The sequence below is a fragment of the Balaenoptera musculus genome, chromosome 3, assembly GCF_009873245.2.
Source record: "Balaenoptera musculus isolate JJ_BM4_2016_0621 chromosome 3, mBalMus1.pri.v3, whole genome shotgun sequence".
Lineage (NCBI taxonomy): Eukaryota > Metazoa > Chordata > Mammalia > Artiodactyla > Balaenopteridae > Balaenoptera > Balaenoptera musculus.
In genome coordinates this window covers 81,666,171-81,801,138 of record NC_045787.1, presented here as the reverse complement: position 1 = coordinate 81,801,138, position 134,968 = coordinate 81,666,171, and the positions used below count along the sequence as shown (strand labels likewise).

Below are 134,968 nucleotides of genomic sequence, written 5' to 3'. Positions count from 1 at the left end.
CAGTTTTACTTCTTCCCTTCCAATTTGGATGCCTTTTATTTCTTTTACTTGTCTGATTGCTGTGACTAGGATTTCCAATATGATGTTAAATAGAGGTGGTGAGAATGAGCTTCCTTGTCTTATTCCTGATCTCAGAGGAAAACTTCCTGCTTTTCTGCTTTTCTCCAGTAAGTCTGATGTTAGCCGTGGGTTTAGTCATAAATGGCCTTTATAATGTTGAGATATGTTCCCTCTATACCAACTTTTATGAGAGTTTATATCATGAATGGATTTTGAATTTTGTCAAATGCTTATCTTGTCTATTGATATGATCATGTGATTTCATCCTTTTTTAAATTTTGATTTGCAGATATTGAACTATCCTAGCATCCCTGGAATGAATCACACTTGATCATGGTGTATTATCCTGCTTATATATTGTTGAATCCAATTTGCTAATATTTTGTTGAGGATTTTTGCATCTATATTCATCAGAGATATCGGCCTTTCTTCTTCTTCTTTTTTTTCCCAGTGTCTTTGTCTAGTTTGGGTATCAGGGTAATGATGGCCTTGTAGAATGAATTTGGCAGTATTCCCTCCTCTTCAATTTTTTGGAATAGTTTGAGAAGGATGGGTATTAGCTCTTCTTTATATGTCTGGTAGAATGTCCCTGTAAAGCCATCCAGTCCTGGACTATTGCTTACTGGGAGTTTTTTAAATTAAAAATTCAATTTCACTGCTAATGTTTGGTCAGTTCAGGTTGTTTATTTCTTCCTGATTTGGTCTTGGAAGTTTGTATATTTCTAGAAATTTTTCCATGTCTTCTAGGTTGTCCAATGTATTTGCATATAACTTCTAGTAGTATTCTCTCGTGATTTTTTGAATCTCTGTGATATTGGTTGTTAATTCTCTTCTTTCACTTCTTACTTTGTTTATTTGGACCCACTTTCTTTTTTTCTTAATGAACCTAGCTAAAAGGCTATCCATTTTGTTTATCTTTTCAAAAAACTGGCTTGATTTCACCGATCTTTTCTATTGTTTATTCTCAGTTTTACTTATTTTCTTTCTGATCTTTATTAAGTCCTTCTTTCTGCTGACTTTGGGCTTTGTTTGCTCTTCTTTTTATAATTCCTTTAGATGATAGGTTAGGTTATTTATTTGAAATTTTTCTTGTTTCTTGAGGTAGGACTGTATTGTTTTAAACTTCTCTCTTAGAACTGCTTTTGCTGTATACCATAGATTTTGGAAAGCTGTTTTTCCATTTTTATTTTTCTCAAAGTATTTTCTGATTTCCTCTTTGATTTCTTCATCGACCTATTCTTTTTTAGTAGCATGCTCTTTAGCCTCCACATGTTTGTGTTTTCCATTTTTCTTCCTGTAACTTATTTCTAGTTTCATACCATTGTGGTTGGAAAAAATGCTTGATATATTTCTGTTCTCTTAAATTTGTTGAGACTTGTTTTGTAGCCTAGCAAGTAATCTATCTTAGGATTAGACTAAGCTAAGAGAATTCAGCACCACCAAACCAGCTCTACAACAAATGCTAAAGGAACTTCTCTAAGTGGGAAACACAAGTGAAGAAAAGGACCTACAAAAACAAACCCAAAACCCCAAATCTACCACTCTGATGGGGAATGTTGATAACAGAGGAGCCTCTGCATGTGTAGGACAGAGGACAGAGTTTATATGGGAAATCTCTGTACATCCTCTTTTTTTTTTTTTTTTTGCTATAAACCTAAAACACAGCTCTAAAAAATAAAGTCTATTATAAAAAAAAAAGAAACTTACTCTTGTCGCATCAGACTTTTTTTTCCAGATAATTACCCATTTTTCCTTCTTTTCCTTCTGATATAACTCTTATAGCATTTAACTAAAGACACTTTTCTGATTATTTCATGCTAGGTGTAGCTAGTTATCCCTTTATGTGTATGATTTTATCACTCCAAATAAATGTTATGCTCCTTGAGGGAAGGGATTTTTCTTCATTCCTCGGAATATTCTCTCTTCTGAGTACATGCATACCTTGCTCTCTATATGGCTGAAAATAAAATATAAGAACAAGTTCATTATGTAGAAAATGTTCAAAATGTATTTTTCCTTTCACTTTGCATCCAATATTCTATAATTTTTCTTTCATTCAGCAGTACTGACATTATTATTCTATTTTTGATTAATGTACTTAAAACTTTTTGTTCTAAAAGCATTGGAAGCAACAGGGAGCATTTATTTTAAGGAGAAATAAATTATAAGACTACCTAGGAAAACAGGATTCACTTGCTTCAAAAAGTGATACTGAAATGCATATGGCAGTGTATTACTGAATTCATTTTTCTTCTTCTTGTCTCTAAGACTAAAAGGAAAACATGTTGTGTTACTTTGTTCCTATGAATTGATGAAAGGAAGTTTCTACAGTTTTTTAAATGTAAATTTTTTTTTTTTGGCCGTGCCACCTGGCATGCAGGATCCTAGTTCCCCGACCAGGGATCGAACTCGTGCCCCCTGCAGTGGAAGCTCAGAGTCTTAACCACTGGACTGCCAGGGAAGTGCCTTAAATGTAAATTTTATATAAAAGTCATTGTTTAACATAATAGGCAGTATGCCAAAGCTGCACATAGGTTTTTCATATCCTACTTTGATAGGCAGAATGACAGCCCCTCAGAAATGTCCATGTCTTGTCTCTGGGGCCTGTCAGTATGTTAGAGTATGTGGCAAAGGAGAATTAAGGTTGCAGATGGAATTAAGGTTCTAATCAGCTGACCTTAAAATAGAGAGATTATCCTGGATTATCCAGGTTAAATGTAATCATGAGAACCCTGAAATGTGGAAGAGGGAAGCAAAAGAGTCAGTGTCAGAATGGTATGATATGAGAAAAATACAACTGCCCACTTCTTGCTTCGAAGATAGAAGAAGGAAGGGGACCATGAGCCAAGGAATGCCAGCACTTTGATTGTAGTCCAGTGAGACCCATTTTGGATTTCTGACCTTCAAAGACTAAGGTAATACATTTTTGTTGTTTTAAGTCACTAGTTTGTGGTAATTTGTTAAAACAGCAATAGCAAACAAGTGTATCTATCATACTTGTCCTCACAAACGTATAGGAATGATACTGTCACAGAGATAATATTCATCAAATATTCTATTCCCTACGCTCACTTACATTTTCCAGTCCCCTTAAAGTTAGATGTTAGTTGTTCTGGCCAATGAAATGTAAGCAGAAGTGAAATGGGTCACTTTCAGATCAGATTCTTTTCTACTGCCATGTCCATATGGTTTATTTAGATGGTACAACTACAAGATGGCACCTCCTCAGTCAAACTGGGCCCCTGAGAGCCTATGTAAAGCACAGAAAACACTCTCAAATCCTATTTGAACATGCAGTGGAGCTAGAAATAATTTTTTTTTTTATTACTTTAAGCCACCACAGTTGGAGTGGTAATTTGTTACTGCTGTTTGACATAGTTTATCCTAAAAAAAAAATACAGATACTAAATATAACTTAGTAAAAATATTTCTGTCAGGAACTAAGTTTCTCTAATTTCTAGAGTTCTGGCTTAAAGATAGAACTTACAGAATTTAGAAAACTTCATGGCTAACATTGCCCTTAGACTGTAACATCTCATCTATACTTTTAGCACACAAGATTTCCAATTCTAAATTGTGCTCTCTGGCCAGTGACTGGAATGAAGACCGTGTATCTTATTGAAAAGAGTCATATGTTCTTTACGGATTATGGTCAATAGCAGAATAAGATGCAGTTATACAAAATAAAGAGGTTGTTTTATTTTTGCTCAGAAGTAATCTGTAATCCCACCTCCTCATGGAGGTGCCTGGGACAAGAGTCTACAGTAATGCCTGGAGAGGAGCCAGTATTTTTCTCAAAGAATTTTGAGCCTCTCATATGCCTGAATAATACTTCTGTGGCAGTTCAGAGTTACCTGAGAACTAAAAGTTATGGTTTTACCTTAGCTGAGAGATTTTTTAAAGGCAAGTTGTTGCTATTTGACCTAGTTAATTACAGAAGAACTTTAGTGTAAATCTGTTTTATAAGTGAACCAAAGATGTCCCCTAGGTTGTTTATTTCGTCACAGCAGACTATGTCCTGTTAGCTCAAAAGGTCATTGGTGCCAAAGTAAAATTTTTACACATTGTTTTCAACATAGCCCAAATAAACAGAATTTAGTCATTTTGAGTCTGACTGCTTTGCGTATCTTGTGAAGCTATGCCCAACATCTGCTAGCCATGGATAAAATAAACCCTATAGCTACAAAAGCAGAGCTGCTGCTGCCCTTTGGAACTCTCTGAGCCAGATTCCCTACTGGTCTCCTGAATGACATCCCCTAGACATGTAAGCCCCCTCTCCCCTGGGAGTTCACTTGTCCCTCCATCCCCTTCTAGATAGTGCTTTAGGCTCCAAATACTATCATGCCATGAGGGACTTCCCCCACATGCAAACCCGTCAAAGTGTTACTGAAATAATGCTCATATGTACAACAGCCACTTCATGGTCATATCTTTTCCCTTGTTCAGCCCTGAAATCCCTCAAACTCACTGCAGAATCTTATAGAATGTCTGATTTTGTCTATCATTGCTGGGCTCACTAAATGTTAATTGCCAAAAGTACCTCCAAGTAGCTGTGAGAATTCACTAGTTAAATGGGATTACTTAATATTATCCATTTGTATTATGGTGAGTAATCACTCTCAAAAACTCATTGTTTTACTTTGACACTATTAGATATTAAAGCCTATTTTTTTCTTTATTTGGCAATAGGCTCAGATGCTTTTTAAAACTTTATTTTGTTTTAGACCAATTTCATTAACAGAAATATAACTGCTACTCTAAGGGACCTTGTGAGCACATTATAATGCAGTGATTAAGATCATAGTCTTTGTCTCTGATAGAGCAGGGTTTGAATTCCAGTTTTGTCACTTAATTATGTAAATTTGGGCAAGTTACCTAACTTCTTTAAGCAACTTTTCTCTTTGCAAAAATAGGAATAATAATTGTATAGAACCATGGGTCTTAGTTATCTACTACTGTGTAATAAATTAATCTAAAATTTAATGGCTTAAAATATTTATCATCCAGTTTCTGTGGGTCAGGAATCTGGGTGCAGTTCACCTGGGATCTGTGGTTCAGGGTTTCACAGGGCTGGAATCAATGTGTCAGGTGTGGCTTCAGTCATCTCAGGTCTTACATAGAGAAGAATCTTCTTCCAAGTTCAATCATATGATAATCATACTGTTGTTGGTAGGATTCAGCTTCTAAAGGTATGTTGGACCAAGGGCCTCAGTGACTCCACCAGCTTTTGAGCAGAAGTTCTTTGGCATGTGGGCCTCTCCATGTGGCTCATATCATGAAACTAACTTCATCAGAACATCAAGCAGGAAGGGCCCAAGAGTAAGTGCAAGCCAGATGGAAGTCGCAGTGGTCTATAGCGTAGTCTCAGAATTGACAGCTCATCACTTTTTAAAAAAAAAACTAAACTACAACTTTGTTCATATTTCAACAATTTTTCCACCCAGGATCCTATTCAGGGTTGTCATGTCTCCTTAGTCTCTTTGATCTGTAATCATTCCTCAGTATTTCCTTGTGTTTCATGATCTTGACTTTTTTTGGAAGAACTTCTAGTTATTTTGTTATTTTGTAGGACTGCCCCTCAATTTGGATTTGTTGGTATTTTCTCATGATTTTGTTGAGGTTTTACATTATTAGAAGGATAACACAAAAGTGATTTTCCCTTTCCATTGTATCATATCATGGGTACATGATGTCAGTATATATTGGCAGTGTTATTAACTTTGATAAATTGGTCAAGGTTGTATGCATCAGGCTTCACTTCAATGAAGTTACTATTTTTTTTTATCAACCCAGAACCACCACCACTTTTGACATATTCTATTTGTTAGAGACAAGTCGCTAAGTCCAGCCAGTACACACAAGGAAGGAGATGATATAATGGCATAAGTATCAGGAGGTAGGGTTCTTTGGGAGTCATTTCAGAAGTTGCTCATCATACTATGAAAGGTAAGGTAAGTAAATGTCCATCAACAGATGAATGTATAAAGAAGATGTGGTGTATATATATATATATATATACACAATGGAATATTACTCAGCCATTAAGAAGAATGAAATAATGCCATTTGCAGCAACATGGATGGACCTGGAGATTATCATACTAAGTGAAGTAAGTCAGACAGAGAAAGACAAATATATGATATTGCTTATATGTGGAATCTAAAAAAAAAAATGATACAAATGAACTTATTTACAAAACAGAAACACAGACTTAGAGAACAAACTTATGGTTACCAGGGCATGGGGAAAGGGCATGGGGAGGGGAGGGATAAATTGGGAGTTTGGGATTGACAAGTACACACTACTATATTCAAAATAGATAACCAACAAGGACCTACTGTATAGCACAAGGAACTTGGCTCAATATTCTGTAATAACTTAAATGGGAAAAGAATTTGAAAAAGAATGGATACTTGTATGGGTATAACTGAATCACTTTGCTGTATACCTGTAACTAACACATCATTGTTAATCAAGTATACTCCAATATAAAATAAAACTTTAAAAAATAATAATAATAAAAAAGAAAGGTAAGGTAAGGATATAGTAGGTAAGGTAAGGATACAATAATGCACATAAAGGACTTAGCATGTTACTGTGTAAATGGTAGCTATCATAATGATAATTATGATAATTATTTTGTGGCTCTCTTTCAAATTGATTCATTTGACAAATGTTTATTGAATGCTTATAATGTTAGAAATGGAAATACAAAACTATTTGGTTTAGGGGAGAAATAATAATAAACAGGTAAAGAAAATATTTGTGAATTTTTTTAAAATAAATTTATTTATTTAGTTATTTATTTATTTATGGCTGAGTTGGGTCTTTGTTGCTGCGTGCAGGCTTTCTCTAGTTGCAGTGAGCCGGGGCTACTCTTCATTGCAGTGCGCAGGCTTCTCATTGCGGTGGCTTCTCTTGATGTGGAGCACAGGCTTTAGGCACGCAGGCTTCAGTAGTTGTGGCACGTGGGCTCAGTAGTTGTGGCTTGCAGGCTCTAGAGCGCAGCCTCAGTACTTGTGGCGCACGGGCTTAGTTGCTCTGCGGCATGTGGGATCTTCGCGGACCAGGGCTCAACCCGGTGTCCCCTGCATTGGCAGGCAGATTCTTAACCACTGCACCACCAGGGAAGCCCAATATTTATGAATTTTGATGAATGATATAAGGAAAGCAATCAGGACAAGGTGATTGTGTGTGTGTGTGTGTGTGTGTGTGTGTGTGTGTGTGTGATGATTGTTTCAATCAAGACAGAGAAAGCCTACTTGATATGATACTTATGCTGAGATTGAACGTTGAGAAAATATCAGCTTTACAAGATCCTGAAAAGTAATATTGTAGGCAGAGATTAGCAAGTTCAAGGACAATGAGGCAGAGAAGAGTCTGTCATGTGAAGGAAATAGGAGAACCTTATGACTAAAGTATACTCAGCAAGGGGTAAAGTGTTACAATGTTGGTGAGGTAAACAGGGGCTAAATTATATAGGACCTTGTAGGCTGTGGGAAGGATGTTATTTTATTCTAAGTATGATGGAAAGGATTGTAGTGTTTTATGAAAGATAATGATAAAATCTTATTTTTAAACTTTTATTCTAAATTTATTCTAAATTTATATTTCTACAAATTATAGAAAACTTGCAAGAATAGTGTAAAGAAGTTCTGTATATGTGTGGTGAAAATTATAACAATGCCAGCTCTCTCTGATTGAATCTATTGTCTTCAAAACATCTAAAATGCTATACTGGCCTTTACTTTTCTAGTATTCAAAGAAGACAACATTTCTGTACCTACTATATAAGGACAAGGAATCATTATAATTAGGTTATTTTCTCTTTAAATATTCAGATAATAAGTGCAAAAATGTTTGGAGACTATTGAAATTATCTCTAGTGTTTAAGTTTGGGACAGTCATAAAATGGCACCTACTGACTGGTAGGAAACTATTTTTCAGATCAGTCTGGTGTCATTGCAAGTATCCCGTGGGCAATTTTATTTTACTGTTTGAATTTCACCTTAGGATTTTTGCCTTTACTCTTGACATTTTTTTTTTTTTCTGGCAAGGAAATATAATATAGGTGCAAGTTTCTGAACCATGGACATTTTAAAGGAATGTGTAACTGATCCAAAACTTTGACACCAACAAGGATGCTTGAATATTATGGCACATACATGGTAGTACCTAATTAACACTTGTGCCTACAGTATCTCCATGCTCATAGCATGCCATTCTTACTGATTTTTTACACTTGCTTTAGAAAGTGTTGCATGGCATTCATTCAATATACCTTTTATATTCAGGTTCATTATTTGGGAAAGTATTTGTTGGTGTACAATTGTATGTGCTTTACTGTTTTATGACTCATCCCACTCCATGGATGACCTCAAAACTAGGCTGTATTTCATCTGGCTTCTTTCTTGTTTTCTTCCCACCCATATCTCACAACTGAATCTTTCTTTCTTTGCTAACATGTACTTTGAATGCCTTAGACACAAATAGAAAACAAGAGTCATGGTAAACAGCACACCAGAAGTCCAAGAAATCTATTGTCTATTCAGTCAAGGAGTGCTAAGAAAGGAAGGTGGTCACAACCAACAAACATCTTAGCTGGTGAGCTCATGAATGGTTCTAGTTAGAATAGAAAACAGTCCATTTATTTGCCTGGCCAAGGCCTGGAAGTAAACATAAGGTTGCTAGGTATGGGAACAGGATAAGGGGAAGGAATAAAAGTGGTTTAGTAGAAAGACGACAGAATTCTAAGTATGGCTCTGACACTAAATAGATGTTAGATGAAGAGAATTTTAATTAAGTTTATATTCTTATCAGTATTTTATGAAATTACTGGATACTGAGTTTTACCATCATTAAATTTCAGATTTGGAAAGGGGTTCAGTGGTTGGCTAATCCAAATCTGTAGTATGAATGCCTCCCACAATATCCCTAATAACTGACCAGCTAGCTCCTTCAGTGAAAGAGAATTCAGTACCTACTGAGGCAATCTATCCCATATTGTATAGCTCTAATTCAATGGGTCTTAAACTTTTTTGTCTCAGGACCCATTTATACTGTTAGAACTAACTAAACATCACAAAGAGCTTTTTGTTTATATGGGGTATATCTATTGATAGTGATATTAGGAATTAAAATGAGGCATTTAAATAATTAGTTCATTTAAAATAGCAACAATAAGCCCATTAGATATTAGCATAAATGTTTTAAAATTTTAATAATTTTGAGCTAGGCACAGAAAAACAGCTACTACATGATCTCACTTATATGTGGAATTTTTAAAAAAGTTTAATTCATGGAGACAGAGAGTAGTATGGGACCAGGGGCTGGAAGAGGTGGGGGAAAAGAGGAGATGCTGGCCAAAGAGTACAAACTTTCAGTTATAGGATGAATAAATTCTGGAGACCTAATGTACAGCATAGTGACTACAGCTAATAATAATGCATTGTGTACTTGAAATTTGCTAAGAGAATAGATCTACAGTGTTCTCACACACAACACACACACACACACACACACCAACTGTGTAAGGTGATGGGTTTGTTAGTTAGCTTGATTGTGGTAATCATTTCACAATGTATATATATATATATATATATATTAAGTATGTTGTACACCTTAAATATATACCATTTTTATTTGTCAATCATACCTCGATAAAGTTGAAAAAAATAATTATATTTTTAAAAAATTATAGTGAGAAGAATGAAATGGTTTTATCTCTTTTCAAATCTCTTTAATGTCTAGCTTAATAAAGGGTTCTTATGTCTTCTTTTTTGTGATATGACACATCAAGTAGCCTCTGGAAAACTTCACTGTTCACTTGCATGAAAATGGGAATCTAAACGGCAAATAACATCCTAGTATTATTTAAATATAGTTGTGAACTAGCAGACCCCCTGAAAAGGTCTCAGATTGTGCTGGGACTCCAGATCACATTTTGAGAACCATTGCTCCAATGATTTATAAAGGATTTTCTTTATTTTGAGCTCATATTATCCTTCTATTTGAAAGGTCCTTGTACTAATCTCAAGAATCATAAAGAATAAGTGTGATCTCTGCTTCAAAGGATCCCCTCACTCAAATAATTTATGACAGCTATCTTGTTATCCCTGTATCTTTCCTTCAGGATAAACTTTCATAGTTCTTTCAACTAATTATCATGTGAAAATTTTCAATTTTCCACCTTAGTTATATTGAGTTGGCCAAAAAGTTCATTTAGGTTTTCTGAAACATCTTCCGGAAAACCCCATATGAACTTTTTGGCCAACCCAATATTATCCTTGGGCCTACTCCCATTAGTCAGTTGTTCTCTTCATGCATCAATTAGGGTTGAATACAATATTTCAGGATAGCCTGAATGGTGCAGAGAGGAAATCTTAACCTGGATTTCATACTTCAATTAATGTCTCAAATTAATACATATTTGATCCATATTTTAACTAGCTGATGTTTAGTCAAATCTTTATTTTACAATTTTGATTTAAGTGGATTTATAGAATTTTTTAAACCTATGTCATCTTGTTAGATATGGATCATGGTTTTAGTTTGTGGATCCTGATGCTGTTATACAAAGTATTCATAATATTTATGGCAGATATAATGTGACATGTTCACCAAATTGTTTTTTCTTCCTGGGCACACAGCACAACTACATACTGAGCTCCTGTTGCATCTAGGCATAGGACTGAGTTTTGGTCAGTGGGATATAGGCAGAAGTGCCCTATGATCTGTTTCAGTGCTGGCCAGAGACATGCAGTGCAAAGGTGTACTCTCTCTCTAATTGACTTGTTGCAAAAAAAGACCTCAGAGAAAACAAAAAGTGGATCCCCGAGTCCATCATTTGAAGGAGACATTCCAGGAGAGCCTCCTAAAGAGGAAAATTCACACTGAACCTTCCATGAGTCAGAAAGAAACTGTTATTTATTGCTCTACGCTCATTGAATTGTTTGATAGCCTACATGTTCTCATCTTCTATTAAAATTCTCTATGGTTGACATTAGTCTGTTATTCAATCACTGTTTTGCCATAGTCATTCAATCAAAAAGGACTGTACTACCTCAACAATACTAAGAGTACTAACTGTACTGTCATTTACCCCATATTTATCATATCCACATGAATATAAGATAATTTTTGGTAGATGGTACAGTGAAATTTAGATAAATGATGAGTGATGCTGGCATCATAGAATAAGTTGGGATGTATTTCCTTATCTTTGATTTTCTGAAAGGGTTTATGTAGAATTGGTATTAGTTCTCCCTTAAATGCTCAGTAGGATTCACTAGGGAAGTCAATGGGCCTGAGGTTTTCTTTGTGGGAAGATTTTTAACTACAAATTGAATTTCTTTAATAGACCTAGGCTTGTTTAGAGTATCTATTTATTACCTCTTAAGAGTTCTCTTGTAATTTGTCTTATAGGTATTTTGTTCATTTCATCCAAATGTCAAATTTGTAGGCATAAGGTTATTTATAACTGTATCCTTTTAATATCTGTAGAATCTGTAATATCACCTCTCTTGTTCCAGATATTGGTGATTTGTGCCTTTCCTCTGGTCAGTCTGGCTAGAGATTTATCAATTTTTTTAATCTTCTAAAAAAAATCAGTTTTGGTCTTATTAATTTCTCTATTGTTTTCCTGTTATCTATTTCATTAATTTCCCCTCTGGTCTTTATTAGTTCCTTTATTTACTTTGCATTTAATTTGTTCTTTATTTTTCAGTTTCTTACGGTAGAACTTGAAGTCACTGATTCGAGACCTTTCTTCTTTTTAATACAGGCATGTTATAAGCACTGCTTTAGTAGCATCCTACAAATTCTGATGTTTTGTTTTTCATTCAGTTCAAAATATTTTCTTATTTTCCTTTTGATTTTGTTTTTGACCTATGGGTTATTTGAGCTGTGTTATTTGGTTTTCACACATTTGGAAATTTTCCAGATATCTTTGTTATTGATTTCTGATTTAATTCCATTGTGATCAGAGAACATATTTTGTATGACTTGAATCTTTTAAAAATTATTGAAACTTTTTTCATGGCTCAGGATCTGGTCTATCATGATAAATGTTCCATGTGAACTTTGAAAGAGTGTGTAGCCTACTGTTATTGGCGAGGAGTTCTATAAATTTCAATTAGGTCAAGTTTGTTGATAGTGTTGTTTAAGTCTGCAATACTCTTGATTTTCTATTCTATTAATTATTGAGAGCATAATTGAGAGCATATTAATTATTCTGAGCATAATTGTGGATTTGTGTATTTTTCCTTGCAGTTCTATCAGTTTTTATTTCAGGCATTTTGATACTCTATTTTTAAGTGATTAATTATTTGAGATTCTTAAGTGCTGTTGATGAATTTACCCCATTATCACTAAGAAATAACCTTCTTTATCTCAGATAATATTCTTCACTGTGAAATCTATTTGCACTGTTATTCATGTATCCATTCCAGCTATCCTTTGATTAGTATGGGCATAATATATCATTTTCAATCTTCTACTTTTAGCCTATTAGTGTTTACATTTAAACTGTGTTTCTTGTAGGCAGTATTTAATTGGTTTTTGCTTTTTGTATCAGACCTGATCATCTTTTCCTTTTATTTGCAATGTTTATCCTATTTATATTTAGTGTGATTATTAATATAGCTAGGTGTAAATCATCACCTTGTTACTTGTTTTCTTTTTCTCTTATCTATTTTTGTTCCCTTTGATCTCTTTTCCTGCCTTCTTTTAGATTAATTGAATATTTTCTATGATTCCACTTTATTTTTTTTCTTGGCTTTTTTATTGTTGTTGCTATTTAGGAGGCTGCTCTAGGGCTCATGGTGTAAGTCATTATCATATTCTACCTTTGACATGATATCACTTCACATATAAGACATTTACAATAGCATACTTCCATTTCTCTTTACCTGTTCTTTGCATTATTGTTGGCATACATTTTGCCTCTACACAACTTATGAATTCCACAATACTTCTTTATTTTTGTTTAAACAGTGAATTATCTTTTAAAGCGACTGAAATAATTTTTAAAAAATCACACATATTTCTCCATGGGTCTTGAGCTCCATCTCCTCATTTCTGGTGTTCTTTATTGTTTTGCATAAGTCATTATTTTCACTTGTTATCATTTTCCTTTAGCCTGAAGGACTTCCATAACATGTGTGCAGGTGCTCTGGGTGATGAATTATTTCTGGGTTTTTTTTTTAATGTCTGAAAACTTCTTTATTTCACCTTCATGTTGTCTTACTGGCCACTGTCCCTCTAATCCCTTCAGATGGTTCTTTCCCTGGATAGTTTCTTCCCATACATGTGCTCTCTGCTGAATACTAGAGGGAACCCTCTGCATATCAACTCTGTCCAGCTTTCTCCTCTCCAGTACTCTGTCCTGCACATTCTAGTTGTCTTGGACCTTCAGCTGTGTCTCCTCAACCCAAGAGAGTCTGATGGGTTTTTTATGGATCTCACATCCTGCCCCACCCTACCCGCACCATCAGTTGAAAACTCTCTCAAGGCAATAAACTGCTCACCTAGTTTGTTTCCCATCTCTCTGAGATGATTGTCCTTCATTACCTGGTATCCAGTGTCTTGAAAACCTTTTTTTTTCCTTCATATATTTTTTCTATTTTTCTTTTTCTTTTGGGTGTTTCAAGTTGAGGTTAAATCCAGTCTCTGTTACTCCATCCTGCCTGGAAGTGAAAGTCCCTTCACTGACTGTTCTTTTAATGCCAGTTTTTTGTATTCCATTTTTCATATTTAAAAAAATTTGTCTTTATTTCACCATTGCCTCAGAAGTTTTTACTTCTTATAGTTCTTCAGTATTATTTTCTTTTTCTAGTCTAGCAAATTTTCATCTCCCCTGATAAGCTGGAGTATGGAGATCCTTGTACCTCTTCATCAAAGAATAGACAGTTGATTCTGTGAATTTTCTCTGATACTCACTTAAGCAATTCTCTATTTTCATATCTCTTTTGTAGAGTATAAAACATTTGTCCTTGTCCTATAAGAGCATACTCTGAGAGCTTTCACAAGTTGTAAAGTAGAAATGTAAACGTTTTGTTTTGTTTTACCTATGTCTACTGCCTTGAACTTTGTTCATTAAAGCTCTTATTTACAAGTAAATTATTTTGCTAATTAATAGCAGCCTGCTAGCTCCCTCAGCCTCACACCAGACTTCTCCCAACTCCCAGTAAATTGTGAAAAGATTATTGTGAAAGAATTTATGAAAATTCCTCACTCACCGCTATCGCTTTATCTGTTATTGGCCTATTTTCTGCTTCTGACTGCATTGAGTTTTTGGGTGTATTTGACATAAATCTTGCTAGAAGCGGACTGCTGGAACAAATGAAATCGCTGTCTTGTATAGTTTTATAAATCTAAATTTTAGTAACCTTCATTATCTCCTTTCCTTTGTTAAGAAATGGATAGTGGTTAAATTGTGGATGTGATGGGACTATCAAGAGTGGCAGGATGGCTATTTCTCTATTCAGTAAAGATGGCATTTTGTTATGATTATGACATTGTGATTGTGTATATCCTATAGAATCATAGCATGTTGAAGACTGTTTCCAGGCATCAAAATCAGACCTTGAGTAGAAAAGAAATATGTTTTAGAAATAATATCCTAATTACTAATTTATAGTAGGTTAATTTCTTCTAGTTTAAAGCATTTCTTGAAATATAAATCCAATTATGCTTTCTTCACTATATCTACTGTTGTGATATTTGATCATAAGTATGCTTTTATAGAGTTCATAGTGTTTTGAGTGAATTATAATAACAATCACTTAGTGAAAAGCTTAACTTGGTACTATACAGTAAATTTTATACTAGTAGTTCATTTTTCACTTCCTACTGAGTTTGCTTTCTTATGGGATTATTGTATTAAATGTTTACATGTTTTCTTTTTAAAAATCATGATCAGTCATGTTTATGGATGTATCTCTTAATGATTTATGATCAGTATTACTAAAAGAAAAATGCAGGTGCATTTCTCCTCAATATAAATATATTTTTCTGTGAAACTGCAATTCAAAGCAGTATTAAAAAAATCTATCAGCATTAAATTTTTTCTTAAGATATAATTTGTGTTTTTTTTAAAGTATTTATGTATTTTTGTTTGGTTGCGCCAGGTCTTGGTTGCTGCAGGGAAGCTCCTTAGTTGTGGCTTGCCAGCTCCTTAGTTGCAGCACATGGGCTCCTTAGTTGCAGCAGGTGGGCTCCTTAGTTGTGGCATGCAAACTCTTAGTTGAGGCATGCATGTGGGATCTAGTTCCCTGACCAGGGATCAAACCCAGGCCCCCTGCACTGGGAGCAGAGTGTTATCCACTGCGCCACCGGGGAAGTCCCTATAATTTATTTACTTTTTTTTAATTTTAATTTTAATTTTTATTTATTTATTTTTTTATTTTTTTAAAAAATTTATTTATTTATGGCTGTGTTGGGTCTTCATTTCTGTGCGAGGGTTTTCTCTAGTTGTGGCAAGTGGGGGCCACTCTTCATCGCTGTGTGCAGGCCTTTCACTGTCGTGGCCTCTCTTGTTGTGGAGCACAGGCTCCAGACGCGCAGGCTCAGTAGTTGTGGCTCACAGGCCTAGTTGCTCCGCGGCATGTGGGATCTTCCCAGACCAGGGCTCGAACCCGTGTCTCCTGCATTAGCAGGCTGATTCTCAACCACTGCGCCACCAGGGAAGCCCTTTTTTTTTTTTTAATTAATTAATTAATTAATTTATGGCTGTGTTGGGTCTTTGTTTCTGTGCGAGGGCTTTCTCTAGTTGCAGTGAGCGGGGGCCACTCTTCATCGTGGTGTGCGGGCCTCTCACTATCGCGGCCTCTCTTGCTGTGGAGCACAAGCTCCAGACGCGCAGGCTCAGTAGTTGTGGCTCATGGGCCTAGTTGCTCCGCGGCATGTGGGATCTTCCCAGAGCAGGGCCCGAACCCGTGTCTCCTGCAGTGGCAGGCAGACTGTCAACCACTGCGCCACCAGGGAAGCCCAATTTATTTTTAATTATACATTTTCTAGAGCATTTAAAGTGAAGAATACTAGGAGGATCACTTAGATTGCTTCATTGCTTTTCTGCTTTTATTTAGTTAATATAAGATCTAGTGGTGTTAATAAATATTTAATGTTGGGATTTTTAAAAAAATTTTTTCTGGTGTTGCTTCCTTCTTTTTTGTTTGTTTTGCTTTGTTTTTTCTTTTTAAAAAAATTTTTATTGGAGTATAGTTGATTTATAATGTTGTGTTAGTTTCTGCTGTACAGCAAAGTAAATCAGTTATACATATACATATATCCACTCTTCCCATATAGGTCATTACAGAGTATTGAGAAGAGTTCTTGTACTATACAGTAGGTCCTTATTAGTTATCCATTATATATATAGTATTGTGTATATGAATGCTGAAATTTTAAATTATCTCAAAAATATCTGCGTTTGACCATCTTTCTATTCAGGCTTCCTCAAGATCCCTCCAATTTTAATATTCTATGAGCCTCATAGTATTATACTGCTAAAGATTTCACATCAGTCTGAAACTGGAAGGGAACTAATAAAGTATTAAAAGCAAACAGAAAAGAATATGATAAAATACTCAAATAGGCATATAAGTACATTTTCACCCTATAGGCATACCTACTTGGAAGGCAAAAATATAATCCTTAGAATGCTTTTAAGCATGGAGTCAGAGCAAGGGGAGTTGGTGGGATAATCCTGAAAGCTTCTGTCACTAAGCCACTTTACCTAGGTTCATCCAGTTCCTGATAGGGCAGACCTACTGCACATCCCAGAAAATGAAACCCATAGGCAGGGACATCTGCTTCTGTGTACATTGGTGGAGTTCTACTTTAAAATCTGGATACTGTTCTTTCTCCCATTCTCCATAGTTTAAAAATATAGCAAATGAAATTTGCTAAAAAAATAGCAATTTATTAATTACTTCCTGAAACTTAAGATGGTATTTTGACTATGCTCATTAGATTTACCCTAGGTTGAACAAAGAATTTTAAAATGACAATTTTCCACAGAATTATCACAGACAAAATCCATAAAGTTGTTTTGTTTTGTCTTTGTTGCAAACCTGAACTTAAGGGAACAGGAAAGTAGTGTTGATAACAATTTCATGAAGACCAAGAAGTACTCAGCACGGGGCTTCTCTGGTGGCCCAGTGGTTGAGAATCTGCCTGCCAATGCAGGGGACATGGGTTTGATCCCTGGTCTGGGAAGATCCCACATGCCACGGAGCAACTAAGCCCTTGCGCCACAACTACTGAGCCTGTGCTGTAGAGCCTGTGAGCCACAACTACTGAGCCCACGTGCTGCAACTACTGAAGCCCGCGCGCCTAGAGCCCATGTTCCACAACGAGAGAAGCTACCGCAGTGAGAAGCCTGCACCGCAAAGAAGAGTAGCCCCCTCTTGCTGCAACTAGAGGAAGCCCGCGCGCAGCAACAGACCCAACACAGCCAAAAATAAATAAATTAAAGGGAAAAAAAAGTACTCAGCATGAAGAAATAGCGCTTTTGCTAATCTTTTAACAAAATTCTACTCTTCCTCACTGCAACAGTGGAGATTTCTCCTTAGACAGTATGGATTTAAGTGCATAAAGATTATGCTACTTTGATTTCGATAGTCTGAATTTGTTCACTCAAAGCTGCAAAGTAGTCTTAAACCATGAATGTATTTACATCTCATCAAAGCAAACTTTGCTGATTGGTTAAATTAATTCATATTTCATAGATAAAATGGTGATCATATCTATTTACACATTTAAATACTACTGTAAGTTTATTTTTTTCAAAACTTTTTTCAATAGAAGGCCTAGGAGGATTACATACCAAGCCTAATTTGAATGTCTGCCAAATCTGGGGAATTCAGAGCAACATTAGTCTTCTAAATCTCATCAATACAAGATAAATAGGAGTTTTGATCTCTCAGAATTGCTATGCAATAATCCTAACCACGAAGACAGGCTGTAACAATTATAAGAGAGAAAATGCAATGTCCAGGGAAGATACCTAACTGAGAGAACTAAGTTCAAATCCTTAATAAGGTTGGCTATTTATTAGCTATATGACATTGGAAGAGTTGCTAATCCTCTCTGGAATGTAGTTTCTTTAATATGTAAAATGAAGATGATAATAGATACTGCTCTTGTAAGGATTAATAATGGGATATATAGCAGACATTTAAAAAATGTTAGCTCCTACTTCTGCTCTTTCCTTAGGTTCTAGGCCAGTCTAGACTTTTTTTGACTGTGAGGGAATAAAGAACAGAATGTATGTCTGTTCAAAATAAGATAAATGTTTTATATCTTAATCCTTCAACTCAGTAAAATAGGTGTATATAAGTGAAACAAAATTTTCACAAAATAGTACTTGTGAAACTGTACTGTGTCATGCACTGTGTATTTTTTTTCTTCTGAATTCTACTTTATTTCATTAAAAGGTAATAGTGTTTGGAAAATATTCCTCTAGGCCACTTTAAGTGAGCCTACTGTCTACAGTTATAAATAAAAACATCTTGTTTCAGGATGAGAGGTAAACCTTCCATCACCATACTCTTTTCTCTGGGTTTAAGGCTACACTTGGATATGATCATCATATGCTACCAAATCATTGCTATTTGAGAGGTATTAGCACTGAATGTAGAAGTAGCTTCTTGGGCAGGCAACCAGCCAGGTGTTAAATGAGGATAGGAAGACTTGAAAACTATCTCTAGAACTTGATAGCATGATTAATTAATATTTAGTGAAGTACTCTAACTTTCGATGAAAGGACCCTTATAAATAATAGTACTAACGTACTGAAAATATCATATACCATATAGTATCCAGTAATATCTGAGACCTCTATTAACTTTGCTAAAGGTAGTTCAGACATATTGTTTGAGAAGTTTTACAACCAACAATTAGATTTGAGGAAGTAGTTTCCTTAACAATCTGCAGTCTTATGAAGCATAACAGCTTTGTGTTATGTAGTCCTGATTACATAGCAAAAAGAAAATATTTGTGGTTTTTATTATGTTCCTTATTGGAATAAATAGTTCATTTAGGGAAAGATAAACATTCCAGGACCATGATATATAGTTTGAAAAACGTCTCTGTTTAAAATATATTACTTTGGGATGTATTAGTATACCTTCAGAAGGGGACAGAGAATGGGTCCTTTGAAAATTTAATCATACCACGATCATGTCACTCCTTAGCTCCAAACCTTCTTATTTTAATCACAATAAAAGCTAAAGTCCTCATAATAGCCTACAGGGTCTGGCCCCAATCACTTCTCCGCCACCCCACCTGCACCCCTTTACCTGCCTTCAACTCCAACTGCTCTCCAACCATCTCATTCCACCGCAGTCACACTACTTCCCCAATATACCAGGCTCCCTCCCTTAACTTTCTTCAGTTCTTTGCTCAAATATCACCTTCTCAGCGAGGCCTTCCCTGACCACCCTCTTTAAAATATTGCATCAAATTCTCCCCCTTCCCTTAACACACACGCACACTTTCCAGCCTGTCCTTGCTTTACTTTTCTCCATAGCATATGTAGAGATGTACTACATATTTATTACTTATTGTCTGTCTCCCATTAGAATGAAAGCACCATAAGGGTAGGGGTGTTTGTCAGTTTTTGTGCACTATTGTACCCCCAGAGCTTAGAACAGTGTTCGGCACTCAGGAAATAAATATGTTTTGATGAATGAATGAAAGGATGAATGAATGAATTGTAACTACAATTAGCATAATGGTTTCAGTTCTTCAAAGTGTTTTTCTTATTTATTCCACAGGTAGAAATTATTTACACGACTATCACTATTGTTAATCTTAAGATAGGCAATGTACAGCAGAAAGAATATTATATATATGGCTTTAAAGTTTCTGAGTTCCTATTCCTTCAGTTTGGGGGAAGTGAAAGCTAAAAAAAGGGGTTCTGTCGTGGTGCTAATGGCTGCGGTGTTGAAGGGCGGCTGGGGATTTCGTTTCTAGGGAGGGTTACAGGTGAAAGTCTTACCACGTTGCTCATGGAATCCAAAGTATTGTACCTGTGGCTGCGTGATTCTTGGAGTCCAGACCTAGCCTGGTTTGGTAAGCAGCAAGGGAAGAAAACCGCCGGATATTTTCTTGAACGATCTCCTGATGCAACTGTGTTTACAGCCTTCCCGGCAGCACCCAGGGGGAACTTTAGGGCCAGGAGACTCTCACAGCCTTTATTTGGTTCTCAGTCCCTGGGCTCTGGGAAGCAGCGAGGTGGGCTGAGGGCCCTCTCCCCTTCACGTGGCGGCCGCCGGGCCGCACGCCCACGCGACAGGTGAGGCGCGGCGGAGCGCCAACTACACAACGGCGGGGCCAGACGCCCGCGTTCTGCGCCGCCGGCGGCCGCGAGTTGGCTGAGGAGGGTCCCAGCGGCGGCGAGAGCCCCTGCAGACGGACGCCCGGCAGGCGGGAACTCTTCCCGCACGGGGGCGCTGCTACCTGCCCGGAGGAGGAGCCAGAGCGGGACCTAGTTTTTTGCGGCTCCGGCGCACGGGAGTCGGGAGAACCCACCCTGATCATGAAGGGCTGCAAAGGCATCGAGAACCCGGCTTTCGTCGCCTCCAGTCCGTACAGCCCGCGCCGTTTGTGTCCATCGTCCTCTTCCGTCGAGGTCTCTGTCTCGTCCACCAATCCCCTGAGAGAGGGTTCGCCGCCGCAGGAGCCTCAGGAGCCCCAGAAGTCCCCGGAGCCACCTCTTTCTTCAGTAACTCCTCCTGGCTCCCAGGAGCGTTCCGGGCCAGAGTCACTGTCAGAGTATGAGGAGGGGCCCTGCGGGTGGGGGAGCTTCCAACCCCAGTGTCTCCAGTGCTGCAACACGCCCCAGGGCTTTCTGTTTCACTATTGCCTTTTGGCCCTCACGCAAGGTAAGGTCCAGAGCCGGCTCGAGAGGGCGGTGGGCCAGCGGGGGGCCGGCGGGGAGGAGAGGGCAGGTGCGCCGCGAGGCCGAGGGGTCGACGCGCCGAGCTAGGTGGCCCCAGGCTTGGGACTTGGAAGCGCTCGCACCGACGTCAACCTACGAGGTTCAGGTATCTACATTTTAGCTTCTCTTTTATGGAAACATTTAAAACTTGCCATACAAGCTTTTTCTCTTTAGTGTTCTACCTCAGTCTAGCCGATTCGATTCCTACAAAGAAGATGAGTGGAGCCTTCCTTCGGGAACCTTTTGCTGGGGGGTGGGGCGGGGGAGATCCACTGTACGTTACAAAAACATACATTTTGCTAAACCCCCTTATTAAAAGGATTTTTTTTTTACGTTGTTTCTGGAAGAGAAGAATTAATAAATTTGCAGTTGAGGTAGGGTGGTTCTCGAAGGAGAAACTTGTTGAAAATATATGGTATCGGTTAGATCTAGGCATTCGTGTTTTGTGAGTATAGTTTGAGTGTATTGGATGCACACGTGGAGCCCAGTGAGTAAATCCGCAAAGGCTTCAGGCGTTGTTAACTGGTAAGGCAGTTTGTTCAAGGATCTCTTTTAGATTCTCTCGGGAGTTACTGATAAAGTCCAGGTTTATACCCTCAGGAGTTTGCAATCTAAGCCTGATTTGGAGGAGTGAGTAGTAGGGCCGAGGGACAATGACTCTCCTGAAAGAAAGCATGCGGGGAATGAAAGAAATGGGAAGTTACACTAAGGCGACAAATTAAGGAGGGGGGCATTGAAGTGCAGCATCTTCAAGGACATGCTGATGGTTAGCTAGCATTTGATGGTATGTAGATATTTTTTGGTCACTTGAGTCATAGTTTAAAAAATATTTTGTAAAGAGGCAATCAAGGACTGATTGAAAGAAATGTAATAAAAAAAAATTGGGGGAGGAGGTGGGTTGAAATTGCTCTTTTTTAAGATTAACAGAAGACTATATCTAAATATATTCTTCCTGTTCTTATTCCTGCTCCACTGTCTTAAAGCAACTCAGTGTCCCTTGCACAGGTTAGGTGCTGAGTAAATATTTGTTGATTGTGAGTCTGCAGCTCTTCTACTAGCAACAGTTTTGTGCTAAAGAGTTACTTCCTTTTCCACCTTTCTTGTCCCCACCAAAGTTGGCCTTCTCTCAACATCTTGATCTCAGTTGTCCAAAATCAGTGATTGTGAAGCATCTTAGTGTCAAGGGAATGCAAAGTTCAAAGAAATTGGACACAAGTAAAAAATTCCTTGTCTTGTGTATTATCTTAAACGTATTCTGAAATTTCAATATGATTCCAGAATATATAATTTTGCATTTAATATAAAATATTGTTTAAAATTATTATCGAATATAATTGAAATTCTTAGAGAAATGTGTCAAGTTTAGCCTGGAGCTACTCTACCTAGAAATCTCCAATTTCAGAAGCATAATCTGAGATGAAAGTGACCCAGTAAGTTCTTATTTTGGTTTAAGTCTGAATGACTGAAAACATTATTTTTGTGTTTTTCAAACAAGATCCTTCGGAAGACCATTTCCATGATATAGTAATAGGTGATTAATTGGTAAAAAAGACCCAAAACTTGTCAAGTGAGTTTACTTAACCCAGCACTTCTCAAAGATAAACAGGATTTCTCTTAGCACTTAATTGCCTAAGGTACCTCATAGCTTCATGCATTTACAATAGACAACATAGTATGCAATGTTTCATGAAATTTCTTTTTTTTAAAAGCAAAGTTCTTGGAACTTGTGTAGCATAGAATTCACATTGAGATCATAGGCTTAAAGTGCTATATTTCCATAAGAGTTTGCAAATTTGCTTTCTTAGAAAATTTTTTACCATAAAAACAGTGAGTTCTAATGACTGACTTTTAATCAGTATGGCAAGTGTGTCGGAAAGTTGATTTTAGATGGGAAATTTTCAAATTCTCAGACAACCTTATCTCCTTATAAATGTGTCATTCCTAGGTACCTTAGAAATTTTATCTTAAAACATCAAGAATTATAAATTGGCTTATAAATTTATTAAACTGGCATAAAAGTAAAAATCATGTTAGGACTTTTAAAACTTATATAAATTTTCTTGAAATACATTCCTAGTTACAGCCTTGATAAAGCAAAATTTGAAGAGATTATAGAGATCATGACTTGGATATACTCTTTCTATTAATTAATGAATGAAAACAATTCATGGTAGCCTCTTAAGTAAAAGGAATAATCAGTTAAAAACTTTGTAATTTGATCAGATGCTTTTTATTTTCACTTTATAGTAATGTTTAAACTTCTGTGTATTTAATCTATATCCAAGCAGAACATTTTTGTTGTCAGTCAAAATTGGATTTTCAGCTTTTCCTTGTTTATCTTGTATTCCTTCATCATGGTTATAATGAGCAGATGAAGTATAAGGGTTTTTTATTTTTCTTTTTTCCGTTACTTTGCCTATTATTTAGAATGCCAGGGGTTAAAATAAGACTTTTAGTTTGTTATTTTTGCCCCAGGAACTTTTAAATATAACTTTAAAGAGTGCTAGAAGAAAATAGAGGTTTGAGAACTCAATTTCACCTTTCTTAAGACTAAGTCAAGGATCTCATGTTATAAATATGTTTAAAGATTGAGTAATTTGAGCAGTTTTAGTATTTGACCTCTCAATCACCTGTACATTTTGTACTCTTTCAAGCGAGGTCCATGGGACTATGCTACACCTGGAAACTCTCTAGCAAACCAGCCTCATGAGACTTTACCAGTCTTTTTGTCATTTAAAGAAAAATGAAGTTAGTTATAATTCAGTATGTGATAAGCATCAATTTTATTTAACATCTGAAAATTCACAAGTGTATAATTTAAAAGCGAACTGATTTGTAAAGGAAATATGTTTGGCTTGCTTAGCTTTGAAACTTTGAGATTTTTAAAATTGGTACATTTAAAAATATCAGAAGAAACAAACAATCAAATTTTAGTATGTCGTTAATAATCATAATCTATATGGTAAAGTTATAATAATGCACTTAAATTTCCTCTTCTCTCTTTTAGGTATGGTGGTAAATGGCCTAGTAAATATTAGCATTTCCACTATTGAGAAGCGCTATGAATTGAAGAGTTCCCTGACAGGCTTGATATCATCAAGCTATGATATCGCATTCTGTTTGTTGTCTTTATTTGTATCATTCATTGGTGAAAGAGGACACCAACCAAGATGGCTTGCATTTGCATCCTTTATGATAGGATTGGGAGCACTTGTATATTCATTGCCAAAATTTTTTAGTGGAAAATACCAATTCGGGTCCCTTTTTGAAGGTAAGTTTCTGTTGTGTTTTGCTTATTTTAAGAAGTAGTATGAAACTATGTTATACTGCAACTCTATATTGCAGCTCACTTGTATGGGTAAATAGGGTAAGGGCTAGTCTCTTCCACTGCTCACTGCTTTGTTATGATGTGAATTGTGTTAGGAGATTACTGAGACAGATTGCACATTATTCATCCCTTCAGTGGTTCTCCAAGTTTTTAATCCTCGAATACTCATTCCCCATGTTATACACAATCTTCCTCAGAAAAGACATGACTTGTTTTGGTTTACAGGTGGTGTGACTTCACTGGGGTTCTAAGATCTAGTTTTTCCCTTTATGGTTTTATTTACTGTGCTTATAGCTCTGCACCCTGGACATGTTGACTCCTGATTTGAGAAAGAGAGGTAAAACTTATAGGAGTGGGGCTTTTCCTGAGAACTGAAACTAGCTTTACTTTTGACTCTAGTTTAGAGACACAGAACTTCACGAGTTACCTAAAGTGTTGCTCTGGTCAGTACATTATTTAAAGGCTCAGAAAGGAAGTTTGATTATTTATATTTCTTCCCTTTTCTTTCCCCCAAAGAATCCTTTTTAATGGAAAAATGATCATGGTAGAGCCCAAGAAATGTGCTAATGAAAGTAGACCTTAACATTTTTTGTCCTTCCTGAGACTTTTAATAGCAAGTATTGAAATAAAATCAGAGGGCTACAAAATCTGAAGTTTTGATAGGTTAGGTAAATGAAGAAAAGGCTTATAGTAAGAAGAAAGGAGAACTGGGGCCTCCTGCACAATAGGCATTATTTTTAAAAAGTTAAGATTGTTGTATTTGTATTAATTTTGAAAATTCATATTAAAGTGTTAACATTTTCCTAAATCTATTTCCCAATTATAGAATGACAACAAATGGGAAAATATTTTCAATAACAAAGTATATATCATGCAGCATGGTTTTAGGAGTGCACTTATTTAGAAAGCAGACTTCATTTTGGGAATAAAAATAGAATATGCAAGCATATGGCCCAAGAGAGGATGTTTTAAAAATGTGATACAGTTTGGAATGAATTGGATACGGTGAATGTGTTATCAGTAGAAAGAACAGTTACTAGATTCTAGTATATTATCTAAGATTCCACAGGATTTTATCAGGCCAACTTCACATACTTTCTCTGGGGGTAGATTTGGGAAAAACACATGTAGGCTTTAGTATAATACCTTTGAAATCTTAATTTCAAAGAGGAAAGGGAAAAGCTGAATTTTAGCCTGTCACACAAGAAATACGAAACTGAGTCTATGATAGCAAAAATATTATTGTGTCTGTAGTATTTAGGTGTTGATCTTTGTACTGAATCTAATCCCTCATTTTTCCAGTTGATCAGATGCCCTGTTTGTTCTTAAAGTATACAGACTTTGTTAAAAAAAATCTTTGACTCTCTAAACTAAAACATAAACACTTAGTCCGGTGCAGAAGCCTGATTCGTCCTCAGCCGTCTTCTTAGCTTCTTCTCTTGCCATACGTGTGTTGAGTTGCAGCCAGTCTGAATAATTTATATTTACTAAAGGGAAATGGCCACAAATTAAGGTGTGTTTGTGGCCAGAGATGAAGCCAAGAAGGTTGCTGAAGCCAGGTTATAAACTTTTAGTACATTATTGTGTATTGTGCAGGTTTTCACCAAATTCATATTGATATTTTTCATTATTTTAGTTGAGGTAGATTAGGTAGAGGAATTGGCTGATCTGTAAAATTTTTACACTAAATTAAGACTCATAATTTAAATAATAGTTTATCTGTGGCAAATAAAAGCAAAAACTCAGGTTGCCCTTACATTATTCTGCCATTCGTTATGATGAATATTTATTGATATGGACTATACATGATGCTGAAATAATAGCAGTGAAACTGTTTCATGCCCTCTGGATTTTATATACTAGTGGGAGGAAACACAAAATAAACAAACAAGATAACTGAAGATTGAGGTGAGTGTATAACAGAACAAGTAGTGTGAAGTAATAGTGTACAAAAGGGAAAATTTGTGGGCAAGGAAAGGCCATTGTGATTAAAAACTGGATAATGAGGACCCAGCCAAGGAAGATGATATCCAGGCAGGAGAAAAAATGATCACGGGCTTTGGAGCAGGAAACAGCTTGGCTGGTTTTCGGAATTGTCAGTTTTGGCCAGCATGATCAAAGCGAGGGAGAATGTGGCGTGAGATGAATTTGAGAGGCAGGTAGACCCCAGTGTGAGGCATTTGGATTTTCCTTCAAGTGCAATGGGAATTCATGAGAGTTTTACACAGGGAGGTACATGATCTTATTTATGTTGTTTTTTTTTTTTTAAATTTATTTTATTTTTGCTGTGTTGGGTCTTCGTTTCTGTGCGAGGGCTTTCTCTAGTTGTGGCAAGCGGGGGCCACTCTTCATCGTGGTGCGCGGGCCTCTCACTATCGCGGCCTCTCTTGTTGTGAAGCACAGGCTCCAGACGTGCAGGCTCAGTAGTTGTGGCTCACGGGCCTAGTTGCTCCGCGGCATGTGGGATCTTCCCAGACCAGGGCTCGAACCCGTGTCCCCTGCATTAGCAGGCAGATTCTCAACCACTGCGCCACCAGGGAAGCCCTATTTATGTTTTTAATTGATCATTTGGCTTCTGTTGTTCTGAGGGACAAGAGTAGGTAGGAGGAAATCACCCAGGAGGTTTTTACTGTAGTTCAGGTGAGCAATAAAGGTGGTTGGGATGGGGTTGATAGCAGTAGAGATCTAGAGGAGTGATTGATTTTCAATGTATTTTATTTTTATTTTTTAATGTTTATTTATTTATTTATTTATTTCTTATTAGTCATCCTTTTTTTTTTAAAATTTTTTATTTATTTATTTTTGGTTGTGTTGGGTCTTCGTTTCTGTGCGAGGGCTTTCTCTAGTTACGGCGAGCGGGGGCCACTCTTCATCGCGGTGCGCGGGCCTCTCACTGTCGCGGCCTCTCTTGTTGCGGAGCACAAGCTCCAGACGCGCAGGATCAGTAGTTGTGGCTCACGGGCTTAGTTGCTCCGTGGCATGTGGGATCTTCCCAGACCAGGGCCTGAACCCGTGTCCCCTGCATTGGCAGGCAGACCCTCAACCACTGCGCCACCAGGGAAGCCCAGTCATCCATTTTATACACATCAGTGTATACATGTCAATCCCAATCTCCCAATTCATCACACCACCACCCCACCACCCACCTTGGTATCCATACGTTTGTTCTCTACATCTGTGTCTCAATTTCTGCTCTGCAAACCGGTTCATCTGTACCATTTTCTAGCTTCCACATATATGCGTTAATATACGATATTTGTTTTTCTCTTTCTGACTTACTTCACTCTGTATGATAGTCTCTAGATGCATCCACGTCTCTACAAATGACCCAATTTCGTTCCTTTTTGTGGCTGAGTAATATTCCATTGTATATATGTACCACATCTTCTTTATCCATTCGTCTGTCGATGGGCATGTAGGTTGCTTCCATGACCTGGCTATTGTAAATAGTGCTGCAATGAACGTTGGGGTGCATGTGTCTTTTTGAATTATGGTTTTCCCTAGGTATATGCCCAGTAGTGGAATTGCTAGGTCATATGGTAGTTCTATTTTTAGTTCTTTAAGGAACTTCCATACTGTTCTCCATAGTGGCTGTCTCAATTTACATTCCCACCAACAGTGCAAGAGGGTTCCCTTTTCTCCACACCCTCTCCAGCATTTGTTGTTTGTAGATTTTCTGATGATGCCCATTCTAACTGGTGTGAGGTGATACCTCATTGTAGTTTTGATTTGCATTTCTCTAATAATTAGTGTTGAGCAGCTTTTCATGTGCTTCTTGGTCATCTGTATGTCTTCTTTGGAGAAATATCTATTTAGGTCTTCTGCCCATTTTTGGATTGGGTTGTTTGTTTTTTTAATATTGAGCTGCATGAGCTGTTTATATATTTTGGAGATTAATCCTTTGTCTGATGATTCATTTGCAAATATTTTCTCCGATTCTGAGGGTTGTCTTTTCGTCTTGTTTATGGTTTCCAAAAGCTTTGAAGTTTCATTAGGTCCCATTTGTTTATTTTTGTTTTTATTTCCATTACTCTAGGAGGTGGATCAAAAAATACCTTGCTGTGATTTACCTCAAAGAGTGTTCTTCCTATGTTTTCCTCTAAGAGTTTTATAGTGTCCGGTCTTACATTTAGGTCTCTAATCCATTTTGAGTTTATTTTTGTGTATGGTGTTAGGGAGTGTTCTAATTTCATTCTTTTTCATGTAGCTGTCCAGTTTTCCCAGCACCACTTATTGAAGAGACTGTCTTTTCTCCATTATATATCCTTGCCTCCTTTGTCATAGATTAGTTGACCATAGGTGTGTGGGTTTATCTCTGGCCTTTCTATCCTGTTCCATTGATCTATATTTCTGTTTTTGTGCCAGTACCATATTGTCTTGATTACTGTAGCTTTGTAGTATAGTCTGAAGTCAGGGAGTCTGATTCCTCCAGCTCCGTTTTTTTCCCTCAAGACTGCTTTGGCTATTCAGGGTCTTTTGTGTCTCCATACAAATTTTTAGATTGTTTGTTCTATTTCTGTAAAAAATGCCATTGGTAATTTGATAGGGATTGCATTGAATCTGTAGATTGCTTTGGGTAGTATAGTCATTTTCACAATGTTGATTCTTCCAATCCAAGAACATGGTATATCTCTCCATCTGTTGGTATCATCTTTAATTTCTTTCATCAGTGTCTTACAGTTTTCTGCATACAGGTCTTTTGTCTCCCTAGGTAGGTTTATTCCTAGGTATTTAATTCTTTTTGTTGCAATGGTAAATGGGAGTGTTTCCTTAATTTCTCTTTCAGATTTTTCATCATTAGTGTATAGGAATGCAAGAGATTTGTGTGCATTAATTTTGTATCCTGCAACTTTACCAAATTCATTGATTAGCTCTAGTAGTTTTCAGGTGGCATCTTTAGGATTCTCTATGTATAGTATCATGTCATCTGCAAACAGTGACAGTTTTACTTCTTCTTTTCCAATTTGTATTCCTTTTATTTCTTTTTCTTCCCTGATTGCTGTGGCTAGGACTTCCAAAACTATGTTGAATAATAGTGGTGAGAGTGGACATCCTTGTCTTGTGCCTGATCTTAGAGGAAATGCTTTCTCTTTTTCACCATTGAGAATGATGTTGGCTGTGGGTTTGTCATATATGACGTTTATTATGTTGAAGTAGGTTCCCTCTATGCCCACTTTCTGGAGAGTTTTTTTCATAAATGGGTGTTGAATTTTGTCGAAAGCTTTTTCTGCATCTATTGAGATGATCATATGGTTTTTATTCTTCAATTTGTTAATATGGTGTATCACATTGATTGATTTGCATATATTGAAGAATCCTTGCATCCCTGGGATAAATCTCACTTGATCATGGTGTATGATCCTTTTAATGTGTTGCAGGATTCTGTTTGCTAGTATTTTGTTGAGGGTTTTTGCATCTATATTCATCAGTGATATTGGTCTCTAATTTTCTTTTTTTGTAGTATCTTTGTGTGGTTTTGGTATCAGGGTGATGGTGGCCTCATAGCATGAGTTTGAGAGTTTTCCTTCCTCTGCAATTTTTTGGAAGACCTTGAGAAGGATGGGTGTTAACTCTTGTCTAAATGTTTGATAGAATTCACCTGTGAAGCCATCTGGTCCTGGACTTTTGTTTGTTGGAAGATTTTTAATCACAGTTTCAATTCATTACTTGTGATTGGTCTGTTCATATTTTCTATTTCTTCCTGGTTCAGTCTTGGAAGGTTATACCTTTCTAAAAATTTGTCCATTTCTTCCAGGTTGTCCATTTTATTGGCATAGAGTTGCTTGTAGTAGTCTCTTAGGATGCTTTGTATTTCTGCAGTGTCTGTTGTAACTTCTCCTTTTTCATTTCTAATTTTATTGATTTGAGTCCTTTTCCTCTTTTTCTTGATGAGTCTGGCTAATGGTTTATCAATTTTGTTTATCTTCTTAAAGAACCAGCTTTTAGTTTTATTGATCTTTGCTATTGTTTTCTTTGTTTCTATTTCATTTATTTCTGCTCTGATCTTTATGATTTCTTTCCTTCTGCTAACTTCGGGTTTCAATGTATTTTAAAGGAAAAAGAGATGGGTCTTTCTAGTGGATTGATTGTGAAGAAGGAATGACTCCTTCATATTTGGTTTGACCAACTGGAGCCATTTACTCTAATGTGGAAGACTGGGATAGAAAAGAATTGGGAGTGAAAATCAAGAATTCAGGTTTAGACTTAAGTGTGAGCTGCATACTATATATCCAATGTTGCAATGTATATTTTTGGACATGTACGTTTATGTAAATGTGCAAGTCATTCTTTAGTCTTCATTCCTTGAAATGAAAATACTGATTTGAAGGGCTTCCTCATTCTAATTTTTGATAGATAATGGCACACTGACTTTTAGGAAGGGATTTACCAGTTACTCTCCCACAGTCAATATATGAAAATGTCTGGTTGCTATTTTGAAATTTTTACATTATTTTTTATACTTGTCTGCTCAAGTGAATTAACCCACTTTTGCAAATAGGGGATCCTGTAACCAAAAATCTGAGTTATTTATCCAACTCTAAGGAGAATATAGAGGAAAACTGGAGATTTAAGTGAGAAAAGGAAAACAAATTAGTTGAAAGCTTTTTGTAAATAAATTAGAAGCAAGGAAATGTATAATCTTCTTAGGTAACATTACATAAATAACCTAAAGAGCATAACATTAAGAAATCATATTATTAATTGAAGTCATACATGTAATTTAATTTGAAACTGACATTGAGAGAATTAACATATTCCCTTGTGTGCTTTTTTTTGTTGCTGTTGTTTTTTTGAACTTGAGGTAAACCAAACTCAGGCTCAGTTTGGATGAAATAATCTCTGTAAGAGGAGATTAAAGTAATGTAATATAGTTTGTAAGTAGAAGAAAACAAAATATGAAATATGATAAGCATGTATAATTTCCACAGGTGTGAGAATTGCACAGAAGGAGGTTAAGAGTTAGCAAACAGGTAGAAAAATGTGTTTGGAATCAACTTGAATTTTCTATTGTTCTATAAAAAATAAATTAAGTAGGTTTGGGAAAGTATTTTCTTAAGGGAAGTTTTAATGGACACATAAGGTTTAGACATGATTATCTATCTTTGAATGGAGATAACATTTATCAAAGAGAAGTTTTGCTTGTTATCGGACAAACACACGAAAAAGGAAGAATTAAATTTAAGGGAGAAAAATGCTTCTAAGGGCTAATTTTGGTATGTGTTAACCTGAAGATAGAATAATGTCATAAAACATTTTCAAGTAAATCATATTTGCCACTCACTTTTGATATATTTTAGTAGACCATTAACATAACACATCATATTTTAATATAACTTTTAAATATTTTAAAAAATGTAATAAATGAATAAATAAATCTTTACCACATAACATTTTGTTTTCATCCAAGCACTTTTTAATTTCCTTTGGATGAGTTAATTTAATGTTGGTAAACAAAATAACCTTTTCTTCTCTTTGAAACTTTGCGACAGGGGCCATTAGTAAATAGCAATACTTAGGAATTGTAGAGAAGTAATTACTAAATCCAGTAAAGCTCTTTTTCTTTATTGACCAATAGTTGGATAAATTTTCCTAAGTTGTATTATTTTCTTGTTTCTCTTTTCCATCCCTTTCTCTCAAAAGAATTAGCTCTCAACACTTCCCTTTTGCTTCATCACTGAATTTCTAATATTTTAGAAATGGTATTTCAGGGAGAATTCTGCATTAAAGGACTTTGGTTACGCAGGCTGACTACCTAAAAATGTTGAACTAGGAAAATGATTAGAGTGGGACTCAAAGTCAGACTTAATTTTTAGTTAGTGTTTTGTCTTTGTCTTGTATTCTTAAGGGTTTTTTGTTGTTGTTGTTTAATATGGAGTGCTTGCCTAGATTGGAGAAGACATAGGGCCAAGAATCTTAGAGTTTTTCAACCACCAGTTCAATACAGGTTGCTTTAATTTTGCTTGGCCTCTGGGAAATATGTGTCCAGTTTATTGTTTACTTATTTTGTAAAGTCAGTTGTGGGCATAGAGAGAAAGGTTTCTTTTCATTTCAGGATTATTGCTTTATATTTTCCTTTAAAATAGGAGTTTCACAACCATCATGAAATACTACATACCTTATCGTAGCCAGTTTTGTTGAAATTCAAATGACCTAACTTTTGAAATAGAGGAAACTCACTGAGAAAAATAAGTACGAAAGCATGTGTCAATGAGATGTTAGCACAAACTCTGTTCTGCCCACAGTTATAATTTGCAGATAGGTATAAATTTTAAAATGAGTGGCCTTGAACAAGAGAAAGTAACGTCCCAACATTTCTCAAAATACAATCTGCCAAGCAGAGTTTCTGAAGGTATTAAAATATACAACGGAATATTACTCAGCCATAAAAAGGAACGAACTTGGGTCATCTGTAGAGACGTGGATGGACCTAGAGAGTATCATACAGAGTGAAGTAAGTCAGAAAGAGAAAAGCAAATGTCGTGCGATAACGCATATGTGTGGAATCTAGAAAAAATGGTATAGATCATCTTATTTGCAAAGCAGAAATAGAGACATAGACATACAGAACAAATGTATGGATACCAAGGGGGAAAGGAGTGGGGAGGGAGGAATTGGGAGACTGGGATTGACACATATACATTATTGATACTATGTATAAAGTAGACAAATGATGGGAACATACTGTATAGCACAGGAAACTCTACCTAATGCACTGTGGTAACCTAAATGGAAGGGAAGTCCAAAAGGGAGGGGATATATGTATGTGTATGGCTGATTCATTTTGTTGTGCAATGGAGGCTAACACAACGTTGTAAAGCAACTATACTCCAATAAAAATTACTAATAAAAAAAAAGAGTATGTTAAACACGGGTTCCGTAGTTCAATGAGTTTGGGAAAAGATGAAAGTTAAAGAGGCGTCTCTATTGCATCACTGTAAAAGTGAATGCATTGTGTGCCTCTTTAGTTAGGGAATATGATATGTATAGTTCTGAACTTATTGACCAGGAACTCCATTGATATGCTTGTCCCTTTTACCCTGCTTCCATTGCTTACTTTACATTTTCTCCTCCAGATTAGTGTTTCAGTGAACAGGCTTTGGGAAAATCTGCTCAACGCTGTCTTATGTCTAAGTATGTGATTTTGAAGCCCTTGTTGAATTTAGAAACTTCCTTATGGCCAGCACCTAGAACAGCGTGTGATAGATAGTAGGTACCTGAGGAATGTTTGTTGAGTTGTCAAATATATAAATGAACGACTGGATCCCTTCAACGGAGGCATATTAGGAGTCTGATGAATTGTCCTTCTGTAGAAGGCAGTAAGAGTAGGTAATGGCAGATAAAGGTGATCTGGGATTCTCTGTTCACATTTTCCATAAACTTGGCTTTATGGAATAAACATATTCCATAAAGAATAATTTTCTTTTGGCCACTGACTTGGGAAGAATTGTAAGTTATCAGAGGCAAAAATTATTTGCCCTAAATGATCTTTATGTGTAAGATTTTGGATCTGAAAAATTTGCAGTATGAAAAAGGAAGCTAAAATGAGAAGCATATTCAGAAATAGAAGCAAAATGCAGTGATATTCTATTTTTGGTTTTCATCTTAATTACTTGCTAAAATATTGATTTCACTATGTATCTACTGTACTTCTAAAGTGGTGATAAAATGTCAGAGTTATTTTTTGATAGAGTGTTAGTAGTGATTACCCTTATTTGTCTTCATGTATGAAATAAAAGGAAATGGCTCTGGTAGGACATTCAGGTGGACCATAGGCAAAGTTGTGTCTAACCAGGTATAATGTATGGGAGGTAATGATTAAGCAATGCTTTTTGCTTACCTCAGAAAGGTTGGTAAAAATGTGGTTTGTGGTAAGAAAGAAATGAGGAAATTCTTTTTGCTTAGTCACTGTTCTTAAAAACGCACAAATAGCCAATGTGTGTTTTAATGTATTTTTTCTCTTTTATTTTAATGCTATTAGCACATTACATTGATGAAAGTATGCAGCAATATAGCAGGGATATTAAGATCAGACAAAACAGTTTAAATTTTTGCTCAAGAACTGTATGATAGAGCTTTGTGACCCTGGACAAGTTTCTTCAACTGTAAATCATGATGGGGATAGTAACTGCTAGTTCATAGGAAATTATACACAAATAGTGATAAGGCAGTGCCTGGTGTGGGTAAGTGCTCATTAAATAGTAGCAATGAATAAAAATGATGTTCATGATAATTAAGTAACAGCTATATTAATGTAAAAAAACTGCCTTTCTTGGTTTGTTTACTTATTGTCAAGGGTAGTTACAAGATAACAGGAACAACTAAAAATCTTTCAATGTGATACATATTTTTTTTTAGGTGCCACTTGATATGACATATCTCAAAAGTCTGGCTAAACACTTTCAAAGTAATATATTAGAAAAGGTTTTAATTAGCTATGTTTCCAGGATTGTATTCTTCTTATGAGATAAGAAAATAAATTTATTTGCTGTAGCTCAGATTAATTGGAGCCACTCAATATGACATATTAAATATTGCCTTTTAAATAGCCAAGTTGCCTCTTTCTAAATATTTTAAATTTTTTTCCTAATTTTAAACATGATATGTCCCTTTGCAAGCCAATCAGAAGATAGAAAAATACAAACAAAAATGGAATAGAAGGGAAAAAAATGGAATATATGGAATAAAAAAGTAAGGAAATAAAAATTTTTTATAACAGCGCCTAGATAACACTGTCATTATTGTTCAGCCTTTTTAATGTACACACACATTCATACATGTATTCACAAATAGTTATGCATAATTACACTTTTACATTACATAGTCATTAACACACACTCATGCACACACATTCTCACATCCTCTTACTAACCTTTATACATATTCATACATCTTTACATCACATTTTGACATATACGTTCAAATGCACATTTTAAAGAAACAAGATTTTGAACTTACGGTTATCTACTTTTTTTTTTAACTTAGAATATATATTGGATATTGTAAATATTAAAAAAGACAACTACGGAATATTTTTATTTTATTTCATTTTATAGATAATTCATTTAATCAACCCTCCTTTGTTGTGATTTTTATTAATACATTTTATTTTTCTGATTAGAAAAGTTCTGGTCATTGCAGACAATTTGGATAATACTAAGAAGTACAAAGAGAAAAAAACCCAATTCATTATTATTCTTTTCTCAAGGAGAACAACTTTGGGATTGTCTTAATATTTTTATTGTGCCTATTTCTTGTAGAGTTAGTATAATATTTTTCATAGTTTGCAGCATGTGAGCATTCTTATTCTTGCATAGCATTCCATTTTATATTTTAATGATTCTCATAAATATTTACATTTTAAAAGTTTTCCATTATAAGTCACCTCATGATAACATTTTTATGTTTCAAGATTTTACTATATTTTGGGAGTTATACAGTATTTAACGTTTTGGAGTTGGCTTTTTTCATTCAGAATAATTCTGTGAAGACTCATCAGGGTTGAATTTATCAGTTGCTCATTCCTTTTTATTGCTAACTAGCAAGTATTCCATGGTGTGGATTTACCATAGTTTGTTCAACCATTCACCTGCTAAAGGACATTTGGATTGATCCCGGTTTTTTGGCTATTACAGATAAAGTTATGAACATTTGTGTACAGATTTTTGTGTGAACATACTTTTCAGTTCTCTGGGATGGATGCCTAGGAGTAAAACCAATGGGTCATGTGATAGTTCTCTACTTAGTTTTTTGAGAAACTGCTGTTTTCCAGAGTGTACCAATTTATATTCCCATCAGCAATGTATGAATGATCCAGTTTATCTGCACCCTTGCCAGCATTTGGTGCTGTCATTATTTTTTATTTTAGCCACTTTGATAGGTTGTAGTAAAATCTTATTTTGCTTTTAATCTGCATTTCCCTAATGGCTAATGACGTTGAGAATCTTTGCTTGTGCTCATTTGCCATCTGTTTGTCCTTCTTGTAATATCTTTTCGTGTTTTTTGCCCATGTTCTAACTATATTGTTTACCTTTTACTGTTGAGTTTTGAAAGTTACTTATGTATTCTAAGTACTAGATCTTTGTCAGGTAGATGGTTTGCAGATATTTTCATCTCGTTTGTAGCTTGTCCTTTTCAACCTCGTAACAGGGTTTTTCACAGAGCAAAAGATTTTAATTTGGGTGAAGTTCAATTTATCACTTTTTTCCTTTTGTTGTCGAGTCTAAGAATTCTTTCCCTAGTCCTAGATCCCAAAGATTTTCTATTTCTTTTCTTCAAAAAGTTTACAGTTTTCCATTTTCCATTTAAATCTGTGATACATTTTGAGTTGATTTGACTCTCTTTGTATTTCCAAATAACATTCTCTGTTTACTCCTTTTAAAAACAGAAATGTATAACTAATGTATTTGTCACAATAATCATTACCGGTTGGAAAGGGGAAAATACACAGGAGTCACTGCTTCTGAGAAATCCTGAAATCCCACTGGGAAGCTGTCATGCTTATTCCTTGAGTAAACTCTCCTTCTGCTTCTTGGGAGGGGCTTCATAGTTCATTGTTCTCTGTTGGTCTTTTTTTAAAATTATCCTTGGCTATATTTAAAGAGGGCAAATGGAGAATATATTACTTAGATGCTTAGAAGCTGTTATCAACCTGTTTCTTGCCTGTAGAAATTTGGGAACTAAGGGTCATTTTAACACTCATTCTGTCATAATCTCTCCTAGAAGAGGTTAATGGTTCATCTGATAGTGCAGATATTTCAAAAACTAATTGATTCGGGTATATATGCCAATAATCACACTCATAGTTTTGCATTATGTCTTGTCTTTCTTAACCTCCTGTCTCTCTGGACTTAATTAAGTTTATCAGACTAATGGGAGAGTCATACCCTTAGGTACTTTTCCTTGAGCCATATTTTCCAATTAAAAGTATTTGTTTGGGGCCACCTTAATCCATTCAATGGCATTAACAGGGAGTGGGGCCATAGCCTTGATTTTATCTACTCCACAGGCTGTTTTAGTTAACCTTTGTTGCTCAAAGGCTTTCTGAGTTCTGAGTTCTGGAACAAGATAAAGTTCTTGCAGCAGGTATGGACAGTGTTTATGACAGTGTTTATGGCAGACAGGGAAGATGTAGGAAGCCTTGGGCAAGTCTCCAATAGGGAAATCCCAGTGAGGACCCCTGGGTTTTTGTAGTAAGACCAAGCTTTTCTGCCTACCTATTCTCCCTTTTGAGAAGCAGCTATTGGTTTGCTCCTTAATGCTGGTAAACAGGATTATGAACACTGTTCAACCTGGACTCCCCATCATGCAGTGTATGTTATCTACTGTAACAAATCATAAAATTAGACATGTGAAAATTAGACATCTCATTGTTAAATGAATTGGTAGATGCAAGCAGATTTGGAAGGCACAAATAACTATATAGGCAGGTATCTCATACTACTAGCCTACTTGTTTTTATTGACTTTCACTTTCTTCTTTTTCAATGGAGAAAGGTTATTATAGGCAGATGTTAGCATGGTCTTACTACAAAAACCTAGATGTCCTTATTAAAAGGATCTCACAGAGTTCCTTGTGGCTGGCTAACAGAGGAGGAAGAGATGTAGCCTGGTTTACAGTAGGTTTTTGCTGGCACCCACCAAAGATGAACATTTTGAAGAAAAACCCCAGTCAGGCATGTCCCTAAAAGGCAATGGTCAGTGGAAATTTTCTTGATAGAAGGGAAGCCCTGAGGTACAGATTTATATTGATTCATGCACAACACTAATAGATAAGCTGGCCAGTCAGAAGCTTGGAAGAAAACAAAAATGAAAGTTGTTTACAAGGTAGGAGGAGTTCCAGCCAAGAGATTTGTAGTATGCTTCTGGGCATGGGCCTAGAATGTAAAGCTATTTTTGCCACATGTTAATACTCACTTGAGGGCATCCTTTGTAGAAGAGGCTCTCAATCAGGAAGAAAAGATGGTCTGTCCAGTGAGTGTCAATCAGTGTTTTTCCCCAGCCACTGTGGTGCTTGTGGAATTGTCCCATGTAAAAAAAATGGCCATATAGCATTAAAGGAAGCTAAACATGGGTTCCAAAAATGCCCTTTCCCTCATAATGGCTGGTCTAACTACCTGTACTGCAGATTGATTGCTCAGTTTACCAATTGCAGGGGCCAGTCCTAAGAGCAGTGATTTGGTAACATTCCCTACGGCAACCACTATACCCCAGGGCAACGAAAAAATATATATCCTGGTTGCAATTTGTCCTCCTAAGACAAGTAAATATTCTAAATATGAATTTATTTTCACTGCCTGCAATACTTCTACCAATACTCAGTGTTGTTTGACTTACAAAATGCCTTATTCATTATTATAACCTATACAGCATCACTTCTGATGAAGAAATTCATTTGCAGCAGAATTATGGTGACAAACTTCTGCTCATGAAATTCACTTGTGTGTCTTACTATGTACCTCAACACCCAGAAGCCGCTGACTCGGCAGAATAGTGTCTGTTGTGTTATAACTTGCAGAATAAGATTTCCTTCTCTACAGAATATGGTATATGCATTAAATAAGGCAGAAACCATTCTGCATTGCTGGGTCCTCCATAGCCAGCATACACAGGGTAGTGAACTAGGGCGTGGCAATGGATTGGAGCCTCTTGCTACTGTACCTAAAAATCCACCTACAGAATTTTTGTTTCCTGCCTTGGTCTTCATACTAAATAATCAACAGGAAGAGAAGATGGTCACTGAACTGACAGAAGTGATGGATCCTCGTTACAAAGGGGAAATTGGGTTGTTTCTAATCAGAGGCAAGGAGGAGTGTATTTTGGACTGAGGGAATTCACTGCGGTGCCTCTTAATATCCCCAACCCAATAGTACTTGTTGAAAAGAAAACTGTGGCAACCCAATAGAGACAGAATAGCTGAAGACTTGTAAGGACTTTGTAAAATCCCTCACCAACTAAGGGATAGGCAGGAGGTAAAGGAAACATGATCTGGATGATAGAAAAAGAAGTGATTACAGACAGGAGAATTATCAAGCTTGTCAGTTGTCTTACTGCTTTATTAGAATAAGCCTCACGGACTGTATTGCCCTGCACTTTTGCCTTCCGGCTTCTAGCTGGGTTCAGCCAGTGGGAGTTTGCATGTGGGGAAGAAGGAGGTTCTTGTGCTTATTTCCCTGGTGTGCTCCCCACAAGACCTAGTGTGGGAGTTGCTGTGTGTCTCTACCTAAGGCCACGTTGCTGCAGGGTTTCGGTAACTGCCTAGTAGCACCCACTGTTTGTTCCCTTAACTCTGCCTTTGTAAAAAATCCACCCATAAAACAATCCACATCCATACAAAAATTTTAAATTTGCTTCAGTTATCTCTTTTGTCTGTACTTAACTACTGCAACCTTAACTAATACGTAAAAATATCCATACACATATTCTAACTTGAGTCTTTTAACAAATATTTTGATTTAAGTAAGTTCCTCCTTACAAATGACTGCTGTTTTGAAGTGAAATTGTGCTAATACTTCATAACAAATTGGGAAACTTTTTATTTTCTTCTCTATATTGGAACAATTTAAATAACACACAAGGATTGATTGTTTTTGATGGAGCTTTGATATAAATTCTCCAGAAAAACAATTTTGGATATGTTGATTTTAGAGGTACACTTTTGATTCCCATTTCAATTTATTCCAGAATCATAGCTTCATTCAAATTTTATATCATTTATAGTCAATATTTTTATTTTAAGAGATTTTCAAGTTTCTTGGTATATGATTGTACATAGAATTTTCTAATGTTAAAAATATTTTATATGCATTTGTGGTCATTCCTATTATATTCATGATGTTGGATTCTGGTTTTCATATCTTTTAATGAGTTAATAGCCTGGTAGGTCAGGAGTTTGTATTTTAGAGGCCATAAGGAGGTTGACTGTTAGATCTTATATCAAAAGTTTTTGTCTATCTTGATAGTCAGAAGCTCTTACAGAAATGTTTTGAATTCACATCCCAAATTATTTAAGCAACTGATTAATTTTACTTTATGTCACCGTTAACCATGAGATGAATCTCTTAAATACATAGGCTCTTAAATCTTAGAGATTTTGAAGTTAATCCAATCCTGACTTTACTCATCTGTAAATGAGGAAAATAATGGTATCTCTTTCATAGGATTTTTTCTGGGGATTAGAGAAGATAATGTATGCCAGTGAAGGACCTTGCATAAGATAAGCACCCCATAAGTATTACTACTATTATTATTGCTATTAACATAAATGAGGATAAGATAAAAGTAAGGTATGGTAATCAAGAACCTAGTGAGTCATACAGGCTTATTGTCACTGAATGAAGAAAGATACTAGTAAATGAAGAAAGGGTTTCCTTTGGACAACTCAGGTGAGAGCTTTTAATAGGAAGTGGAGTTTTAGCTAGACTTGAAAAATGGGTATGGTATCAGTAGGAAAAGCATATGATATGGTCATTATAGACGAGGAATATATTATTGAATGCTTTTTGTGTTTTAAACTTGATGACTAGAAAGTGAATGTTATGAACACATATGGGAAAATCAGGTAGAGAAGTTGGTTTTGTGGTGAAGATTGTGAATTTTGTTTTAGATTTTGAGGTAGAAATTTGGCATTAGAAATATAACACCGGAGCATAAGACACTGGACGTTCAAAATTGAGATTTGGAGCCATCCTCACAGTTTCTACATCTGTGAAGGTATATGTTCACTCCAAAGGAGATGGGTAGTAATAGAAAAGGTGGGAAGCAAAATCCTGAATCTTGGCACTATGAATCATTAAGCGATCACTGATAACACTAACCCTTTAAGATTTATGTCTGTCTATACAGGGGTTACATTTAAATTTTTTAATTACCTAGGATTGTTTTGTTTTACTTGACACCTTTGTCATACTTCAAACCAGTATTTTTCAAAGTGTGTTTTATGGAACACTAGTTCTGTGAGCTGTTAGACATCAATGGAGAAAAAAAGCAACTTGAATATACAATAAATAATGTATAAAACTTTATCATATTACATATAAATGCATGCTTATTAATCTAAGAGGAGAAGTGCTGTAATAGAGTGTTTCCCAAACTAATTTGACCAAAGCATCCTTTTGTTTATGGAAATTCTCAGAAGCCTAGGGTTCTATAAATTATACTTGGGGAAATCTTCCTTTGTACCTCTTTAGATGATGGTTCAGCTCATTAAATTATAGCTCAAAGATCATGGAGTATATATTGGAGGATCAGAAGAATAGGAATCAGATTATTAGGCTGTGTTGCAAAATCCGACTATGCAGAGCATGTGATTTTGGGCTTCAGTTTCTTCACTGGTAAAATGATTGCAGAAAGTTGTAAAGATTAGGCTAGGAAGTGTATGTGAAAGCTTATAGTTTTTTTCCTCTGGAACAATACAATGTGAGTAAAATAGGGTAGATTTCATTGTAGTTAAAGATTAATATGTTAATTGGCACAAGGTGTTATTCATTTTTGTGACTTCACTGTTTCTCTTTTTTACATTCGTAATTTGATCATTGCCTTTTAGGGAATTTCTTACCCATTCTTATGTTATTTAAGTTCTCAGCGGCCTTTTTCCACCTGTGTATTCTGAAATCATTTAGAAGTGCTCGTGACACTGGATTTATAATATACTGCTCATATTTTCTACCAAGAATATTCTCAAGAGTCCATATGTCTATGAAATTTGGAGTCTCTTCAAAGTCCAGTTGAAGCTCTATCTTGGTGATGACTGTTGATGTCATGTTTCCCTGGCACCCAGTTATGCAGATTGAAGTATATAGATTTACATGCATATTAACATTTTAGGGACATTTTCTTAAACTACATATCTGAGTATTTTGTTCCATGATGTTAGTTTTTTTTTTTTTTCTCTCAGATACTTCAATTATGTGTATGTATGATCTTCTTTGGCCACCTTATATCCTTAGCATTTCCTCTGCTTTTTTTCTTTATCATTCATTTTACTCAATTTTTAAATTTCTGTATTACGTGCCTGTTACTATGTTTTCTCAATTCATTCACCCTTGTACCCCTTTCAGTTTTATCTTCCTTTCTATGAGATTTTAGTTTTTCCCTTTTACTTTTTTCTCTGAGTTCTACCAGTGCAAGCTTCATATCCTCTTTCTTCCTCTCACCACTTCTTTTCTAAGTTATTTCATTTCTGCTTTGCCATGATGATGTGTTCACATTTTTCACCTGCTCCATGAAAATATTTTTGTGGTCCGTGTCCTAATCTTAATTTTAATGAAAGCATGTTGGTCTTTTTTCTTACAACATCTTTGTATGGATGCCGTGATAGTTTCTTTTTGAAAAATCACTTTATTGGTTGAGTTAGGTTCCCATGGGAGGTGAGCGATCAGGTCAGCATCCAGGTGGGTTAGCTGCACAGGCAAAGGCTCTCTCAACTTTTCAGTACCCATAAATATAGAGTCCTAAATTGTCTGTGAGATTCCTTGTGCTGCCTCTTCCCACCCACGCTCTCTATTTTTATGAACCAAAGCAGCCCTAGAATTCCCTGCTGCCACCTGGCCTATCTCCTGTTCCTGTATCAGTTGTCTCAGGCAAGGGAAGTCTGGACTTGTGAGTGTTGCTCCCCACCTTCAAGACGAGTGTTTTTTCCCCCTCTTTCTCAAACCTGCCACCAGCTGCCTGCCCTTAGGTCCGGACAAGAAGGGTCTTGCCCTGAGCCCTGTGCTTAGAGGGACCCATATCCCAGACACTGAAACTCAAAGATAATTTGTTCTTCTCTTAAAGTTTTGTGAGAAAGATTTTTGCAAGATTGGTACACAGGATAAGTGAACAGAGGTTATAGAAGAGGGAGGTAGGGATGAGCTACCACCTCCAGGCCAGAAGCTGCTACGTAGACTTGGGGACGGTCAAGCTTAAACAAAAGCAGCAGCTCCTTCTCCCTTTTCAGGGCAGTGGTTAGAATATGGGAAGTGGAGCCAGGGGAAGAAAATTACAATCACTTCCTGGGAAGAGAGAAAGAGAGGTTGCTTTTCATTAAAGTTAGCCACCTCAAAGTACCTGACGCAGGTAATTAGGCAGACCGGGTTCCCCAGAAAACTGTGCTTCTCAGGAGGCACGGGCACCTCCTGGAAATACTGTCAGAAAAGTGTGGCTAGGGAAGTGGAATACCATCTCAAGACTGCAACATCCTCCCTGCCCCTGGCAGCAGGATGGACCAGAGGAAAAGGTGGTCTCTTTAAACTTATAGGTGTTGAAGGTAAATGCTTGGCGGGGAGCAGGCTGTGGACCCTCTATGTGAGGGTGAGGGCTGCACTGAGCTTTGATATTTAACTTCTAAATATTCTGGTATATGGATTTTCTTTTGCCCTTTTGCCTTTTTGCCTTTAGTTCCTGCGCATGTTACTGGGCAGGACTAGACACTGGTTTGTTCATTAAGTAAAATTCTAAGCCTTAATTTTATTGGCAACACTCCTCTGTGTTCATAAACAACATAGAAGCTCCCTCTTGTGGTGTATTGTCAAATCACATGCCTTTAATTTAGCGTTGTTAAGTATTTTGTCAGAAATTTTTTGATTTGACGTTAGAAGTTGAAATTCGAGGTTCAGATAGTTTCCTTAAGCAATAATACCGCAGAATTCACATAGTGGGTAAATCTATCTTGTAAAGCTGTATTATAACAGACACAATTTAATAAATTATTTAATATTACTTAAGATGAATAGTCTTCTTTAGGTCCCCATGATGCATCTCTGAATGACGTATTTCGTGGTAAGCTGAAATGTACCCTGTAGTGTTTTTTTTGTTTGTTTGTTTTTTGTTTTTAAAGGAAAGGTTAATTCCATGAGATTTTAAATATGTTAAATATTTGTCTTTTGCCTTTATATTTGGATAACAGTGTGGCTGAGTGTAAAATTTCTGAGTCACATTATCTTTCACTGATTTTTTTTGTCATTCCTTTACTGCCTTTATGGGATTAATGTTGCTTTAAAGAAGTCTGATGCCAGCTAAGGGTTTTTTTTTTTTTTTTTTTTTTTTTTTTTTTCCTCTGCCTAAGTGACTATAGATCAGTCTTCATTTATTAAGTTTTACCTTTGAATATATATATATATATATATATTTTTTTTTCTATTCTGATTGATTATGCATGTTTATTTTCTTTGTCTGAATATCATTTCTATAATTTTCTCTCTAATCTTTTAAGTCTTAGGTTTTGTTCATTTAATTTTGTTTGTATTTCTCAAGCCTTTTCTGTCTGTCCTTGTAATTCTCACAGTCTCTAGTCTCTCTTTTGTCCATTGCAATGTGACTTTTATTTCTGTTTGGGGATGTTTTTCCAGAGTTCTTTCAGCCCATTTTTTTTCCGTTTTTTAAAATCTCTTATCTCACCACATTCATGAGTTTATTAAATCCCTGTTTTCACCTTTTGATTTTAGGAAGCAATTGTTCTCATCACTTTAAAGGATGGCAATATGGTAATTGTTCTGCTATGCATTTGCTTTTCTTTTTTGGTTATTATTTACCTTTGAATGAAGTGAATTATTCCTTGGCCAGCTTTTTGTAAGATGTTTGTATTAACTTTCTATTGCTGCATAGCATATTACACAAACTTACCAACTTGAAAAAGCACAAATATATTATCTTACACTTTCCATAGTTCAAGAGGCTGGCACAGCTCTGGGTTCTCTGCTTAGAGTCTCAAACTCAGGGTGTCAGCTGGCTGCATTCTCATTTGAGGCTCTAGAGAATTCTTTTCCAAGCTTATTAAATGTCGTGAAATATCAGTTTCTTGGAATGTTGAACCGAGATCCCCATTTCCTTGAAGATTGTCAGTGGGGGTTGCTCTCAGCTCCTAGAAGCTCCCCCACATTCCATCTTCAAAGGCAGCAAAAGGTTCACAGAGCCCTTTTGCTTTAAATTTCTCTCGTTGCTTCTGCCAGCCACAGAAAGCTTTCTGCTTTTAAAGTGCTCATGTGATTAGATTGTTGAGCACAGCCAGATAATCTCCTTTCTGACTAATTCAAAATCAACCGATTAGTAACTTAAGTTAGTTAATTAGTAAGGCGAACTTACTCTGCAGAATCCCTTTTGCCACTGTAACAGAATCAGGTGTGATGGTGTCAAATTCACAGTCCCAGGAATTAGGATGGGGAATCTTGGGGACCATTTTAGAGTCCTGCATAACATAGTATGCATGCAGGAGAGGGACTGGAACTCTGTCTGGACAAGTGGGGATTTTCTCTGGTTGAGACAGATGTTCCTTCTGAATAAATTATTTAGCTTTTATTTCTTCCCCACATAGAAAAATTGCTGTTCAGATTTAGAATTTTTCTCTGGCACCATGCCTCTATAACATACTGTTCCTTGTTCTGTCCCACCTTGCTTGCTTCTCGATGATGCTAGGTAGACAAGCATTCTTCATATAGGATGTTCACATTTATTTCTAAGTGTATTTAGTTGATCTTTCTTACTATACATTGGTATTTCTTCCATCATGTCATCTAACTTATGCATGTGAAGCTTATTTATTTTTTTGTATATTCTTTTTTATCTCTTTCAAAATTAATTTTATGTTTTACTACCTTACTAAATTCCCTTATTGTTTTTAGTCGTTTTTCCATGGTTCTGGAACCAAGTAAGTGTTCCAAAAGACCAATTATAATTTCTGCAAATAGAAATGTTTTACTCGTGATTTCCAATTCATAGGCCTCTAGTTCCTTTCTCTTCCTTCCAATACAATATGAAAAGTTGCAGGTAGTTAGGGCCACATCCTTGTCTTACTCCCTGATTTTAGCAGTCTGTATTGTGTGCATTATACATACACGCGTATGTATAACACTATATACTTTTATATGTTTGATCATGTTAAGAAATGTCTATTCCTATTTTATGTTGACATTTGTCAATTTGTCAGTTGTCTACTTGAAATCTATGAAACTGATCCATTTGATTTTTCTAATTAGATCTAATATGTTAAATCTTAATAGACTTCCTAATGTGCTCTTTAAAAAGACATGCTGTATTTTTATATATGGTTGTTGGATTTTGTTGCTAATATTTTGTTATGATTTTTTTTGCGTTGATATTCATATATGAGATTGGTCTATGGTTTTTCTTTGGTGTTGGTTTAATCTTTTTAACATGTTATTATCCAATTTGTAATCAGTCAACAATATTTTGGTTAATTTTTATCTTGTTTCTATGTTCTGGAATAGATTAAGTAGTATTAAGAGTTTATCATTTATTATTATTGTCATGATTCTTATTTATATATATAAAGTTTTGGTATAAATTCATCTCTGAAAAACTATCTGGCTGGTAATTAACCAATTTTACCATTTTCAAATAAATTATGCTAGTAATTTGTTCTAAAGTAGTCTCTTGTGATCTTTAAAAAAATTTTCCTTCTCTTCATAGGTTACATTTCCTTTTTTTCATGTATTATTTGTAGATATGTAATTTTCTCCGTCTCCATTATGTTAGCAGTGGTTTATTTTACTGATTATTTAAAAGGATTATTTTTTTGTGTTTTGAATTGTATTATTCCATTTCTTAATCAGATTTCTATTCCTTTGTTAATTCTTTTTTTTTATAAATTTATTTTGTTATTTATTTTTGGCTTCACTGGGTCTTCATTGCTGCACGCAGGCTTTCTCTAGTTGTGGCGAGCGGGGGCTACTCTTCCGTTGCAGTGCACGGGCTTCTCATTGCGGTGGCTTCTCATTGCGGTGGCTTCTCTTGTTGTGGAGCACGGGCTCTAGGCGTGCGGGCTTCAGTAGTTGTGGCTCGTGGGCTCTAGAGCGCAGGATCAGTAGTTGCAGCACGCGGGCTTAGCTGCTCCAAGGCATGTGGGATCTTCCTGGACCAGGGCTCGAACCCGGGTCCCCTGCATTGGCAGGCGGATTCTTAACCACTGCGCCACCAGGGAAGTCCCCCCTTTGTTAATTCTTTATTGCTTTTTATTAGAGATGCCTCTTAATTGCTTGCTTTTTTGAGTATTTCTTTTACCTAGATATTCTTTTGCATGTTATCTTCTCCATCGATATTCTATGATAAACTCATCTAGTGCCAGTGGTGTTAGTGCTGGGGGCAACTCATTAATGTGCAATTTATTTTTATATGTTTTTTATTTTGACTTCTTTTTTTGTTTCAATGACATGGTTTTCTTATAAGAACTACTTTAGTTATAGAGTATAAATTTCGATGTGGTTTGTTTCTAGTATCATTTCTGAGAAATTTTGTAATTATAATTTTTTGATCAAAGAATAGTTTAATAGAGTTTTTAATTTAGTTTAATAGAGTTTAATAGAGTTTTTAGTTTTGAATTCCATATAGAAGGGCCTTTTCATTTTCTGTTGTCTTAAAAGTTTCTAGCTTTTTTTTTTTTTCCATTTTGGTCATAGAGTATTATTGTTATTTACTCTTTGGATTGTATACAGATATTTTTGTTGCATAATATTTGGTCAGGTTTTTTTAGAATTGTCCATGGTACCTAAAAATGGAAGACACAATGTTATAAGAGACTAGAATTTGACATGTTTTCCTAAATTCAATGGTACTAATTATACTGTTTAGGCCTGCTCTATCATTGCTTATTTTTAACAATTTGCTGTCTTGGACTGGGAAAGATGAAAATTAGTCTGCTGTTTTAACTTTTTACATCTATTTTTGCATTTCTGGTAGTATCTGCTTAATAAAAATTGCTGCTGTATATTTATATTATTTATTTATTTACTTTTAATTTTTATGAAAGTTTAAGCCTTTATTTGTAATTGGCTGTTTTATTCTATACTTTAAAAAATATTAATAAACTTGCCTTTTTAGAACAGTTTTAGATTTACAGAAAAATTATGAAGATAGTATAGTTTCCATATATACCACAACCATTTTCCCCTATTATTAACATCTTACTTTGTATGCTACATTTCTTATGATTAATGAATTAATATTGGTACATCATTTATTAAATTTTCTACTTGTTAACTGAAGTCCAAAATTTATGTAGATCTACTTAGTTTTACCTAGTTTCCTTTTTCTATTCTAGGATCTGATCCAGTATACCTTATTACATTTAGTTGTCATGTCCCTTTGGCTCTTCGTGGCTGTGATAATTTCTCAGATTTTTCTCTTTTTTTTTTGATGACCATAGCAGTTTTGAGGAGTGCCGGTCAGATATTTTGTAAAATGTCCCTCAGCTGGGATTTGTCTGATGTTTTCCCTGTGATTAGACTGGCTTTATAGGATTTTCAGGGGGAGGACCACACAGGCAAAATGCCATTTTCATCACATCATATGAAGGGTACATGCTATCAACATCACTTATCACTCTTGATGATAACCTTGATCATCTGACTCAGGTAGTATTTTTCAGGTTAATCCATTGTGAAGTAACTCTTTTCCTACTTTCTATACTATATGATTTGGAAGAAAGTCACTATGTGCACCCAACATTTCAGAAATGGAGTGTTATGTGCCATCTCTTTTGAGGATGCAGTATCTACATAAATTACTTGGACTTATTCTGCATTAGACATTTGTCTCTTCTTCCATATTTATTTATTTATTCAATTATTTTTTTTCAGTGTGGCTGCATGGATTTATATTTTACATTAGATTATAATCCAATGCAACTTCATTTTGTTGCTCAAATTATTCCAGCTTTGTCTACCTGGAGTTTTTTCGGTTGGCTCCTGTGTACCTTTGACATACCTCCATCATTGCAGATATTTTTGTTTGTTTTCTTTATTTTCTTGCACTCTGAGGTGCTGCAGGCTCATCCTATATATTTCCTGCTCAAGTCCTAAAATCAGCTATTTCTCCAGTGGGCCCTGGTTTCTTTAATTGTGGAATGGGAAATAACTTTATCATCTAGAATACAGTGATTATATATAGTTACTTTTGCCTTTAGTCTTGCAGACTCCACTCATTCCAAAGTTACTTAGGTCAGCACCCTTACCCCCACTCTCCTTAGTGAGGTTGTTTCATACATTTGTATTACAGTTAGATCCTTTTGTCACATTCTGCCTTTCCTCCTGGAAACTTTTGGCCTCTTAAATGATTTTTAAAAATTTGTGTAAAGTTCACTCTTTAAAGTACTATAAAGTTCAATGTATTTTGACAAATACTAGTCAAATATATGACTAGTGTCGTATATCCACAATCAAACCGTCATATAGAATAGTTTCACTACCCTAAAAGAAATCCTGTGGTGCTTCATCTGTTCAACCCTCCCTCCCTTCTTCCCTTGGCAACTATTGCTATGGTTTTACTTTTCCAGCTTGTCATATATTTGGAATTATAAAGTATGTATCCTTTGTGGACTGGATTCTTTCACTTAGCAATAAATATTTAAGATACATCCATGCCTTTCTGTGGCTTGACATCTCATTATCAATTTTTATCAATTCTAGGAAAAGTAAAAGAAGGAAATTATTCAGAAGTAATGCAGAGAGAGTAATATATTGGATACAGTAGTTTTCATAAGTAGATCTTAGGCCTTGTTTATTTGGGAAAAATGATATAAAATCTGTTAACTGTTACAGAGCCTTTCATGTAGTACTGTAAAATGGGATACAGCCGGGCTGAAATATTGATACCCACAAACCTTAGACAGCTGAAGTACTTAAAACAGATCTGTGGAGAGGGACTGCAAAGATCCGTGACATGAAACTGATTATCCAGAAATAAACCCATACATAGGAAATCTAACAAACTATGTACTCTTTGGTTAATCCAACACAATGCTGTAATCCCTGTCTTTTCCCACTAAAATATATTACATATGAGTTAAAAAATAAAGTAGTAAAAATGCTAGGATAAAACCCAACATAAATAAATTTATATGTAATCATGGAGAAAGGGAAGACTTTTATTAGTCAGATATCAAGCTCAGAAGCTCTGAAGTAAATTTGAGAAGTTAGTTCACAGAAAAACATGCAGGTGGCCAATAAACATATAGAAAAATGCTTAAGTTCACTGAAGATTTTTTCAAGAGTGTTACTGCATTGCTAATGGGAATGCATGTATTTATAACTCTTTGTTATGGCAACTTGGCAAATCAAATATAAATATTTATACACGTTGACCAGGTAGTTCCACTTTTTGGAACGTGTCCTACAATAGGCTTGCACAAATATGCCAAGATAAATTTTAAAAATATTCATCACAACATTGTTTTGACCTAAATGTATGTATAATATAATATTAATAATATATATTATTAATTATTAAATAGAAGTTGGGAGGGAGATGCAAGAGGGAGGGGATATGGGGATATATGTATGCATATAGCTGATTCACTTTGTGATACAGCAGAAACTAACACAACACTGTAAAGCAATTATACTCCAATAAAGATGTTAAAAAAAAAAAGCATACAAGCAAACTTAAAAAAAAAAAAGAAGTTGTGGACTTGGTAAATAAATCACATTTATGCTGTGGAATATTATAACAGTGCCAACAAAGAAATTTAAATACAGCTTTAAGTTCCAACATCAAGGATTTCTAGGACATAAGAAGTGAAAACTGGAAGTTGTTGAATATAAGGATAGTATGTTTAGTATGATCATACATATGTAAAAATGTAAATGGATATAAAACATGTGAATGTGTGAGAAAATGTCTGAAAAATGATCAAAGGAACTGTTAACAGGGGTTATTGCCTTCATCTAAGTGACATGGCAGAGCGTAAATAGAGGCAGTCAGAGGTAAGGGAGAGCTTGGATTTTTTCTTGGTATTCTTCTGTTTTATTTAAAATTTATTTAAACAAGAAGGCTGAAACCCATTGATTACTTCCTCTGGGAAAAACAAAAAAACACCAAAACCCCGCAGAATACTCTTATAATCTAAAGGTCTACCAGATTGCTACAGAAAGATATTTTCCTAAAGGCAATTTACCTATTATAAAAAGGAAATAGGAGAAAAATAGTAAACCAATAATGCATGTACGTATGTTCAATTTTGCAAAATGAACAATTTGCAAATAACAAAGCAAATAATAAGAGATTGTTAGTCTAATCTACTACCTCCAGGAAAGTGAATATTGAAACCAAGAATTATAATTCAAATGTTTGACATGACCAGGGAAATATCACAAATAATGCAGACCTAGCCCAGTTACAAATATAAATAAATTATCTGCCAAAATATCCATCAACCTCTTATAACATGAATATATACAGTATTATAGAGTATATTTTATTTATTTATTTATTTTTGGCTGTGTTGGGTTTTCGCTTCTGTGCCAGGGCTTTCTCTAGTTGCGGCAAGTGGGGGCCACTCTTCATCGCGGTGCGCGGGCCTCTCACTATCGCGGCCTCTCTTGTTGCGGAGCACAGGCTCCAGACGCGCAGGCTCAGTAATTGTGGCTCACGGGCCCAGTTGCTCCGCGGCATGTGGGATCTTCCCAGACCAGGGCTCAAACCCGTGTCCTCTGCACTGGCAGGCAGATTCTCAACCACTGCGCCACCAGGGAAGCCCTAGAGTATATTTTAAATACAAAATTTTAAAAATATATTTTTATGCATAGAATTTGCATCTGAAAATTTGATGACAGTGAACCAGTTAAAGAATATTCAGGATTGGTGCTTTAGGGGCCTTATGTCTCATCAATCAGGAAATAATAAATCTTGATCTGATATCAAGGAAATGAAAATAGAATTAGCTGAGGCCATTGTTAAAATGAAAATTCCTGGATACTACACCAGATTCAAAGGGAGAGGGTTGGAAATATATTTTTAACAAATCTCTTAGTTCATTAATATTATATGATGAGTTTAGGAAATATGGATTTACTTTAATACCCAGGCTTTGAATGTGATTTTTTAAAAAGATTTTAATCAAATCCTAAAGATAACCATTTTTCAGGTATCTAAATTGGAAAGGAAGAGGTAAAATTATCATTATATGCAGATGACATGATATGATATATAGAAAACCCTAAAGACTCCACACAAAAACTTCTAGAACTGGTAAAAGAATTCAGCAAGGTAACAGGATACAAGTTTAACATACAGAAATCTGTTGCATTTCTTTACACTAACAATAAAATATCAGAAATGGAAAGTAAAAAGACAATCCCTTTTAAAATTGCATTAAAAAAAATATAATACTTAGGAATAAACCTGACCAAGGAGGTGAAAGACTTATATGCTGAGAACTATGACACATTGATAAAGAAAACTGAAGATAATTTAAAGAAATGGAAAGATATCCCATGCTCTTGGATTGGAAGAATTAATATTGTTAAAGTGGCCATATTACACAAAGCAGTCTATAGATTTAATGCAATCCCTATCAAATTACCCATGATATTTTTCACAGAACTAGAACAAATAATACTAAAATTCATATGGAACCATGAAAGACCCAGAATTGTCAAAGCAATTCTGAGGAAAAAGAACAAAGCTGGAGGCATAACCCTCGCAGACTTCAGACAATACTACAAAGCTACAGTAATGAAAACAGTGTTGTATTGGCACAAAAACAGACATGGATCAATGGAACAGAATGGAGACGCCAGGAAAAAACCCACACACCTACGGTCAATTAATCTTCGACAAAGGAGGCAAGAATATACAATGGGAAAAAGAGTCTCTTTGGCAAGTGGTGTTGGGAAAGCTGGACAGCCACATGTAAATAAATGAAGTTAGAACACTCCCTCACACCATACACAAAAATAAACTCAGAATGGCTTAAAGACTTAAATACGAGACATGACACCATAAAACTCCTAGAAGAGAACATAGACAAAACATTCCCTAACATAAATTGTAGCAATGTTTTCTTAGGTCAGTCTCCCAAGGCAACAGAAATAAAAGCAGAAATAAACAAATGGGACCTAATCAAACGTATAAGCTTTTGCACAGCAAAGGAAACCATAAAGAAAACAAAAAGACAACTTACAGACTGGGAGAAAATATTTGCAAATGATGTGACCAACAAGGGCTTAATTTCCAAAATATACGAACAGCTCATACAACTCAATAACAGAAAAAACAACCCAATCAGAAAACGGGCAGAAGACCTAAATACACATTTCTCCAAAGAAGACATACACATGGCCAATAGGTTTATGAAAAGATGCTCCATATCACTAATTATTAGAGTAATGCAAATCAAAACTACAATGAGGTATCACCTCACACTGGTTAAAATGGCCATCATTTAAAAATCTACAAATATCAAGTGCTGGAGAGGGTGTGGAGAAAAGGGAACCCTCCTACACTGTTGGTGGGAATGTAAATTGGTGCAGCCACTGTGGAAACAGTATGATGGTTCCTTAAAAAACTAAAAACAGAGTTGCCACATGATCTAGCAGTCCCAGTCATGGGCATATATTCAGAGAAAACTCTAATTTGAAAAGATACATGTACCCCAATGTTAATAGCAGCACTATTTACAATAGCCAAGACATGGAAGCAACCTAAATGTACATTGATGGACGAATGGATAAAGAAGACTCCATACATAAAATGGAATACTACTCAGCCATAAAAAATAATGAAATAATGCCATTTGCAGTAACATGGATGGACCTAGAGATTATCATAGTAAGTGCAGTAAGCCAGAGCAAGAAAGATGAACACCATATGATATCATTTATATGTGGAATCTAAAATACAATACAAATGAACTTATTTATAAAACAGAAACAGACTCACAGACATAGAAAACAAACTTAGGGTTACCCCCCTTAGGGAAAATAGGTGGGGGAGGGATAAATTGAGAGTTTGGGATTAGCAGATACAATCTATATAAAAATAGATAAACAAAAAGGTCCTACTGTATAGCACAGGGAACTAAATACATTCAATATCCTGTAATAAACCATAATGGAAAAGAATATGAAAAAGAATATGTATATATATGTATAACTGAGTCACTTTGCTAAACACCAGAAACTAACACAACATTGTAAATCTATACTTCAATAAAAGGAAAAAAAGAAAAAAAAAATAATTTTTCCTTTTAAAATATTCAAAAAAACATCCTATAGGCCCAAAGATTGCTTCAAAATATAAATGTAATAAAATAGTTTGACCTGTAAAAAAGAAGTAGACATAACTTCTAAATATTACTGCTTTGTAGTGAATATTGTTTTTAATTAATTAATTAATTAATTTTTGTCTGCATTGGGTCTTCGTTGCTGCGCGCGGGCTTTCTCTAGTTGTGGCGAGTGGTGGCTATTCTTGGTTGCAGTGCACAGGCTTCTCATTGCGGTGGCTTCTCTTGTTGCAGAGCATGGGCTCTAGGCGCACGGGCTTCAGTAGTTGTGGCACGTGGGCTCAGTAATTGTGGCTCATGGGCTCTAGAGCGCAGGCTCAGTAGTTGTGGCGCACGGGCTTAGTTGCTCAGCGGCATGTGGGATCTTCCCGGATCAGGGCTCGAACCCGTGTCCCCTGCATTGGCAGGCAGATTCTTAACCATTGTGCCACCATGGAAGTCTCATGTAGTGAATATTGAGAATTACTGTTTTGGCCAAAATATCCTATAGTCTAAGTACACTTTTCAAATGTGTTTAACATGCTGATTGATAGTATCAATATGGTGGTAACAAAAAAAAATCTTTTTAAAGAAAAAATCAGTACGGTGGTCATATTGTATTTATGACTTGTAAAAAAATCAAGTCTAGTGTTTTTTTTTCCCTTCAATTTGAAAACTATCCTTCCCTGGCACCACTTGATTCACTTGTGTTTACACAATTTGTTAATTTTGGTTCTTAAGTGATGTTTCTCAGTTTTGTTCTGTATTTTCTAAATTTTGATGTAATGTTTCATAAATTTTCTTTAATAATGTACGTATTTAAAAATATTTTAAGTATAATCAAAGTGAAGTGATCGGAAGAAATAAGGAAGGTTATGTTAGGCAAGTATAATTTGTAAGATATTTAAATTATTAGCTAAAATTTTGATAAATTCACAATTTTTTTTTCCCCTAAAGATACATGCTTAACACCAAAGAATAAAACCAGTTGTACTGCTTCAAGTTCTTCACTTTTCTACTACTTGTATGTCTTTATTTTGGGACAACTATTGCTGGGAACAGGAGGAACTCCTCTTTATACCCTAGGAACAGCCTTTATTGATGATTCTGTGCCCACCCACAAATCTTCTCTCTATATAGGTAAGTTTGCTTTCTAATGTAAATGTCTCGGTGTCATTTTATCTTACTGCTTGTTTAATTTATAAGTAAAGCGTAACATACACTTATTAAGAAGTTGTGATTTCATAGGTATTTACATTTGATAAATGCAATATTACTTTTTTTGTTTAATTATATGCTGATGTATCATGTCCTTCAGTTGAATGCGGTTATGATTTTTATTGACATCCTGCTCTGTTTCCTGTGGGGGGCATGCCAGCCTTCCTGGAAGTGCCATCCAAGCAGTAGGCTGTCTAGATTGCTGGAATGTACCCCAGGCTAATTTACACAGGTGTGGGGATAGAGCTCTGCTGTTCTACTGACTTACTTCAGCCTACATGGACTTGACTAGAGTCAACAAAAGAAACCACACAATGGTACTCGGAAACTCCTGTGGAGTTCTCCATTTCAGATTAATGCTTTTTATGTATGACTCAATTTGTTTCCTTTGTGAACTAATTCTTAGCAGTACAAGTTTCTCTTAAATTCCATCCCTGAAGTTCCTGGTAGAGTTAACTAGACCATGCATGGCCCTACATCCAAATTAATGTGTAATTTATTTGCACATGCATTTTCACTTTATCAGTCTATTATTCTAATGTAGGGGACTTAGTCCATTTGGACTACTATAACAGCATGCCATAGACTGTTTGGCTTCCAAGCAAGAGAAATTTATTTGTCACAATCCTGGAGGCTGAGAAATACAAGATCAGGGTGCCCATAGATTTAGTATCTGGTAAGGGCCCATTTCTTGGTTCATAGACAGCTGACTTTTAGCTGTGGCAGAAGGGACAAGGGAGCTCTCTGGGGCCTTCTTTTAAGCGCACACTAATCCCTTTTTGAGGGCTCCACTCTTATGACCTAATCACTTCCCAAAGGCCCCACCTCCAAATACAATTACATTGGGAATTAGGTTTCAACATATGAATTTTGGGATGACACAAACTTTCAGTCTATAACAAAGACCTATTGCCGTAGTCACTGGAAGTCAAATGTGTTCAATGCAACCCTGATAGAGGGTACTAATCTCTTAGGCTCATCTCTAATATGGAAACCACTACACTTCTACCTGTTTTCTCTACTTGCTTTGCTTTGGTCTCTCCGCAAGATCTGATGCTCTCTCTTTACACGTTCTGGCTGATCTGTACAACTTCTCCATTTACTAACTTAACAGTGCTTTTATTTCAGTTAGCTACTAGTGATGCTTTTCACTCTTCCCAGTTCACAGATTTTCTTTCTGAGGTCCTCTTCTAATCAGTACTTCTCATAAAACAATTTCAATCTTTATATTTTAGTAACACACAAAATATGAAGTTATTCAAAAATTATTTAAGCATGGGAGGGTCGGGTGAAGGCCCACGAGACCATCCCAGATTTGAAATTCTCTAGGACTTGACAGTTCTCAGGGCTATGATTTATCACAGCAGAAAGATACAAAGCAAAATCAGCAGAGGGAAAAGGTATATGAGGTGAAGTAGAGACAACCAGCTGCAAGCTCACAAGAGTCCACTCCCTCCTCATGGAGCCCTACGGATTGAAATTAATTCCTCCAGCCAGGAGCTGTGACAACATGTATGAAATGTTTTCTACCAGCTAAGTTCATTAGAGATTCAACGCCCAAGGATTTTATTGGTAGTTGATCATGTAGGAACCCTCTGCCTTGCACATAGAAAATTTCTAGACTCTCAGAAGGAATACAAGTGTTCAACAAAACCACATTGTTTATACAAACAGTTTGAGCACAGTGAGCCACCTTTATTAGTTAGGGAACTGTGGCATCCCTCTGGACATTTAAGATCCCAGATGCCAGACGAGAGCCAAACTTGCAAGCAGGTCTTTCTAAAGATAGCAGCCACAAGGCCTGCTACCTTATCTCTTGTACTGTAGGAATTCATTGAATGGTAATTTTTGAGAGTAAAGGAAAAAACCAAAAAGTAACAAAACTGGGAAACTCATTTTAATTTTTTTCAATTTCAGATAACTGATACTTTTCATTGGGTAATTAGGTTTTGTTGATTGAAATCCTTTCGTATGCTTTTTATATTTGTATACATTTCCCCATTTCCAAAATCTTCCTCCCTTTTTCTTTCTTTTAAAATAGTATATATTACTGGTAGCATGCCTTCCTCTATGTGAAACAATTTTATGTAACAAGGCAAAAATGGGCAAAATGAAAACAGTCAAAATTTGCTACCTATTAGAATGAAGGAAAAAAGTGGCTACACAGCATCTCTAGCCTCACAACCTTTTCCTCTTTAAATGCTTTTTTGGGGTTTACAATTTTTGTCCTTTAATTGAACTTTTAATTTCAGTTAATGTTATTTTGTGTTTAAATCTTTCATCTTAATATGTGCTTCCTATCTGCTCTACACTCTTATTTCTTGCCCTTTTTTTCTTTCTTTTTGATAATTTAATATTTATTATTTCATTTCTCCCCTCCAATAATTTCCTAGGTATATGCTCTTTTACTGTTCATCTGCTAATTACCTTATATGCAAACTTGATTTTATGAAATTCTAATGTTAATTGATACTTTTACCACATTCCTAATCATCACATAGGTCTTAAAACCCTTTAAATAGGGGCTTCCGTGGTGGCGCAGTGGTTGAGAATCTGCCTGCCAATGCAGGGGACGCGGGTTCGAGCCCTGGTCTGGGAGGATCCCACATGCCGCGGAGCAACTGGGCCCGTGAGTCACAATCACTGAGCCTGCGCGTCTGGAGCCTGTGCTCGGCAACGAGAGGCCCCGATAGTGAGAGGCCCCGATAGTGAGAGGCCCGCGCACCGCGATGAGGAGTGGCCCCCGCTCTCCACAACTGGAGAGAGCCCTCGCACAGAAACGAAGACCCAACACAGCCATACATACATACATAAATAAAAAGAATGTAAGCAGACAAGAATAGCATTAAAAAAATAAAAAAACAAAAAACAACCCTTTAAATTTATTCCGTTCCCAACATTTATTCAGTTATTTCTGTGTACTGTAATCCCTTCTATATTTAAATTCCTGAAATAAGTATTACTGTTTTATTTAAAAATATTGATCCACTTTTATAAACATGTTTACCTTTTTTTATTGCTCTTCTTTCCTTTGCTACTCTGAGTTTCAGTCTGGGATCATTTTCCTTTAACTTGAAGAACAGTCTTGAGTTAATTTACTGGAACAGTCTGCTTGTGATGAATTCTCTTAGTTTTTCATCTAGTTTTTTTTTTTACCCTTTTCCCTGATGAATATTTTCACTGGGAATAGATAATTAGTTGGCCATTAATTTTCTTTCAGCACTTTAAAAGTGCTATGCTACTGTATTCACTTCCACTGTTTCTTATGTATGTTTACCATTTTTAAGATTCTTTTCTTATATTTGATTTTCATTTGTTTTATTTACTCTGAGTGTATAGGTGCAAGATTCCATTTATTTCATCTGTTTTGAACTTATATGACTTCACGAATATATTGCTTGATATTTTTCATTGGTTTTGGAATATTTCCTATGATTATTAATATAACTTCTGCCCTATTGTCTCCTCTCTTGGGACTCCAGTTACTGCAATTACATGTATGGTAGGCCTTTGTGGATTTTGTTTTGTTTTTTTAATGTATTCTTTCTCCTTTACTATCTTTTCTGTATTTTCTATCCTGTATTTTTTCTGTGCTTTTTGATAAATATTTACTGACTTAATAATATATTTTCCAGTTTAGTAATACTCAATTCAGTTCTAAGTAATCTGCTGTGGATCCATTTCATTTTTATTGTGACAAATGTATTTTATAGTTCTAGAATTTTTTTTCAGAATCACTCTGTGTGTCTTTTAATAACTTTCCAACCTCTGTCGTACATGGGAACACTACAATCTGGGATGCCCTTTATCTAATTTCAGGGACTGAGTTTATTTGAAGCTAAACTGCACTTACTCTGTGAGCCAGTCTACTTCTAACTCATCCTTGCTTTTAGAGTATAGCCTCGTAGGTGCCAACTTAAAATGTAGGACAGGGGAAGTTTATAAGCTCTACTCCCTAAACTGCAACTTTTGTTTCCCTACTTCCTAGAGACTAGCAAAGGACAGTTTACCCTCCCTGTGCCTCTTATAGAATTAGCCACCATACCCAGGAAAAAAAATCAGTCCCAATTTTTGTTAAATCTCTCTCTTCTTAAGAATCGTGAAACAGTGGTCCTTCACTATTTTTATCTGCCTTATATTTAAAAATAATTTTTACAGTTTTTAAAAGTTTTTCTTAGTGGGCAATTTGGTTGGAAATACTAGTCTACCATAGTCCATCCACCATTACCACAATTTTTAATTTTGGGGTCATAGCAAATTCACCTTTCATCAACTGAAAACTTTAAATTCTTTGCTTTCTTGATATATTTCTTTTATGAACATATTTGTGAACATATGCAAAGCATTCTTTATTGTTAACCGAGGAGTAATTGCTGAGGACTGAGAAAGCAGGAGATGTAGATAGTGCTATTCAGTGTGAATTGCATAGATCCGTGCCAACATGAAGAACGTCAAAAAGTGAAAATAAACTTTTAGAAACTTTTATAGCAATTTTTTTTTAATAGATCTATTTATTTATTTATTCTGGCTGTGTTGGGTCTTCGTTGCTGCTCGCGGGCTTTCTCTAGTTGCGGCAAGGGGGGGCCACTCCTCATTGTGGTGCTCAGGCTTCTCGTTGTGGTGGCCTCCCTTGTTGCGGAGCACGGGCTCTAGGCGCGCGGGCTTCAGTAGTTGTGGCCCACAGGCTCTAGAGCGCAAGCTCAGCAGTTGTGGTGCACAGGCCCAGTTGCTCCACGGCATGTGGGATCTTCCCGGCCCAGGGCCCGAACCCGTGTCCCCTGCACTGGCAGGCAGATTCTTAACCACTGTGCCACCAGGGAAGCCCTATAGCAATTTTATACTTCCACAAAACTTATAAGGTATCCTTATAAATGTATCGGTCTAAACCCTTTTGGAAATAATTTATAAAAAGATCTATACCAAAGATAATTTGGGAATCATTGATTTCCAGCATTTTTAATCATGTACTTTTAGCCATAAAATTTTTTGAGCATGAATTATATATATATATATATATATATATATATATATATATATATACTTATTTATTTATAAATTATATACTTAAAATTTTCTACCAATACATTTTTTACATTTAAAAATATAGTTATAATATAAATTAGGGTAGTTGATAGATAAATAAAAGTTCTTATATGTTTTCAGATCATCTTGAATGACCTGTACTTTGGAGCCTTGATCTAGTACATAAGTCATTTTTACCATTGATGTATGCTTCACTTTGTGTATGGTATATTCCTTTTCTTTTGTGTATGAGAATGAGAATCTCAGTAATTAATAAAAAAATTCAGAAGGTGGTAGTATATGAAGATACTGATGTATGCATAATTTTTTAACAAAAAGTAAAAAGTTATATATGACAAAGTTTTAAATATCGGAGAAATAAGGTCAGTTTAATTCTGTTGCAAGTTAAAATGGGAGATTCACTAAGAGAAGGAGTTTAATGGTTTACTTTTAGAAACAGACTAATGAACCAGATCCAGGTTTTAAATCAGCTTAAAGCATAAAGAATGCTTTTGGAATGTGTACAGAGTATAAAAGGCTTCTCATTTCACTTTGTTTTCTTCTGTAAGAATTGTAGCCGGTAATTACTATCACTGTTCACAAAGGGTAATAGTAGATGAACTACCCCTGCTGTGAGTTAACATGATATAACTTTCATAAATTTATAATTATTGGATTTGTTGCCATCATTATTGTAGTCTAAAATATTTGACATTGAATTATGTATTTTAAGCTCCTTGACAAGTGATACCACTCAAATGGCATTTTTTAGTTAAAATATGTGTAATTTTCATATAATTCTAATCATTTTGTTCTTCTATAGTAAAATATTTCTCTTTCTTCACTTGTCAGACATTCAAAGCAAAGTTGCACAGATGACCATTTTCATTGTCTTTGTTCTTTTTCTAGGAATTGGCTATTCCATGTCAATTTTAGGCCCTGCTCTTGGCTATGTGTTGGGAGGACAGTTGCTAGCCATGTACATTGATGTTGATTTGGGACAAAGGCAAGGCAATATCTATTTTTCTTTTATTTAGATTTATATTATTTTAATCATGTTAGTACCATAGATGGAATATTTTTATAGTATTTTTTCAGAATATCATGAAGGATTTTTCAGGAAACAAAACTGAATACACACAATTTTTATGTACTGTTTTGGCTGCATTGCTTCACAAATTAATGCCACACCATCTCTTGGTATAGTGTATTTATTCACAAATAAGGATGCTTAATAGTTAGATGGTGAAATTTTTCAAAATACATAACCAGTACCCTGTGCATTGTTCAAAAATAATAGTTTAATTAAAATTAGGTGTGCTTTCAGTATATTTAGCTGTAGGTAGATAGCCTGAAGAGTCTCAAGAGTTTATGATTCTCAGACTAAGTGCTATAGTAGCGCTGATAATATCATAGAGATCACAATTGTTCAGCTTTAACAGCTGTAACACTGGAGGATAATAATAGGTAATGTTTATTTATCCCATACTGTGTTCTAGACAACATAGGTTTTGTGTGTAACTTTATTTTACATGCCATTTTATTTAATCCTCTTAATAATCTTATAAGGTAGTTGATACACAGAACTTGGTAAGTGGCCAAGGCATGAAATGAAGTAGATCTTTTTGACTCCAAAACCCCCTTCTTACCCACTGAGTTACCTTCTCCTTTTCCTGAATAGAGAAGTTAGTGGCCTTTGCTGAGGCCATACTTTCTCATTTTACTGTAACTACACAGTCCTTTGCATGACTGTGAGCAATGAATAAGAAAATGTGGTCACAGTACGTGATTTGTTCTTTAGCTGTTAGTCCTAGGTTAATCTTTTAGAGACTAGGTTAATCTTTTAGAGACTATAGGTTAATAAAAAATTTCAGAAGGTGGTACAATACAAAGATACTGATGTTTGTAGCCCTAGGTTAATCTTTTAGAGACTATATAAAAAGGTGTACAGAGAAAGCCCTTCAGCAGAAAGCTGGGTTTTAATTTCAGTGGAGTGAAATGAGTTGTAGAAATGATGTGTTTTGGGGAAGAGCCTGTTGATATAAAAATATGACAACCATTATAACAAACTGTTAACATATTATCACTTTCAGAAGAATTTTACATTCAAATGAATGCCACAATTGGGGCATAGTGTATGGGCTTTTAACAAAAATCAGTGATTCGCTGTGAGGTGTATTTAGTATTCTATACATATACTAAATATTATAATATTCAGAGAAGAAAAATCTAGCCAAAGTTAGATAAAGAATGTTCAGAAATTCCATGCATGCTTTCAAATAGTCAACATACATATATTTACTATTAAATATTTAAAACTTGTGTTGTATTTGCCATGTGGAATACTTTGTAAATCATTATTCTTAGAGCTCTCATTTATGCCTGCTATCCATTGTGATTCTTCAAAATGGCTCCACTTGAAATTTTGGATAATATAATAATATTTCTCTATATATGCATTTGAATTATAAATTATATAATTATCGTGACTGAGTTTTAATTAACAAGATAGAGTTGACTTTTACCTCTTGTTTTTCTGTCATACAGCATTGATATCGCTGAGGATGATCCGCGATGGCTGGGGGCATGGTGGATTGGATTTCTTATGTCTTGGATCTTTGCCTGGTCTTTGATAATACCTTTTTCTTGCTTTCCAAAACACTTACCAGGTAAAAATATTTTCTTTAAAACCAGGGAGTTTTATTCCAATTCTAGGCCAAGTATTGCTTTCTACATGATTACTAAGAACCCTAGAAAATTCACTATTTTTTTTAATAGAATCTCAGTTGTCTGCCTATGCAAACTTTTGAATATCTGTCTTTATTTTAGGAAATATTGGGTAACAATCTTAATATTCATGTTTTTTCTTTATTTTCATTTAATACCCAATAAAACTGTACATAGTCACCTCTTTATTAAATACTAAATTTGTATCTTATGTGTTATCTGGAATCTTGCTTTATGTTTATATGAGATATAATATCTTTTAAACTATTAGTTTGTATTCAGTTAGTAACTTCAAGAGCCAATTGGCTTTAAATTATTGATGTTAATTATTTGTTAATGATAGTACATGTACTTTTTTTTCAATTGTCACCAAGGTCATGCTTTTGTATACTTATTTTCACCAAATTTCAATACTAAAAATCTGTCCAAAAAGAAAAGATGAATAGAAAAGAATATCTATTCCTTTCTCTGTGAGATTTTGTTTCTTTATAATCATGTGGTTCATATACATATCTATAGAAGTATTTTTCTCCAGGCTGAAGGCACTTAGTTGTTTCTGTTATATGTAACAGAATAGATGTAACAGGATAGATGATTAACTTCTGGAAATGGGCAGAAGAAAAGTAGGCAGAGTAGAAGTAGATGGACTCGTTGATTTCTTTCTACCCTGGGCCATCCAACTTATGAGTCTATGTATTGACTGTTTTCTCAGATTTATTCATGGTACTATTATTAAAAATTAAAGACATGATAATAGGTAGTAAATATTATTTCATCTAAAAAACATGTTAGAATTAGAGTAGAAGAGAAAAGCTTTAAACATTCTTTGTTTAATGCATAAAGGATGAGAAAGAATCATTAGAAAGCAAGAAGATAGAGCGGGTAAATTTACTATTTTTTTAGGTACAGCAGAAATTCAAGATGGAAAAACTTCCCAGATTCATCAGAGTAATTCTTTACAACATACAGATGGGAATTTTGGACAAAGTTTTAAAGATTTTCCAGCTGCTCTAAAGGTAAAATAACACTGTACACACACACACACACACACACACCCTCCCCTATACACACATATATATGTAGATATATGTATATATTACAAATATATGTAAACAGTATATCCATACACACAAATATTATCATAATGCACTCTTGCTTGCTTATTTACTATAGTTCTAGCTCTTATAAAAACCTCTTCAGATTTAATTGTATTGTGCTTTGAGTAAATGAAAACTATTCCAGAGTAGATTGGTTGGAAGAACATGAGTTATCTTATTGGCAATTTCAATATTCAGTGGCTCCTCGTTAGCATGTAGTCCATTATCCCATGCCATTTCCCTTGTGTAATGGATGGATCAATTATCATTGAATTGTAAATATGTTTTTGAGAATGTCAAACCAATATTTTTCCCTTGTGAAAGAAGTGGCGGTTAGTGGTTACTTGTTTTGAATTTGAGGTTAAAGAAACAAAAGTGTTATGGTCTGTTTTATTGAACTCGGCAGAGAAGTATTCTTTCTATTTAGCATCATAAAAGTTTTGTACATAAGGGAGTTTATAATTTTACCTTTTCAAGATTTGAACTTATTTACTTTTCATTATTTTTTTTCCTCCTCAAATGAAAGCCTTAAAATGTTTTTACTCCATTCATCCTACTTTTAACTCTCCTTCCTCCTCTTCCATACAGGCACATTCTTGTGTTTTGCTGAGATTGTTTATAATTTTTAATTCTAATTACTGTTATTTTCTTTTATAGTAGTTCTGTTCTATTTCATATATTTCTATTTAATTTATTTTATAAATTCTTATATGTATCAAGAGTCATTACTGACCGAGGCTTTTTTTATCCTTATGTTCTCGTGCTTTGAGATCTTGATTCTGATTCAGATCTCTAAAGATACAGCATTTTATTGCTGGTTTTTCTCAGATAGGATGCCATCTAAGTATCCTTGAATGTCAGAATGATATTTCTGACTGGATGGATACTTTCAGATCATACTCCTTTAATTTTAGTAGTCTGTAGATGTTGTTTGGCTCTTTTCTAGTTAAATATGTTGCAGTTGAGAAGTTTCAAGCTAATGTGATTCTTAGTTATTTCTATCTGCAAATTTGTAAATTTTTTCATTTCTCTTTGATTTCAGGAAATTCACTAGTTTATTCCTAAATATGTATCATTTTTCCATTAATCCTTGCTTGGAGTCCATTATCTTTTTCAGTCTGAAAACTTAAATATTTTCTACTCATTATTTTAAAAAATTATTGCATTTCTTCATTCAGGTTCTTTTTTTCCTTTTGTCACTGTTGTTATTATTATGTTCGATCATCTGGCTGTGACTTCTAAATGTCTTATCTTGCCTTTTTGTGACTCCTTTGTGTGTGTGTGTTGCTCAGTTTTATGGAATTTTTTTGCATTGAATATTCTAGAACTATACTTTGTGGTTTTTCACTTTATGGTTAAATATTGTGAAATAACTGAATCACTATACTCCCCTCTGGTAGATTAATAAGGTTCTGAGAACTCCAGCAATATAGACCCTTATTGAAAATTGCTTAACTCTATACCTAAGGTTCTTAACTACCGAGAGCAATACTTGTGGAGCAGTACCAAAAGTTTGATATTTAGAGACCACTCTCATCTTTCCTCACAGTCAATTCTTCATTTACTGGACATAGAAATTCAGAACACAATTAAAAAAAATCGAATATGGGGTAGGTTTATTGTATGGAGATATATAGTAAGACTGGGGAAGAGAACTTTCCAAGCCAGCTTTTACCTCCTTTCCCTGGTCCCTTGCATATGATCAAGGCACATTCACCCTACTGATTAATCATCTGTCAATTTTCTAGGTGCTCCATGTATAAATTTTCTCAACATTGTATGTATAAAACTATTAGTGATCAGTATTTATACTTTTATGCTAAAGAAAATGCTGAAATTTTACAAATAATTATATTGTGTGTATTTAAAATGTGCTATTTCATCATGGTATCTACCATTCTAATGCTGCATTTTGCAGTATAATCATAGTTATTCATTTGGTGAACTGTATTTTTTCTTTAGAATTTGATGAGGAATACTGTCTTTATGTGTTTAGTTCTATCAACTTGCTCAGAAGCCTTAGTTACTACTGGATTTGCTACATTTTTACCTAAATTTATAGAAAATCAGTTTGGATTGTCTTCCAGCTCTGCAGCTACCCTTGCAGGTAAAACATTTTCTTTGTTCTAGCTTAATCTAATAATCTTACTTTACCACATTAGATATTTATTAAAATAGCATAAAATTTTGGATAGCCCACTCCTTGAAGTTTAAACTTTACACTGATTTTGATAAAAGTTTCCAATTTTCTGACATTAGACAATCTATTGTATGAATTTGAGAGATACAAATGCTATATACAGAGCTAAAGCGAATATATATTAATCTTAATATTCAAAACATTAACTTTATTAATCTCTTACTTAATATAACCGTTAACTCATTTACTCATGTTGTTTCTAAATCACATGAGTGCTTTCAGATGTTAAAACCATAGTACTACTTGCTTTTGATGTTTTCCAATTGTTGGTATAAGTTACTCAGTATACGTGTATGTTTTCTCACTGTGTCTTCTTTCTCATTAGGGACTGTTTTAATTCCTGGAGCTGCTCTTGGTCAGATTTTAGGTGGTATCCTTGTTTCGAAATTCAAAATGACGTGTAAAAACATAATGAAGTTTGCTTTGCTCACGTCTATAACTGCACTTGCACTGACTTTTGTATTTGTTTATGCCAACTGTGAAAATGAGCCATTTGCAGGTGTATCTGAATCATATAATGGGTAAATATATTTCACTGCTTTTTGATATTAATATCAGAGTAAAAAACTATGTGTATTTCCAAGTATATGCTTTCTTAAATAAAATGATAAGAAATTGGCTTTTTTAAAAAAGTTGGAAGGCTGCTTTTCCTATGTAAGAATATGTAGTTTTTATTTTTAGTTTCAGTAATTGATATCATATTAACAGTTGGATATTTTTTCAGAAAGAATTTAAGAAACAACTATTCTATACTGAGTACTATACTCAGGGATACAAAGATTAATATTACAGAATCTTTGTCCGTAATGGATTCAACATCCTAGGGAGAATTTCACATTTTATGTTCCTATTGATTTAAATTTTAAAACTCCGTATGGTGAAATTCTCTTATTAGATGGATTGAAAATAGGCTAGTAGAGAATTAAAATGAAGCTAGAGCTAGGTGATACTAATCACTGTTGTGTTTACTTTAGAAGTTCATGTTTATTATAGAGAAATAAATAACTTTTTGTTGTTATGACCTGTAAACATATTTCTACCTATAACTGGTTTGACCATTTTATCTTTCTTTGCCTTGTTTGTTTTGCTTTGAAATCCTAAGCCACAAGTAGAGGATCAGGCTGTAGGACATTGCCCAGCAGTGTATTTTATGGCCTACGGTGCTGCTTTAATTGTTTGAATATATGTCTTTGAGACTGTTGAAGGGGATGGTGCTCCAGGTCAAGGACTCTCTAATTTTGTATTAATATGGCATTCAGATAACCTAAATAAAGGGAAAAGTTTGTTTTGAAAAGTTTGCCAATAACAATTATCATGATTTGTAGCTACTGTTCATGTCTGTCATTCTTTTATATTAATGAAAAACGTTCTAAAGCAGTGTTTAGTCCAGCTCCATTACATTTGTTCAACAATTCATCGACTGCTTCCTCTGGCAGACTTTTATGGCAAAATTCCTACTCTAAAGGAGTTTCCAGGGTAGCAGGATAGATTGGGAAACAAAACAGTGAATGAACAATGAATTAGGTGGTGAGAGATATAAAAGGCTATGGAATTAAAAAGAGCTTTTCAGTTTCTTTAATTAGATTTAGGAATGGCTTCATGGCATAATAGAGAAATAGGGCTAAAATATCGTCTAAGTATACAAAAAGCTTGAGAGAGAAAGATTTGGGAAAGAGGGAATGGCAAAGGAATATGTTAAGCCAAAGCATAAATGCTAGAAAGTGAAGGCTAGATTCAGGGACCAGTTTGAATGGCGCTTAGGTCATGTGTCTGGAAATAGTAGAAAGATACCTGGAAAGGTCGAAAGATAGATAGAGGTAAGTTGTGCAGAACCTGACTGACACCTATAAACTTCACCCAAATGTACCCCAAGAAACCACTTTTTTTGTATGTTCCTTTTAGAAGTACAGAAACTTCTGGATAGTTTAATACTACTCTATCACCTTGATGCACAGATGATGTGGATGTGAATCCATCTGATATTTTCTACCTTAAACAAGAGTCACTACCAGATGAGTGGCCTTAGCCTAATCAGGAGGGAAAGCAAGTGAGGTGGTGTCAGTTCGAGGTGCCTGTGGGGGCTGGACATCGAGAGATATCACGATCTGGGACATAGAGACAGAGCTTAATTACATACACATTCTTAGTGGTGAAAAAACTGAAAGTGAGTATACACATGTACACACGCACATTCACACACACGGGATGTGTGTGCGGGTGTGTGTAGATTCTATTAATAAAGAGATAAGGCTTGAAGTCACAATGGAGGTGTGAAATTGTCAGATCATTTTTCTCTGTGGTCCCAGATTCTTGATTTGGCTATGTGCCCTGCATATTAAAATGTCCATATCCGGCTTCCCTGGTGGCGCAGTGGTTGAGAATCTGCCTGCCAATGCAGGGGACACGGGTTCGAGCCCTGGTCTGGGAAGATCCCACATGCCGCGGAGCAACTAGGCCCGTGAGCCACAATTACTGAGCCTGCGCGTCTGGAGCCCGTGCTCCGCAACAAGAGAGGCCGCGACGGTGAGAGGCCCGCGCACCGCAATGAAGAGCGGCCCCCGCTTGCCACAACTAGAGAAAGCCCTCGCACAGAAACGAAGACCCAACACAGCCATAAATAAAAATAAATAAATAAATTTAAATAGCACTTGGCAAAAAACAAAGAGAGGGAAGAAAAAATATAGTTATTAAAAAAAAAAAGGTAAAAAAAAAAAATGTCCATATCATGGACAGCTTAGTCGTAATAACCTTATGCAAGAATCATGTGTATAAGAAAAAGTACAATGAAAGAACAGACTAAGAAGCTCAAGGAATAACTCCTTAGTGAAGTGGGAGAAAGAGAGGTTGTGAAGTTGCAGGGTTTGTAGTAAGTACACACAATATTTTTTCCCTATCTGGCCTATAGCTAGAATTTCATTGCTTATCTGAAACAGCGCCTTAAAGAGGCATGTCTTTCAAGGAGTTGCAGTAGATTTAGGGAAATCTTTGCTTATTGTAGAAACATAATTATAGAATAATAGTTTGGATTCACATAAGACATTAATGTTTAAATTCAGCTATTCGTGATAAACATGTTTCTCATATATACATATATGTATGTATAAACACACATTTATGTGTATTTTTAAAATTATTAAATATATTTTGTGTATAATCAAAATGATATATTTTAAATACTTTTAATATTCAATTTTTAAAAATTTAAGATATTTTATACATTTTAAAAAGAATATGTATATGTTAAGAAAATTTAATAAACTTCACAGGCATTGGCTATTTTCCTGGTAATAGCTTCCCCTTTACTTTATGAAATAAACCTTTAGAAAATGTGTAGGCTAAAGTGATTAACCCTTGATAATAAGGAATATATTCTATATTTCTTTGTTTCTACTGTAGTTTGCCTCAGACTGTCTTAAACTTTCATGTTCTTAGTAATCATTTATCAATAACATGGGGATTATATATTGGAAATTTTTAATTTAAAAATTATTGTATAGAGGCTATTTCTAGAGTTTCAGGGACAGTTTTTCTGTCACCTTATTTCTACATCTATATTGTAAACTAGAGGTGGGCAGAGACTATCCTGATTGCTTTCATGAATGGAATCATGCTTGATAAAGACATCTAGCAGCAGCCTGTGGAATAGATTTGAAGACAGAGAGACTCTAAGCAGAGAGACGAATTACTTAAAATTTACTCTTTGATCACCCTTTCCTTCAAACTCCCTACTGATTTGTTCCCCATTTGTTTTATATCCTTCTCTTTAATCTATTTCCTTCATGAGCTTCTTGTTCTCCACTTACTCCTTAAGTATCATCATTTTGCAACATAGCAGTTATTATCTTCTGATACTTAGATAAATCGCTCATTTACTGTTTTTTTTTTTTTTTTTTTTTTTTTTAATTTCATTTACTGTTTTTGATCCCCAGTGCAAGAAACTTGGCTTCATGGTTGCAGGGAATTTTATTCCTCCCTCCCTCCATCTTCCCTTCCTCCCTTCCTTTATTTCCCCCTCCCCGCCTCCCTCTCTCCCTCCCTCCCTCCCTGCCTTCCTTCCTTCCTTCCTTCCTCCCTCCCTCCTTCCCTCCCTTCCTTCCTCTATCTTTATCTCTATTTCTTTATTTATTTTAGATATATTTCCACCACTTTGAGTCTAGCACATGATTGGAACTCACTACGTATTCATGAAATAAATGAACTCCCAAGACCTCTCTGTACTCTTCCCACTCTTTATATGGTTGATCTTATCATTCTCAGAGTTTCAGCTACATCTATATGCAAATGGATATTAAGATACCTGGCTCCAGGCCAGATTTCTTCACCAAATTTGAGACTCTTAATCTCAATATGTATAAAACCATACCCATCACCTCTTCCCCAAAACTAGTTCTTCTCTACCAAAATGCCAAGTTAGACACTAGGAGTCACTCTTGACTTTTCCATCCTGTTCCTATCTTCAGTCAACCAAACACCAAATCGTACTGATTCTACATCCAAAATATTTCTCAAATCTGTTTTTTTTTAATCAAAATTCTATTTTAGTTCTCCTACACATTATCATAATTTATTGCCTAGGGTATTGTAACTAGTCCCCTTCCTCCAAATTCAAACTCTGTATAACTGCTAGGGTTATTTCTTTAAAGTGTACTTTTCACATTGCCACTTTTCAGTCTAAAATACTTGATTACCTTTTCAAAATAAGTTAAAGCACATTGTTTTTAACAAGGCCCATGAGGCTTTCAACAATCTGGTCCATGACTCTTTTCCAACTACATTTCCTATCACTCTCTGCCTCAGACATCATTCATATTTCTCCATATAGAATGCTATTTCTCACCTTTTGACTTTTATCAGCTTCTCTGAAGTACCCTTCACCTTCCCCATTTACTCAGCTAACTCTTACTCATTCTTTAAGACTTATCTCAGGCAGATGCTCCTTCAGACCCTCTTATCTAAACTTTGGCTTGTTTTAAGTGTCATTCCTCAGTGCAGATATCTAAAATACACTTTGTTGATATCTAGAACCACAGTCTATAACCATATTAGTGTATAAATTTGTGTCCACTCTACTCCTAGACTGTGAAATCTTTGAGAATGGCGACTGTCTTATCAGCTTTGTAGTCTCAATACCCAGCATAGGGCCTAGCACTTGCTCAATATATATTGTTTTAATGAATAAATAAATAAGGGATTGGAGAAGTATCTTTGCCTAGGGTAACCCTTTATATTTTAAAAGATGTTCCTCCTATTAAGAGGCAGCATGGAACAACACCGAGCCTGGCAACCAGGAGTATTATATTTGGAAAAGAAAGAAAAGTAAATTAGTTTCTCTGGGACTCAGTTTTCCCATTGATAAAGTGAGTATGCTGAAGATTACAATTGTATTCATCCTTCCAGGTTTAAAATTTCACTGACATCCCAGGGAAATTTGGCAGTGTCTGGATACATTTTGGTTGTCACAACTAAGGGGATGCTATTGGCATCCAGTGGGTAGAAGCCAGGGTTGCTGCTAAATAGCCTACAATCCACAGAACCAGCCCTCCCTCACCCCACAACAAAAAAAAAAGGAAAGAAAGAAAGAAAAAAAAAAAGAATTATCTGGTACCAAATGAGAAACTGCTTTATTTGCTTACTCTGCCTATGTTTTTTAAATCATTGACAGACGTTATATTATACAGCTATTGTTTCTACTGCCTGTCTCTTCCACAAGAAGTTAATTAAGCGCTATGTGAAAAGGCAGACATTCTGTTTGTTTTAGTTGTTCAGTAATTAAATGAAGTGTTGAGTGAGTGAATAAATGATTGAATGGCAAGATATAACAATGCTTCTGAACTGTTCATTAAAAGTTAGAACATAGATAATTTACCCATCTTTTATTTCTTGTTGACAGGACAGGAGAACTGGGAAACTTGACCGCTCCTTGTAATGCCAATTGTAACTGTCTGCGATCATATTATTATCCTATCTGTGGAGGAAATGGAATCCAATATTTTTCTCCCTGCTATGCAGGTTGTACAAATTCTGTTTCCAAAAGACATCCAAAGGTAACTTGTGTCTTTACCTTACTTTACCTTACTTCCTTACATACCTTAATGAGGCAGTATGTTTGTGTATTTCTGGATGCCCTTCTTTATCCCTCTAGTGGTGTCATGCTGTGCCTAGTCTTTCCTTCCTGGCCCACCTCCTCCATTCAGAAGCCAGGCATAAAGTTTCAGTCAAGTAAAATGAATAAGTTCGAGAGATCTGCTGTACAACATTGTACCTATGTCAACAATAATGCATCGTACACTTAAAACTTGTTGTGTTCTTACCTTAATTAAAAAAAAAAAAAAAGGCCCCTGACCACTCCAACTGAAAAAGATTCTTCTTCCTTTATACCTCACATTCAATTACTGTTGAAAAATCAATTTAGCAGTTCCTCACATACATCTTTATAACATCACTTCTGTTATAGAAGTGAAATATTATTTACCTTTTTACATTGTTATATTTTTTCTCAACTATACTTTATGTCGCTCGAAGTCAGGGAACTTCTCTTATTCTTACTGAGTACAGTGTATATAATAAAAACACAATAAATATTTGTTGCTTTTAATTGATACACCATGGACACATTAAAAAAAATATACAAATCACTAAACCGTTCTCAAATGCAAGTTTACTTCTAGTTGTGGATTAGAATGCATATCAGGACTTCCCTGGTGACGCAGTGGTTAAGAATCCGCCTGCCAATGCAGGGGACACGGGTTCTGTCCCTGGTCCGGGAAGATCCCACATACCGCGGAGCAGCTATGCCTGTGTGCCACAACTACTGAAGCCCACGTGCCCTAGAGCCCGCACGCCACAACTACTGAGCCCACGCACTGCAACTACTGAAGCCTGCGCACTCTAGGGCCCGTGCTCCACATGAGAGAAGCCACCGCAATGAGAAGCACGCACACTGCAATGAAGAGTAGCCCCCGCTCGCTGCAACTAGAGAAAGCCCGCGCGCAGCAACGAAGACCCAACACAGCCAAAAAATAAATAAAATTTTAAAAAAAAGAATGCATATCAGTTTACCTAAATATGATTTCTTTTTAATACAGTTAAATGGTTTAAGAAAATCCAATAGAATTTTGTTGTACTACATCTACACTCTAAAGATTTTATCTTCGTTAAATTTAATAGCCTGGGAAGAAATAATATTCACATTACTAGTAGTACATAATAGGTAATGTTATGCATTAATAGATAATGTGATAACTTTAAAAAGACCTGAGGGAAATATATAATATGATATAAGAGACTACAATGAATAAGGTATGTAAGAATTATATGACAAAACAGCACAATCTTGGATATTTGAATTATGGATTAGTGAAATGGCATTCCTTTTTCTATATAAAGATAAGTTTAAAATTGCAAGAAAAGATTTTTACATAAATAAATAGAAATCATTAATTGAAATAATCTGTAACAGTACTTCAGATTTCTTTTAGAACCAACACAGATGTCTGTATGTGTGTGTGTGGTTATACACATTTATATGTTCATATACACACATAAATATATGTCTGTGCATATGTACACATATCTTTAATGATTTTGTGTGTAATAAATACATTGAACATTTATCTCAACAGAGATGTAGGATTTCATCTTTCTGCTGGGGGTAAACCAGAATGTGAGAAACAGTATACATTTTTTTTCATATTACTTAGCTTATAGATTTAAAAATAGTTGTCTAAGAACATTGAAAAATATGCCAGAAAAAATGTGAATCATAGCAGACTTAATAGACTTGGTTGACATGTGCAGTTTTAATCCTTGGAGTAAAACTAACTAGATAACTACCATAAAGTTCCTGTGAAAATTTAATGGAAGATTTTTAAGATCCAAAAACTGAGGGTTACCATACCTTCAAACCAGTGGACATCTGGGGTTGCTTTAGTTTCAAAACAGGTTGAGAGGGGCTTCCCTGGTGACGCAGTGGTTGAGAATCTGCCTGCCAATGCAGGGGACACGGGTTCGAGCCCTGGTCTGGGAAGATCCCACATGCCGCGGAGCAACTGGGCCCGTGAGCCACAACTACTGAGCCTGTGCGTCTGGAGCCTGTGCTCCGCAACAGGAGAGGCCACGATAGTGAGAGGCCCGCGCACCGCGATGAAGAGTGGCCCCCGCTCGCCGCAACTGGAGAAAGCCCTTGCACAGAAACAAAGACCCAACACAGCCAAAAATAAATAAATAAATTAATTAATTAATTAAAAATGCAACTGAAAAAAAAAGAAAAAAAAAACAGGTTGAGAAAATTAGGTGTTTGTGTCAGTTATAAGGAATCAGATTCCACAAGTGAGCATAATACATATCATAGACTCAGAACTACCTGGAAGGTAAACTATTCCTTTGAGAGGCAGATGAGTAGGTAGCATTTTCCTGTATATAAAATATCAATCAATAAGTGCTATTGACTAACTCTAATTAGAAGATTATGACAAGGAATTAAATTAATGGAAGGGTTTTACTCACATAACAAAATGTATAGACACAAATACCATCCTGCAGAAGGAAACCAAAATAAATGAATAAATAAGTAAATAAATAAAAAATCTAATACCCAGAGCACACTTGAAATGGTATTAGTTATTCTGACATGGTTAATTCGATATTTATATTTGGCACCAAATATTATCATTACCATTTTAAACAATAAATTGTCTTCTAGGGATTGTTTCAGAAAAGCAAGTTATTTTGACTTCCAAATTTTCTATTTGACCTGGCTTTTTTATGTCCAACTAGTCCATGAAACAACTCATTTTTTCACAGGATTTTTTTATGAAATATATCAGATAGGCAAAATGCATTGAAAATAATGTAATAAATATGCACATTTGTTCACAGAAATAGAATATATTTCCTACCAGTGATCTGAACTACAAAAACAGATGTTGACTAGCAGCTAGCTATATTATAGGCAAATGTATACTTTTTTATGTAAGAGAGTTGTAAAGCTTTATTAAGATACAAAATACTGTTTTCAGTTTTCCTTCTTAAAATTTTTAAAGGCTACTTTATTTCATTATTTGACATATCGGATTGCTGAGTATGTAATATTTCATTTTAGGAATGTCACCTGCATATTTTGAGTTTCCTGAATCAGTACCAGTGGTCTCTGGCCTTTGGGACAGTAAAAGCACCACTTCACTTTGACTTCTCTAGCTCTGCTCTGACTTTATTGAGGCCTTAAACATATAAAAAGATTTGTAGTAAGGATGGAGTTGAGATGTAAAAAGCCTTTAAAAAATGATTATGCCTAACTTTTCAAATACCTGAACTCTTTTCCTACAAAGTAATACTTGTGATTTTTAAACATGTTACTTTCCAACATTTCATATTATTAATTTATATGTATACACATATGTGCATATATATGTGTGTATATATATATTAAATAGTTAATATGTTAATAAAAAATAGCCTTCAGGATAATGTAATAACTTCTAGTTTTTGATTATCATAAATATGTCATCTTAAGAAGGGTCCAGTTTGCTTTTGGTAAAACAATTCAAAAAGTTCAGAAAATTATAGTAAAAAGGTTTAGTTGAAAGTAGTTTTTTTTCCCCCCAAACTCTTGTAATGTATTAGTTAATTTACTGTGGCAATTGTTAAAATTAGAGTGTTAGTTCTTTCAAACTAGCATAGATAGTGAGATTGTCACTATGCATGCTTTTCTTTGTGTCCTAATAATGGAAAAGAAGAAAATTAGCAGGAAAACTATTTGAACAATTGTGATCTATTGAAAGCAGCCTAGAATGTGTGAGATCATCTAATTGTTATATTCTTGTCAATTTGTTTTATAAGACATGAATCAATAATAGGTTACAAGTTAAAATAATGGACACAAAAGTCAAATACAGATTATTCTACTTTGTAACTATGGCCCCTTGTTTTCACTTGCTTGATTTCTTAAGGGTTATTACTGTTTCTCATCACTATTTGTTGTTTATGAATTAAGACTGTGTAAGTGTTTGCCATGTCTAAAACTCACATAATTTGCAATGATAAAATATGTTTTGAAGATAAGCACTTTTAGTATGTTTATGTCTAATATTTCCAGGTATATTATAACTGTTCATGTATTGAAAGAAAAACAGAAGTAACACCTACTCCATCAAGTTTTAGTTTTGAAGCTCAAGCTGGGAAGTGTTCAAGTCAATGTAAAAACTTGCCTGTATTCCTTGGCATTTTCTTTGCTGCAATTGTTTTTACCTTCATGGCTGGTACTCCTATAACTGTGTCTATCCTAAGGTATGTGTTATATTGTGAAATTTGCCATCCCTAAGCCAACATGTTGAATGAAAAAAAAATGGACTTAGGGATTTATTTGGGGTTTATATTGACTGTTGGTTCCAATACTAATTCAGCCCTTACAAGAGCATTAGTTCTGTGGCATTGGGAAAGCTACCTCATTGAACCCAAGATGTTTGAGGCTTTAACAAGATCATGGTTGTGAAAGTGTCTTAACATTGCCTACTTGGCATGTACTCGATGCTAGTTTCTCTGCTTCTTTCATGAGGCTTTGGTTGTAAGCTGGAGTTATAATCATTTGCATTTGAGTATGATGGAAATGGCAGTGCATTCCACATGTGTCAGAATCAGAATGATGTGCATTCTGTCTTATACAGTAGGTGCTGTGATATTAAACCTTCCTGTAAACAGTAAAATATGCTGGCTGTCCCCTGGCTCTTCAGTGTTTTGTGCCTTTCATTGGCTCTTCTTCCTTCCACACCACTTTGTAAAAATATTTCCTATTTGCCCTTCCATAAGCTCATCAGCCTTTCGATATCTTTCCTAACAAACTAGCTTTTTCTGTCTTCAATTTTTGTTCCTTGATACTCACTGCTTTTTCACATACTTTTTGACAAACAGAAGCTTCAGAGATTTTGTCTAAAAACATTAAGTAGTCTGTTAACATAACACCTATTACATCTATGTCACTTTTTACCTACATATATATTTTTTAAAGACGACTTGATCTCTTCTATCTCCCATCTAACTCTTTTGTGTGCCAACATCATGTCTCATTCATCTCTGAGAGTTATTACTTAAAGAATTATTGTTGAATCAAATTGAGCATCAGAAATTGTTTTACACTACCTCCAATTTGTAACCGTAACTCACAGGTATGATTTCTGTCTCAAAGTTAATAAGAGAATAAGAATTATTTGCTTGCAACTTAAGTCATATGACTTGTAACTTATGGGACAGTCAAAAAGAAGTCTTGTTAATGAATGTCCTCTCTTCTTTACATTTGCTAAAATTCATACATATCCAATACATTTGTTAAAACTCATTTGACTCTTTTTTGGTATTATTTGCAGTATTTTAGTTGAGATAACATTTTTCTTCTCTTATAATTCCAGAAAGGTTGAACTGTATATAAGCTGTTATAAATAATTTGTTTATTTCATGTGTATAGTATTTGCTTTAATCTAGAAATGCTAAGCTGTTATAAAAATGAATTTGCTCAAAGAGTAAATATACTATACAACCATTTTTTGTCTTATATGCATTTAATATATCCAGGTGTGTTAATCAAAAGCAGCGATCTCTAGCATTGGGAATACAGTGTATGTTGCTTCGATTATTAGGTATGCCATTTTTCTTAATGCATTGGTAACTGTTGGTTATTTTTATTCATTACTGTTATTGATTTATTCACTTACATCACGTGCCAAGAAAACAATTAGTTTAACTGCAGTGGAACTGCAATTAGTTTCTGCAATTGTCATTGAAGAAAGCTGTTTTCCACTATTCAAGATGTAGTATTATTTATATATCACATAGGAAAATAATGACTTTACTTTTCACCTACCTGATTGGTTAACTGTTGTTTCCAATTCTGTTGCAAATATAACCCTGAAGAGTATATTATATTTATTTAAAATATAACATATGGTCATCAACACATTTCTAATAGAGCAAGTAAAAGACATGATTTTTTTTCTATTCATATAAAACCTATGACTAACATAAATTATGATAAAATCTTATTTATATCTATTGTAATTCCTTTTCCTCCCTGTATTTAACTCCATTTAGGACATAATTATGTTACATTAGCATTGAAAAATGATGAATTTATGTTTCAGTAAAAACTGTGCTGTGAATATTGTGTCTAGTTAAGAATTGATGGAAGAAATAATTTATGCCAGAAAATTTTTAAGGTTCCAGATGTAGGAAGAATAAAAAGGCAGAAACATGTCTTACACGTAATTATATGTGTGTATAATTTTATGTATAATATTATACCCATAATATTAAGATTATTTATAAAAGTAAAAATCAAAAGCAGGAAACATTAGAGATCCCCTAGACCAACTTTTCAATTTTTTATATGAGTAAATTAAGGACCTGAGAGATTCAGGGATTTGCCCATAGTTGCACAATTAATGGTGAACTAGGCATGTTAGTGTGAATGTTTGTGTGCATGTACATATGTACATTCCCATGCACAGTCATGTCACTGTATGTATGTGTATGTATATATAAATATGTATACTCACACACCCACATTAGTTTACATGCACATGCACACACACCCACACACACACGCATAATATATATGCTGTGGTTTAGGAGACTTATTCTGTGCATCAATAATTTATTTTGATTTTTTTAAAGTATAATAGCTAATTTCAAAGACATTTATTAAATTAGAAAAGCAGTGAATTAGAATATTTACTTAACTAAATATTAACCCAATATATGACAGAGATGTTTATTAAAATAATTTCTTGAATTAATTAGAAATATATAATAATTATGTATAATTATTTTAGAGTGTTTTATCTGTGTTTCTTTATATTCCTATTACTTGTACATGAACTGATTGATTTGCATATGGGCAGATTAATACCTATTTTTATAAAATATATACAAAATCATATATAAAAAAATCTGTAACTATAAACTATAATCTTCACTTACGTGTATTTCACGTGTAATTCTTCTAGGCACAATACCTGGGCCTATTATATTTGGCATCACAATAGACAGCACATGTGTTCTCTGGGATATCAACGAATGTGGAATTAAAGGAGCTTGCTGGATTTATAATAACATCAAGATGGCCTATATGTTAGTGGCCATAAGTAAGTGGTGACTTTTTGATATCTTTAGAATAAATGGATTATGTCAAGAGAAGAAAAATCTTATTGTTACTTACTTAGGTTTTGAAATGTTCAGTCCATGCTTTTGGATTATCCTATAGTCCTGAAGCCGAGATCATTTATCATAGCATATTATAAAAGGTCTTACCTGGAGTCTGCAAGGCTCAGTCTAAAATAGAAGAGAGTAACATTTTAGCTTTCATTGTATCACATATCATATAATTTTCTTTTAACAACTTCTCTCAAACTTTTTTTGGAAAGTATAACAAAAAGCTAAAAGAGAGTTCTAAGAAACTGAAATGATTGTCATTTAGGCACCTGGGCTTTGGAAAGCACATAGAGCTGAGGTAGGGAAGTATTTTTTGGCTCTAAGGCACGTTGTAAGAAACCTTTTTATGATTTACAAGGTTAGCCATGATGTTTAACCCTTTTTGCCTTTGGTAGTCTGTCTTCCATAGTCTTGGTTAAGCAATCAATGAAAATTAAGAATAAGGAAATAGATCAATGCATCTAGTTCGAAAGAGTATGATAAAATTTAAAATTTAAAAAAACAACCTAAGAAATTAGAGTATTTAAAAATAGAGAAATTCTAGATATAAATACACACACATACAGAGTTGACCCTTGAACAACATGGGTTTGAACTGCTCGGGTCAATTTATAAGCAGATTTTTTTCAATAAATATGTACTGCAGTACTGCACAGTCTTCGGGTTGGTTGAATCCGCCATCTGGAACCGCAAATACAGAGGGCAGTCTGTAAAGTTATATGAGGATTTTTGATGCATGGGTTGCCGGTGCCCCTAACCCCTGAGTTGTTCAAGAATCAACTGTGTGTGTGTGTGTGTATTTAAAATAATGTGTGATTTTCATTGTGATTGTGGTGTGATTATTTTCGCACATGTATCAAGATAGCTTGTTTCTCCTACATGTGTTTAAATCCGTAGTATGCTGTCTGAATTTATAATGACAGAATAATAAATTATCCACTGAAGAAATAAATATATAAATCTAGAAAAATAATGAGAAGACAAATATTGACTAGAATAGGCAAAATTAATCTTCCCATCACTTTTACCTGTTAAAAAACATTTTTTATTCAGTGTATTTTTATGCTTAAAAATTTATTTATTGGTTATGTTTGTACTTTTTGACCAAAAAATATAGATAATGAATTGTTCCTTTACCTACTCTGTAGTGAATATGAGAATTTTTTTCCCCAAAACATACATACCTTTAAATATTCCAAGAACATTGTAACAGTAGTACCTATGTAATTGTTCTTCTTATAAATCTAGAAACGCTTAGCGCAGTGAGTATTCCTGTTTTTCAAATACACAGTTTGAGTAAAATATTAATGATTAACACAAATTAGCTACTGCAAAAACCATATTGTGAGGTCATTTAATTTATTTGGCTGGCACTTTGATGCTTGTACTGTGACCAGAACTAGTTTTTCTTCAAATAACTGAGCTTAAAATCAGAGTTCTTTGAAGACAAATTGAAGCCTGTGAAGAGTATTGAATGTTATATATTCCCATAGAAGCTTTCTTTTAAGAACTCCAAAGCCTTTTTTATTTTTAGAATTACTTTTCATCATGGACATGAAAATGTTGCAACTTATTATTCAGGTTCAAGGATGTCGTAAGCTATTTTTCCTTGGTTAAGAATGTATTATTGTAACCAAAAATAGAATAATTACTGTACATTTTCATTGTTTAGAAAGAAAATAAGGACTAGTTCATTGAATTATGGACAGATGTTCTATTGAAGAATATCAACTTTCTCACTAAAGTTTTAAAAATTTAAAACATAAAACTAATTGCTTATATACTTCTCTTTAAGTAGTGAGTTTCTACTCATGAAGAATTTTTCAATGAGAATTAATTTTTGTAATAATTAAAGGCCCAAATGCATGATTTATATTTGTTTCTATATTTAGGTGTTACTTGTAAAATTATCACCGTTTTCTTCAATGGGCTTGCAGTCTTTCTGTATAAACCGCCACCATTAGGCACGGACGTGCCATTTCAAAATCAGAATTCAGTTGTGACTACGGTTTCATTAGAATGTGATCTCAGCAAAGCAGGGCATGACGGGTAAAACAGCAAAAAAGAAGATTGAAAATTGGCCTCCATTTGTAAGAATACACATTGTCACTGCAGCATTAACTATACAATATGGACAATCATATTTTAAAAATTGATATTTTATAATTAAATGTGTTTTCTGTATATGTATGGACTCTTAATTTGGTTTTGTTTTAATATAAGAAACAGACCTGTGCCTTCAAGGCCCATCAGAAGCCTCAAAACACACACACACACATATACACACAGAGGTACATCTAGGTACAAAATCCCCAACTAATAAACTATACTAGAACCATAAAACCAATGATTAGTTTAAACTTTACATTTTAAAAACAAAGTGATGTTTCTATCCCTCTTACAACTTGTTTTATCTTAATTATCATTGCCAATAGTTTGGGCTTTTTTAGAAAATTTATGGTGTAAAAATTTAAATTCATCAAGTTTATGTTCGAAGTTTCAAGAACTGTTATTGAATGACCATGAATTTAAAACCATCTAAATAATATTATTTGATTTTAAATATACATATACTAATCTGTCCTTGATTTATTACAGAAAGCTACTGAACTATTAGAATATTGGTTAATTACCTTCTTTGTGTCCCAGTACATAGTGAATTCAGAAATATTAGCATTGTATGCACATATCTTCACTTTAACTCAAGAATTCCAGAAAGTGATTTGTTGATATTGCTGATTTTTAACACTTACCTCTTATTATTCTATGATAGTATTATTCAATTACATGTCTTCCAGAGGAATGTGCCAGCTTCAGTAAAGAAAAGTGCCAGTTAGGAAAAGATCTCTTTTTTTTTTTAATGGCTTACATGCATTTTATTGATATTCTTTGAAAAGATTTCTTAATGAACTATTGATCAATGTTTGTATACTCAGTACTTTAACTTTTCTCATTTTAAAAACTGATCACCTAGTACATTCCTTATAGCACTTCAGTAGTGCTTTGCTCATAGTAGGCATGTATTATTGTTGTTTGATTAAAACATTGAACTCTACTCTTTAACTGATCCACTTATTTAAAGATTAAGTATTTCACATATATGATAACATTATAATTCCATGTTTTCAGATCAGACTTAGGCCAACTTTGTCTACTCAGAATGTGTAGGAGATGGATCAGTGAACATCAATAAAAATAACTTCTACCTGGTCAAGAATTTTACTGATTAAGAGAAGTGCTGAAGTTTATACCCATTTGAAATTTCATAAAATAAGGCTACTAATTTAATAAGATTCATTATCAGCTTTTTCCTAGGTTAGCTTTCTACAAGCAGTGTTTTATATACACTGTGATCAGAATAACAAACAGAGTAAAGGCCTGATAGGAGACCAGGATCAGAAGCATTAGTGCTTCACAGAGTTTAGGAGATTATGTTTGGTGGTAATTAGTGGCCAGTGATGATTCAGGAAATGAGTAGCATTTATAAATTGAAATGCAAGAAGGAATGAATTAGAGTTAGGCAAGCAAGCACACTTGAATATTAGAGAATTATAGGAGCAGTGGGTCAGGAATCAGAGGGACAGACCTACTTAAACCAGGAACATATAAACACCAGAGAGTGAAGCCAGATGGGTGGTCAAAAACCCAGGTATTTGAGAAGCAGGAAATTCATTAACAACCAAAGAGACAGTTCAAGGTAGGCAGGGGAACAAACACGTGATACCTCAATTCAGAAGCAGTCTCCCTCCCACCCAGGCAGACACATTTTAAATTCCTCTTCCAGCCAAGGCTAAAAGGAGATTTTAGGCTTTCTATATCCTATACGTGGAAGCAGGGAATTGAAACATTTTCTAGCTGTAAAATAACGGCAAATCCTCAGGAACTCATTATTAGAGATATGAAACAACAGAAAGAGAGGAAACAATAATTACAAAACATATTAGTCTAAAGCCACTTAATTTAGAGGAAAGAAAAAAAATCACCCCACTCATAGATATAGTTCGATGAATAAGTCACTAAATAATTGGCATTCATAATGATTTTTAGTTATCAAGGGTTTCACTGTATTCAGCATACTCAATTTTAAAGACGATAATCATTTTTACAAAGCTTTAAATGAAAATGATTAAAGTGAAAATAATTTTGGCACTTGAAAGAAGTCAGACTTTTATTTATAACACATATTTACAAAGAATACCTCCTCTTATGATAGGGCAGTATAGACACTACTGTAATTTATAAACGTTTATACTTTTGGATTTACCTAGATTATATGAGTTGGTATTATGCTACTTTTAGAACATAATTTTTCATAATATGTATTTTTCACAATTTATAATGATTTTTAAGTAAGTTTGAATCTGTAAGTTGACTATGGTGATTTTTGTACATAATTGGATATATGTCTTAAAATTTAACTTTTGGATTTTCTTAATTGTAGGAAATACAAATGTAAAACTCTTATACATGGAAATAACTGTATATAATTGTTTAGCTATGTAAAGTGACAGAAAATACAAGTAAAATTGTGGCTGTTATTTTTTTCAAGATTTTCTTTATTATAAATAATTATCTAAAATGTATATTTTAAAAAAAATATCAAAATGTTTGTATTAGTTTGTTTTAAGTGTTTAACCTTATTAAATGTCACAGGTTTTGAAATATGATTTGTCTCTGTTTATGTATACACATACATTTGATGGTTGGGAGAGGGAAAATCAGTGTACTTTTGAAGTCGGTGAATCTAATTTAATTAATCCAGTGATTTCTGCTATCTCAATGGATGTATTTAATTCAATATAAGCCATTCATTATGAAATATAGTCTAAAATTCTTTCATATAACATTTTCCATGTAAGACAGATGAATATATAGGATTTATATGAGTAGGATATGTGTTACAGATGGTTTATTGTGAAGTATCTGACACCAAAAGTAATGTGTCTTGGAAAGGTTATATTTAATTCATCTTGGGTTATCAAAATTCTCAGTACAATATCTTTAAAGAAATCAAATTGGACATTAATTTGAGATGTAATATTCTTTTCCCCTCACTATAGCACATTCAGGTTCCTTTAGCCTTTTTGTTTGTACCCCAAACAATAAACATTAACATATGTTACATGTGAGTGATGAAAAATAACTAAGAAATCAAAAACAGATCTGGTAAATTGGATCAAAACATTTTAGAATTTTAACTAAAATGAATATAGCTTATAAAGATTATCAAGAATTGACATTCTAGTTTTTTCTTTTTAGATTTAACTTGTCTGAGTTTATTTTTTTAGTTTTATTTTATAATATTTTAGGCTCTTAAAAAGTTGTAAAAATAATACAATTCCCCTATAAGCTTTACTCAGCTTCCCCTAATGTTGACATTTTACATATCCATAGAACAATGACCTAAACCGGGAAATCAGTTAATACCACATCTGCAAAAGGGCATGGCAGAACTATTTACTATGATGGCAGTATTAGTCTTATTTTTGAATTGTTGAACTATGCACATTAAAATGGTGCATTTTGCTATATGTAAATTATGCCCCCAAAGAGCTGATTTGCAAAGAAGAAATGATATTAGAAACAATGTTAAAAAAACAACTATTGCTGGATGTTTCGAAGTCAAATGAGAAAGCCTAAGAGAATCACGCTAGTGATGAGGGTATTTCTAAGAAAGGAGGCTGGTATCTCCTCCTTACTTGGATGTTTGCTGAGTTCAGTCCCTCCCGTCAGAATGGAGTATGTACCCCAACATGTTAAGGCAGGACAGGAACGCAGAATTGGGTTCCTGGCTTAAGCTGAGGGATCACAATGCAAAGAGAGGAAGCCTCAGAGGGTTTGCTGCACTCATAACATCTGAAGATGAGAATTTCCCATGCCATGAGATCATGAGATGCCATGAAATGCGACATTCTCCAGCAGCCCTGATGGGACTCTGCCCGAAAGAGCTGCCTGCTGTGAGGACCTATTACAGGAAGAAAGTAAGGTGGGTAGGTCTGTAAGAAATCAACTCAAGGGAGCGTAAACCTGCCTGGGAATTGATAATTTCAGATGTCAGTATTGACCCACAATTGCACCCCATTGTTAAACCAGCTTTTGTAGACCTGCCATAATGGAGGGCATGGAGGTCAGCCAGGGCTAGTCAAGAGAAAATTATGTAGGTCCTGGTGGTGTCAGGTTTTTGCCTCTCTTCCTCTATTCCTTCCACCCCTTCCTCAGTGCACAAGAATACAGAAGATGAAAAGGACTACAGATCTCCCTTGACTTGCAACAGGGTTATGTCCTGATAAACCCACTGTACGTTGAAAATATTGTAAGCCAAAAATACGTTTAATACACCTATCTATCAAACATCATGACTTAGCCTATCTTAAAGGTACTCAGAACACATATTAGCCTACAGTTGGGCAACACCATGTACACGAAGCCTATTTTATAATAAAGTGTTGATTTTATTGAATTCTGAATTCCACAAAGTGAAAACAGAATGGTTGTATGAGTACAAAATGGTTGTATCGGTTACCTCAGTGACCACGTGACTGACTGGGAGCTGCGGCGGCTGCTGTCCACGTGGCAGCAGAGTATCTACAACATATCGCTGGCCCGGGAAAAGATCAAAATTCAAAAAGTCGAAGGACAATTTCTACTGAATTAGTATCACTTTCCCACCATCCTGATCTCAGAGAGATGGCAGTGAGCGGTCCTGAAGAGAGATCTTAGTTCCCTGCCCAGGAATTGAACCTGGATTGCCTGGATAAAAAGCAGGAATCCTAGTCACTAGACCGCCAGGGGCTGGAGGCTAGAAGCAAAGTGGCCCTGGCTCTTTCCCCCATTTGAAAGCAAGAATGTTTCAAGGAGGCAAAAACTGTAAAAAACAGGTGCAAAGTTTATTATTAGAGACACAGCACAATGTACGGGAGAGCACACAGAGAAACAGTTTAAGACTGAAGCTAGGCAGAGATACACACCCAGAGAGAAAGGGTGTGGGCATCCTCTCTACTGAGGAGGAGCTCAGTAAGTCAGAAACTAGGCAGAGATACACACCGGGAGAGGAGTGTGGGCGTCCTGAAGGAGGAGCGCGGTAAAGAGGTGATTTAAATCACTTACGTAGGACAGTCCTTCCGGGTCTTTGTTCACTTTGGCCAATTATCTTGTTTCTTTTTTCCCACATCTGACCTGCCCGAGGACCCTCCCCAACATGCATGCGCAACTTTTTCCTAAGATGGATCCCACCGCAGAGGCCTGTTGGGGGTATGTCCACACTTATTATGGGGTGGCGCCCCCTCCCTTTTTGACCCCCAAGGAGCCTTCCTGCGCATGTGCAGACAGGGAAGTTTTCCTTGACCTCAGGAGTGGTCATCTTATCTCTTTCCTTGAGCAGAGCTCAGCTTCTGCCACTAGCTTTGTCTTGGAGTGTCTGGGTGAGAACACAGCTTCAGTTTTACTCCACTTGACAGACACCAGCTGTCCAGCCCAGGGGCCCATCTATCTCCTACCTCAATCCTAAAGTTGAAAAAACGGTAAGCTGAACCATCGTAAATTGGGGCCCGTCCGTAGCGAGGAATTTAACCTACTGCTCTTATTAGGACTCTTTTCCACAAGTCAGTTCTAATTCGGGGGCCAGAGAGAAATGGAACCTTTCTGATACCTAAAAATGGCCACATAGCTATGGAATCTATCCAAGAATGTTTTCAAGGGGTAGAGCTAGCAGATCCTGCAGAAGGTATTTGAAGGTAACAATGGGATTAAAATGTTGTTTTTCATGAGTTTCACCTTTTTGAATTACTATTTTTGTATCCTCCTTTTACTTATTCAAAGGAAATAAACATTATGTGTTTAGTATATTTCTTCCTCTCTAACCTGTGAAAATATTTATTTCTTAACTTTTTGAAATTCATTAACTAGTGTTTGGGTTGAGTTGTTGGCTAAGATGACTATAATTGAAGTCACCTGTGGAACATTAAAACACTGTTCAAGCCCCATCCAGGACCAATTAAATGCGTTAAAAATGTCCTAGGTGATTGTTAAAGTGAAATCAGGGCTGGGAACTTCTGAATATGAACTAACACATTGAGGAAGATGGGGGAAGAGCATGAATCACATTTTGTGCTCAGTGATTTAATTATGTTTTCTTATTTCTAATTTTGGTCTCTAAGAAAATACAAGTTTGGTTTGAAAGTAAAGGAGAGAGAAGAAATAATTGGGCAATTTTGCTGCTGGGGCTTTCTTCTCAAAATACAGAAGCATGTGTTCTCTGGGATGCAGTAAAGTGAATTGAGGAAGAAAGGGTGCCAGTAAGTTGGAAAGCAATGGAGAGAAATTACCTGTTCTAAATTTTTCCTAAGGCTATTCCTTTCAGAAATAAAAAATTAGAGACAGCACTTGATGAATTCCTTTTCTTGTATTAGCGAGGTACTTCAGTAATAATGTGGACCTAACATTTACTACAGCCTATTTCATGGAAGGATCCAAGAATCGTGGGGTTGAGTGCATGGCATCATGTGGTGATGGGACATGAGAAATTCTGATAAATAAAGTAAAACAGAGCAGATTTGACATAACTAAGTGGAGAGGCAAAAGACACTGACAGACATAAAACAAAGACATCCTGGCACATGCTCCTCAGCAATATTCCTGAGATCTTTCAAAGAATATGGAAAAAACTGATCCATCTGGTTTCCCAATGACAGGACACTGGCTGGTCTTTGCTACTTGTCAGCAAAGCAGAAGCTTGCCTAAGGAAAGGAAAAAATACATCACCGATTCAAATGTATCTGATTTTTTTCCTTCTCCTCTCTCTTTCCCTTGCTTTATATACATCCTGCTTTTGCCTTGGTTAGATTAAATCAGGTTATTGTTGGCTTTCTTCTTTCTATAATTAAGTGGTGTAATGATAATTACCGTAGGTCTTTTTTTTTTTTTTTTTAAAGATTTATTTATTGATTGATTGATTGCTATGTTGGGTCTTCCTTTCTGTGCTAGGGCTTTCTATAGTTGCGGCAAGCGGGGGCCACTCTTCATCGCGGTGCGCTGGCCTTTCACTATCGCGGCCCCTCCCGTTGCGGAGCACAGGCTCCAGACGCGCAGGCTCAGTAGTTGTGGCTCACGGGCCCAGCTGCTCCGCGGCATGTGGGATCCTCCCAGACCAGGGCTCGAACCCGTGTCCCCTGCATTGGCAGGCAGATTCTCAACCACTGCGCCACCAGGGAAGCCCCTACTGTAGGTCTTTGACAAGGAATTTGACGTTCTGAAAATTATAAGCAGCAAAACTGTTGGGTAACACTACTCATGAAAACACTTTAAAAAAATATAGCAAAGATCAGGTAAATTCTAGTGAAAATGAGGCTGCTCTTGCTTATTGAAAATATCAGTTTTGTTTATCTCTTGGGTATGAGGAAATGAGCTGGACATATTACACATTTTATACTCATTACAGTCCTATCAATTGTTTCACATGTGAGACAACTAAAGCCCTGGGAAATTAAGTTTTCAAGGCCAAAAAGCTAATAAGTGTCAGAGCTAGAACTCGAATCCAGGTATCTTTGGCTCCAAAGCTTAGGCTTTTTCTTTTTTATTGGAACATGCTGAGGTTAACTTAGAATTAAAAAACAAACAAACAAACAAAAAACCTCAAACGCATATTTTAGTTAGGTGATTACCCAATAGAATAATAGAATAATAATTCTAAAATTATATTTATGAAGTTATACTCGGTAAGCAAATTTAAAGCACTTAGACATGAAAATAAGCTGGTCTCCAGAAAAAGTGTTAAAATCCTTTCATAGCCTTTCCAGGCTTGCAATTTATATTTTTACCAGCAGGTGGTAGTGTTGGCTTGGCTACTACAGTAAAGGTGGTTTGCTTTTTGAACCTTTTCTTTCTTTTTTTTTTTTAACATCTTTATTGGAATATAATTGCTTTACAATGGTGTGTTAGTTTCTGCTGTATAACAAAGTGAATCAGTTATACATATATATATGTCCCCATATCTCCTCCCTCTTGCATCTCCCTCCTCCCACCCTCCCTATCCCACCCCCCTAGGTGGTCACAAAGCACCTATCTCATCTCCCTGTGCTATGCGGCTGTTTCTCACTAGCTATCTATTTTACATTTGGTAGTGTATATATGTCCATGCCACTCTCTCACTTTGTCCCAGCTTACCCTTCCCCCTCCTCTTGTCCTCAAGTCCATTCTCTAGTAGGTCTGCTTCTTTATTCCCATCCTGCCCCTAGGTTCTTCATAACCATTTTTTTTTTTTTAGATTCCATATATATATGTTAGCATATGGTATTTGTTTCTCTCTTTCTGACTTACTTCACTCTGTATGACAGACTCTAGGTCCATCCACCTCACTACAAATAATTCAATTTTGTTTCTTTTTATGGCTGAGTAATATGCCATTGTATATATGTGCCACATCTTCTTTATCCATTCATCTGTCGATGGGTATTTAGGTTGCTTCCAGGTCCTGGCTGTTGTAAATAGAGCTGCAATGAACATTGTGGTACATGACTCTTTTTGAATTATGGTTTTCTCAGGGTATATGCCCAGTAGTGAGATTGCTGGGTCATATGGTAGTTCTATTTTTAGTTTTTTAAGGAACCTACATACTGTTCTCCATAGTGGCTGTATCAATTTACATTCCCACCAACAGTGCAAGAGGTGAACGTTTTCTTGATGGAGGATTCTTTCTGGCTCTTTGGTAAAAATTACATTTTCATTTTTTCATTTCCTATCCTTTTAGTAATTTTGCCAGAATTCTTTTCTTATGCAGATCATTGGAAATACTTCCAGTTAGAAGTGACACTATTCAGTAACTAACGAGAATTATTTGGCAAATGCAGCAGAACGGTTTTCACTATGCTGACTTCACCCGGTTAGAAATACGACGGCACATATTTCTGATTTCATGGGTTTTGTCTCCAGATATTGACCAAGAGTGAATTTTTCATACTATTCTATATTTTATTTTAAAATACCAAAAAGCTATTTAAATTATCTTTCATAAAAGGAATTTGATCCTTAAAAAGCATAGAAAAAAAAAAACCCAAAATAATAAATTTCAAAATTTTGTTCAGATTGTCTTTCCATTGGTAAGCATGAATTCTGTACATCCTGAAATTATTAACATTCTTTTACTGTTATGCTGGCATTTCATCCCATCAGTATCTGTAAGACCTTCTCAAAATCGAATTAAAAAGAACAAATCTGAGATGAGAACATAAATAATATGCTCTCATACTTTATACTTGCTATTTAAAGGAGATATCAGTTGTATTTATAATTCTCAAGCCCTTTTTGGCTAGCCAGGAAATGCATTATGTTATATGTAGTTTTCTTACAAAACTGCCTCTTAAGGTTTTCTTTTTAAGCCAGTAGGGGCTTTAGTATGCAGTTTTGTGACTAAAGTTTCTCTCCTCAAAAGTAAAGCAATTAAAGGTTTAAACAAAAAGTCAGAACATTCAGCTTCCAGAAACATTTATTGACACTTAATGCCAGGAACTCTAAAAATTGGGGGGTGGGGTGGAACGGAAAAGAGAAAGAGAAAGAGATTGAGAGAGAGGCCCTCTGTCTGTATTCCTTAGGGGCTTGTGGACTTTTGTAAATAGAACTGTATTTAACCAATTATATTAAAATACAGTTCAATGTTATCACCAGCCATTTTTTGTAGAGGAGTTTGACGTCAAGCATAGCACGGATAACGTGGAAACAGAGCCCCTCCCCTCTCACCCCCCATTCGCAAGCCAGTGCTTACGGTTAATAAATCTATGGGAGTGTAATACAGTGTTCAAACTGTTATCAGAACACACAATGGGAGCGACACAACAAGTCATGCAGGGCAGTGACAGCTGTGTTAGTGATTCAGAAGGTGATGGATTGATGTAACGTTACAAAGCAATGCCTCATCACAAATGATTTGCACCGCTCTGTGCCCCAACTGGTTCAGTTAGAGCTGTCTCCATAATGGAACAGACATTTCAAAGCCCTGATTGTGCATCCCAACCTCATTTTCCACAGGTGATAGTGCTTTTTGCTTTTCAGAGAAGACAGAGACTATTAAATAGGACTGTTCTCAGCTTCTGTTTACATCTCGTTACACCCTGTTTACAAATTAACGTTTATCTATCTTTCATTCCATTTCAGTGGAAAAGAGGTCGTTTTTAACAGTTATCTACCAACCTAGTCCCTTCATTCTATTCTGAAGCCCCCTGATCTTCTTAGGACATTGCTCAATTTCCCTCTGTTCTGTGGAATATATCAATCTCTCTCTGTTCCCATTTCTTTCACATCTAAAGAGTTCAGCGTTCCCCCTTCTGTAGGACATTATCTTTCTCCCTCCTGCTTTCCAAATGCCCAAGTCCAGCCCTGATCAGCCATTACATATTTAGGGTTTTGGTGGACACCTCTTTTGGGCTAAATCACAGGCATCATAAACTCAATTTGTCAGCAGCTGAACTCACCATCTGCCCTGCCCCTCCCTCTTTTCTTACCTCTCTCCTTGTCTCTATTTTGATTGATGACTGGATACAGCTGAATCCCAGACACCTGCCTTTGCATTGTAAACCTGTCAGCATCCTTTTCTAAATCCATAAACAATCCCTATCTCTACAACTGATTATAAACTAGCAACAAATAGTGCATATGACTATAATTTCAAGGAAAAAGAATAACATACAAACACAGTTTTAGATTTCTTCAATAAATATGTATTGGGTCATACTATGTGAAAGTAGAAAAAACAAAATGCCATGTCTACATCTAGAGTAAATTTTTATTTCTTCAGTATCTGTATGTATTGTCAAGAGACAATTGAATTTTAGACAATCAAGAATGATTAAACACTAAATTGAATTTCTTGGCTTAATTTTTATTTTCAAACATTTTATGAATGTATAATTTAATAATCTGAAATATGAATTACTTGATGATATAAACTGTCAGTGGAAATGCTTATTCTCTTGAATTCTTATTTTCCAGCTCCACAGTGCCCAGCTGGTTGGCCAGAGATGGGAAAAAACTATGAAACAAAATCAATGATTTTGAATATTTTTTAAATAATTTTATCAGGCATTAGGGTATCAAAGCAAAAATTCCTCTAGCAAAGTTAAACAGGAAAGGAAGACTTTATTCAAGATTGTTGCAATAGGAGAGAGACAGACACCAAACTCAGTCTGAACTCAGCTCTGCAGAAAGAAAAGGTGGTGTGGTTTGTAAGAGGTGGGGTGTGTGGGAAGATACAGGCCATCTGTGTTTGCCAATGGGCTTTATTTAACCCAAGGAAAAGTAAACTTTCTCTTCTCTTCATGAATGAGATAGTTTTACAACTCAGAGCAAGGAGCCCACTGAAGGTAATCTCCTGTCCTTACACAGAAATGGGTGAGGGAGGGATGAATAGGGCTGTTATCTTCCTTGATAATGCATTTCAAAGGAAAGGCTCCTAAGTCCTTGAAAAAGACATCCCAAGGTTGTAAAATAGGCAAGAAGCTTTTTTAAAAGTTTACATCTCAAAGGGGCAGAGAAAATTTACACTCACCAGTTTTCTAAAAGTAAATATTCTAGGAAAAGGGAAGTCAGGGCCTAGAGTCAGGAAGAAGCTTTTTTAAGATCAGTCAAGCGAGGGAAATGTTGAGGATGTATTTGTCAAAAGGATACAGATTCTTTGACTTCATTTCAATCTTCCTTAAATCCTCTCTGAGCACATTTTATATAGCATATTTTTATAGTTGCTTGGTATTTCATTTTGGACTTAGGGACTCTGTAATATAATAGCCCTTCATACATTTTAGTCTGACTTAACCTTTTATTTTTTAATTAAACAATACATCTGTCAATGGATTTGTGTTTTTACTCAAAGAGTGTAACAGAGCAGTTAGTTGCTAGGAACTGAAAAAAATAGGACCAATGTCTGCTGAGGACACTGTGGCTTATTTTGACTCTTTAAAATTCTGATATAAGAAGAATACACATAAAAGACTGCTGTGAACAGAGCAGGCAGAGATAACACAGGCTCAGACACTAAGCTAATTACTTACAGTAAGTGGTTTGAATGTGGGCCAGTAAGAGACTGGGGAGTAAGCATATTAAAGCCACTATAAAAGAAGACATGAAATGAGACAAAAGAAATGAGGGATGAAAATGTAACACATGGAAGGAAAGTCACATAGGAGATTAAGAAAATTACATTGCTATCGTGTTTCATTCCAGTTGAAGTGAATGACCTTGGTTGGCAATGGTTCATGAATCCAGTATTATAAGAGAACACATACACATGAGTGGTATACAGGTTAGTCTTTTTTTTTTTTTTTGGTCTTTCTCTGTTTCTTTCCTTTTCCTTTATTTTCTTTAAGGCTTAGATAATTAATTACATTGCAGGTTTACAATCTGTACACATGAAACCTTAAAGAATAGAGATGCAGTAGGCTATGCTTATCCAGGTGAAGACAGACTTTTCCAATGTTATATCCTCTTCACCAGTCAAAACACTGCTGGATTTACACATTAATAACTGTTTAATTGATGAAATAATGTGTTGTCAGGGCTTTTTCTCAATTTTCAGTGAATTGTTAGGCCCAAGAAGTCTGGCCCTCTGTTGGATGGATGTCTCCATTTTGGTGGAAAGTAATTTTTTCATTAATTCATTCTCATGCACATATAAATGTGAATAATATGCTTTATTATTCCTATGACAAGATAGCAGTGGGACTTCCCTAGTGGTCCAGTGGTTAGGACTCTGTGCTTCCACTGCAGGGGGCACAGGTTCCATTCCTGGTCGGGGAACTAAGATCCTGAATGCCTATGCTACGTGCACAGTGTGGCCAAAAAAAAAAAAAAAAAAAAAGAGAGGAGAGAGATATATATATAAAGAATTCACAAAAAAAAAAAAGGAAAAGAAAAAAAGATAGCAGTGGCCCCTGTCATTAGGGAGGGGAAATAAAACTTAAATTTGGTGCCATCTCTGATCTGTCCTAGATAAAAAGATTAAGATTATCTTAGAATTATTCCCATTTTAATGAACATGGACTTAACTCTCAGAGAGTGGGAGGGAGCAAATCTTCCTTTCTATCATTTAAGTTATGAGGAAAAGAGGCATAGACTGAGGTGAGTTTACTGTACTCCTATATTACACAGTAGTTTTGCAGAGATTAGGTACTGATCCAGAGGTTCCCAAACTTTCTTAGTTCACGGCAAACTTAGCATCTCAGTAATTTTTTTCATGGCACATCTAGACCCAAAGAAACAGCTAACAACTGTGTTTATTAACTAGATAGGAAGATAGGTCCAAAATTTAATAACTATTTATTTCCTAAAAGTTTAATAGTTATTTGAAAAACACAACACACATAAATTTAAAGAACAATTATATTTTTATTTCATTCTTCAGTAATCACAATTGCTAATGTGTGCACCTGTTGGACACTGCACACCTTCTCAAAGCTTGGAATTGGATTGGACACTGTCATCCTTGTTTCCTTTCCTACACTGATATTCACAGGTACTTGCTTTTATTATCATAGTGATTGCTGAAAACCCATCTTTGCAAATAATATCATCTAAAGGAATATAGTACAATCAAATATTAAAACTTTGAATTTCTCAAGCTGGCAGTTTGTACAGAGTACAACAGATACTGAGTAGAGCTGTTTTCTTAAAAACTTTAAATATCCCACTGGGCATTTGTGAGTTTGCTGTGGCATACTGGGGTGTAAAGAGCAAATACAAATTAAAAATTAGATGCTTAATTCTCCCTGGGGGAATAAGGAAAGAGACTTCTTTTCCCTCCCTTTTCTAAGAGCATTTAATACTTTAGAAAACTTGTAGCTTCCTTCTGTCTTCTCCTGTAGGGAGGAGATTTTTAATTATATTTCTCTAAGATTTTGGGCTTAGTTTCAGAATATGATCCTAGATGCAAAGTTTGTAGTCTTCCATGTTTTTACCTGGTTCAAATATTACAAACAAGTTATGATTATCATAGATTTATACTTATAGACATTTTCACTTTTTTACATGTTGAAGAGATCATTCGTATCCCACAACATTACCACAACCTTCTACAAGTTAGAAGGCAGATATCACACTCCTCTTTAAAAACTGATTTTAGAGACAAAGAAGAATCTAACAAGGATTATGTGAGTTGCCAGAAAAAGGACAAGGTTAGTATCTAGAATGGGTATGACAACCATTTTTTTACATTATTTTAACAAACTCAGAGTATGTGGTTTACCTGAGAGTCTAATTCAGCACCTAAATTTCAGTATCTCATCACACTTTCCACAACTTCATGAAAGAAGGTTTTTTTTAAAAAAAATGACTAACATGTACCGCAATGTTCATTGCAGCTCTATTTACAATAGCCAGGACATGGAAGCAACCTAAGTGTCCATCAACAGATGAATGGATAAAGAAGATGTGGCACATATATACAATGGAATATTACTCAGCCATAAAAAGAAACAAAATTGAGTTATTTGTAGTGAGGTGGATGGACCTAGAGTCTGTCATACAGAGTGAAGTAAGTCAGAAAGAGAAAAACAAATACTGTATGCTAACACATGTATATGGACTCTAAAAAAAAAAGGTTCTGAAGAACCTAGGGGCAAGACAGGAATAAAGATGCAGATGCAGAGAATGGACTTGAGGACACGGAGAGGGAAGGGGAAGCTGGGACGAAGTGAGAGAGTGGCATGGACATATATACACTACCAAATGTAAAATAGATAGCTAGTGGGAAGGAGCCGCATGGCACAGGGAGATCAGCTCGGTGCTTTGTGACCACCTAGAGGGGTGGGATAGGGAGGATGGGAGGGAGACACAAGAGGGAGGAGATACAGGGATATATGTATATGTATAGTTGATTCACTTTGTTATAAAGCAGAAACTAACACACCATTGTAAAGTAATTATACTCCAATAAAGATGTTAAATAAATAAATAAATAAAGCTCTAACCCAGCCAGAAAAAAAAAAAGACTAACAAAGAAGAAATATGGTTCAATTATGAGAAAAAAAATCTTCCTGTGTGTTAAAATTTGTAAGACATTAGAAATCACATTCAAGTAAGGTCCTGGAACTTTCCTTTCAGGAGACCATACTTTATTGATATGTTCTGTACTAGTTTAAATTGTAACATTTTTATATGGCTATTGACACAAATCAAATAATCTTTCCATCCCTTCACCATTCTTTTCTCGATTTCCCCACCCCTCACAATCTAACTTCCCTAATTAGTGTAATAGAGCATAGGCTTTCTAATTTTTTCCTACATGTAGGCACACACACACACACACACACACACACACACACACTCACAGAGGGTTTTCTTATTTATTTGTCAATTTAATTTTATAAAACTGTAAAATGAATCTTACACTATTTTCCCCCCTTTCATTTACTGTATCATGGGCAACGTCAATGCCTCTCTAGATAGATCTAACCTAGTTTTTAAACAACCTCATAGATTTCTAATGTATGACTCTCATGATTAATTTACTCTTTCTTTCCATATTATGAAAAATAATATGACAGGCCAATATCTTTAAATGGGTTTGAATGCAGTAGAAGATGCATCAGACATAGGAGATAAATTTGAGTCTATCAGTTACCAAGAGATAAACAATTGTACATGGTGGTATACAATACAGCCTTTCTGGTAGATGTGGTACTTTAGGACATAAAGTGATTTTAGAACATAAAAATGAAGGAAATCAAAAGAAAATAAAAAGCTTTCTTTGCCAATATTTTTGAAACCATGTCATCCAACTTCATAGACCTGAGATTGAAATCTTAGAAAAATTCCTAAGGAATAACAAATTTTGAGCAGAACCTTAAGGGGACAAGATTATATTGGAATAAAGACTAAATAGTGGCATTAAAAATCATCCAGTAGTAATCACGGAAGAACATACTAATTTTGAAAAAGCATGAAAGATACTCTCCCTTGCAGGACAGTGTTTGCCAAAAATTGACCACAGAGCATTTTAAAAAAACATAACACAGGTGGAGCCCCATAATGATTTGACTTACATACATCATGAAGTGATTATCACAATAAGTTTAGTGAGCGCCCATCATCTCATATAGAAACAGAAATAAAGAAATAGGAAACAAGTTTTTGTGTTAAGAACTCTCAGAATTCACTCTCTTAACAACATTCAAATGTAACAGTTTTGTTAATTATATTTATCGTGTTGTACATTACATCCCCAGTACTTATTTATCTTATAACTGGAAGTTTGTACCTTTTGACCACCTTCCTCCAATTCCCCCTCCCCTAACCCCATGCCTTTGGTAACCACAAATCTGATCTCTTTTTCTGAGTTTGTTTGCCTGTTTGTTTTTGAAGTATAACTGCCCTGCAACACTGTGTTCATTCCTGTTACACACAGTGGTTTGGTATTTCTGTACATTTCAAAATGATCACCATAGTAAGTCTAGTTATCATCTGTCATAAAGATATTACACAGCCACTGACTGTATTCCCCAACTGGACATTTCCTACCCATGACTCATTTATTTTGTCACTGGAAGTTTGTACCTCTTAATCTCCCTCATCTATTTCTCTCCTCCTCCCAGCTCCCTCCCCTCTGGCAGCCTCCTGTTCGTTCTCTGTATCTATGACTCTGTTTCTGTTTTGTTATGTTTGTTCATTTGTTTTGTTTTTTAGATTCCACATATAACTGAAATCATACAGTTTCTGTCTTTCTCTGACATTTCACAAAAACTCTTGTTTTTATTAAGCTTTCAGCACTATTTGACCTTTCAAACTCTGTGTATATATTACGTATACAAAGATTAAAGTTAAAAATCTCTTGATTCATACGGGAAAACCGATTGCTTTTGAAAAACAGTTGACCTACGAAGAGTTTTGTGGGTTTTTCAATGGAATGTCTAAAATTTTCCTTCAGTACAATTACCTAAACTTTGATAGAACTTTCATACTGTATCCTCTCATTCTGCTTCTCCTGTGTGTTTATGAAAAAGATGCACAGAGACTGATGGATCTCAAAGTAAAACACACAGTTTGAAGATTTTCTGAAATTTTTTATTTGTCTAAAAATTTGGAATAGATACATTATGTCTGCATAGGATGCCAGAATAATTAGCTAAAAAGGGAAGAATTTAGTCAGTCAAGGGAATGCAAAAGGTCTTCTGACTCTTTGCCAAGTGTTTTCCATCTTGTATAGATACAAATTCAGTGCATTCTAGCATTTATACTAATGAGTTTTAAATGCATTTGCTATGGAATGGTTAAAGAGACCTCCAAACTTCTGCGCACGTGCACACACACACACACACACGTACACACACACACTTTTTTTCTTTCCCTCATAGAATTCAAATCCTGAGTTTTAAAAAATTTCTTGACCACAGTAATAGAAATACATGGAAATAGAATACTTCATTTTTATGCTCAGAAGCACAACCTTAAATTTATGGTTATTTATGGTTACAGCTTATGGCAGGAAAATAATCAGGAGTTGGTGAGAAAGGCAAGTTTTGTGATTTGTTCACATGGGATAAATTTTAGCTCAATGTGTGCATTAAAGTTATGTGCTCCACAACTCTGTTAATAAAAAAAGTGTGTAAGTAACATTAAAATTGAAAATCAAAGTAATCATTTTTCTTCGTTACTGATAAGCAGCCTTAAGCTCTAAGGCTGAGAAAATGAGAATCTACTAAAATCATCACTGAATTCACATAATATCTAGATATCAGAAGATTTATCATTAAACTAATAAAAAGAAAACTGTTCATTATGCTTCTAAGATACTATCATGCGAGATAATAAGCCTAAAGAATCTCCCCAAAAGGACCTCATAGTCTTTTTCCTCTTTCCACCTGCTGGTACATTTCTGACATGCTTTGATTGCATCATATTTTCTCTAGTCACAGAAATGCGAGGCATCTGGACTTGAAGTTTGATTCTGATCAGGAGAGCAACCCTTGCAATCCCAACAGTGGCCGACTTTGCAGTGACAATGTTATTACAGGTTATTTTTGAAGAAGGAACAATTGGAACAGCGTTTTTATTAAACAAAGGCAAGGGAAAGTCATTTGGACCAAATGACTGTTACTATGGGGTATGTGATAATGAATACAATAACTAAGTTTACAAACTAGCTTTCAACAGAATACTTATTTTCAATCACTTGGAATTAACTAAAATAAAACCTAGGTTTGACATAACTTTTTCACATTTGTTCTCAGGCTTTCCAGAGGGTATTTTTTCTGAAAATTGAAGAAATATTTATTCAGCAATCTTTGAAAACTCAAGTCTCAGGAAACAATGTCTACTTTTGTAAAAATTAGTCTGCACATTTCCTCTTATAGCCAATCCTACATCAGTGATGGATGAAACTTAATATTGCAAAACCAAATATTCCATAAACTTTTGGTACATCTCCAAATTAATATTAGAAGCAAATTATCTTGGATAAAAAATTCTAATATTGCAGAATTGGCATAATACTATTAGTTTAATGCCAATAAAACCCAATTCATTAATATCTGGTTCCTCCTCAACCTTTAAGCTTGTTCTTTTTTAGGGGGCAGCTCTTTTTGTCTCCTAGATGCCAATTTTTCCCCTGTTCCTAGCCTTTTTTTTTTTTGGCTGCACCGCGCAGCTTATGGGATTTTAGTTCCCCAACTAGGGATTGAACCCGGGCCCTCGGCAGTGAAAGCATGGAGTCCTAACCACTGGACCGCCAGGGAGTTCCCCCCAAGCCTGTCTTCTTGTTTATGCTGTATAATACTGACCCAAATCAGTTCTCAAGTCCCAGACACAAGTTTTCGATTGTTTCATTAGCATCACAAACCCAGTGCTACCAAAACTGGGTTTAGAGTCTACACACTGCTCTTTTTCTGACTATACTTATTCTATTACTTGCCTCAAGTCACACAAATTCAAACCATCCTAAATACTTTGGACTCTTTACCATCCTTACTGTACCAGGATACTGTCAGTGCCCAGCTACCTCCCTCAGCTTACCCCGAGGAGCTTACACACAGTCCGTTGTCTTACTTGCTGGCATCCTGAGGGAATTCTCTGGTCATGGAAGCAGGTTTGACCCAGGTATGGAGCAGGATGGAAATGCCAGGAAATTGATTGCTTATAATTTAAACTAAAATGTGTAAAATATACAGACTTTTGAAAATCCTGAAGTTAGTCACCTAAAGAAGTTTTTCTCTGATTTTGCAGAGACTATGTAATCACAATTTTATATACTCAGCTACTGATTTATGGAAATATTAGAGAGAAATTTGCAAAACATTTGTCAGGAAATTAAATGTCAAAGTGTCCTCATAGTGCTAGCATAAAACATGCATTTCTTTGATCATACTGTTCGTTCTTTTAAAGAAGATGTGAAAATCCCTGCCTTAAATCATAAAAATTACATTTCTTGTCACAGAGATCTAGTGAACGGGTCCTCTATCCACCTACTTCCCATACCAGGGCATTGTCTGCCAGTGATTTTGTTCCACGGCATATTTATTACGAGCTTGCTATTTTCTATACAGCTTATCCATGACCTGTTAGTAATCTTTCCCTAAGCAATAAAGCAAGGTCATGACTAGAACGATGATGGAGCACCATGAGCTGAGAGAAGGGAAGCACGGTGGAACCTGATGCAGGTGCCTTACACAGTCTTCTAGCCCAGGTGACTTTGAGTCTTCCTGTACTGAAAGAACACTGCTGTTGCTGACCAGTCAGTGCTGAAACAGTTCTGGGTTCCTGGTGGAAAATCTCCCCATGGTCCAGGCAGGAAGTATGTAAGGGACCCCTCATAAATCATTGTCAGGGACAGAATGCTAGTATGTGCCAAGTTTATTGGTCATGCTTTAAGTTCTGCAACTGACCCAGTCATGAATGTGCCTCAGAAACTTAGGGCAGAGAACACGTCATATATTTCTTTGCATGCATTCAAATCACTTGTCTCATAGTTGCTACTTCATGAATCAGTAAAGTTTAGAAAAATTCAGAACCTGTACGCTCCTGAAACCAATCCAAGTGTCTTCATGTATATTAACTCCTTTAGTCCACAGAACCTTTTGAGATGGGTTTAATAAATGAAGAAACAGAGATTTGGGAAGGTTAAATGACTATTATTCAAACTAACCACTATAAAATGAATGAATGAATACACTTTAGAGCTGTGTCGGCATAGTAACGTGAAGACGTCACTTTCTCTTCCCTGCACACAACACACATGAAAGGTATCTTTTATGAGGCAGCCTTAAATCCAGTAAATAATTGTTCTGGACAGCTCTGTAACTAAGCATAGTTCAGGAAATGAGTTTTAATACTTAGAAATAGTAGCATACATCATAAAATTTACTGCATACTAACAGAAACCCTGGGTAAGTAGAAGACCACAGGAAATCATTTAGATTATTTCACAACATTTGACATTTTTTTCCTGATAAACTGAAAGAAACAGCAATATGAGGTACAGCAATTGTAATCACTATTTACCTTTTATAACTTTCACTTCTCTTCACAAAATTAATCCAAAATGAAGTTGTATTACATCAAGGATAACTAACCCAGCCATTGCCACACACAGGGAATTTAGAATGGAAATAGGAATGCTACTTTCTCTGCCAGAAGCCTTTTCATCTTCCCCTAATCTCCAAGTGACCTTTTCCCTACCCTCTCAGTCCATACTCTTGGCTTTTATTGCTTCATATGACAAATGTGAAGAGTTGGAAAATGTTGAAAATTCTTAGAGGTACTCTGCAGGACTGTTGTCTTCTTAGAAGAAAATTCCATTACTTTGACTTCTTTTTCCTTAGGTTTACTTCTCAATATACTACTTCCCAATATTGAGGATCGTAACCCTCTGGAAGATTTGGCTCTTTCTCTCCCCACCTCATCACACTTAAAATAGTCTCTTTATGAGACTAACATTTCTCTAAGGAAAGAGGAAAGGCTTGGCTTCAACAAGATTTTGTCTTCCTACCCTGCAAAACTCTCTTAGCAAGAAAATACTAAAGATCTGGCTACAGCCTTGAAATTGGAGAAGAATCTGTTTTTCCTTATCCCTGAGAACAGAATTGCTTGAAAATTCCAAATTCAAAACTTGAAAAGAAAGGTCTGATGATTTGTCTTTCTTTTCTCATGATTAGACACATTATACTCTGTGGAATTATGTAGTTAAGAGGAATAAATATGAGGAAATGGAGATCTTGATTAAGGGTACTCTTTTATTTTTAATTAACTATGCCCTTAAATAAAAGGAATTCTTTTTTTTATTTTAATTTTTTATTTTTGGCTGCATTGGGTCTTTGTTGCTGCACGTGGACTTTCTCTAGTTGCAGCGAGCAGGGGCTACTCTTCGTTGCAGTGCATGGGCTTCTCATTGCGGTGGCTTCTCTTGTTGTGAAGCACGGGGTCTAGGCATGCAGGCTTCAGTAGTTGCAGCACGCAGGTTCAGTAGTTGTGGCTCACAGGCTGTAGAGCACAGGCTCAGTAGTTGTGGTGCACGGGCTTAGTTGCTCCGCTGCATGTGGGATCTTCCTGGACCAGGGATCGAACTTGTGTGTTCTGCATTGGCAGGTGGGTTCTTAACCACTTGTGCCACCAGAGAAGTCCCTAAAAGGAATTCTTAAATGCAGTCATCATTCTTGATTTAATGGTGAGATTTAAAGGATTTGTCAAGAGTGGCCATAGATCAGAACCTAGATGCTTGCATGCCACTCACCCTTCAATTAGGCTGAAATTATGAGAAGAGATATGGATTTACATAACTAAATGTGGTATTATCATAACAATATAGTATAAGTTTTTGTTTGTAATAATAATTGCCATAATAATACGGTATTTATTTTTTGTTTTGAATATTTGGTCCTGTTCTTTCATATACTGTTAGTTACCTGTAAGTTTAGGGATCCAGGGATCTGTTATTTTTATTTTTCATAATATTCTGATGGCTTAGAAAAATCAAGTCAGAATCTCTGCTTTCAGGAATGAGCCGTCTCTTCCGTGGCAAAAAAAAAAAAAAAAAAAAATCAATAAGTAAATAAATAGCAGGGGTCTTTGCAAAAAGTTTGTTATAGTCATAAAATTACAGGACATGGGGTTTCTGGGAAGTTCTTGACATCATTGACTAAGCCTTTAAAGGTACATCTTAATAGAGAAGCTTTAGAAATAATGAAAAAATAAAACAAAATTCTAGCTATAAAGCATTTCCATACTTCCAGTTTCTTGTTGCTTATCTCTGTCATGGATATTTTACAAGTCATCTGGAAAAATGGATCTTAATTTCCATCTTCAGTTATAATATTTTAGAAACTGGCCCATCGATGAATAATTAAAGAAAGATTGCCTTTAGAATGATATGAACCAACTTTGTATTTTCTTCCATAACATCACAATGGTACAAAGATGACATGGGAGAGCCATCAGGAGTGAGCACCAGACTCGCTTAATCTAAAGCAAAGGCCAAGTGCCTTCTTAGTGCAGCAGGCAGTACGTCAGTGTCATAAAAGCAAGGCCAAGCCTGCTGAGAAATGGAAAAGCTACTTTCACCAAATCAAACTTTGTCTCTCAGTTTAATGTATCATCTAGCTTTGATTAGAGTCATGTACTTTACAAATCCATTTGATCTTCCCTAGTATTCCTAAGTTTGCATTTTATCATTTGAAATTTAGAATGGAGAAGCTAGTATTAAGAGAAAGTAAAGCAAATTCCTAAGCTTGCAAATAAATCGAGCTATTTGAATATTTTTTCTTCTTCTGTGGCTCACATTGTTTGTTCAATTTTTCTCCTCCTATTAGAGGGAAAAAAGCCCTGTATCTATATAAGCCTTGTATCAGTCTTTGATCTAAAGATGAAAAGTTGCGTAGGGATTATTTTTCTATGTTGATACGTAGGCAGGATGCAGAATTGTGAGGAGTAGGCATTAGACTAACATCCTTTTTCCACAAAATAAATTTTCAAGGAATAAGAAATACTCCGTATGAAATTGTATAATAGGGTGGAATATTTATTTTTGATACTGATCTGCTCAACTTAAAGTGTCTCTTTACTTCCTATAATTTGTCTGGCTTTGCTTGCAATGCCTTGACTGTAAGGTAAAACACAAGTCTCATGTCCTCCCTCTCCTCCCTTACTATTATTAATTTACAATACAGTAAACTCATTCAAATTCAGCAATTTAACTGTTTCTCCACATAATTTGGTAACATTCTCTTAGAGATGATTCGATATTTAAAAAAAATATTTTTGTCATCCCCAGCTGTTTGCCAAGATGCCTTCTGGTACATGAGACGTGGGGCTTATGTGACCTTATGGTGATGTCAGGAGACAAGGTCTGTGGAAACAAGTGATTTTTCTTATGATTTTCTCTGATCTCTGCTGTGGAGTGACTAGTCCTATATATATATTCCTTGAATTTGTGATCGCTGTGGTGGTTCCATGAATGTTTGGGCTGTTAAAAAGATAAACTGAGGCATAATACAATTTTTCAGAGTTTATTTGAGCAAAAATTGATTCCAATTGGGCAGCTCCAAACCAGAAGTGGTTAGGAGTGCTCTACTGACAGGAGCTTGGGGAAAGATTCTTATGGAGTAAAGGTGGACACAAAGAAAGGAAATTATTGATTATCTGTAGCTTAAAGCCTATTGTCTGTTTGTGATTGGTTGTCCTTAAGTTTCAATTTTGTAACCTTGAGGCATTTATAGGCTTAAATTTTGGTTTGCTTACATAGGTGGCCAGGGCATTAGAGCCACTTCAGTCTAATGGCCTTCTTGTTTAATTAATTTAACACAGCATTGTGCTGAAACTTCCTATTGGGTGCACGGCCCCATGAAGTCCCTACACATAGCATTCTCTTGATCCAAGCATCCAAGTGCATGCTTCTGATGGTACCCTGTGTCTATCTCTTTACCAGGGTGTAACAAAACTGATGTCCCTCCACAGCACCCCAGCTGGAGGGGAGCCAGAAGGGGGGCTACCTTAGGCTATCTCTCTAACTGCTTCCCTCTGCCAATACTGACATAGGATTCCAGACATGCCAGGTTGAACATGGCCACATGCAAAGCTTCCCTAGAGCAGAGATATCCAGACTACAGCCTTAGGTCTAATCCACCTGCCACCTGATACTGTAAAGAAACTTTTATTGGTCCACAACACTTATTCATTTATGTGCTGTCCATGGCTGCCTGCATGTTACAGGGGCAGAGTTGAGTAATTGCAGCAGAGATGATATAGGCCACAAAGCTTAAAATATTTAATATCTGGACCTTTACAGAAAAGATTTGTTGACTCATGCCCTACATCCTTGCAGCCTTTCTCTGAGTATCCTGGGTAAACATGTCACCATCCTCTCTCCCCCTCTCCTACTCTCAGGATCTACCATTCCCAGCAGGAATTTTCCAGAAAGGAAAAATGAGGGCATAGGTTGACCTTTCTTACCACCTTCATGTCTCCTCTTTTTATCTCAAGGGACTCAGGGGACTTGGGGGCACTTCCCATTCTCTTCTTGTCTTCTAGGAATTCTCTTAAATCAGTCTCTTCTTTCTGTAATCGTATTTAATTCTGTTTCCTTTCTTGAGATCCTACCAGCAGGTTGGCCTTGGGAGGGAGAAATAAGCTTACAAACAGCAGAGTGTAAATCAGGAGGTATTTAACAAACATTGTACTTGTTTCACGTGGCTCACTTTTCCTACTTATATAAATAAATGACAGTAAATAGGCATTTGAAGAGTCGAGTGTTACATTGTTTTTCCTAGTAATGCTAATACTCACATGAATTATTTCTCTTTTTCTCAAATTAAGTAAAACATTATGATTATGAATGATCTAGATAAGCAAAAAATAAATCAGAAAGACATGTTAAGAATAATACTGTGGTATTAGCAACCAAGTAGACTGCTCAAACTCTGTTTCTACCACACATAGACTTCTATCAGCTCCTTTATTTCCATTCTTCACACGTTTGGATATATATTTATTCTATATTTATTTCTGTCTATCAACCCTAAATTCTATAGTTCCATACACTTTGGGAGTGGACATTCAACTACATTTAGGGTCATTATATAATAATATAATATATCTCAGTGCTCAGAGGATAGTAAATATCTTTATTCATGTTTGTTTTTGACTCAGAACATTTAGGAAACATTTGAATTAGGTTTTCCTAGTAGCCACGATATGTACTTATTTTTCACTATAATTTTACGTTACTGTGAAGATCAAAGCCACCATCCACAGATATTAGGTCTAAGCCACATTCTTTAAATTAAATACATCTTTAGCTAAATACATCTTTAGTGAATTCTTAGGAATTTTGTGTAGCATTATATTTTTAAAATCTGTAATTTATATTCTCCCATAAACATTTATATATTAATATACTTCCTACAAAAGTGGATTCACTGATTTTCTATTCTTATTCATAGGCATAGGGTTTGATCATTTGTGCCTCAGAAATTATTCACACAGCATCTTCTTTGTATGCTTGAAATTATATGTGTTACCTGGTTTCTAGACTTTCCATGGGCTGATCAAGAGCTGTTTCAATTTGTCAGCCAAATGTTGTATCTTTGTTTCCTTCATGATAATTCAACTTACAGTGATTTAAAGACTTTGAGACGTTTGTACTCAGTAAGGGCGAGTGTGCAGCAAATTTATGAGGATTCTGATGATCCCTAAATTCTGTGTTTATCGTGTGTGTGTGTGTGTGTGTGTGTGTGTGCATGCTCGCATGTGTGGGAGCATACATGCAGGGAGCTCCAAGGATAGCAAGAAGTATTGGTGATGATTAACTGAGAGGCCCTGAAGCAGAAGCCCATCTTCCTCCCCTGTTCTTCTCTTCACAGTTGTACTTATCTAGCCAAATACCAACCTTTTTAAATCCACATTTCTACCCACTCAGTACCTGCACCCAACCAGCTAAATGTAGCTGGGGAAAAATATCCAACTTACTGGTCTTGTTTTTAATTTATGACCATAAATCTCAAGTGAGTCCTCGGGACTGTCCAGCAAAACTATTACCTAGTAGGGAAAGAGAAGTTGAAGATGTTGAGGAACTATGGTATAATTGGTAGAGGTTCTTGATATTAGAGTAGATGGTATCCATTGGTCATGTGATGGGCAAGATGTGGGCAGGAGCATGGATTCCTCAACCATATTTACGGAAGAGTAGGTAGGGTATCCATGCTGTCTCTTACTTCCAAGAAAACTGTTTCCCCTATTCTCATCTCACTCCAAACCTCTACTCACTCTCCCCATTCCTAATCTCAGCTAATTTAATCTCTTATTTCCCTGGAAAAAATCTGAGCAATCCAAAGAAAACTATCTTATCTTCCACCTGCAAATCTGCACACCTATTTGTGTCACTATGTATTTACTCTGCTTTCTCTCTTGTTACTTTGGTTGAATAGTCCGAGCTCCTAACCAAGTCTGCCCGTGATGTGACCAGTGGCTACTATGTACTCTAACATCAAGAACCTTCTGTAATTATCTCATAACTCCTCAGCATTTTTTATTTCTCCTTCTCTACTGGGTAAATATTAGCTATATATTATACAGCAATTATACGTATGCATATATATATATATATATATATATGTAATATATTATTTCCCATTAAAAATAATCCTCCTAGATCCACATGGCCCTCTAGCTACTTTTGCTTCATCCATTTATAGCAAAAGTCCCCCTAAGACATTATATATTCTCATTCTCTCCCTTTACTCACTTCCTATTCCCTCCTCAGTCCCCTCCAATCAGAGTTTCACTTCCATTTTTCCACTAAAATTGCTCTTATGTAAGTGCTCTGTGATCTCCATCTTTGAAGGCCAATGGACCATCCACAGCATTCCCTTACTAGACCTCTTAATAACATTTAACACCATTGATCTATCTCACATTTTTGAAATATTTTCTTTCCTTGACTTCTGGGCTACAACATTCTTCAGAACCCTGCACACTTTTCTTCTTACCCACGAGTAGCTCCTTTTCAGACTCCTTTTCTGATTTCTTCCTCTCCTGAATCATTAAATATTGGAGCACCTGGTACTCATTCTTGCACTTTATTTTTTAATTTTTTAAATTTACACTCAGGTCCTGGATGACCTGATCTGATCTCACACATTCAAATACCATCTCTATACCTGTAATTCCCCACTTTATATCTCAGGCACTCATTGTGTTGCTGAACTCAAGCTTCAATAACTATAAATGCCTTCTTGACTTCCGTACTTGAATGTTTAATAGACCTCTGTATCAAACTTCATTATCCTAAACCCCTTTTTTCCCACAAACTTGATAGTCACTCAGTCTCAGTAAATGACACCTTCCACATCACAACCAAACCATGTCCAAACCACGAGCAATACTGTCAATCTTAATCTTCAAAAATATACCTTGAACTTGATTAACTCTCAAGTCTTCCACTGCTGCCACCCTGGCCCACACAACAGAGCTTTTCACCTGGAGCAGTATTTCAGCTCAATTTGGTTAATTCACTACAAAAACTTCAAGTAAATCTGCTAACTGAGGAGTAAAGAGTGAGGTGAAAGCAGGAAAATAAACTTGGAAGGGACAGTCGTTTGTGATGACATTTATTAACTTCTGATGTTACGTATATGAGAACTCACCAAACAAGATTGTTTTTATGACTTGGATGACTATAGATTGAAAACTTTTGGGTATTACCACAAACCCTAGTAGGATTTAAGACCACAATTCCATGCAATAATAATTTTCTGTGTTCTAAGTGATTTAAGTTGTAGAGTTGAGGGGAAGAAATACTACTTCATCTATATTACATTGGGGAAGATAAGACCTCTAGACCTAAATATAACAAGTAAGATGCAACAGTGGGCTATCACTTTAAAGTTTGTATGAATTGTGGGCCATCAATCTATGCATTTAATGAATAAATTTCTACTTTTTTAGGATAACTTTCCCACTATAAAGAATAGCTTCACACAATTACACCCAGTGTGTAATACCTGCATTTTATGAAAAGCTCTGATATACTAGGCTGCCCCCTCACTCTGATGACAGTAATGGTTCTGATCCAATCTACTTACATCCTCATACTTTTACACATGTCAGTTTATTCTGGATGATCTGTCTCTCTGCTGGAAATGAGTCAAAATAATGAGAAACACAAAGCCCTCTTTACTAGGTCTCTGATGAGGTTTTGGATTGTTGAGGTGAATCATCCTGATGTCTGGCCCCAGGCAGAGGTGGAGAAATCAATGAAGGAGAACTTCTGAGAATGTCCTAAAGACTCTCAATCCCTTCCAGGTATATGGTCTGTTCTGAGAGCAATGAGCTAACAACTCTGACTTTCTTTCTTGACTTTATTTCCTGCTATAATCTTAAATGATGTGACTCATTTAAAACTATTTCACTTCTCATATATTTCTCCTTGACTTCCTTAGACTAGAAAGTGGGAGGCAAGCAGCATGAAAGAAATAAAACTGAAAAGCAAAGTATCTGTTGAGAACTGAATTGCAGGTAACAAAACAGTATCTCCAACATTGTGAAAAATGAGTACATATTTTGCTCTAAAAACTAAAGAGGAGGAAATTTCATTATTGTAATAGCTCATCCCTGTGGCTATTACCATATGTACTATAAAAAGTAACTACTTTAACCTCATATCTTAATATTATTTCCAATTAAGAAGCTGCTTATAATCATCCTCCATGTAGTAAAGTACTGTACACTTCATCTGTCCAGTAAGTACTTACTTATACATTATTTTATTTCACTTTAATATTTTGTTTTATATCATTCAACACACAAGAAAATTTCACTGTTAAAGTAATTCAGTCATAATTTATAATGGAAAGTGCAGAAGTCTTTAGAAAAATATAAATAACCCTATTTGGTGAATTCAGATTTTATTATTTAGAGTTTAACATAGTGGTAAAGACCATGAAAGGTTTTCAATCATTAAATCATCCCTAAAATGGAAGAGTAATGTTCATTTTCCTTTAGTGATCTTTTTCTTTAGTTGTTTTATTTTGGGTTCTCATGATTTGTATTTTTAATCCTTTAGCTCCCATAGAACCTCTCATGTTTTCTTTTGCAGGTTTTCATGGTCTCAGGTTATTCCTGCCCAGAACTGTGCAAGGTCAAAGCCCTTTTGTCTTCATAGACTCAAATTAGGAAATGTATGTAACAAAGGTTCTCTCTTTGCATCTCATCACTTCTTTTCTCAGAATGCCACCTTCATGCCCTCAGGCTTCTTCCTTGGATGAGAGGCCTGGCCTCAAGCATCCCTGGGTTTGTGTCTTTTTAGTGCACGTCCTGAGAGGAAGAAGCTTTTTTCCATCAACAGCAACAGAAAATTCACCAGGGCGTGATTCCATTTAACCTGGTTTATGCTCCTTGCCCAACTCTTGGCTGTGTGTGAACTGCAGGGCGAGGTGCCTTGCTCGTATCTGTCCTCCACGGACCATCTGCACAATAAGAATTCCTGCTGCTGCACAAGTGTCATTACGTGTTTATGAGTAGCTTCCTTTGCCCCTAAGGTCACCCTGTGTAAGTGGAACAAACTTCTTCTTGAAGTCCAGCTTTGGTTTCTTTATGCGCTATACTTTAGAGGGAGAGGAAGTAAAGGATGCCTGTGGGTGTGTTTGAGGGGTAGGGGGAGGAAGAGAGAAGAGCAAGGAGGAAAAAAGAGAGAAAAGACAGTATGGCAACACCAAAGAACCGATAAAGCAATAAGGATTGCATGGCAGCAAAGAAAGAAATGACGGAGAGAGAAAAAATAGGAATTGTTGACAGATTCAAGATATAGGCCCCGGGCTTCCCTGGTGGCACAGTGGTTAAGAATCCGCCTGCCAGTGCAGGGGACATGGGTTCGAGCCTTGGTCCGGGAAGATCCCACATGCCACGGAGCAACTAAGCCCATGTGCCACAACTACTGAGCCTGCGTGCTACAACTACTGAAGCCCACGTGCCTAGAGCCTGTGCTCCACAACAAGAGAAGCCCCCGCAATGCGAAGCCCGCCCACCGCAACGAAGAGTAGCCCCTGCTCGCCGCAGCTAGAGAAAGCCTGCACGCAGCAACGAAGACCCAATGCAGCCAAAAATAAAATAAATAAATGAATAAATAAATTTAAAAAAAAAAGATTTATGCCTGCCTCAGAGCTCTGTACCTTGGCAAAAACTTATATGTCCCTGGAAGTTTTGATTCCATTTTGAAAAATATGACTTTAGATTAAAAGCATTGCTTATTTGGAAGAATAGGAATGAGATTTTACTAAAATCATTTTTGAATATTGCTGCTTGACTGGGTGTAATTGAAAATGGTTATTATCCTATAAGTGTTTCATAATGTGTAGTGAAATGAGCCATGAACTCCACCCCTTCAGCTCAGTCTTATACCTCTCTTAGCTATGAAAAGCAAAGCCCCAAGTGCACTTTGTGCTGTTGGTTTTAAAACCACAAAGAAAGAGGAAGAAATGGTCTGCAGATCTGATACATATGACATGACAACATATAAATCAATTATCCCTCTCAAATTTAACCCAACTGTAAAATCAACAAAACCATTCAAAGGGGTTGAGGCCAGGCATCACTTAATTGACTTCATTCCAACTATAAGTGGGTTCTTTGAGAAGCTAGTAGACACATACTTATTTGGTGGTTAATATGAACTCAGTTTCGATAACTATATATGTGTTGCCTCATAGAAGGGAGACTGGGAGTCGTGTGGCATTTGGCTTTATTGACATATTGATGATGACATATGATGTACAAATGTACTGTGAAACATATTGCAGTAAGATTTTTGGCAGAGTGTTCCTTTCTAAATATCAAGCTGAAGCTTACAACGAAGTTTGCATTACAACATTCTGCTGTGAAACATGAGCACTGCTTAGTTCAGGACTGCTATAAAACAGTCAGATCTAGGATATTAAGGAGGAAACATATAAGACAGTCATTTCAATAGATTATCATTTGATTATTCAATTATTAAAATTTTTAAATTTCAGGACAGTTTTAGATTTACAGTATTTTGCACAAAAAAATTTGCAAGTAAACCAGAGGGTTCCCATAGATCCTCCATTCACTCTTTTCTATTAGTATTTGAAACTATTAAGGTACATTTGTCAAAATTAATGAACTAATATTGTGACATTATTATTTATTAAAATCTATATTTTACTCAGACTTCCTCAGTTTTCTCCTAATGTTGTTTTCTTTACCAGGATCATCCAGTAGTCATGTTTCCTCAGGATCCTCTACTTTTTTTTTTTTTAACATTTTTATTGGAGTATAATTGCTTTACAATGGTGTGTTAGTTTCTGCTTTATAACAAAGTGAATCAGTTATACATATACATATATCCCCATATCTCCTCCCCCTTTCGTCTCCCTCCCACCCTCCCTATCCCACCCGTCTAGCTGGTCAAAAAGCACCAAGCTGATCTCCCTGTGCTATGCGACTGCTTCCCACTAGCTATCTATTTTACATTTGGTAGTGTATATATGTCCATATATACACTACCACTCTCTCACTTTGTCCCAGCTTACCCTTCCCCCTCCCCATGTCCTCAAGTCCATTCTCTAGTAGGTCTGTGTCTTTATTCCCGTCTTGCCACTAGGTTCTTCATGACCATTTTCTTTTTTTTTTAGATTCCATATATATGTGTTAGCATACGGTATTTGTTTTTCTCTCTGACTTACTTCACTCTGTATGACAGACTCTAGGTCCATCCACCTCACTACACATAACTCAATTTCATTTCTTTTTATGGCTGAGTAATATTCCACTGTATATATGTGCCACATATTCTTTATCCATTCACCTGTCAATGGACACTCAGGTTGCTTCCATGTCCTGGCTATTGTAAATAGAGCTGCAATGAACGTTGCAGTACATGACTCCTTTTGAATTATGGTTTTCTCAGGGTATATGCCCAGTAGTGGGATTGCTGGGTCATATGGGAGTTCTATTTTCAGTTTTTTAAGGAAACTCCATACTGTTCTCCATAGTGGCTGTATCAATTTACATTCCCACCAACAGTGCAGGAGGGTTCCCTTTTCTCCACACCCTCTCCAGCATTTATTGTTTGTAGATTTTTTGATGATGGCCATTCTGACTGGTGTGAGGTGATACCTCATTGTAGTTTTGATTTGCATTTCTCTAATGATTAATGATGTTGAGCATTCTTTCATGTGTTTGTTGGCAGGATCCTCTTGATTGTGATATTTTCTCAGAATTTCTCAGAATTTCCTCCTTTGATGACTTTGACAGGTTTGAGAATTAGAGGCCAAATATTTTGTAGAATGTCTCTCAATTGGGATATGTTTATTTTTTTTTAAATCAAGATAAGACTGGGGTTATGGGTTTGGGGGAGAAATACCACTGAAGTAATGTAGCATTTACTTCACATCTTATTAAGATAACATTACAGTTGATGTTACCTTAATGTTATTTGTCACGTTTCTCTTTGTTTTATTTTTAATGCACTCTGCCAGTCTCTATCTTTTAATTGATGTATTTAAGTCATTTACATTTAAGATAATTATTGATATGTTAGGGTTTAAGTTTGCCATTTATTTATTTGTTTTCCTTTTCCCATTCTTCTGTTACTCTTTTCATTCCTTCTTGTGAGTTAACTGAACATTTTTTAGGATTCCATCTTGATTTATTTATAGTGTTTTTGAGTGTATAGTTTGTATAGTTTTCTTAGGGGTTACACTGAGTGTTACAGTATGCATGTGTGACTTATCAGAGTTTACCGGTATCAATGCTCTACCATTTCAAGTGAAGTGTGGAAAACTTACTTCCACTGAGGATGTTTACTCTTTCCATTTTTAAGTATCACTGTCCTGAGTATCAGTTGGTGTTAAAATTTGTATCTTAGTCATCACATATGATTTAGAAAACTCCTGAGAAGAAAGATAGTCTATTGCATTTACCCATTTTTCTCCTCTTTCCACTATTCTTTCTTTCCTGATGCTCCAGGATTCTTTCTTTTATCATTTGCTTTCTCTTTGAAGAACTGTTATAGCCATTCTTTTGTGTGTGGGGGGGATTCTTGTGACTTTTAATTCTTATTATACTAATGTTTTACATAAGTGTGGGGAATAAAGATGGGAATGGAGTAAGGGAAAGGAAGAAGTGAAAAGTATCTTTCAAGTTCCTTGAACTATTGAAGCATGTGCTAGGGTGAGAAAGTTCAGTAAAAGCATCACGACCTTATCACCACAGAACTTTTAATAGAGATGTGTGACAGAGACATGGCAACTCTTTAGCTCAGGTAGAAGTGACTCTGACAGAATTAATCCTGTGTCAACTTGGCATACTTGGAAAACTGGGCACTGCAGCTGTTACACAGTTGGGCAGATGAAAAGTCAGCTGTCCAGAATCTACTTCCTAGCATGCAAGTAGGAGCATGTGTGTCTCTTCTCTGGTATGAGTATCTCTTCCTCTCCAGCAGATAAGAGACACTCCACCAACTTTGTAGCAATGAGAAAACTGTTGGGCAAGACTCTTAGAAAAGAGAAAGATTTCTTATTTTGTATTGAAGTATAGTTGATTTACAACGTTGTGTTTGTTTCTGGTGTACAGCAAAGTGATTCAGTTATACATATACATATATATATTCTTTTTTATATTCTTTTCCATTATGGTTTATTACAGGATATTAAAAAGAAAGATTTCTTTTTTATATTTTCTGGTGATGTTGACTGACTGAAAGTGACATGCCCCCTGTGGGTACTGCACATGCCCCCTGCACACAACACCACTTAAGGGGTGGGCAGACCACCTAAGCCACCCTTCCAGCTGACCCCTGGACACACCCCTACCCTCACCCCATATAAGGAATAAGCTCCCCCACTCCCCCGGGGAGCCAGACAGCAAGGGAAACTGTTTCTTGTTCTGCTCCCCCCTGCTGCAGCAGGGGCCCCAATAAAGCTTTGCCTGAATTTCTTGCCCAGCCTCTGGTCAATTTCTATTGATTAAGGAGGCCAAGAACCCTGGTAAGTAACAGTGTCAGGCGTGGATGATTGGTTTATCCTCGGTAGTGAGATTATACAGCTGAGTAAGGGCTGGGTCTAGTGAGTGAATATAGATTTTAATTTTAATTCACAGCAAATGATGGTGATCACAGATTAAGCACCTTAGTTTGCACTTCCCCTGTACCTGAATCATCTGCTGCTGTGAAGCTGAGCTTTAGAGGAGAGAGCTGTATCCTTAGGTAACTTCTCTGATTGCCCTAGAACTGCAGTTTGCTCCAATCTAAGGTGTGGTTTTCTTATTAGAGAAAGTAAGTATTCAATGCTAACTATGAGACTGAAACTTTTACGACATAGTGGTGACAGGTGTTTTGGTTCAGGAACAGGCTGTTTAACAAGTCAAATGCATATCATTCCATCTCAAGCATTAACTTTTTTTAAGCAAGAGAATTCTACTTTTTTTTTTTTTTTTGACTTGAAATGGTGCTTTCTTCTATATTTGATTTCTCGGTTTTCTTAGTACATACTAAGATGTACTAAGTACATACGTCTTCAAAACTTTCCTCTTTTCTGGGAGGTTTTCTCGGAGGCAACTTTTAACGTTCAGCACCTCCAGGTGGTGCAGCTTCTCCGGGCGAAGGGAGGCGGAGACCCCGCAGCTGATCCTTGTTGCGGCGGATGGGCTTGTTCCCGTGGGTGCGCGGCGCGGAGAGCTCAGATCCAGCCTGATGGATGCCGGCGGCAGGCCGGGCCAGGCCGAAAGACGAGGCCACATTGCAGCGGGACAGCGACTGCGACCGCGCCGTTGGCCCCGGAGAGGCGCGAGGACAGGTGGGAGGTGGGAGAGGCGGGTGGCGGCGCTGGGGCTGGAGCGCAGAGCGCGGGGCGCGGGGCGCAGGGTCGCTCCTGGGCGTCCGGGAGGCCTCGCCGTTCTTCAGTGGTCGGTCTTCTAGCGATAAATTCTTTTAATTTTCCTTTGTCTGAGAATATCTTTATTTCTCCTTTCTGGTTGAAGGATAGTTTCACTAGACCTCGGTTTTTGTACTTTCCTTTCTTCCAGGATCACACTAGTAGCAACTGCTGTGAAACAAACCACGCCACAAATTAGCAGCTTGAAATACCAAACATTTATTTAACGATGGTTCTGTAGGCTTGCAGTTTAGGCTGGACTCTGCGGAGGACTTCTTTTCTTTGAGCTGGGTTTCCTCGTTTATCTTACACAGTTACAAGTAACTAAACAGTTGTGCTTCTGAAGGTTGGTTGGCTTGAGAGCCTGGGCACCTTAGCTGTTCTCCGCGTGTCTCATCTTACGTGTGTGTCATTCATTAAAGACGTTAACGTGGCAGTGGTGGGCACCCATGAGAGAAAATTTCAAAAGTTTCTGGAGGATTAGGCTTGGAACCAGCACAGCACGTCTTCAGTTGCATTCTCTTGGCCAAAAGCAAGTCCCAAATCCACCTCTATACCCAAGGGTGTGGGACACGATTCCACCTTTAATGGGAGGGTCTGCAAAGTCCAAATGCAAAGGGAGTGGGTGCAAACGGGAAGAGTGGAAAACTGGGGGCATTTTTGACATCGGTCTGCCACAAATATGTTAGAACGCCAAGTCTTGCCGGCAATTGTAGGTCCTTGATGTCAGAAATGTTTTACTCATAGGAAGGTTGACCTGATACAACTTAATCCTCTATTAGTTAGAGGTGGAAGTCCTACAATGATATTTTTAAAGCATGAATTTTGGAGGAGGTGGTGTCACAAGTTCAGAAAAAACAACAGTAAAACCAGCGAATCAACGAAGTAGTAATTAATCAAAGCTTATTTTGCACACACCGAAAGGCAGTTCGTGAACCAGGAGCAAACTAAAAATTGGAATGAGGCTGAAGGGTATATTGTTGTAAAGCAGCATAGTAAGAAGGCTGTGACTTTGATTATTCACAGTGATTGGTTATGATATTAGAATCTTAAATGATAGGGAATTGGTTAGTGGTTACATCATATCAATCTTGGGAAACTGTTTAAGTTTTGCTTATGATTTCCAGAGGGACAAACAAGTAATGACCCAGTTCAAGGTAGTCTTGCAAAATAAGCTAAATTAAGCTGTTTATATGACTAAACTGGTTTTGTCTGCTCAGGGCATTTTCGAGGCTGGTCTCATTTGTTTTCGATTTTAACAGTGGAAAGATTATTTGCACTTGTGGAAAAGGTAGCCATCTACATCATAAGACTGTAAATGATATAAACTGCTTGAAGTAAAGTTCAGAGCACTTTTGATTTCCTTTGTGTAAGATGACAGTGAGAATTAAGATAATTTAGCAACAGCTGCCTAATCAAGATAGAAATAGAGAAGTAACAAGGATATGGCAACCATTGTGAGAAAGAGTATACATGGGGAATCACGATGAAGCCATAGATCTGTGTCCAGCATCAGGACTAAGTAAATAAACTTACCCATCAAAAAACATGGTAAACACAAGGGGGAGGTAGAGTTCTTTGTAATGCTAATGCACATGTCTTTTGCTATTGAAATGGAATTGTTTTCTAAGGGTAAAGATCAATGACAGTGCACATCACACAGTCTTAAATTTAGTCAGCCTGAATTCAACACCATATTTCTGATGACATTTTTCTTATAATATGTGACAAGACAGCTGTTTTTTTTTAATTTTTGAATTTTATTTTATTTATTTTTTTATACAGCAGGTTCTTATTAGATATCCATTTTATACATATTAGTCTATATATGTCAATCCAATCTCCCAGTTTATCCCACCACTACCACTGCCCCTTGCCGCTTCCCCCCTTGGTGTCCATATGTTTGTTCTGTGTCTCAATTTCTGCCCTGCAAACCGGTTCATCTGTACCATTTTTCTAGGTTCCACATATATGCGTTAACATACAATATTTGTTTTTCTCTTTCTGACTTACTTCACTTTGTATGACAGTCTCTAGATCCAGCCACGTCTCTACAAATGACCCAATTTCATTCCTTTTTATGGCTGAGTAATATTCCATTGTATATATGTACTATATCTTCTTTATCCATTCATCTGTCGATGGGCATTTAGGTTGCTTCCATGACCTGGCTATTGTAAATAGTGCTGCAATGAACATTGGGGTGCATGTGTCTTTTTGAATTATGGTATTCTTTGGGTATATGTCCAGTAGTGGGATTGCTGGGTCATATGGTAATTCTATTTTTAGTTTTTTAAGGACCCTCCATACTGTTCTCCATAGTGGCTGTATCAATTTACATTCCCACCAACAGTGCAAGAGGGTTCCCTTTTCTCCACACCCTCTCCAGCATTTGTTGTTTGTAGATTTTCTGGTGATGCCCATTCTAACTGGTGTGAGGTGATACCTCATTGTAGTTTTGATTTGCATTTCTCTAATAATTAGTGATGTTGAGCAGCTTTTCATGTGCTTCTTGGCCATCTGTATGTCTTCTTTGGAGAAATGTCTATTTAGGTCTTCTTCCCATTTTTGGATTGGGTTGTTTGTTTCTTTAATATGGAGCTGCATGAGCTGTTTATATATTTTGGAGGTTAATCCTTTGTCCGTTAATTCGTTTGCAAATATTTTCTCCCATTCTGAGGGTTGTCTTTTTGTCTTCTTTATGGTTTCCTATGCTGTGCAGAAGCTTTTAAGTTTCATTAGGTCCCATTTGTTTATTTTTGTTTTTATTTCCATTACTCTAGGAGGTGGATCAAAAAAGATCTTGCTGTGATTTATGTCAAAGAGTGTTCTTCCTATGTTTTCCTCTAACAGCTTTATAGTGTCCAGTCTTACATTTAGGTCTCTAATCCATTTTGAGTTTATTTTTGTGTATGGTGTTAGGGAGTGTTCTAATTTCATTCTTTTACATGTAGCTGTCTAGTTTTCCCAGCACCACTTATTGAAGAGACTGTCTTTTCTCCATTGTATATCCTTGCCTCCTTTGTCATAGATTAGTTGACCATAGGTGTGTGGGTTTATCTCTGGGCTTCCTATCCTGTTCCATTGATCTATGTTTCTGTTTTGTGCCAGTACCATATTGTCTTGATTACTGTAGCTTTGTACTGTAGTCTGAAGTCAGGGAGTCTGATTCCTCCACTCCGTTTTTTTCCCTCAAGACTGCTTTGGCTATTCAGGGTCTTTTGTGTTTCCATACAAATTGTGAAATTTTTTGTTCTAGTTCTGTGAAAAATGCCATTGGTAGTTTGATAGGGATTGCACTGAATCTGTGGATTGCTTTGGGTAGTATAGTCATTTTCACAATGTTGATTCTTCCAATCCAAGAACATGGTATATCTCTCCATCTGTTGGTATCATCTTTAATTTCTTTCATCAGTGTCTTATAGTCTTCTGCATATAGGTCTTTTGTCTCCTTAGGTAGGTTTATTCCTAGGTATTTTATTCTTTTTGTTGCAGTGGTAAATGGGAGTGTTTCCTTAATTTCTCTTGCAGATTTTTCATCATTAGTGTATAGGAATGCAAAAGATTTCTGTGCATTAATGTTGTATCCTGCAACTTTACCAGATTCATTGATTAGCTCTAGTAGTTTTTTGGTGGCATCTTTAGGATTCTCTATCTGTAGTGTCATGTCATCTGCAAACAGGGACAGTTTTACTTCTTCTTTTCCAATTTGTATTCCTTTTATTTCTTTTTCTTCTCTGATTGCCGTGGCTAGGACTTCCAAAACTATGTTGAATAATAGTGGTGAGAGTGGGCAGCCTTGTCTTATTCCTGATCTTGGAGGAAATGCTTTCAGTTTTTCACCATTGAGAATGATGTTTGCTGTGTGTTTGTCGTATATGGCCTTTATTATGTTGAGGTAGGTTCCCTCTATGCCCACTTTCTGGAGAGTTTTGGTCGTAAATGGGTGTTGAATTTTGTCGAAAGCTTTTTCTGCATCTATTGAGATGATCATATGCTTTTTATTCAATTTGTTAATATGGTGTATCACATTGATTGATTTGCATATATTGAAGAATCCTTGCATCCCTGGGATAAATCCCACTTGATCATAGTGTATGATCCTTTTAATGTGTTGTTGGATTCTGTTTGCTAGTATTTTGTTGAGGATTTTTGCATCTATATTCATCAGTGATATTTGCCTGTAATTTTCTTTTTTTGTAGTGTCTTTGTCTGGTTTTGGTATCTGGGTGATGGTGGCCTCATAGAATGAGTTTGGGAGTGTTCCTTCCTCTGCAATTTTTTGGAAGAGTTTGAGAAGGATGAGTGTTAGTTCTTCTCTAAATGTTTGATAGAATTCACCTGTGAAGCCCTCTGGTCCTGGACTATTGTTTGTTGGAAGATTTTTAATCACAGTTTCAATTTCATTACTTGTGATGGGTCTGTTCATATTTTCTGTTTCCTCCTGGTTCAGTCTTGGAAGGTTATACCTTTGTAAGAATTTGTCCATTTCTTCCAGGTTGTCCATTTTTTTGGCATAGAGCTGCTTGTAGTAGTCTCTTAGAATACTTTGTATTTCTGCGGTGTCTGTTGTAACTTTTCCTTTTTAATTTCTACTTTTATTGATTTGACTCCTCTGCCTCTTTTTCCTGATGAGTCTGGCTAATGGTTTATTAATTTTGTTTATCTTCTCAAAGAACCAGCTTTTAGTTTTGTTGATCTTTGCTATTGTTTTCTTTGTTTCTATTTCATTTATTTCTGCTCTGATCTTTATTTCTTTCCTTCTGCTCACTTCGGGTTGTGTTTGTTTTTCTTTCTCTAGTTCCTTTAGGTGTAAGGTTAGATTGTTTATTTGAGATTTTTCTTGTTTCTTGAGGTAGGATTGTATTGCTATAAACTTCCTACTTAGAACTGCTTTTGTTGCATCTCATAGGTTTTGGATCATCGTGTTTTCAGTGTCATTTGTTTCTAGGTATTTTTTGATTTCCTCTTTGATTTCTTCAGTGATCTCTTGGTTATTTAGTAACGTATTGTTTAGCCTCCATGTGTTTCTGTTTTTACGTTTTTTTCCCTGTAATTGATTTCTAATCTCATAGCGTTGTGGTCAGAAAAGATGCTTGATATGATTTCAACTTTCTTATATTTACTGAGGCTTGATTTATGACCCAAGATGTGATCTGTCCTGGAGAATGTTCCGTGCGCACTTGAGAAGAAAGTGTAATCTGCTGTTTTTGGATGGAATGTCCTATAAATATCAATTAAATCTATCTGGTCTATTGTGTCATATAAAGCTTGTGTTTCCTTATTAATTTTCTGTTTGGATGATATGTCCATTGGTGTAAGTGAGGTGTTAAAGTCCCCCATTATTATTGTGTTACTGTCGATTTCCTCTTTTATAGCTGTTAGCAGTTGCCTTATGTATTGAGGTGCTCCTATGTTGGGTGCATAAATATTTATATTTGTTATATCTTCTTCTTAGATTGATCCCTTGATCATTATGTAGTGTCCTTACTTGTCTCTTGTAACATTCTTTATTTTAAAGTCTATTTTATCTGATATGAGTATTGCTACTCCAGCTTTCTTTTGATTTCCATTTGCATGGAATATATTTTTCCATCCCCTCACTTTCAGTCTGTATGTGTCCCTAGGTCTGAAGTTGGTCTCTTGTAGACAGCATATAGATGGGTCTTGTTTTTGTATCCATTCAGCAAGCCTGTGACTTTTGGTTGGAGCATGTAATCCATTCACATTTGATATGTATGTTCCTGTTGCCATTGTCTTAATTGTTTTGAGTTTGTTTTTTCAGGTCCTTTTCTTCTCTTGTGTTTCCCACTTAGCAAAGTTCCTTTAGCATTTGTTGTAGAGCTGGCTTGGTGGTGTTGAATTCTCTTAGCTTTTGCTTGTCTTTAAAGCTTTTGATTTCTCCATCGAATCTGAATGAGATCCTTGCAGGGTAGAGTAATCTTGGTTGTAGGTTCTTCCCTTTCATCACTTTAAATATGTCATGCCACTCCCTTTTGGCTTGTAGAGTTTCTGCTGAGAAATCAGCTGTTAACCTTATGGGAGTTCCCTTGTATGTTATTTGTCGTTTTTCCCTTGCTGCTTTCAGTAATTTTTCTTTGTCTTTAAGTTTTGCCCATTTGATTACTATGTGTCTTGTCGTGTTTCTCCTTGGGTTTATCCTGTATGGGACTCTCTGTGCTTCCTGGACTTGGGTGACTATTTCCTTTCCCATGTTAGGGAAATTTTCGACTATAATCTCTTCAAGTATCTTCTCGGGTCCCTTCTCTCTCTCTTCTCCTTCTGGGACCCCTAAAATGCGAATGTTGTTGTGTTTAATGTTGTCTCAGATGTCTCTTAGGCTGTCTTCATTTCTTTTCATTCTTTTTTCTTTATTCTGTTCCGCAGCAGTGAATTCCACCATTCTGTCTTCCAGGTCACTTATCCGTTCTTCTGCCTCAGTTATTCTGCTATTGATTCCTTCTAGTGTATTTTTCATTTCAGTTATTGTATTGTTCATCTCTGTTTGTTCTTTAATTCTTCTAGGTCTTTGTTAAACATTTCTTGCATCTTCTCGATCTTTTTCTCCATTCTTTTTCCGAGGTCCTGGATCATCTTCACTATCATTATTCTGAATTCTTTTTCTGGAAGATTGCCTATCTCCGCTTCATTTAGTTTTTTTTCTGGGGTTTTATCTTGTTCCTACATCTGGTACATAGCCCTCTGCCTTTTCATCTTGTCTGTCTTTCTGTGATTGTGGTTTTTGTTCCACAGGCTGCAGGATTGTAGTTCTTCTTGCTTCTGCTGTCTGCCCTCTGGTGGATGAGGCTATCTAAGAGGCTTGTGCCAGTTTCCTGATGGGAAGGACTGGTGGTGGGTAGAGCTGGATGTTGCTCTGGTGGGCAGAGCTCAGTAAGACTTTAATCTGCTTGTCTGCTGATGGTTGGGGCTGGGTTCCCTCCCTGTTGGTTGTTTAGCCGGAGGCAACCCAACACTGGAGCCTGTCCGGGCTCTTTGTTGGGGCTAATGGCGGACTCTGGGAGGGGTCATGCCAAGGAGTACTTCCCAGAACTTCTGCTGCCAGTGTCCTTGTCCTCATGGTGAGACACAGCTACCCTCCACCTCTGCAGGAGACACTCCAACACTAGCAGGTAGGTCTGGTTCAGTCTCCCATGGGGTCACTGCTCCTTTCCTTGTGTCCCAATACGCACACTACTTTGTGTGTGCCCTTCAAGAGTGGAGTCTCTGTTTCCCCCAGTCCTGTCGAAGTCCTGCAGTCAAATCCCACTAGCCTTCAAAGTCTGATTCTCTGGGAATTCCTCCTCCCGTTGCCAGATCCCCAGGTTGGGAAGCCTGACATGGGGCTCAGAACCTTCACTCCAGTGGGTGGACTTCTGTGGTATAAGTGTTCTCCAGTTTGTGAGTCACCCACCCAGCAGTTATGGGATTTGATTTTATTGTGATTGTGCCCCTCTTACCATCTCACTGTGGCTTCTCCTTTGTCTTTGGATGTGGGGTATCTTTTTTGTGAGTTCCAGTGTCTTCCTGTTGATGATTGTTCAGCAATTAGTTGTGATTCCAGTGCTTTCGCAAGAGGGAGTGAGAGCACGTCCTTCTACTCCGCCATCTTCACGTTTAGTCAAGACATTTCTTTATAGTGGCCCTTTATAAAAGTAAATTTAAAGTCATTTTTCTTATTAGATTTTTACAAATATACAGCTTATTAAAATATTTGTGAATTATGTGTTTTGAAATTATCACTAGTAAAGAAATCTAGAATATTTGTGAAAAATAAAAACAAATATAAATATATGCTAGTGCATACAATGAGAACAAAAATTTTAAAGTGTCAACATGGAAGGGAAAAGCATCAAATGGGAAAAGTGAAATCAATCTTAATGTAATTATTATAGTAATGAGAGTATAAGTGGTCCACACTTTTTTGCTTGATAGTAAAGAATCTCAGATTTGACTGTTTAAAACCAGTGTAATTCAACAACATGGCATTTGCAAGCTAGAGATCTTGACAAAAACATTAGATACCAATGAAAGATATAGTGAACTGAATTCAATTAGACTAAAATTAAAGAAAGCATGGATAACAAGTAATAAAGTACAATAACAATAATCATTATGTAATAACAAATAGAAGTACTAATGTTGAATAACATAAAATCAAAATATAGAAGATGAAAATTTTTATAAACAAAACAAAGAATTTATACAGGTATATAATTGTAGTTGGAGACTAAAAAAATTGAATCTGTGACTGGTCATGTAGATAAAATTTAAATGAGAACCTGCCATATAATAAGCACCAAAATAATCTTTATGTAATTAGTTTGATATAAATAATTCAGTAAATAAGCAGAACCACTAGATGTATGTTGTATTTTATGTGGTGTAATCAATACAAATTTCATGTATTCATGGAATATTTTCCCTAAATGCCAAATGTTACATACTAGGCCTAAAAGAAAAGTTCAATAAATGATTAGAAAATATTTAAGTAAAATATAAACCAGAAAAATTAAGAAACTCTCGTAAACACATGGGGAAAGATGATGGAGCTGATTAAAGGAATCCTATTCCTTACTTTAATATTTTCCAAGATCATTCCAAATGGCCAGCATTAATTAAAATATATTTTTGATAATAGTGTGAAGGCACCACTTTCCATCACTAATAATTAAAAAAACTAAACTGCAATGAAGATTTTTGATGGAAATTTATACAAAATCTCTAATTTTTTAATGAAACACAATAAAAAGGAAAAAACAAACGTGTCTTTAGAGATCAGTTAAGTACACTTTTGCAGGTGGGAAGTGAAATTGTGATTTTTACGAAGAAAATCTTAGACAAAGAGCAGCGATGAGGAGGGATACTGCCATAGAATGAAAAGAAACATGTAGTTTTAATCAATTTCAGTGACTCTATGTCGCCTAAACTACAAATGACTATGATTGTGAGGTCAATTATCAATAACAAGCAGAAATGTATTATTAAAAAGATCAGAAAAATCTAATTGGAAAAGGAATAGTTTTTAATATTAGGTGGGGATGAGAATTTTTCTGTTTTTTTTTTTCCATAATCATGGAATACAATTTCTACTTCTTTTAGTCTATGCATTTAGACATAGCATAAGACAATTTGGAGGCTTAGATGTTTTTTCCTACTTCCCTGAATTATTTGGTTGAATGGTTCATATTTAAATATAATATGTCTTGAGTAAAATTTGAAAAAGTGGTTGTCTAGTCCAAGTGGAATTTGCAAAACTGGGATGGCCTTTTGAGCTTGGGTGGGGGAGAGGGTAGAGGTGAGAAGCAGACTGTTGCTTCAGCCAAGAGTTGAGAATCATAGCAAGATAGGTTTCTGTAGTTTCCTGCTGGGGTAGGTAAATTCACTCTTAACCTTCAATCATACCTGCCTTTGCATGTCATTTTAGTGGTTATCTGTGGTCAAAGTCAAATTTCTCCAACTTGCTTAGGTTGTCATCCTGCCCAGTCTTGGCTTTATTCTTTTTTTTTCTTTCAGTTTTATTGAGATGTAATTGACATACATCACTGTATAAGTTTAAGGTGTACAGCATAATTATTAGACTTAAATACATCATGAAATAATTACCACAGTATGTGTAGTGAACATCCATCATCTCATATATATAAAAAATTAAAGATGTAGAAGAAAAATTTTTTTTCCTTGTGATGAGAACTCTTAAGATTTATTCTTAACAACTCTCATATGTAACATACAGGAGTGTTAATTATATTTATCATGTTGTACTTTACATCCCTAGTATACTTATTTATCCTATAACCAGAAGTTTGTACCTTTTGACTGCCTTCATCCAATTCCTCCTCCCCCACTCACTGTCTCTGGTAACCATAAACCTGATCTCTTTTTCTATGAATTAGTTTGCTTGTTTTTGAAGTATAATTGACCTACAACATATGTTAGTTCCTGTTACACAATATAGTGATTTGATATATCTATACATTTCAAAAAGAGCAATAAGTCCATTTAGCGATGTCTCCATGCAAAGATATTACATAATTATTGACTATATTCTCCACACTATACATTTTATACCTGTGACACTTCTTTATTTCAACTAGAAGTTTGTACCTCTTAATCTCCCTCACCTATTTCTCTCTTCCCCCTACTTCCCTCCCCTCTGGCAGCCACCTGTTTGTCCTCTGTATTTATGACTTCGTTTCTGTTTTGTTACGTTCGTTCATTTTTTTTGTTTTTTAGATTCCACGTGTAAATGAAATCATACAGTATTTGTCTTTGACTGATTTCACTAAGCATAATATCCTCTACGTCCATCCATGTTGTCACAAATACATCATCTCATTCTTTTTTATGGCTAGGAATTATTTCATTGTATATATACACAACATCTTTATTCATTCATCTATTTTTTTTTTCACACACACACACTGTATTTTATTTTTACAAGAGATAAATAGACTGACACCAAGCATTGTACATGGATGACCACAACAAAAGCAACAATGATTGCAATTACCAAACATGAAACACACTCATACTATGTCATAATATTGACATTCAGTTCAGTAATCCTCCATTGCAACAGCTCCTTTACTTTGCAGTGAAAATTGATTTGTATATTCTTTGCCTCTGAGTCCTTGTGGGATTTTTTTCTTTTTAATTCAGACAGAAAGTCACAAAAATTATACTCATCCTCATCAGTTCACTCAGTCCCATGTAATTAATTTTTTTTTTCATCTTGATCTTTTGTTAGCACTTTTATGAGTTCATCAGTTTTTCATTAGAGTTCTGAAAATGCTTATTCATTCAGTTCAGCAGTACAGTCAGTTACCAGAAACCTGTACTTGTCAGAGTCTTTTCCATGAATTTCTTGAAGATGAAACCCTTTTATAGGAACATATTTGCAAAATCATCAGAGTACACCCAGAACTGTCTGTAAATGACAAAAGACTTAAAAATGACCACGGTTAAAGATTTGATGAAAGTTCATAATAATGCAGTTGACAAGAAAATTAGTTATTTCTGAGATATACATTTTAAATATTCATTCATCTATTAACGGGCACTTAGGTTGCTTCCATATTTTGACTATTGTAAATAATGCTGCTATGAACATAAGGGTGCACATCTCTTTTCTAATTAGTGTTTTCATTTTCTTTGGTTAAATACCCAGGAGTGAAATTACTGGATTGTATGGTAGTTTTACCTTCAGTTATTTGAGGAACTTCTGTATTGTTTTCCGTACTGGCTGCACCAATTGACATTCCCACCAGTGGTACATGAGGGTTCCCTTTTCTCCACATCCTTCTCCAACACTTGTTATTTCTTGTCTTTCTGATAATAGCTATTCTGACTGGTGGAAGGAGATACCTCGTGGTTTTGATTTGCATTTCCCTGATGATTAGTGATGTTGAACATCTTTTCATGTGCCTGCTGGCCATCTGTCTTCTTTGGAAAAATGTCTCTTCAGTTCCTCTGTCCATTTTTTAATTGGGTTGTTTGTTTGATGTTGAGTTTTATGAGTTCTTTGTATATTTTGGATATTAACCATTATTGGATATATCATTTGCAAATGTCTTCTCACATTCAGTAGGTGGCCTTCTTTTTTTGTTGATAGTTTCCTTCACACTACGAAAGCTTTTTAGTTTGATATAGTCCCGTTTGTTTATTTTTGCTTTGTTTCCCTTGCCTGAGGAGATATATCCAAAAAAAAAAAAATATTAAGATGTCAAAGAGCATACTGCCTATGTTTTCTTCTAGAAGTTTTATAGTTTCAAGTCCTATATTTAAGTCTTTAATTAATTTTGAATGTATTTTTGTATATGGTGTGAGAAAGTAGTCCATTTTGATTGTTTTGCATGTAGCTGTCCAGCTTTCCTGTCACTGTTTATTGAAGAGACTGCCTTTTCTCCATTGAATATTCTTGCCTTCTTTGTCATAGATTAATTGCCCAAGTAAAGGTAGATTCATCTCTGGGTTCTCTATTCTGTTCTATTGATTCACGTGTCTGTTTCTGTGCCAGTGCCATACTGTTTTTTTTTTTTGTTTGTTTGTTTTTTTAATATACGTTAGTTCTAGCTATTAACTAAGCCAAATAAAGTCTCTTTATTCTTTTTTTCCTTTAATTAATTAATTAATTAATTAATTAATGGTTGTGTTGGGTCTTCGTTTCTGTGCGAGGGCTTTCTCTAGTTGTGGCAAGTGGGGTCCACTCTTCATCGCGGTGCGCAGGCCTCTCACTATCGCGGCCTCTCTTGTTGTGGAGCACAGGCTCCAGATGCGTAGGCTCAGCAATTGTGGCTCACGGGCCTAGTCGCTCCACGGCATGTGGGATCTTCCCAGACCAGGGCTCGAACCCGTGTCCCCTGCATTGGCAGGCAGATTCTCAACCACTGCACCACCAGGGAAGCCCTACCATACTGTTTTGATGACTGTAGCTCTGTAGCACAGTTTGAAGTCAGGGAGCGTGATACCTCCAGCTTTGTTCTTCTTAAGATTGGTTTGGCTATTTGGGGTCTTTTGTGTTTCCATACAAATTTTAAAATTATTTGTTTTACTTCTGTGAACAATGCCATTGGTATTTAAGTAGGGATTGCATTGAAGCTGTAGGTTACTCTGGGTAGTATGGTCTTTTTTTTTTTTTTTTTTAATTTTTTTATTTATTTATTTTTGGCTGTGTTGGGTCTTCGTTTCTGTGCGAGGGCTTTCTCTAGTTGTGGCGAGCGGGGGCCACTCTTCATTGCGGTGCGCAGGCCTCTCACTGTCGCGGCCTCTCTTGCTGCGGAGCACAGGCTCCAGATGCGCAGGCTCAGTAGTTGTGGCTCACGGGCCTAGTTGCTCCGCGGCATGTGGAATCTTCCCAGACCAGGGCTCGAACCCGTGTCCCCTGCATTGGCAGGCAGATTCTCAACCACTGCGCCACCAGGGAAGCCCCCTGGTCATTTTAACAATATTAATTCTTCCAATCTATGAGCACAGTGTATCTTTCCATCTGTTTGTGTCATCAGTTTCTTTCATCAATGTCTTACAGTTTTAACTCTATTCTTCATCCTATACTTAGTGCTTTTCTCACCTACCCAATTCAGGCTTCTGTTAAGGGAAAGGCAACATGAGAAGACAAGCAAGACACCAGGGTTAAAACTAGACTTTCATGTACTTTGAGAATTTTCTTGGGTAGCTGAGAGTTTACAAACTGTTTTTTTCAGATCTGTGTATCTTGTGACTTGAAGAGTGTTATTCATCAGTAACAAGGCCCCAAATGGAGCCAGAACACCAGCAGCTTCCTGCTCGTTGTTGTTCAGGGCAACTGTAGATGTATATACTCATGTTATTCTGAGGCTTTTTCAAGTTAGTGTCCATATCTTTCCTGTTTTGGTAAATGGAAGTTAAAAATAAAAAGGAATATGTGATAATAGTAAAATCAGTTGAAGAAAACGTGTGAAAGTAATCAGAAAAATGAATGCTACCCAATTGCTCTATATTCATTAACCAATTATGATTTTCATATCAGTTGTACTGTCAGACCAAATGTGTAATTTTTTCAGAGCTTACATTGTGAGCTCAACTGATGATCACAAAATTAGATTGCATGCTTTTCAAATTAATACCCCACCAGTAATAAAAACTGGGGTCTGAATAAGTTGGCAATTATGCAGATACATAAGGAAGATTAGCACACAAAGGGCTAGTCTTGCTTTGCAATACTCATTCTTCTCTTGATAAAGGCTTGGGGGCAGTTACTGCACCTATACTGCTCTATATATTGATGAAGCAGTTAGGAGGGGCTAGGCTATGGCTTTGTAACAAGGTAACATTCCAGGCTAGAGAAAAGACTTTATTAGATGTGAGCTTAATTAAAGGCTGCTGCTATACATTAGAAGCCTTGCTCTTGTTTTTTAAAATAAGTGTATTTATTTATTTTTGGCTGCATTGGGTCTTCATTGCTGTGCGTGGGCTTTCTCTGGTTGCTGTGAGTGGGGGCTACTCTTCATTGCGATGTGCGGGCTGCTCATCATGGTGGCTTCTCTTGTTGCAGAGCACGGGCTCTAGGCTCCTGGGCTTCATTAGTTGTGGCACGTGGGCTCAGTAGTTGTGGCTCACGGGCTCTAGAGCGCAGGCTCAGTAGTTGTGGCACACGGGCTTAGCTGCTCCATGGCATGTGGGATCTTCCCGGACCAGGGCTCAAACTCGTGTCCACTGCATTGGCAGGCAGATTCTTAACCACTGCGCCACCAGGGAAGCCCAAGCCTTGCTCTTAATTATGCCACTCATGCCAAGCCCCCAGAAGAGGAAAAGAGGGCAGAAGAGGTGATCAGCTTGTCGCTCTTCAGTTACCTGGTGAACACTGGCCATATTCTTCCTCTGCAGCTCTGGCCGTCTCCATGATGGCTGTTGGCTGTGAAAAGCATGGGTATGTGTCTGTCACTATAGCTGATGGCCACCTTGATAATGTCAGTTTCAGTGCCAGAACCTAGATTTTGATACTCACAAAGTTGGGACCCAAAGTGGTGGGTCCTACAGTCCCTGGAACTATGCTGAGTATTTATCAGAACTGGGGAGAATGTTGATTTTCTGATTCAAGCTTATATTTTCTTACTGAAAGACTAGAGCCAAACCTAGAACGTCATGAATATAGCTCAGTTATATATGCCTCCAGCCCCCCTTACCACGTGGCTCAGATTCCGGTGTGGGGATGGGCTAAGACTTGGTGCATCCATCTCTCTCATGAGGATCAGCTCAGGTCACAAAACTTACCTGACTGCCCACCTCCTTCCTCAGACATCTGTCATGCCTGGCCGACTCTGATTCCTAGCAAAGGACACAAGGTAGGCTTAAGCTGAGGCCTCTGCAACACAGTAACAGAAATATGCACAAGTACATTTTAAGTTTCACCTAAGTTGGTATTTTATAAATTTTGCAATATAAAAATTATAAATTATAATTGACCCAGTGGTCTCACTTTCTGGAGTTCATTCCTTTGAGCAACTATTGGGTGCAAATAAAGATGTCTATTAAAACTGAAGCCAGTGCTTCAATTTCTCAGAATGTCTCCTCTTTATAGGTTATATTCAGTTTCCTTAAGTCAAAAATTCCTTATAATGATATTTGTCTAAATCCCTAATACGAATATCCTCAGAGGATTCATATTTGAGATAAGTAGAATTCTTATTTCTATTAAAATGATTTCTCTTCATTGTTTCCTTCTATTTCAAGAGCAAGTCAATTTTGTAATTTTATTTCCAAATGTCTCTAGTGATCTGCTGACCGTTGTCAAACAATTACCATAATGATCAAAGTGTAGGCCATTATCTGAGACGGAGTGATAGCTCTGCTGACTTCTAAAGTGAGCATCCATGCGTTTAAGGACAGCAAATGTTCTCCACATTATAATCTTGACTACGTATCTTTTAACAGTAGGCAATAAATATGGGGGTAGAAATCATTTACTGAAGTGGAGATAGAGAGACATATTTCTACTGGTTATAAAAATGATCACCTCTTGAGTGAATAGAGGACTGTAGTAAGAACATAAAATATTTTTAAGATTAGTGGAAATTTAGGGATTTAAAGGAAATGGAGAATGGCACTTTAAACCTAATAAACAGTTTACATCTTCCCCACAGTTTGATGACTAGTGGAGGCAAGTTGAAAAATAGCAAAAACTCTTTCTTGCCTTGAAGTTATTAATCAGCAGAATTCTTCCATGATGAGTAAGGTTTTGGAAATAATAACATATCTGTAGAGCAGCTAAGCTGTGTTTCTGGAACATTCCCTTGTAGAAGAGCTCTACCAGGTAAGTTGAAGGTCTTTGAATCTCTTCAGCCTTGTGATTACTCACTTTGGCCATGATGCCAGATTCTTGGGAACTGCCTCTTGTTCTCTACCAGGTTTTCTTGGAGTATCATAGAGATAGTCATGAGTCATAGATTATAAAGCAGTCCCCAAGTAAGGCTGTCTAAAATGAAGTATTCCAGATCCTGTAACTTTTCTTGAAATGCCCTGCCCTGACTTTTGTTCTTCTTTCCCTCCTCCCAGGCTCCCTAGACCATTATTTACCCTGCTTTTCTCCAGCTAACTTAGCAGAAACTGCCTATTTGGTCGTGCAGATGCATTTTCTTTCTCTTGAAAATTTCCCTTCTCAGGAGTATACTAGAAAGACAACCTCTACTTTACAAAATTCACACTTTTCCAATTAGAGCCGATACTAAAGTTGACAAATTTTGGTGAATTAATGAATCCACAGGCAAATATAATTAGACGTTAATATGCAGCCATACTAGGGCATACCATTTTTGTTTCAAATAAAGATTTTTTTTAAACCCCTCAAAATAGGGTTGGGAATTTAAGGCAGTAAAGTGGGCATGGGAATTTTATTTGTCTTGCAGTCCTTAGTGGAGCTCTCAAATCAGCTAATCAGGGAGACTTTGCTTAGAGTGGCTTCTACTTTAAACTTATCTGTAGCTCCATGAGTTGGATGTCAATCTGTTAGTGCTGTTGAAAAGCACTCATTCTATAACTGTCTGAGTTAGAGAAAATAGTAGATACTCCTGGGCACATCTGACCTCACGATGCTTCATACCAAGTCCTTTTCAGATTTTAACTTCATTTCTATTTATTTTATACTTAATTTAGAAGAAGCCTTTCCTTCTCAGCAGTCACATCCCCATATTATGTAGAAGGTCTGCTGTCCTCTATCAGATCCAAGAGCTCCCAGTCAGAGCAACAGAGCATTTTTAGCCTTCAGTGGTTCACTCAGGCAGTTGAGATGAGATCATGCCCTTATAACTCAAGTTCAAAGTTCAAACCCAAGGTTAATGCAGAGGGAGAGGCATCAGTGATCATCAGTTGCCTCTTCTACCAACTGCAGCCACAAGATGGCAATGTGACAATTTAAATAAAATCAAAAGTTATTGAGCTTTGTTTTATTTAGGTCAGAGAATTTTAAAGACAGTAGAATCCACTTTAAGCAACTACTTAAGTTGGACCGGGAATTATATCCCACAAAGTATTAATGTTTGTGCTGTGGTTCAGGAGATGGGTGAACCCCAGTCATGGTGATGTCAGCTGGGACAATATATAACCACACGTCTTGCCTTTTCCTTTTCTCCTCTAATGTACTCAAGTATAGTGGTTAGTGCAAGTCCATGGATTCGGCCTTTACAGAGTAATCAGAAGGTTTCAAATGACATTGACTGGCACTGGAGGACAAGAGCAGACACTTTGCTTTGATTTTATTTTTCTTCTTGTGAGATGAACAGAGTAAATTCCATCAAAAAGTTCGCTTTTGTAGGGCAATAAATCCTATTCTTTTATAGCCAAGTCATTTAACAATTCCTCCAAATCTCATTGTTTTTCTCAGTGAGAGAGTATATGGTGAGCTTTTATTTTATGAAAAATTTATTATTTAGGTACTTGATTCATTATAGAGAACTATTTCATGTATTTTGGGACTCTGTAGTTTGAAGTATGCAGGTAACACGTTTATTTTTAAAATAAGTCTAGGCCATGTTTCTTTCCTTAGGACATAGAATTTTAAAATATATAGTAACTACCTAATAGAAAGTTTGTGGATATTAAAGAAATAATACATGTAAAATAGTATCGTCCTTGGCACATAGATATACAACAAATGTTCGTTATTGTGATATGATTATTATTTCTTGTTGTAGTGTTCATAGTTGGTGTTACATGGGCAATTATTCATGGGAACCTGTTAGCTTGACTCTGTCACAAAGCCACAGATAAAATTTTTTACCCAGTTGTCTGTTTTGGAAATGCAAAGAAAATAATATTAGTAGGTAATTCATGTTGACTAAAACTTTGAAAGGTATGCTTTATATGCATAATTTCTCCCTCCTCCTTCATTCTCCCTTTTACATGCCCAGATCACCTCCTCATAAATGGGAATGAAGCTCAGCTGTTTGCCCTACTCTCAGTAGTTACTGAATAAAATGTTTCCACTTTGACCACTGCTCAGCTGTGTTTATCTCTGACAGAACTGTAGAGTGGAAGCAATGGTGATCTCAGTTACTGTCACTCATAATGACCTGAGTGGGGGCCCCTGCAACTCTAGACTCTGACAGTTAGATGTCTTGGTCTGCAAAGTGAGCACCCCTTTGCCAGGATCCACAGTCTACATCAGCCAACTGGGCACTTTGAATTCCTTGAGTCCAGAGACTAACAGGCAAGGAGTAGAGATACCATCTTGGCAGGAGTCATTGATCCTGATCATCAGGAGGACTAGGACTTCTGATACGCAGTTGGGGCGGGACGATACTTAAGGAACCAGGGTGAACTATTTAGGTACCCATTGATGCTCCTTCTTATGGACTGAATTGTGTCCCCCGCTCCAAATTTGTATATGGA

General features: G+C 35.9%; 1 protein-coding gene across 3 annotated transcripts; it reads left to right on the top strand.

Annotated features, from left to right (window-relative positions):
• The first annotated feature begins 20,577 nt into the window (after positions 1-20,577).
• On the top strand, positions 20,578-81,946 carry SLCO4C1 (solute carrier organic anion transporter family member 4C1). Of its 3 annotated transcripts, none has more exons than XM_036845513.1 (13): positions 20,578-20,948; positions 24,012-24,275; positions 55,257-55,439; positions 61,449-61,545; positions 63,087-63,208; positions 64,170-64,282; positions 66,326-66,470; positions 66,889-67,084; positions 72,454-72,607; positions 76,657-76,847; positions 78,126-78,190; positions 79,556-79,693; positions 81,653-81,946. In XM_036845513.1, the coding sequence occupies exons 1-13, from the start codon at positions 20,603-20,605 to the stop codon at positions 81,811-81,813; spliced, it is 2,175 nt and encodes a 724-aa protein (XP_036701408.1). In that variant the 5' UTR covers positions 20,578-20,602; the 3' UTR covers positions 81,814-81,946. The 3 variants fall into 3 exon arrangements, 2 of the variants coding, with proteins under 2 accessions (XP_036701408.1, XP_036701409.1); XM_036845514.1 differs by lacking the exon at positions 20,578-20,948 and adding an exon at positions 21,042-21,110; XR_005019173.1 differs by lacking the exon at positions 78,126-78,190 and having other exon boundaries at positions 81,653-81,737.
• Positions 81,947-134,968: the final 53,022 nt, after the last annotated feature.

What these genes read in the sequence shown, in the direction of transcription:
- SLCO4C1 (XM_036845513.1), top strand. Translation starts at nt 20,603, where the DNA reads ATGAAGGGCTGCAAAGGCATCGAGAACCCGGCTTTCGTCGCCTCCAGT. An exon ending in CAAATCTTCTCTCTATATAG is followed by an intron (nt 55,440 to 61,448) that starts GTAAGTTTGCTT and finishes TTCTTTTTCTAG; the next exon opens with GAATTGGCTATTCCATGTCA. An exon ending in TATGTTGCTTCGATTATTAG is followed by an intron (nt 78,191 to 79,555) that starts GTATGCCATTTT and finishes TAATTCTTCTAG; the next exon opens with GCACAATACCTGGGCCTATT.